Source organism: Lissotriton helveticus, chromosome 8 (genome assembly GCF_964261635.1).
Source record: "Lissotriton helveticus chromosome 8, aLisHel1.1, whole genome shotgun sequence".
In the NCBI taxonomy this organism is placed as follows: Eukaryota; Metazoa; Chordata; class Amphibia; order Caudata; family Salamandridae; genus Lissotriton; species Lissotriton helveticus.
The window spans coordinates 728,501,072-728,645,250 of NC_136069.1; positions in this window are offsets into that span (position 1 = coordinate 728,501,072).

Below are 144,179 nucleotides of genomic sequence, written 5' to 3' on the forward strand. Positions count from 1 at the left end.
CATTGAGAAAGGACAAAGACGTAAGTCAATAAAAAAGATGGGCGTGGAAGTGGGCAGAGCTTCCACTCCATACTACATGCCTCGCAAAGTGAGCAGCACATGCTTTCTGCCGCTATAGGCTAAACCTAATAATGACAAAATAATGAAGCAACAGTATAACGCAAGCATTTGCAATGCAATCACTCTCGCCAGGGCTTTAAGTTGGATGAAAAAACTAGGAGGGTCTCATAAAGGGGCGTGGCCAATGTAATTAAGGGTGTGGCTTAAAACACGTAAGCTAAAAGTCTGTGTTTAGCATAGTGGGCCACCCGACTTGTATTTTGCTGTTTCTGTCATTGCCGCCAAATATGATACAAGTAACATCATACCTACAAGAAGTCAGGACTATTAGCTTTGTCAATGGTTGTTAGTTGCATAAGATAAATAAGCAGCAACTATGGCTTGTATATAATATTGAAAAAGCTTCCACTTAAAGCCCTGGTGACACCACGACAATGTTGCTTCTCCTGAGTTTCAAAAGGAGAGGGGAAATCCAGAGAGAAAATGAGTCTCTTTAAAGGATTTCCCTTCCTTTACAACGCTCACCTGGCATGACGTCATGCCGTAACTTTTCTACTAGTGAGCAGTGAGAGTATGCACACATCATTGTGCCTGCTGTCACTGCAGTCCGCTAAAAACGGACAGCCTGTGCCAGGGCACAAGAACGAGCCCATAGAGACCCATTTTGAGGCCTCCTTTAAAAAACTGCTGGTGCTCAGCACCGGTGATACCCGGGCTACTTAAATCTCTGGATCTCGCCTTTTGGACCTTATATGTATTTATCTATGCAGCACATTAGCCTGGGTGCTGAAACATCTATTGTTCTTCAACTTGGAGGGAAAGTAAGCACCAAACTGTTTGACACGCCAGGTGTGGGAACATATGGAGAGAAATATTGCCTTTCAGCAGAAAATGGTATAGTCCAAAGCATTGTTTTTAATATAAAATCAGGCTCTTCGGTGGTCATATCACTGAAAATTCATGATTTGAAAAAATTATTATTGTCTACGTGTGCTCATGTAAGACAATTTCTATGGACTGGAATTTGGAGAATGCTAAATCCGGTATTTTACTGACCTCTGCTGGTCGGTTTTTATCAAGACAGTTAAATAGAGGCAGTTGAACAGAAACAAAAGTACCTAAGCGAAGAAGACAAGTTCTAGGGCTGATCTCCAGAGCACACAAAGTGCATGTAAGTATATAATAAGTAAACTAAACTAAAGTATATACAAGAGGTCTCAAATACATGACCTAAAAAGGACGAAAGAAGACGCCCAGCAGAGGAGACTGCAGAACCCTGGGAGGGCTGATTGCCTTCAACAAAGACCAGATCTCCTGTGAACAGCAGCTCTGTTCAAAATAAAACTCCCAACAGCGAGTGGCCTGGTAAGGTGAAATCGGACCACAAACGAAACCCCTGCATCCATCCACCCGAGCCCTGGATAAGAGAACACGAGGTGTTCCTACGTCCCAGAGCCTCCAACTTACCTGTCGAACTGTTGGTTCCTCCCGGAAGTATTCCTGGACCGAGCTTGCAGCTGTAAACCAAAATCGAAAGACCCCATTTAAAACAACATGGAACCCAACGCCAAAACAGCACCCTGCACTCAGCCGCCCCTGCGCCTCTGCGGTTGCTCTTTGTATGCTAAACGGGATCCCTCTTTGCCCTGAGCCTAACACCAGGAGCTTTGCTCCCACAACCCAGTGGCCTGCTCGTAAGCAGCCACCAACCGGTGGCCCTCTATCCCCCATTGGATAACATTGGACGTCAGCACTCTGCACCCGGCCGCCCTTGTGCCGCTGAGGGTGTAACAAGAATGCATTCTTTACCCTTGGGGAACCCTTGTTCTAACCCCAGAAGCTCAACCCCAAAGACCGATTACTTACCTGGTTACTGTTAACTTAATTTCTCTCTTTAGGAAGCAATTGACAGTTTTTCTCTGAAAAATGTTTTAAGTGTGGAGTTGATATGTATGGAAACCTGAAAACAAGCATTTACAATGCAACGGTTTCGCCTTTGCAAAAGTTAGAGCTATTGGCATTGTAAATGACCATTTTTTTATTTATGTGTTGATTTTGAAATCAGATAAATAAATGGCATTCTCGTTTACAATGCCAATAGCTTAATCTCTCGCAAATGTGAGACCTATTGAATTTGCACATACAGCCACACACACACGCACGGATTTGGTGGATGTGGTGGTGGTGGATGATGTGGTGGTGAGGGATTTGGTGGTGGATTTGGTGGTGGATGTGGTGTTGGATGTGGTGGTGGTGGATTTGGTGGTGGTGGAAGTGGTGGGTGTGGATGTAGTTGTGGTGTATGTGGCTGTGGATGTGGCGGTGTATGTGGTGGTGGTGGATGTGGTGATGGTGTATGTGGTGGTGGTGTATGTGGTGGTGGTGTTGGTGGTGGATGTAGTGGAGGTGGTGGATTTGGTGGTGGATGTGGTGGTGGATGTGGTGGTGGTAGATGTCGATGTGATGGTGGTGGATGTGGTGGATGTGGTGGTGGTGGATGTAGTAGTGGTGGTGGATGTGGTGGTGGTGGATGTGGTGGATGTGGATATGGTGGATGTGGTGGATGTGACGGTATATGTGGTGGTGGTGGATGTGGTGGTGGTGGATGTGGTGGAGGTGGTGGAGGTGGTGGATGTGGTTGTGGATGTGGTGGTGGATGTGGTGGTGGATGTGGTGGTGGTGGATGTGGTGGGTGGGGTGGTGGTGGATGTGGTGGGGTAACCGGGACGCGGTCCGTCCCCAGGGGAGGCCTGGGAGCCTGGGGCAGGCCGATTCAGACTGCGGAATCCAAGGTTCTTCAAAACACATTTCTAACCGCAGTTAAGACCCGTTCCATTTCATTCCCCAGTGAGGATAATGACACACCGAAGTCGAACATCTAACCATGGGAGTGGGAGTTAGCCGCTCTACCCCTAGGCCAACGAAACTCCTTATGTTTTCACCCGACTTTCACCCTGCTGCAAACATTACACTTTCCCTGTCGGGGATCGCCCCTGCAACGCATGCTTAGTGCCATTCACGCTGGCCCGACGACCGCCACGAGATACCCCTGCTGTGCTGGACCGATGCCGAAGGGGCGGGCTGACCACGTGGGCCCGGTGACCGAACGGATATGCTTGCTTAGCTGATGACCCCCTGACGGGGTCCAAAGCAGGGGGCCAGGCAGTGTCAAAATGGCCCCCGAGGCCCGCAGCCAGATGCGGCGCCTCCGGGCAGAGAAGCCAAAAGGGCGAGGGCAGTGGACTACACTGGCAACCGGCTGGCTATTCAGCGTGCGTGCATGCCAGCGGGCGAGCCTACGTCCACCCCCATTGGCCCCCGCAATAATTGAACATTTTCCCGATTAAGCTCTTCAACCAGTGCCGAGCATCGCCGCTCCATACCTGGTGGCTACGCCCTAGGCAAGGTTGATCTCCCCTGCGCCCGGAGGTGTGAAAGCCGCTAGCGGCTGCTGCCCCTGGACCCATCCCCCCTCTAGTGCCCCCCCAACTCTAACACCATGATAATAACATAATAACATGTGGCGCCCAGGGGCCATGCATTGCTCGCTGTGGTGGGGGGGGTGTCGGGCGAGAGCGGAGCTATGCACAGCATGCCCCTAACAACGGCGTCTGCCATGCCGTATCTGTCCCATTAGCCAGGGAAAGCAACCACGGCATAACATGCACCATCTGTTCTTCAGCATGCTGCCCGCAAACCGGTCAGGCCGGGCCCGACCCCCAACCTCGCGCTATTGCTGCATCTTGGGGGAGGGGAGTTGCTTTGCTGAGGGGGTTGAAGAGCCTCGGCGACCTGCTCGCGTCCCCTATGAGGGCGGCAGGTAATAATTCATGCCGTCTATGCTCGGGCCGCACGGGCAAGCCTCCCCTCAACCGTGGACAAAACCACCTAAAGCAACAACCACCCGTTATGTAACGCCTGGTGGGGGAGCGACATACCATCTCTGTGCTCTTCGGTGCACAGCCCCCACATGGGACTAAAGCTCTCTTTCTCTGCACAACACGTGCACCAAATCTCCACCGCAGGAAATGGGGCTTGACACAACGACCCCGAACATGAGTTGATGCCTACACACAGCTACTCGACACAACAAAACAGTGCGAGTAGCCCAGCGGACACAGGCCTAAACCGCAGGGATTCCACACGACCCATGCCCGGCCACCTTCCCCGCCCAGCCTTCTGTACTCGGGATCCGTCGCGACACAAGACAACCCGTACGGTTAATCACTACACCCCACCATACCCCCTTCCGCCCCGCGGCCCGTTTCGTACCTCCCAGGCGGGTAGCCAGAGGGGCCGGGGAGGGGGCAAGGGGTGTTGGGAGCTCTCACGCCGGAGTTAGGACTAATTGCTTTCTCCGGGATCAACCCGCTCCAGACCAAAGACGGTTCTGCTCTCACGCGCCTGTGTATATGACCAAAGCAGCGAGGCTACAGTCACAACCTCTGAGACAGAGGACGCAAGGAGAGGAGGTGAGGGCCGGCCCCTCGCCGTGTACATCCGGCCAAGCCATTGGGGTACAAATCAGGGACTTCAAACGCCCGCCACCGTGATCATGCCCACATTCAGGGCCACCCTTGCCCCCCGCCCCAGGCCTGCTAATTACATCGCACCCATGCGGCCCTTGTGCCTGCATGGGTGCCAGGGTGCCCTGTGTGCGAGAGACAGGCATGCCCTAGATTTCCGAGGTGTGGGAGGTGGGTGGTGCTGGCGGGCCTGGGACTCCTGGGCTGATTCAACGCATTCTCTTATAACCCGCTGATGCTGCCTACACCCTGAATGAATAACGGAACCTGAGGACATCGTAACATGCTACAGTCCCCTAACATCAAAATTACCTACATCGTAGCAGGATATGAGCAGAGGATCCTATAGATCAAACCCCTAGATCTACCCCGGCGCCCCAAATCGGAAGGAGCGAGACATTCCTGGGGGAGCTCCTCAATTCCCCACCACCCCTAGGCATCACAAGTCCAGTCTTGGCTGGGAAGCGCCTACTTGAAGAGAGGGGGGCAGCCCACTCCCTCACTTTCAGCTGCCTGAGGCATGTGCATCTCAGCGCTACGAAAGACGGTGGAAGACGAATGCCAGTGATCCCGACCATGGCAATGCCGCACACCCAGTCACAGAGACCCATACGAGCCCCGGGCGGGCTGTAACCAGGTGTGGCGACTCACCACGCAATCAAACCGTGCTGGTTCCCTCAGTGGATGCAGCGCTTGCCCTGACCACCCTTACTTGAATGGGGAAGCATGCCGTAGGACAGTCCGCTCGCGTCTTGGCGCTAAAGGCATAATAAGGTTAATACCAAACTCGGTTGTTTTACTCCATTACGACCTCTCGCTGCACTATCGGCCACATGAGAGCCGTCTGTAAGGGGGGTGGGATGCGCCTGTTACGCTCTGGCCCCCGGTCCTGAAACCCCACGGCCCAAGAACAGGAGCCCTAAAACAAGGGGAGAGATGAAGCCAAAACGGGAAGCGCGGGACCGTAATTGTCCCTCTTACCGAGGCTCTGCATGTACTGATCAAACTGTAAGCCCCGTCCTTTTCGGATTGAGGGGCGTGTTTTTCTTTCTCCCCTCTTCTCCATTGGCTGGAGGAGAGGAGAGAAAGAAACGAAAAAAACACGCCCCCTCAATCCGAAAAGGACAGGGCTTACAGCAAAAAGAGAACCTCACAGAGACCTCTTCTCCAATGGCTGGCCGCCGTTTAGGAGGCCAGAAAATGGAGAAGAATGGCAGGTTTTACCCTCGCTACTCTTAGACATTAAGTCTTGCTGGCGAGACTGCGCATGCGCACAGCCTACGCCAATCCCGACCTAAATAACAATTGTGGAAAACAGATTTGACCTACCTTTTCTCTAGGAAATGTCCCAGTGTGATATCTAGGCATATCACACTGAGCAGAAAAAGTACTCTAAAAAGTAACTAAAAAGTAATCTGTACAGTAATTTCAATACCTTGTCTTACTTGTATTTCAAACAGCTGCATTTGCACTTGCATTCTCTTGTAAACACTGCATAATATATTGCAAAGCATGTATTTCACTTACCTGTGTCAAGCTTGGCTTGGTTCAAGAAATAAAATACCTTGATAATATTTTTAGACAAACAAAATTGGTCTGAGTTCAGTCTTTGAGTGTGTGACATCATTTGCTCATTGAGTGTGTAAAACAAATGCTTAACACTACCCTCTGATAAAGCCTTACTGCTCGCCCACCCTACTACAAATAGAGATTAAGGTGCTATCTACTTTTACCCCTGCCTATCTTTGGTGTTCCACTGGACTTTGTGCACACTACACTTAATTTTGTTATAGCATATACAGAGCCAGCTTCCTACAGGTACTTTCTGCAGAATAGAGAGTATGAGAATGAGAATGTACGATTTGAGCACCCAGACCAGACCCTCACACTTTGAGGCCCTAAATCTTTGGGAGCAGGTTGCCTACGAAAAGAAAAGGAAGAAGCTTGCATCCAAGGTCCTCAAAAAGGCTTATTAGTGGATAAGCATGCAAGATGATGAGAGGCAGAAGAGAACGGAGGGAGGAAGTGATTGAAACAATAGGAGCGTACTCACTGATATAAAGCGATGACTCTGAGAAGAAAAACATTTTTGAAAAAAGAAGCGGAAGGATAAGGCAGAACCAGAGAGTGAAGAGGAAGACTCCTTCATAGACAAACTCCTTAGAATATGACCACCCCTGTATAAGGCAACACCAGCACAAGTCACTACATATCAGGCAGTTACTGAGAATGGAGCGACCAGCGCGAGCCTTCCAGAAGCTAGTTCATCCCTAAATTACACTGAGATTGCGACTTAACCCCGTGTTCAGACCTCAACACTTGTTTTTTTTGTAAACAGATTTTATTGAAGCTTTTGTCAACTGTACAGCAGACTACTTTTTGAGGCAACGTCGCTTCATAGGCCTTTTCATAAATCAGACATCTTTACTTTTCATCACATATTATAATATAGACAACTGCCATAATCCCAATTCCCCCGCACTCCCTACTACATAAGTCGGTTCCATTTTAATAGAGATATGTAATGAGGGTAAGCATACTACTGGTCGCCTAGTCTGATGCGAACCGCGTATCGCACACAGTTGGAGAGAGATGCACATACAATGTGGGTCATCATGAATATAGCGATAAGCAAGACTCTCCAGACAGAGGGGGAGTTGGTGTTGGTGAGCCCTTCAGGATGGGTTCTTGTGTATCTCGGCCTGTGTCTCTCAATAACTCCATTAGTATCTCCGAAACCCTCTCTATTTCAATGGAGCGATTGTTTCTCATGGCCTCCCTAAGTAACCGCCCCATTTTTCTAGTTCCTTTCACCACACGGCTAATCTGGGCCCTCCCAGGGCTTTCCAATTTCTCATAATTTCTCCTTTTGCTAAAATGAAAACAAATCTTGTAATCTGCTTGTTACCTTCGCCTTGGTGGTGTGGGGGAAACAGTTTACTTTGCAGTGGCCCATTGTGCAAGGTACCGACCTGGAAATTGTATTCGCTACTACTGCTGTGAGGTCTTCCCAATAAGATATCAATGTTCGGCATTCTCAGATCATGTGTTTGAACGCCACTCCCATTGTTCCGCATGTCAGGCAGGCCACCTCCAATGTGTGGAAACATTTGTTGATATGGCCTTGTAACATGTATTGTCTGTGTAGGGAAATGTTGCTAATGAATTTAAATCGTGCATTTCTGGAGACATTTGGTACTCTTGCTAAAATATTACCCCAAACTGTTTCTGTAATGGTGATCCCCAGGTCCTCTTCCGGGTGAGACTTCAAAGTCTTCAGTTGCTGTAGGTTATACACCTCTATCGCTCTATATAGGCAAGTGATCGTCTTCATAGTGCCCACCAACCTTACCATGTAATGGCAGTGTTTGGTGGTAGGGTTCAGACATTGCTGTTACCAATGAACGCAAATCACACCTGTCTGAAAGAGACTATTAGTTATAGATTCCTTGCCTTAGAATTACCCCCAAAAAGCAAACACCAGGAGATGATGGACAGAGCGCTGAAACTTTTGAGACACTCACCCCCAGTCACAGATCTGGGTTGAATCCATCATCATTCTTTAGCTCACTTTGCCACCCCAGTTCAGACATAGCTATATGCAAATCAGTCTTGACCCTTTGCCTCATGGCAACAGTCCAGCCTGAACTGCCAAGCCATGTCTTCCTTGGACCGGAAACAAGCATCCTGGGACCAGTTTCTGGGTAACACCCGTCACCAGCCAAGCTAGCTTGAATCCAGTGGCAAAGTGAGGAAGGGACCATGTCTGGGCATACGTCAACCTGGGTCCGGAGATCTTTTTTCTTAGCAGTAACTCTGTGCTTCTGTAGGTGGCATTGGTCAAATCCGCGTCTGTAGAAGGCGTTGTGGTCACCGGGATGACGTCGCGGTTTCTACTTAGATGCCGCCCCTCCGCACTGACGTCAGTTCTTTCTTTTTCCGTGCCAACCAGTCCAGATCCTGCGAGAGCTTGCCCACTTCACTTAGTTGCTTTTTGACTAACTATTTTCAACTTTTTGTTGACGTCTTTTAAATCTTCGACTTCTAGTGCATAATGGATGTCCAGCCATCGGCCCGGTTTCAAGCCCTGTGTGACTCCTGTCACAAGTTGATGCTGGGCCCTGAAGCAGAAGCCGGTGCTGGAGCAGTCCCGAAAGTTTTTGGAGGCCCAGCAGTCTACTCCGCTCCGCTCGAGGCCCCAGTCAAGGGGAAGGTTGTGGGGCAGGCCGCGGAGCCATCACCGTTCGTTATCGAAGTCTTCACAACCTTGGGTAAGTAAAAGCATCGACGATCTTTGCCTTCTCCCCGTCCATTGGCCGACGTGACACGGGACCTGGAGAGTCATCCCTCTCTGACTCCTGCCTCGGAGCCTGTTGGGACGCCTGCAAGATTTCCTCTCTTTCCCTGTTGCATCCCCTGCCCAGCTTTGTAAATTTTACAAAACGTTGCACAGCATCTTAGGTCAGCCCGACACCGCATGCAGGCACAGCTTTGGGCACTACGGACTCGGTTGGGTGCCCTGAGCCTATGATGCCAGTGGATCTCGCCCGGCTCCTCAGGGCCCCAAGGATTCAGGCCTGGTTCCGGATTGGTGCTGGTCAACCTCATGGTACCTACCCCGGTACCTATCCCGGCGCCAATTTCAGTGGCGACACCCCGGCACCGGTTTTGTCCCAAACTGGCTTTGACTCAAGCTTCACCTCCTACGGGGATACGGTGCTGCTGGCGCTGGAGGGTACTTTTGTACCACTGTTCATCCCTGGCGTTCCCTACCGCCCTGTTTGGTAGCCATAGGAGGGTGAGGAGGACTGGGAGGGGTCTTTGACCCTCTAGCAGACCTACTTGAGGAGCTGGACTGGAGAGAGGAGGTAGGTGATGCCAGTGATCTGGATACCTCCTCAGACCTTGGTATGCTTTCTCCCCCGACTGTGGCTGTGGAGTAGAGAGCCTCCTACGCTGTTGTGTTGCGTAGGGTGGCTCAGTCCCTGGGCCTCGAGCTTCCTATGGTGGCTGTCAGGACTAACCTCATGACTGAGGTGCTTCAGCCAGCAGCATCCTCTTTGGAGCCCCTGCTGCCTTTTAATGAGGCCCTCACTGATGTCCTTCGGCGTACTTGGTCCAAGCCCAACACAGGGGCTCCTGTGGACAGGATGATTTCCCAACTCCACCGCCTGGCCTGGGTGAACACTTTTCCTCGTTCAACACCCTACCCCTGAGAGCTTTCTGGTCCTAGGCTCGTCCTCAAGAGGCGCAATCCAAGGTACTGGACCATCTTGGGAAGAAGTTGTTTCTTCCGCCAGCGGTCAGATCAGGTGGTGGCAGTTCCTGATTCCCGCTGGGGGTACTGTGACAGCGTGGGGCATTATTATTTTCTGTCTTTACGATATTTTATGCACTGTTGGAATTCCACTGACTGCTCCTGCATGACTACTATTCAGGCACCGATTTCTTTTAAATAATTGTGATTTGCACTTTATGAAGCTCCGTTTTTAAAATACAATTTGCCATCTTATTTCTTACCTCTCTTATGTGGTCTCCCCGGCCCCGGTCCACCGCCGCTGTTTGTGCCGATTGTGTGGAGGGCGGGTGCCATCTTTGGTGTGTCCCGAAACGCGGTTGGACCGAAGATAGAGGTCCAGCTGGTCGTGGGAGCGCGCCATAAAGCGGCAGACTGTTCAGGGCTCACTGCGGTCAGATCAGGTGGTGGCAGTTCCTGATTCCCGCTGGGGGTACTGTGACAGCGTGGGGCATTATTATTTTCTGTCTTTACGGTATTTTATGCACTGTTGGAATTCCGCTGAATGCTCCTGCATGACTACTATGCAGGCGCCAATTTCTTTTAAATAATTGCGATTTGCACTTCATGAAGCTCCGTTTTTAAAATACAATTTGCCATCCTATTTCTTACCTCTCTTCTGTGGTCTCCCCTGCCCCGGTCCTCCGCGGCTGTTTGTGCCGATTGTGTGGAGGGTGGGGCGCCATCTTTGGTGTGTCCCGAAGCGCGGTTGGACCGAAGTTAGCGGTCCAGCTGGTCGTGGGAGCACCCCATAAAACGCACATGTGTCCTTATGCGCGCAGCGGACGCGCGCAGCGGACGCGCGCAGCGGACGCGCGAAGCTGGCGCGCCGATGGTGCGCCGAAGACGCGCCAAAGGTAAGCCTGTCTGCGCCTGTCCGCGCCCCGGAAGCGCACCGCGCCAGAAATACTGGCCGCATTACCAGCAGGGATGGGACAGATAGAAAATCTTTTAACCGGGAGACACTTATAAGGCTTGACACAACTCCATGTAATAATGGTAGGCATTGGGAGGTACTACATAGTATGTCGAGGACCTGTCCTTCCTGTCACTTTCGCTTTCAGACCATGAAGCCCGCTCTCCCTTCTCACACAGCACTAAAGACTAATATTCGGGCGGCTCTTATCAATGCACGGTCTTTGGCTAAGCATTCCTCGGACGTGCATGAGTTGATCATAGATGAACAACTAGATCTCCTGTTTATCACGGAGACATGGCTGAACGATTCCTGCTCTCCAGTGGTTGAATTAGCTATTCCACGGGGTTACAAAATAGCCAGAGATCGCAAGTCAGGCAGAAGGGGAGGTGTCGCTGTGGTTTTTAGGGATATATGGTCCCTTTCCAAGGAGCTCTCCGGGGAGCTTGTGGACGGCGAAGCTCTGGAGTTCTCGCTGACCATGTCCCCCACTGCATGCTGAGCGACATCTTGGTTTACCGGGCCTATTGGGCACCTTCCTCAAATCTCTTGTTGATGTTATTGCCTCGCAGGCGCTTCGTTTCTCCAAGTTTCTGTTGTTAGGTGACTTCAATATTCATTTGGAAAATCTGGAAGCTCCAGGTACGAGAGACTTGTTGGACATATGTAATCTCACCCACCTGACCCAGTGGGTCAGTGGCGCTACACACAAATGTGGTCATTTGATCGACATAGTCTGTTCCAACTTTGATCTCTCCGGTTCGGATCCCTGGCCTATCACATGGTCGGACCATTTTTTGATCAGGTTCTCATGGGACATTGGCAATCCTCTTCCACCTTCCGGCCCGGCAATGGGACATCCCCCAAGGAAGATTAATATTCCGGCTTTGTCTAAAGCTCTGCCATCAGCCCCCCCGGGAGAAGCCCTCGATCTCGATGGAGCCGTGGAGAGGTTCTCAGCCTGGATCAGCAGGGGGGTTAACTCTTTGCCTAAGCCCTCCTCGAGATGCCAACAACTTGGCTCTCCCTCTAAACCTTAGTTTACGGACTCCCTAAAAGCACTGAAGCTGGGATGTAAAAAACTTGAGAGATGTTGGCGACGCGAGTACTGCCCTCACGCCAAGGCGGCGCTTCGCGCCGCCCAAAGGGATTACTACGCAGCCATTAAAGAAGTTAAAGGCAACTTCTTTGCAGAAAGAATCTCCAAAGCTAATAACAACAGCAAAGAAATATTCTCCATCGTCCGTAGCTTTCGGTCACCTGCTGCAGAACAAATCACCCTCCCCATCTACTCTCAATGGTGCGAAGATCTATCCACTTTCTTCATTGCTAAGATCCAAAGGATCCAAGATAGTCTAGGGACCACCCCCCATGATCAGTGTTCTCTACTTTTGCCCCCTCTCCCGAGCACTATTACACCCAGCCAGCTCTTTTCGCACTTTAAGCCGGCGGAGGGGAGGGACGTTTTAGCCATCCTGAAAACTTTGAAATCAGGCTCCCCTGCGGACCCTTGTCCGGCGAGAGTTCTAAGAGGGGTAGACGAGATAGTTTTTCTTGATGTAGCAGCACTTGTTAATGGTTCACTTCAATCAGGCATAGTCCCCCTGCAATGAAAGCACGCCAAACTCCTCCCTCTCCTCAAGAAGCCTTCTGCTGATTCCTCTATCCTTTCTAACTATCGCCCCATTTCCCTTTTACCGGCCTTGGCTAAGGTGGGCAAAAAGGTGGCCTTTAGGCAACTGGAGGGATTCCTGGAATCTTCCGGTGCTCTCCACCCGGCCCAATCTGGGTTTAGGACATCTTTCAGCACAGAGACAGTGCTGGTGGAGATTACGGAGGCAATTAGGGAGTGCCTGGACGCGGGCGGCAGGGTGGCTCTGATCTTATTGGACCTCTCTGCTGCCTTCGACACGGTACCCCATCACCAGCTTCTCTCCCGTCTGTCTGCCATCGGCATCACGGGCGTGGCCTGGGACTGGGTCAAATTCTTCTTGGATAACCGCACCCAACAGGTGTGGATGCCGCCTTTTTCATCACCTATCAGCAAACTGTCCACGGGGGTCCCTTAGGGGTCCACGCTGAGCCCTCTACTTTTCAATATTTACCTGACACCCCTGATTTATTTGGCAGAGGAGATGGGTGCCAAAATAAAGGCTTACGCCGATGACACTCAGCTCCTTTTCACTTGGAAGGGCTCTGATCTCCAAACTGACACTGCCCATCAGTGCCTGTCTTCAGTATTTTCTTGGCTGGCGCAGGCCAGCCTTAAGTGCAATGAAGAAAAGTCTGAGGTGCTCCTCTATGGCCAGTTTCCCCCACCTCTAGAAAATCTCTCTGGCTGCCTGATTATCCGTGCCCTAAGGCGAATGGTGGCGCTGCCGAGAACCTAGGAATATGGTTCGGGGAGGACTTGGGCTTCCATGAGCAGATCAAAAGTCTCTCAGGGGTTTGCTTTGGCTTGCTCAAAGCCTTGAGGAGGTTTTTTCCTCTGCTCCCCCGCACTGCCAGGGAGACGGTCGCTCGGGCGCTCATTCTATCGGACCTCGACTATGCTAACGCCCTCTACATTGGCACCCCTGGGTATCTCCTAGGAAAACTGCAGGTTATTCAAAATGCAGTTGCCAGGCTCCTGTTTAATATCCCGAGGAGAATAAGCGTATGTCAGCAGCTAAGCGATTTGTATTGGCTTTCCGTCGCCCGCCGAGTTCGCTTCAAAGTTTTGACCATGACTCATAAGGCACTTCAAGGCCCTGGCCCTGCCTACATTAGTTCGCGGTTCGCTTTTTATCTACCCAGTCGACCTCTTCACTCCGCCCTCCAACATCTGCCGGTGGTCCCTAGGTTCTGTCGGTCACGGATTGGGGGGCAGTCCTTTGTGGTAAAATCAACCACACTGTGGAACGCTCTGCCAGCTGACCTCCGGCATACCAAGGAGCTTCCTATTTTTAAAAAACTTCTTAAAACTTTCCTGTTCAAATAGCTAATCTAGTTCTTTTGCTCACCTCTGTCACTGTTCTCCTACGCGCCAGGACACTCTTGAGTATCAGTGCACGGTATAAATCTCTTTATGACATAACATATAACATAACAGCTTAGAACTGCGGTCGGTGAACACTGCACGTCTTTTGAGCCGCTACACACAAACGGTGTGGGATACAGTTTTGCAAGTACTACTGGCTGGATACCGCCAACTCACTAGGTAGAAAGGTTTTTCACGTCGGTAGCCCTGAGGCCCTACGCCTGGCTGAGAATGTCTGGCTTCTCTGGGATGTCTAATCTGGTCTTTTGGACATGGCCTTTGATGGCCGTTGCTCGAGCGTTTCAAGGACTCTAGGGCTACGGTCAGATCCTTGAGCCTCGCAGCATCGTCTCACCTCATGCAGTGCGTCTTTTGGCCCTTTTGTGGCTACGGAAGGGGTACCCCACCACGTTCCATCCAGAGCCACAGTGCCATGGACGCTACCCAGCCTATGTGTGGCCCGGGACTACGTGGGACCCAGTGTCTGGGGGCCAGCGGGTGGGCCATTTAACCAATGCCCTTTTGCAGCAGCCTTCAAACCTTCCTAGTCCGACCTTTCAGGGCCACCAGTTGCCAGTGGGTGGCATGATCCACCATCAACTCCCCTACTGGTACAACATCACGTCGGACAGGTGGGTTTTGCAGATAGCCGAAGGGGCTAGTCCCTCCCCTTTGAGACTCCTCCTCCCTCCATGCCACCAACACTCCATCGCATGTCGGAGGATCATTTGGCCCTTCTCCGCCAGGAAGTTGTGGCTGTTTTGGCCAAGTGAGCTATCGAACAGGTCTCTGTGCCAGAAGTAGGTCGTGGTTGCTCCCACTACTTCCTAGTACCCAAGAAGGACAAAGGACTGCATCCTATCTTAGACCTCAGGGACATCATCCGCTTCCTCCGGAAGGAGAAGTTCAAAATGTTAACCTTTGCTCAGGTCTTGTCTACTTTCGACCCTGGAGACTGGATGGTAGCATTAGACTAGCAAGACGCTCATTTTCACATCCCTGTCTTATCTGCCCATTGGCGTTACCTACGGTTCATGGTAGGCCACGAGCATTTTCAGTTTACTGTGCTCCCCTTTGGCTTTACCAGCACCCCTCGGTGTTTACATAAGTGATGGCGGTAGTGGCAGCTCATCTGCGTAGATCAGGGTTTCCAGTCTTCCCTGTCTCGACAACTGGCTGTTGATGGTGGGCTCGCCCCAGGTTGTCGACTCCCACCTCCAGACTACGACGGACTTCCTGGACTCGCTGGGGTTCACTATCAACTTGCCGAAGTCGCACCTGAATTCCCTCTCAGAAGCTCCTTTTCATCAGAGCAGTTCTGGATACAGCACAGTTTCGGGCTTATCCTCCCGAGCAGCGAGTCCGGAATATTCGGGCTATGATACTGATGTTTCAGCCTCTATCCTGAATTTCGGTGAGAATGATCCTGAGGCTGCTGGGCCTCATGTCGACTCCCACCTCCAGACTACGACGGACTTCCTTGACTCGCTGGGGTTTACTATCAACTTGCCGAAGTCGCACCTGATTCCCTCTCAGAAGCTCCTTTTCATCAGAGCAGTTCTGGATACAGCACAGTTTCGGGCTTATCCTCCCGAGCAGCGAGTCCAGGATATTCGGGCTATGATACTGATGTTTCAGCCTCTATCCTGGATTTCGGTGAGAATGATCCTGAGGCTGCTGGGCCTCATGGTCTCCTGCATCCTTTTGGAAGATCATGCCAGATGGCATATGCGGGCTCTGCAGTGGGAGCTGAAGTTCCAGTGGGTGCAGCATCAGTGGAATCTTTCGATGTCATCTACATCTCAGATGGGACTGCAAGTCAGTTGCAGTGGTGGCTCACGAACCAGGATTGGCTCAACGGCAGATCCCTCTCCTTTCCCCAACCAGAATTCACAGTAGTGATTGATGCATCACTCCTGGGATGTGGCAGCCACATGGGAGAGGCGGAGATCAGAGGCCGCTGGTCTCCGGTGGAGTCCAGAGTCCACAGCAACCTTTTGAAGCTCCCCGACAATTCATCTTGCAGTGAAAGCATTCCTTCCTTCTGTGAAAGGAAGAGTAGTGCAGGTGTTCACGGACAACACCACTTCCTTGTGGCCACTGAAACAAACAAGGCGCAGTGCGGTCGTGGACCCTATGTCAAGAGGCTCTTCACCTTTGGACATGGCTAGAACATCAGGGCATGAAATTGGTGGTTCAACACCTGGCAGGTTCCCTGAATGCCAGGGAGGACAAACTCAGCCGCCGTTGCATCATGGATCACGAATGGCTCCTTCACTCTGAGGTGGTGCAAGCACTCTTTCGGCTGTGGGGAGAGCTTTGGGTAGATCTATTCACTTCTGAAGAGAACACGCAGTGTCAGCAGTTCTGCGAGTTAGAGTTTCCAAGGCAGCACTCGCTCAGCGACGCTTTTCGTCATGAGTGGAATAGCAGCCTCCTGTATGCCTTTCCGCCTATACCACTTCTGCCCAGAATGCTAAAGAAGATCAAGTGCGACTGGGCCCTTCATTCTTGTGGCTCCGGACTGGGTACGAAGATTCTGGTACCCCGAGCTCTTGAGCATGGCCATCGATCCTCCGATCAGACTGCCTCTTCCGGGGGGATCATCTGTTGCAGCAGCAGCAGGGGACGGTCCTCCTCCCTAACCTGTCCAGCCTCTACCTCCTTAAGTGGAGATTGGGCGGCGACAGCTGACCGCTTTCGACCTACCTCCTGAAGTCTTCAATGTCATCTAGGAAGCCAGGTGTCCCTCCATTAAAACAGTATACGCCTGTAGATGGAACTAATTTGTGGCATGGTGCACAGCAAAGGCTGTTGATCCCCTTTCTGCCCCTCTTTCATTTTTTCTTTGGCCCAGCAGGGCTCTGCTCTGGGCACTCCTAAAGGCTACCTTTTGGCATTTTTGGATTTTCTTTGCCTTCCTGATCAGCCTTCTCTTTTCAAGTCCCCTATTGTTAACAGATTTCTGAAAGGCATTACTCATCTCTTTCCTCCCTCTCCTATCGTAATGCCCCAGTGGGACTTGAATCTCTTCCTTACTTATCTTATATGTGCTCCCTTTGAGGCACTACATAATTGTCCTCTTCATCTCCTTACTTCAAAGACTGCTTTCTTGCTTGCCATCACCTCTGCTCGCAGGGTGAGTGAGCTTTAAGCTTTATGTTCAAAACCACCCTTTCTTGCTGTCCATCCGGACAAAGTGGTTCTTTGCACTAGGCCCCCTTTTCTGCCCAAAGTGATGACCTCTTTCCACATGGGTCAGACCATCACATGACCACCTTCTTCCCGCCTCCGCACCCTTCCAAAAAGGAGGAGAGACTCCACCATCTGGACCCAAAACTTGTGCTGTATTGCTGTATTTCCACCTTGGCCGCACTAAAGACTTCTGCGAGGCAGCCACAGGGGCATCCCTGCACACATTTACTAAGCACTACTGCCTGGACAGCCAAGTTCGGAGAGACAGCTTTTTCAGCATTTCTGTTCTCCAGCTCTTCCTTTTTTATTTTTTTAAATTAAATAAATATCTGGTGCATACAAAAGTTAGATAGTTAAACAATATTACATTTAAGCATCCCTGTGTTTAAAATACAGTACATTTGAAGAGAAATAGCAATAAATTCATCAGAAACACAATAATACACAGCAATATACAGAGAATTACATTATCCAAGGCTGAATAAAAGCCATTAAAAGGAATTTATACTCTAGCTTCCCTCCAATTTTTGAGGGGGGCCAGATGTTCTGCCCTAGCTCCCTTTGGGAAAATGAAGCTGCTTCCATATTATGAATCCCCAACAATCTTGACAACCACATCTGAAATGAGGGAGTTGTGGAGTCTTTCCAGCCCGCAGCCAGCATTATTTTTAAAACAACCACACAGATAAATACAAAGGCTTACTCCTCCTTTTTCAATCTCAAGTTAGAATCAGTGCCCAAAATCATTGAAACCGGGGATAGGGTGATTTTAACCCCTAGCAGCCCCTCCCTGATTTTTTCTATCTCTATGCCTATCTTCCTAAGTGTACTACATTGAAAAAACATATGTACCAAGTTTGCCGGCCCCTGGGAACATCTTGGACACTTATCATCATCTTTTTTCCCCCACTCAAAGAGCTTGGGTGGAGTATAATATAGATTATATAATGTCTTGTAATGTTGAGCCCTGAGGTTGAATAGATTGCCTGCCATCAATAATGTTCTATCAAGACCGATATCTCGGTCACCTATTTTCAGGGCCCAGGAGGCCTCCACCTTATCCATATCATCCCGTAACATAGGGATCAGGCCTCCGTAAATCATACCAATCTTAGTCCCCCTGCCAAAATATACTCTAGAATATTGATTTTACCTCCTGGGGTGATCTGTGCCTGATACTTACTAGGGTTTGGGAAATTTGTAAATACTTAAACCTTTGATTCGATGCTATTCAAAATTTCCGCTGTCATCTGCAAAACTCATCGGGGCGGTTCCTTCCCAGAGATTCCCAATACTCCTAATCCCTTGGACCTCCCAGAATGTCCAGGATCTATCACTACTCACACGAGGAAAAAGATTTGATTTCCAGAGAGGTGTGTAATAGTTATACTTAGGAATTCCTAACGTTTTCTGGATCACCTTCCACACCCTCCAAACGCTATCCAGTACCTTGTATCTTTTTTATTATAATATTGTCAATCTGTTTTACTCAGTAGGAGCCCCAATGCTTCCTTTCCTAGCAATAGTTCAAAGATAGATGGGGGGTAGATATTCCCAAGTGCACTATTTGCCATATCTGTGGCAGTATCCAGAAGTATTGCCATCTGACTAAAAAGAAAAGCCACCAAATAAAACCAAATATACGGGACCCCTAGTCCTCCTCTTTCTTGCTGTAAAGACAAGTATTTAAGAGATCTTCTTTTTTTCCCATACTTCCAGATACATTTTATAAAAACTGATTCAATAGATTTTACCATGCTTTCCCCACCATAAGCGGGATCGGACAAAAGAGATATAGGGGCATCCCTGCACACATTTACTAAGCACTACTGCCTGGACAGCCAAGTCCGGAGAGACAGCTTTTTCAGCCGTTCTGTTCTCCAGCTCTTTCTGGTGTGAACTTAGTTCGCAGACCCACCTCCGGAGTTATTATTGCTAGGGTATCTATTCTAAGGTAAGGAATCTAAAATTAATAGTCTCTTTGAGATGAGCAAGTTACTTTACCTCTGGTAACGATGTATCTCTAAGAAAAATACATTAGTTGTAGATTCATCAACGTCCCACCCATCCTTCCCGTTCTGTGAACTGACTTCTAGGGATAGGGACTCCCTTACAGGGCCCTAGGTTTGTGCGCAAGTGGTCAGGGTCTTGCATGGCTCTGCGCTTCTGGTGTGGAATGTCATGTCAGAACTAACATCAGCATGCAGTGATGGCATCTAAGTAAACAACGCAATGTGATCCCGGCAACCACGATGCCGAAGACGGATGCTAAGATAGAATTTCTCTGGATCCAGTCTGACGTCTGGGGTAATTCTAAGGTAAGGAATCTATAACTAATAAATGTCTCTTACAAACACATCGCTACCGAAAATACGATGAATAAATAATTGTGATATCAGCTTTTTGGTGGGTGACATTTTTACATTTGGAGCTATTGCCCTTTCATATTGTTTGTAGTGGGGCCTTTCGTTCTTGTTTCTCATTGTATTATTCCGTGGATTGGAATTGCCCCCAGAACCAGTGTTCTCAGGGTCCCTATTGCGTTTTATTCTGAGTTAGGCAAAGGGCAATCAAATAAGCCCCCAACCCTCAAGTCAGGGTCTCACTGGAGGCCAAACATGGAGGGCACAGGATAGGCGTCAGGCTCGCTGTCCGACTGCAAAGCCGGTCTCCCGGAGCCCACTTAGTTCAAACAATTGCAACCCCATAGTGTGGTGGCCACCACCAGGTTGGTCACCCCAAGGCCTGGACTGATTAACCCCAAAGGATCCAACCCTGCCTCACTGGCCACTGAACGTCGAAGACTGGAGGGCAGATGGATGGGGTTGGCCTCGCTGGCCGAATGCACAGCTGGTCGTCTCAGCTCCGTCTGTGTTTGGTGCAGATTCACTCCAGTCTTCACACTCAGCTCGATGGACATCAGGGCCTCCGATGAGGGCCGACGTCTTTCTCTCCGATACCCACGCTAGCGGGGACTCCCCGAGGAAGGAACCTGCGGAATGGAGCACCTCCACTCGAGGGGCAGTGGGACCATTCCTCTTTCCCCTCCGGGGGATTCCACAGTTCAACTCAGGCAGCACAGGTGGGGCTTTTTCACCTCTCCTCACCCGATTAGTCACGGGGAGGAAGCCTGCAAGATGGCCGCCCAATGATGGCGTCGCCGGCCTCAGATGACAGAGGCCCCTCCAGGTAACAGTCCAATCGCTTGAGGACACATCCCCGCTGATGCTACCACACAGATTGGGTCCCAAAGAGATCCGAGAAGGTGAGGCCCGTCCGGAACCCACCACCAGTCTAGCGATGTGCTTAGCTCCAGCCGGGTCTGGCAATCAAGCCCTCCCAAGTGGGAGCGTCGGAGGCCCATCCATGCCCTTGGAATTCAGGCAGCACTCCCCGGTCACCAATAATCATTGGCCAAGGCCCCCACAATACGGTCCCAGGTCCCCACCGGTCTGGAGGCTTCTATGAGCCCCGGGCCCAAGATCGTGGGCGAAGCAGCTCTCCCCGGTTGCCCACTATGTATCAGTCCCCAGCTCGGGCCTGGAAGACAAAGCGGGATGCAGATATGGGGTAGATAGGTTGGTGGAATTTAAGAAGGGGCCCATTTGTGCCCCAAGGCCCCGCTGCTGCTAGTTTCTTTAGGTCGGCCGCTGGAGGAGGGAGACACTACAAGGTGCGTCCTATTCCGTCGGAGTCTTGGCCACGCCCCACTTGTTTCTAAATATTTTGAGTTTGATGAAATCATGAAAGACAATGTAGGGATAGACTTCTTAGGGCATAACAATGAGAGCAAATTTCTTTAAATGAGCAAGGAAGCTACCAGGGTAGTACACGAAGCATATGCAAAAATAGAAAGCGTCAGATTAATACGGATTTTTCTAACACGGAGTAGGTAGTTGAGAAAGAAGGTCAGGATGTTGGTGAAACAAGGAGTTAAAGCTGTTAAAGTTGAAGGGATTAAAGATGCATGTGAGAGAATTGATTGAGAATATTAGGCATGTAGCAAGCTGGAAAATGCTTTGGAATTGAGGTAGAAGAAAGAAGTGGTACATGCCATGAATTTCCGAACTGGAGGATGTCGTCTGACCACATGACTCTCTACAAACAACTAATGGCCGAATATGATTTGCAAAAATCAAAATTTTTCTTTTATCTACAACTTCGACATGCACTAGACAATTACTAGCTGCCAGCCAGGGCGCTTCCGTAGTATAGCCCCCTAGAGCCAGGCTTACAATTGTGGCTATAGAGGGGAAATGCATCTCTGGTTTATATAGGTCTGTGGTGTACAATGTCCCTAAGCTGCTGATCCGATTAAGAGAGTCTTTCATTACGAAATCTACCTAATTTCTTATTTCTGTTTTTGGTACTCTCTTTAGTATTTCACTCTCATTTATCATTCTATTGGCCTGGCAGTTATGTCAATGAAGAGTTTAGAGCTATTGATGTCCTAAAAACTTAGTGGCATATTATCAAGGTGAAGTATCGCTGCTTTTTCGGCGAATTGTGCCGAGAAGCGGCGATACTTCTAGCGCCCTATCAACAAGGGCATGCTAACGCCTGCCTCAATCCTCATACCGCCCCACTTTGCATGTCAGCGATAAACATCGCTAATGACATGCAAAGTGGGTGTTCCCACGTCCAACTACATGTAAAATGTAGTTGGAGGTGGGTACGCATTATTTTCAAGGCGGCCCGTGACAGGCGTTGGGAGACAAAAACCTGCGATAAACTCGTTCATCGCTGGTCTCCCAACGCCTGCTATTTTTGGATCTTAGCCATACTTTGCATGGGGGGGTGGATTGCTATGCTGAATCTACCCCCCATATTCACAAGGTGAACATTAGCGTGTGAAAACATCGCTTGTTTTCACGCCCTAATGTTCACTATCACCGTCTATCGCCGGTTTGGACATCGCCTGTTAGCTGAGCATTGATAACACGCCGCTAACTGGCCGATGCAAATCGGCGATAGACGGCGATAGGATATTGAGCGATAAATGTATTTATAGCAATTCTTAGATAATATGCCCCTTAGCCCTTAGCTTTACAACGTGTGTTAATCATTGGAAACACAGTATGGACAGAGATGAGGATTTTTTCAGTGATTATCTAGGCTCTCTAGCTACGTTGTGTTTACATGTCAAGTCAGGGTAGAAAGTCTTCAGTACTAAAGTGCTAACAGAGCTAAAAGTACTGAGATAAGGTGTGAATGAGGAGGAACATATCAAAGACTCTGATGTTTGCCTATTGATTCTTGATATGTCTTTGCTACTGATGATGAAGGACACAAAATGAAGGGGAAAAATTAGACATTAATATCAAGTTACTTTATCATTGCAATGCTCTGCCAATAAGTCCAGGCTTTAATCTAATCTAGCCATATGTATGGAAATAAATGAGCCTTTTAAAATATAAAATGAGGAATTCCTTACCTGTCATGTCACAATGATGTAACAGTGAAGAAATATTATAATGACGTAGGTTGAGGCCTGACAAAATCTTTAAACCAGAAACAAATTCTGTAGCATGTAACAACTTTGACAAAGATGGCGGCAAAGTCTTGACTACAGCTGCCAATGTTGACACACCAGCGCCTTAGCAACCTTGAAGATTCTTTGATGTCACAAAGCCACCTCACTCTGGTAAGAACCAATGATGTCACAATCTGAGAGAGAGATGGTAGCAAGGCAACACTGTTCTATTCAGGAAGCTAAGATGTTGCTGGTCTGCAGTGGCACAAAAAGCAGCACTTCCCACCAGCAGCCATTGGAGGAAAGCTAAGTTATGTGAACATGTGAGGTGCTAATGAATTTAGCATAAGGGTGTGAAACACAGAGGAGGCAAATGTGCCGTAGAACATTTTAATATATTAGAATGTTTCTACCTTCCATAAAGCATAATTTTGTCTTTGGATTGATATCCCAGAAAGTACAAAAAGAATCCCTTTGAAAATAATATATAAGAATAAATATGCCTTTGTCTATTCCATGCCCCAGAATGGACAGACAGAGAGACGTTTTTCTGTGAATTAATACACCAGACAGATTTGGTTTGTCAGGGGCATTTACTGCATTTATGTAATATTCTTTTAGTGGGAGCATGGATGGTGAGTTCCTTGTTAGGTTTCCAGTTGCTACTGGATAAGAATACAGCTGATGGAACAGGGTAAGGAAGCGAGTGTTCTATGTTGATCCACAATAGGCATCATTCACCACCATTCCATCTCTACCGTGACAGGGATATTTCTTTTAGTGGCAGGCTAAATACCCAGCTTTTAGGGGAGTTTTAAAGCAGGACCATCTAGGCATTTTCATGAAGTTAACTAAAAATTAACTTTTCTGTCTGTCACAATAGGTTGCTCGGACTTCATGAAAGTTGCACAGCTAAGGATAAAGTAAACTGAAGAATATTTATTATGATCTAAGATCCCTTTTTCACTACAAACTTTTTGAACATATGTTTTCTGTAAAGAGTGTTGGGGCTCCAGAAAGGTCTGTGCTTCCCACTGAGCGGTACTGTGCAAAGCTGGATTTCTGTTGCAGTAACGCCCCCACTTGTTGCCAGAACTATGGATGCACTTTGACTTGATGAGGCCTGGGTCCCTGCCAATCAGGTTCCCAGGGCCTGTGTTCTTTCTTCAAAACTGTACCAAACCCAATTGGCACCCTGGCCACAGGTCAGCTCCTGGTAAATGGTACCCCAAGTACCCAGGGCAATGTGACCAGGGAAGGTCTCTAAGGGCTGCACCACGTATTGTGCCACCCTTAGCGACCCTTTACCTTTACACTCACACACTGCCTTTGCAGGCTGCGTGTTTTGGTGCAGAACAAAGTGAAGAGTTGGCGTGGCACACATACCTGTGCGCCATGCCTACAACCCAATGCCTTGGCATAGATCATCTACCACTCTAGCTGGGTGCACTATACCGGTGGTGAGGGTACAGGTGCATGAGCCTTGTATCCCTACAGTGTCTAACTCCTTTCTTAGACATTATAAGTACAGTGCTCCCATTAAGAGTATATGGTACTGGGAGGTTGTCATTACAACCTCCACAGCACCGTAATGGCTACAATGAAAACCGAGAAGTTTGGTACAAAACTCCTCAGGACATTAAACCCACACTGATGTCAGTGTAGAATTCAAAGAAAAATGTACTCAGAGGGCATGTTAAAGATGCCCCCTGAAAAACGACCAGCCTCTGGTGGGTTTTCTGACTGGTACACTCCAGCATGCCACCACAAGACACGTTTGTGGACCCGTGGGGTGGGAGTCTTTGCTCCTCGAGCCCAGAAACAAAGCCTTTCCTGGGTGCAGGTGTTCACACCTCCCCCAGTCCAGGAAGAGCCATCTGTGGCAGGGGAGATTCAAATGCCTTGCAGCCTTTGTAATGCTACCCCCAGCATCTCCTGCTATCAGGAGCAAGCCCCCTTCCTCTCTACCCTCCTTTTCAGCGGGAAGACAGGAGGTAAAAATAAGCCAGCCCAGAAGGTGTGCCCACCTCTGCCAAACCCACCCCTCAGGTGGGGGAGGCGAGGTGAAGTCCACTCTTAAGTGCCCACCATCTTGCAGATGGCGGCACTCCCCAATCAGGATTAGGGATTGTGGTCACTCCCCCTTGTGGGGTAGGCACACCAAAGGTGTACCCACCCTAAGGTCAGTAGTCCAATAGCTACTGACCCCGGGACCCCTAAAACGCCCCTAAATACAGTATTTAGGGGGAAGCCCTGAACCAAGAAGGCAGATTCCCGCAACCTAAGAAGAACAAGCATTTGCAATGCAATAGGACTCGCATTTACCCAAGACCTATTGCATTGCAAACTGGAGTGGGGGGGGCAGGGGGCGGGAAGGCACGGCCAGCTGGAGTGCGGGCGGGGGGCAGGAGAGCGAGAAGGAATGGACTGCAGCAGAGGGGGAGAGCATGGAAAGAAAATAGTGCTCACAATCTAAATAACACATACCATTTAACACACAAACTAAAGGGACTCGTAGCCATGGAGGATATAAATGAGGAAATGGCTGTCATGAGGAGGGACTAACAGCCTATAAACCAATGGGAAGGCAGGATTTAGAAAGGACAAAGACACAAGCCAATGAAAAAGATGGGCGTGGAAGTGGGCAGAGCTTCCACTCCATACTCCATGCCTCGCAAAGCGAGCAGCACATGCATTCTGCCGCTATAGGCTCGACCTAAAAATTACAAAATAATGAAGCAACAGTGTAACACAAGCATTTGCAAAGCAATGGGTCTCGCCAGGGCTTTAAGTTGGATGAAAAAACTAGGAGGGTCTCATAAAGGGCGTGGCCAATGTCATTAAGGGTGTGGCTTAAAACACTTAAGCTAAAGGTCTGTGTTTAGCATAGTGGGTTGCCCGACTTGTATTTTGCTGTTTCTGTCATTGCCGCCAGATATGATACAAGTAACATCATATGTACAAGAAGTCAGGACTATTGGCTTTGTCAATGGTTGTTAGTTGCATAAGATAAATTAGCAGCAACTATGGCTTGTATATAATATTGAAAAAGCTTCCACTTAAACCTCTGGTTACACCAAGACAATGTTGCTGCTCCTAAGTTTTAAAAGGAGAAGGGAAATCCAGAGAGAAAACTACTCTCTTGAAAGGATTTCCCTTCCTCTACAACGCTCACCTGGCATGACGTCATGCCGTACCTTTTTCACTAGTGAGCAGTGTGAGCATGCACACATCATTGTGTCTGCTGTCACTGCAGTCCTCAAAAAAATGGACATCCTGTGCCAGGGCACAAAAATGAGCCCGATAGAGACCCATTTCGAGGCCCCCTTTAAAAAACTGCTGGTGCTCAGCACCGGTGATACCCGGCCCACTTAAATCTCTGGGTCTCGCCTTTGGGACCTTATATGTATTTAGCTATGCAGCACATTAGCCTGGGTGCTGAAACATCTTTTGTTCTTCAACATGGAGGGAAAGTAAGCACCAAACTATTTGACACGCCAGGTATTGGAACATATGGAGATAAATATTGCCTTTCAGCGGAAAATGGTATAGTCCAAAGCATTGTTTTTAATATAAAATCAGGGCCTTCGGTGGTCATATCACTGAAAATTCAAGACTTGAAAAAAATATTATTGTCTACGTGTGCTCATGTCAGAAATTTCTATGAAATGGAATTTAGAGAATGCTAAATCTGGTTTTTACTTGCCTCTGCTGGTCGTTTTTATCAAGACAGTTAAATAGAGGCAGTTGAACAGAAATAAAAGTCTCTAAGCGTAAGCAGACAAGTTCTAGGGCTGATCTCCAGAGCGCACAAAGCGCATGTAAGTATATAATAACTATATACTAAAGTATATACAAGAGTTCTCAAATGCGTGACCTAAAAAGGACGAAAGAAGATGCCCAGCAGAGAAGAGTGCAGAACCCTGGGAGGGCTGACTGCCTTCAACAAAGACCAGATCTCCTGTGAACAGCAGCTCTGTTCAAAAGAAAACTCCCAACACAGAGTCTGAGCCTGCTGAAGACAAAAAAACGCAACGCCTGGAACCACCACTGCATCCGTCGCCTACTGCCCAAGTTCGATTGGCCCACCGGTCTCAGCGAGGTCCACCAGCGCTCCAGAGATCACATCCACAGTATGTTGACCCCTCTAGGACTACCTGACTTCCCCTGCAGCCTCTGCACGGAGACCCCCCAACAGCAAGTGGCCTGGTAAGGTGAAATCCAACAACAAAAGGCACCCCTGCATCCAGCCACCCTGAGCCCTGGATAAGAGAACCCGAGGTGCACCTACGTCCCCGAGCCCTCCAACTTACCTGTCGAGCTGTTGGTTCCTCCCGGAAGTCTTCCTGGACCGAGCCTGCAGCTGTAAACCAAAATAGAAAGTCCCCATTGAAAACAACAGGGAACCCCAAGCCAAAACAGCACCCTGCACTCAGCCACCACTGCACCTCTGCGGGTGCACTTTGTATGCTAAACCAGATCCCCCTTTGCCCTGAGCCTAACACCAGGAGCTTTGCTCCCACAACCCAGTGGCCTGTTCGTAAGCACCCACCAACCGGAGGCCCACTATCCCCTGTTGGAGAACATTGGGCGTCATCACTCTGCACCCGGCCGCCCTTGTGCCGCTGAGGGTGTTACAAGAATGCATTCTTGACCCTGGGGGAACCCTTGTTCTAACCCCAGAAGCTCAACCCCAAAGACCGATTACTTACCTGGTTACTGTTAACTTAATTTCTCTCCTTTTGAAGCAATTGACTGTTTTTCTCTGAAAAATGTTTTAAGCGTGGAGTTGATTTGTATGGAAACCTGAAAATAACAATTGTGGAAACAGATTTTATTTACCTTTTCTCTAGGAAATGTCCCAGTGTGAGATCTAGGCATATCACACTGAGCAGAAAAAGTAATCTAAAAAGTAACTAAAAAGTAATCTGTACAGTAATTTCAATACCTTGTCTTACATGTATTTCAAACAACTGCATTTGGACTTGCATTCACTTGTAAACACTGCATAATATATTGCAAAGCATTTATTTCACTTACCTGTGTCAGGCTTGGCACGGTTCTAGAAATAAAATACCTTGATAATATTTTTATACAAACAAAATTGGTCTGAGTTCAGTCTTTGAGTGTGTGACATCATTTGCTCATTGAGTGTGTACAACAAATGCTTAAAACTACCCTCTGATAAAGCCTTACTGCTCGCCCACCCTACCACAAATAGAGATTAAGGTGCTATCTACTTTTACCTCTGCCTACCTTTGGGGTTCCACTGGACTTTGTGCAAACTACACTTCATTTTGGTATAGTATATACAGAGCCAGCTTCCTACAGGTACTTTCTGTAGAATAGAGAGTATGAGAATGAGAATGTACGATTTGAGCCCCAAGACCAGACCCTCACACTTTGAGGCCCTAAATCTTTGGGAGCAGGTTGTCCACGAAAAGAAAAGGAAGAAGCTTGCATCCAAGGTCCTCAAAAAGGCCAACGCGAGCCCTCCAGAAGCTAGTTCACCCCTAAGTTACACTGAGACTGCTACTTAACCCCGTGTTCAGACCTCAAGACTTGTTTTTTTTGTAAACATATTTTATTGAAGCTTTTGTCAACTATACAGCAGACTACTTTTTGAGGCAACGTCGCCTTATAGGCCTTTTTCATAAGTCAGACATCTTTACATTTCATCACGTATTATAATATAGACAACTGCCATAATCCCAATTCTCCCACACTCCCTACTACATAAGTCGGTTCCATTTTACAAGAGATATGTAATGAGGGTAAGCATACTACTGGTCATCTAGTCTGATGCGAACTGCGAATTGCACACAGTTGGAGAGAGATGCACATACACTGTGGGTCATCATGAATATAGCGATAAGCAAGACTCTCCAGACAGAGGGGGAGTTGGTGTTGGTGAGCCCTCCGGGATGGGGTCTCGTGTATCTCGGTCTGGGTCTCTCAATAACACCATTAGTATCTCCGAAGCCCTCTCTATTTCAATGGAGCGATTGCTCCTCATGGCCTCCCTAAGTAACCACCCCAGTTTTCTAGCTCCTTTCGCCGCCCTGCTATTCTGGGCCCTCCCAGGGCTTTCCAACTTCTCATAATCTCTCGTTTTGCTAGGATGAAAACAAGTCTTGGAATTTGCCTGGTACCTTCGCCTTGGTGGTGTGGGGGAAACAGTTTACTATGCAGTGGCCCATTGTGCAGGGAACCTCCCTGGAAATTGTATTCGCTACTACTGCTGTGAGGTCTTCCCAATAAGATACCAATGTAGGGCATTCTCAGATCATGTGTTTGAATTCCACTCCCACTGTTCCGCATGTCAGGCAGGCCACCTCCAATGTGTGGAAATATTTGTTGATATGGCCTTGTGACGTATTGTCTGTGTAGAGAAATGTTGCTAATCAATTTAAATCCGTCATTTCTGGTAACTTTTGGTACTCATGCTAAAATATTACCCCAAAATGTTTCTGTAATGGGGATCCCCAGGTCCTCCTCCCAGTGAGACTTCAAAGACTTCAGTTTCTGTAGTGTAAACTACTCTATTGCTCTATATAGGCAAGAGACTGTCTTTATAGTGCCCACCAACCTTACCATGTAATAGCAGTGTTTGGTGGTAGGGTTCAGACATGGCTGTTACCAATGCACGCAAATCACACCTGTCTGAAAGAGACTATTAGTTATAGATTCCTTGCCTTACAATTACCCCCAAAAAGTAAACACAAGAAGATGATGGACGGAGCGCTGAATCTTTTCAGACACTCAACCCAAGTCACAGATCTGGGTTGAATCCATCATCATTCTTTAGCTCACTTTGCCACCCCAGTTCAGACAAAGCTAGATGCAAATCAGTCTTGACCCCGTGCCTCATGGGAACAGTCCAGCCTGAACTGTCAGGCCATGTCTTCCCTGGACCAGAAACAAGCATCCTGGGACCGGTTTCTGGGTGACACCCGTCATCAGCCAAGCTAGCTTGAATCCAGTGACAAAGTGAGGAAGGGACCCATGTCTGGGCATACATCAGACTGGATCTGGAGATCTTTTTTCTTAGCAGTACCTCTGTGCTTCTGTAGGTGGCATTGGTCAAATCCTCATCAGTCGGCGACGTTGTGGTCACCGGGATGACGTCGCGGTTTCTACTTAGATGCCGCCCCTGCGCACTGACGTCAGTTCTTTCTTTTTCCGTGCCAGCCAGATCCTGAGAGAACTTGCCCCTTAGTTGCTTTTTGACTAACTTTTTCTGGTGCATAAGGGAAGTCCAGCCATCGGCCCGGTTTCAAGTCCTGTGTGACTCCTGTCACGAGTAGATGTCGGTCACCGATCCACACCTTAGGTGCCGTTGGTGCCTGGAGCACAACAGCGACCCAAATTTGTGCTCCGACTGCCGGGCCCTGAAGCAGAAGTCGCTGCGGGAGCAGTCCCAAAAGCTTTTGGAGGTCCGGCAGTCTGCTCCGTGCCGCTCGAGGCCCCAGTCAAGGGGAAGGTTGCGGGACCGGCCGCTGAGCCATCACCGCTCGTTATCGAAGTCTTCACAACCTTGGGTAAGCAAAAGCATAGATGATTTTTGCCTTCTACCCGTCCATCGGCCGACGCGACACTGGACCCGGAGAGTCATCACTCTCTGACTCCTTCCTCGGAGCGTGTTGGGACGGCTGCAAGATTCCCTCCCTTTCCCGTAGCATGCCCTGCCCAGCTTTGTCAATTTTACGAAACGGTGCACAGCATCTTAGGTCAGCCCGACACTGCATGCAGGCACAGCTTTGGGCCCTACGGACTCGGTTGGGTGCCCTGAGCCTTCGATGCCAGTGGCTCTCGCCCGGCTCCGCAGGGCCCCAAGGATTAAGGGCTGGTTCCAGATTGGTGCAGGTCCACCTCATGGTACCTACCCTGGCGCCAATTTCAGTGGAGACGCCCCGACGACGGTTTTGTCCCAAACCGGCGTTGACTCAAGCTTCACCTCCTACGGGGATACGGTGCTGCTGGCGCCGGAGGGTACTTTTGTACCACTGTTCATCCCTGGTGTTCCCTACCACCCTGACTGGCAGCCATAGGAGGGTGAGGAGGACTGGGAGGGGTCTTTGACCCTCTAGCAGACCAACTTGAGGAGCTGGACTGGAGAGAGGAGTTGGGTGATGCCAGTGATCTGGATACCTCCCCAGACCTTGGTATGCTTTCTCCCTCGACTGTGGCTATGGAGTAGAGAGCCTCCTACGCTGTTGTGTTGCGTAGGGTGGCTAATTACCTGGGCCTCGAGCTTCCTACGGTGGCTATCAGGACTAACTTCATGACTGAGGTGCTTCAGCTAGCAGCAGCCTCTTCGGAGCCCCTGCTGCCTTTTAATGAGGCCCTCACTGATGTCCTTCGGGGCACTTGGTCCAAGCCCAACAGAGGGGCACCTGTGGACAGGATGATTGCCCAACTGCACCGCCTGACCCGGGTGAACCCTTTTCCTCTCTCAACACCCTACCCCTGAGAGCTTGGTGGTCCTAGGCTCGTCCTCAAGAGGTGCATTCCCCTCTGCTCCACCAGATAGAGAATCCAAGGTGCTGGACCATCTTGGGAAGAAGATGTTTCTTCCGCCAGCTTAGAACTGCGGTTGGTGAACACTGCATGTCTTTTGAGCCGCTACAAACAAACTGTGTGGGATAGAGTTGTGCAAATACTGCCGCAGTGCCCGGAGGAGTCCTGGGCTGTGCTCCCCCACTCTGGTGCTGAGGGTAGAGGCGCAGCAAAGTTTACCGTCCAGTGTGGGGTGGATACCGCCAACTCACTAGGTAGAAAGGTTTTCCACGTCCGTAGCCCCGAGGCCCTATGCCTGGCTGAGAATGTCTGGCTTCTCTGGGGATGTCTAATCTAGTCTTTTGGACATGTCCTTTGATGGCCGTCGCTCGAGCGTATCAAGCACTCTAGGGCTCCGGTCAGATCTTTGGGCCTCGCAGCGTCTTCTCACCTCATGCAGTGCGTCTTTTGGCCCTTTTGTGTGTACAGAAGGGGTACCCCACCACGTTCTACCCAAAGCCACAGTGCAGTGGAAGCTACCCAGCCTATGTGTGGCCCGGTACAACGTGGTTCCCAGTGTCGAAGGTCTGGGGGCCAGGGGGTGGGCCATTTAACCAATACCCTTTTGCAGGAGCCTTCAAACCTTCCTAGTCCGACCTTTCAGGGCCGCCAGTTGCCAGTGGGTGGCATGATCCGCCATCAACTCCCCCACTGGCACTACATCACGTTGGACGTGTGGGTTTTGCAGATAGTCCGAAGGAGCTACTCCCTCCCCTTTGAGAATCCTCCTCCCTCCATGCCACCAACACTCCATCGTATGTCGGAGGATCATTTGGCCCTTCTCCGCCATGAAGTTGCGGCTGTCTTGGCCAAGGGAGCTATCGAACAGGTCCCTGTGCCAGAAGTAGGTCGTGGTTGCTCCCACTACTTCCTGGTACCCAAGAAGGACAAGGGCCTGCATATTATCTTAGACCTCAGGGACGTCATCCGCTTCCTCCAGAAGGAGAAGTTCAAAATGTTAACCTTTGCTCAGGTCTTGTCTGCTCTCGACCCTGGAGACTGGATGGTAGCATTGGACTTGCAAGATGCTTATTTTCACATCCCTGTTTTGTCTGCCCACTGGCGTTACCTACGGTTCATGGTAGGCCACGAGCAATTTCAGTTTACTTTGCTCCCCTTTCGCCTTACCAGTGCCCCTCGGTGTTTACAGAAGTGAGGGTGGTGGTTGCAGCTCATCTGCGTAGATCAGGTGTTCCAGTCTTCCCTGTCTTGACGACTGGCTGTTGATGGTGGGCTCGCCCCAAGCTGTCGTCTCCCACCTCCTGACTACGCCGGACTTCCTGGACTCACTAGGGTTCACTATCAACTTGCCGAAGTCTCCCCTGATTCCCTCTCAGAAGCTCCTTTTCATCGGAGCAGTTCTGGATACAGCGCAGTTTCGGGCTTATCCTCCCGAGCAGCGAGTCCCGGATATTCGTGCTATGATACTGATGTTTAAGCCTCTATCCTGGATTTCGGTTAGAATGATCCTAAGGTTGCTGAGCCTCATGGACTCCTGCATCCTTCTGGAAGATCATGCCAGATGGCATATGCGGGCTCAGCAGTGGGACCTCAAGTTCCAGTGGGTGCAGCATCAGGGGAATCTTTCCGATGTCATACAGATCTCTGATGGGACTGCAAGTCAGTTGCAGTGGTGGCTCATGAACCAGGATTGGCTCAACGGCAGATCCCTCTCCCTTCCCCAACCAGAATCCACAGTAATGACGGATGCATCACTCCTGGGATGGGGCGGCCACATGGGAGAGGCGGAGAACAGAGGCCGCTGGTCTCAGGTGGAGTCCGGAGTCCACAACAACCTTTTGAAGCTCCGGACGATTCATCTTGCAGTGAAAGCATTCCTTCCTTCTGTCAGTAGTGCATGTGTTCATGGACCACACCACTTCCTTGTGGCCACTGCAACAAACAAGGCACGGTATGGCTGGAACATCAGGGCATGTCTTAGGTGGTACAACACCTGGCAGGTTCCCTGAATACCAGGGCGGACAAACTCAGCCGCCGGTGCATCATGGATCACAAATCGCTCCTTCGGAGGTGGTGCAAGCTCTCTTTTGGCGGTGGGGAGAGCCTTGGGTAGATCTATTCACTGCTGAAGAGAATACGCAGTGTCAGCAGTTCTGTGCGTTAGAGTTTCCAAGGCAGCACTCGCTCAGCGACGTTTTTCGTCATGAGTGGAATTGCGGCCTCCTGTACGCCTTTCCGCCTATACCACTTCTGCCCAGAGTGCTGAAGAAGATCAAGTGCGACCGGGCCCATCATTCTTGTGGCTCCGGACTGGGTACGAAGAGTCTGGTACCCCAAGCTCTTGAGCATGGCCTTCGATCCTCCGATCAGACTTACTCTTCAGGAGGATCTTCTGTCGCAGCAGCAGGGGACAGTCCTCCACCCTAACCTGTCCAGCCTCTACCTCCTTGAGTGGAGATTGGGCGGCGACAGCTGACAGCTTTCGACCTTCCTCGTGAAGTCTGTAATGTCATCTTGGCAGCCAGGTATCCCTCCACTAAAACGGTATACGACTGTAGATGGAATTAATTTGTTGCATGGTGCACAGCAAAGGCTGTGGATCCCCTTTCTGCCCCTCTTTCATTCTTTCTTTGGTCCAGCAGGGCTCTGCTCTGGGCACTCCTAAAGGCTATCTTTTGGCCTTTTCGGCTTTTCTTCGCCTTCCTGATCAGCCTTCTATTTTCAAGTCCCCTATTGTTAACAGATTTCTGAAAGGCATTACTCATCTCTTTCCTCCTTCTCCTTTCGTAATGCCCCAGTGGCACTTGAATCTTGTCCTTACTCATCTTATGGGTGCTCCCTTTGAAGCATTTTTATAATTGTCCTATTCGTCTCCTTACTTTAAAGACTGCTTTTTTGCTTGCTTTATGTTCCAAACCACCCTTTCTTGCTGTCCATCCGGACAAAGTGGTTCTTTGCACTAGGCCCTCTTTTCTGCCCAAAGTGGTAACCTCTTTCCACATAGGTCAGACCATCACATGACCACCTTCTTCCCACCTCCGCACCCTTCCAAAAAGGAGGAGAGACTCCACCATCTGGACCCAATACGTGTGCTGTATTGCTGTATTTCCACCTTGACCTCACTAAAGACTTCTGGGTGGACGAACAACTTTTTGTGGGTTATGTGGGTGCCAAGAAAGGTTGGGCAGTGCATAACGTACCATCTCTCTATGCATTCAGATATATTATTCTTTGGCTAAAAAGGAACCTCCCGTAGGCCTCGCGGCCACTCTACCAGGGCGACGGCAGCGACTACTGCTTTGGGACATGGAGTTCCGCTGGTTGACATCTGCCAGGCAACCACAGGGGCATCCCTGCACACATTTACTAAGCACTACTGCCTGGACAGCCAAGTCCGGAGAGACAGCTTTTTCAGCCATTCTGTTCTCCAGCTCTTCCTGGTGTGAACTTAGCTCGCAAACCTCTTCTGGGGTTGTTATTGCTGGGGTATCTATTCTAAGGTAAGAAATCTATAACTAATAGTCTCTTTCAGATGAGCAAGTTACTTACCTTCGGTAACGATGTATCTCTAAGACAAATACAATAGTTGTAGATTCCTTACTGTCCTACCCACCCTTCCCTTTCTGCAAACTGACTTCTAGGGATAGGGACTCCCTTACAGGGCCCTAGGTTTGTGCGCAAGTGGTCAGGGTCTTGCATGGCTTTGCGCTTCTGGTGTCGAAAGTCACGGGATCCAGGGGCAAGCACTCAACATTCTGAAGGCCTTCCTGAAAGACCGGGTACAAGTGGTGGCTATGGGTGACTTCGAATCAAGACCTTTCGAACTCCCCGGGGGGGGTCCCTCAGGGATCCTCCCTTAGCCCCACTTTATTTAACATCTACGTATCCTCTCTTGCCCCGGTGATCCGATCCTTTGGGTTCGAGTTAACATCTTACGCAGACGACACCAAGATTGTGGTCTCGGTGCTTCCGGGGAAAGAGCTGGGGGTGGCAGCCAGGTTTCAGGACTGCATGTCAGCAGTCAGTTCCTGGATGGCAAAAAGCTGTTTAAAACTAAATTCCTCCAAGACCGAGGTGCTTATCTTTGGGTCAAACACAAACTTTTGGAGCTCCAAGTGGTGGCCTACAGATATGGTTTCTCCGCCATTTCCGGCTCCACAGGTAAAGAATCTGGGAGTCATTATAGACAACCAACTCTTCTTCAAACCCCAAGTCAAGGCGTTGACTTCCTCCATACATTGGATTTTGAAAACTATTAGGAAGGTTCTCCCCTTCTTACCGGAGGGAAGCAGAAAGACGGTGGTGACGGCACTCGTTCTTTCGCGCCTCGACTATTGTAACAGACTTTTTCTCGAGGCCCAACAGGGGTTGTTGAACAAACTTCAGATCCTACAAAACGCGGCAGCCCACCTTATTGGGGGCTTGCCCAAGTTTTCATCAGTTACTAAGGAACTGGAGAAGTTGCATTGGCTCCCGATGCGGAAGAGGATTTTGTTTAAAGCCCTCTGCATTGTCTTCAAGGCACTGCATGGTCTCGGCCCGGTGTTTCTTCATGATCATTTCCAATGGTACAGACCAGGGAGACAACTGAGGTCTGCCATTATGGGACTGATTAAAACAGATCGAATCAGGAAGGCACGCTGGGGGGGGCAGGAGCTTTGTTAGGGGAGCAGCAAAGGCATGGAACTCCCTCCCCCTGACCCTCAAACTAAACACCAATCTATAAGCATTCAGAAAAAACCTGAAAACATGGCTCTTTACCCTCTAGCCCGGGAGTCTAAATCTTAGGGAGTTACCACTTCAGCGCCAGGACACCGGTTGGTATTAGCGCACTTTATAAGTGTTATAAATAAATAAATAAATAATGTCAGAACTTACATCAGCATGCAGTGGTGACATCTAAGTAGACAATGCAATGTGATACCGGTGACCACGATGCCGACGACGGATGCAGAGTCAACCGACGCCACCAACTGACACGCATGGGTACTGCTAAGATAGAATTTCTCTGGATCCAGTCTGACGTCTGGGGTAATTCTAAGGTAAGGAATGTATAACTAATAAATGTCTCTTACAAACACATCGCTTCTGAAAATACGATGAATAAATAATTGTGATATCAGCTTTTTGGTGGGTGAAATTTTTACATTCAGAGCTATTGCCCTTTCATATTTTTTGTAGTGGGACTTTCGTTCTTGTGTCTCGTATTATTCCCTGGATTGGAATTGCCCCCAGAACCAGTGTTCTCAGGGTCCCTCTTGCGTTTTTTTCTGAGTTAGGCAAAGGGCAATCAAATAAGCCCCCAACCCTCAAGTCAGGGTCTCACCGAAGGCCAAAGAAAAACCAAAGGTGGTGATGGACGCAGCGTTGACAATACAAACACTCACCCCCAGTCAACTGATCTGGGTTTAATCCATCACCGTTCTTTAGCTCACTCCGCCACCCCAGTTCAGACATGGCCATATGCAAATCAGCCTGACCCTGTGCCTCATGGGAACAGTCCAGCCCGAACTGCCAAGCCATGTCTTCCCTGGACCGGAATCAAGCTTCCCAGGACCGGTTTCTGGCATTACAGCCGTCTTCAGCCGGGCTTGCTTGACTCCAGTGGCAAAGTGAACAAGGGACTCACGTCTGAGCATACCCTGCCAACTTAGGGCGAACAAAGAAAAACCAAAGGTGGTGATGGACGCAGCGTTGACAATACAAACACTCACCCCCAGTCAACTGATCTGGGTTTAATCCATCACCGTTCTTTAGCTCACTCCGCCACCCCAGTTCAGACATGGCCATATGCAAATCAGCCTGACCCTGTGCCTCATGGGAACAGTCCAGCCCGAACTGCCAAGCCATGTCTTCCCTGGACCGGAATCAAGCTTCCCAGGACCGGTTTCTGGCATTACAGCCGTCTTCAGCCGGGCTTGCTTGACTCCAGTGGCAAAGTGAACAAGGGACTCACGTCTGAGCATACCCTGCCAACTTAGGGCGAACAAAGAAAAACCAAAGGTGGTGATGGACGCAGCGTTGACAATACAAACACTCACCCCCAGTCAACTGATCTGGGTTTAATCCATCACCGTTCTTTAGCTCACTCCGCCGCACCAGTTCAGACATGGCCATATGCAAATCAGCCTGACCCTGTGCCTCATGGGAACAGTCCAGCCTGAACTGCCAAGCCATGTCTTCCCTGGACCGGAATCAAGCTTCCCAGGACCGGTTTCTGGCATTACAGCCGTCTTCAGCCGGGCTTGCTTGACTCCAGTGGCAAAGTGAACAAGGGACTCACGTCTGAGCATACCCTGCCAACTTAGGGCGAACAAAGAAAAACCAAAGGTGGTGATGGACGCAGCGTTGACAATACAAACACTCACCCCCAGTCAACTGATCTGGGTTTAATCCATCACCGTTCTTTAGCTCACTCCGCCACCCCAGTTCAGACATGGCCATATGCAAATCAGCCTGACCCTGTGCCTCATGGGAACAGTCCAGCCCGAACTGCCAAGCCATGTCTTCCCTGGACCGGAATCAAGCTTCCCAGGACCGGTTTCTGGCAATACAGCCGTCTTCAGCCAGGCTTGCTTGACTCCAGTGGCAAAGTGAACAAGGGACTCACGTCTGAGCATACCCTGCCAACTTAGGGCGAACAAAGAAAAACCAAAGGCCAAACATGGAGGGCACAGGATAGGGGTCAGGCTCGCTGTCCGACTGCAAAGCCGGTCTCCCGGACCCCCCCTTAGTTCAAACAATTGCAACCCCATAGCGTGGTGGCCCAACCAGGTCGGTCACCCAAAGGCCTGGACAGGTTAACGGCAAAGGATCCAGCCCGCCTCACTGGCTACTGAACGTTGAAGACTGGAGGGCAGATGGATGGGGTTGGGCTATCTGGCCGAATGCACAGCTGGTCGCCTCAGCCCCGTCTGTGCGTGGCGCAGATCCACTCCAGTCTCCACACACAGCTCGATGGATATCAGGGCCTCTGATGAGGGCCGGCGTCTTTCTTTCCGATACCCATGCTGGCGGGGACTCTCCGAGCCAGGAACCTGCGGAATGGAGCACCTCCACTCGGAGGGCAGCGCGATCACTCCTCGTTCCCCGCCGGGGAATGCCACAGTTCAACTCAGGCAGCACAGGTGGGGCATTTTTGCCTCTCCTCACCAGGATAGTCACTGGGAGGAAGCCTACAAGATGATGGCATCGCCGGCCTCAGATGACAGAGGCCCCTCCAGGTAACAGTCCAATCGCTTGAGGACACATCCCCGCTGATGCCACCACACAGATTGGGTCCCAAAGAGATCTGAGAAGGTGGGACCCGTCGGGCGCACAGCAGGCAAGGCCTGTCCGGACCCCGCCACCAGTCCAGCGATCTGCTCAGCTCCAGCCGGGTCTGGCAATCAAGCCCCCCTAAGTGGGGGCGTCGGAAGCCCGTCCATGCACTTGGAATTCAGGCACCACTCCCCGGTCACCAATAATTGTTGGCCAGGGCCCCACATTGGGGTCCCAAGTCCCCACCGGTCTGGACTCTTCCACAAGCCCCGGACCAAAGATGTCTCCGTGGTTGCCCACTATGTATCAGGCCCCAGCTCGGGCCTGGAAGACAAAGTGGTTTGTAGATACCGGGTAGATGGTTTGGTGGAGTTTAGGAAGGGGCCCGTTCGTGCTCCCAAGGCCCCCCGCTGCTGCTAGTTCCTTTAGGTCGGCCGCTGGAGGAAGGAGACACTGCAAGGTGTGTCCTACTCCATCGGAGGCTTGGCCACGCCCCACTTGTTTCTAAATTTTTTGAGTTTGAGGAAATCATGAAAGACAATTTAGGGATGGACTTCTTACGGCATAACAATGAGAGCAAATTGCTTTACATGAGCAAGGGAGCTGCCAGGGTACACGAAGCCTATGCAAAAATAGAAGGTGTCAGATTAATGCGGATTTGTTCTAACACAGAGTAGGTAGTTGAGAAAGAATGTCAGGATGTTGGTGGGGACAAGGAGTTAAAGCTGTTAAAGTTGAAGGGATTAAAGATGTATGTGAGAGAATTGATTGAGAATATTAGGCATGTAGCGAGCTGGGAAATGTTTTGGATTTGAGGTAGAAGGAAGAAGTGGTACATGCCATGAATTTCTGAACTGTAGACGGTCTGACCACATGACCCTCTACGAACAACTAATGGCCGAATATGATTTGCAAAAATCACAATTTTTCTTTTATCTACAACTTTGACATGCACTAGACAATTACTAGCTGGCAGCCAGGGCACTTCCGTAGTGTAGCCCCCTAGGGCCAGGCTTACAATTGTGATGTAGAGGGGAAATGCATCTCTGGTTTATATAGGTCTGTGGTGTACAATGTCCCTAAGCCGCTGATCAGATTAAGTGAGTCTTTCATTATGAAATCTTCCTAATTTCTTATTTCTGTCTTGGGTAATCTCTTTAGTATTTCACTCTCATTTCTCATTCTATTGGCCTGGCAGTTATGTCAATGAAGAGTTTAGAGCTATTGATGTCCTAAAAACATAGCCCTTAGCTTTACAACGTATGTTAATCATTGGAAACACAGTATGGACAGAGATGAGGATTTTTATGTGATTATGTAGGCTTCCTAGCTACGTTGTGTTTACAAGTCACGTCAAGGTAGAAAGTCTTCAGTACTAAAGTGGTAACAGAAATAAAAGTACTGAGATAAGGTGTGAATGGGAAGGAACATATCAAAGACTCTGATGTTTGGCTATTGATCCATGATATGTCTTCAATTCTGATGATGAAGGACACGAAGGGGCAAAATGAGACATTAACATCAAGTTACTTTATCACATCATATGTATGGGAATAAATGAGCCATTTAAAATATAAAATTAGGAATTCCTTACCTGTCATGTCACAAAGATGTAACAGTGAAGAACTATTATAATGATGTAGGTTGAGGCCTGACAAAATCTCTAAACCAGAAACAAATTCTGTAGCATGTAACAACTTTGACAAAGATGGCAGCAAAGTCTTGACTACAGCTTCCAATGTTGACACACCGGCGCCTTAGCGACCGTGAAGATTCTTTGATGTCACAAAGCCAGCTCACTCTGGTAAGAACCAATGATGTCACAGTCTGAAGATGGATGGTAGCAAGGCAACACTGTTCTATTCAGGAAGCTAAGATGTTGCTGGTCTGCAGTGGCACAAAAAGCAGCACTTCCCACCATCAGCCATTCGTGGAATGATAAATTATGTGAACATGTGAGGTGCTAAAGGATTTAGCATAAGGGTGTGAAACACAGAGGAGGCAAATGTGCCTTAGAACATTTTAATATATTATAATTTTTCTTTCTTCCATACAGCATACTTTTGTCTTTGGATTGGTATCCCAGAAAGTACAAAAATAATCCCTTTGAAAATAATATATAATAATAAAGATGCCTTTGTCTATTCCACGCCCCAGAATGGATAGAGAGCCGTTTTTCTGTGAATTAATACACCAGACAGATTTGGTTTGTCAGGGGAATTTACTGCATGTAAGTAATATTCTTTTAGTGGGAGCATGGATGGTCTGTTCCTTGTTAGGTTTCCAGTTGCTAGTGGATAAGAATACAGCTGATGGAACAGGGTAAGGAAGCGAGTGCTCTTTGTTGAACCACAATAGGCATCATTCACCACCATTCCATCTCTACCGTGACAGGGATATTTCTTTTAGTGGCAGGCTAAACACCCAGCTTTAAGGGGAGTATTAAAGCAGGGCCATCTAGGCATTTTCATGAAGTTAACCGAAACTAAATTTTCTGTCTGTCACAATATGTTGCTTGGACTTCATGAAAGTTGCACAGCTAAGAAAAAAGTTAACTGAAGGATATTCATAATGATCTATGATCCCTTTTTCACTATGAAGTTTTTTAACATATGTTTTCTGGAAAGAGTGTTGGGGCTCCAGAAAGATCTGTGCTTCCCGCTGAGCAGTACTGTGAGAAGCTGGATTTCTGTTGCAGTAACGCCCCCACTTGTTGCCAGAACTACTGATGCACTTTGACTTGATGTGCCCCGGGTCTCTGCCAATCAGGTTCCCAGGGCCTGTGTTCTTTCTACAAAACTGTACCAAACCCAATTGGCACCCTGGCCACAGGTCAGCCCCTGGTAAATGGTACCCCAAGTACCGAGGGCAATGTGACCAGGGAAGGTCTCTAAGTGCTGCACCACGTATTGTGCCACCCTTAGAGGCCCTTTACCTTTACACTCACACACTGCCTTTGCAGGCTGTGTGTTTTGGTGCAGAACAAAGTGAAGAGTCAACATGGCACACATCCATGTGTGCCATGCCTACAACCCACTGCCTTGGCATAGATCATCACATAACATAACAGGTGTATTTGTAAAGCACACGATTACCCAAAGGTGTCCTGGGGCTGAATAACAGATGTTAATTGTTACCCACCTCAATGGTACTCATTTTATCGACCTCAAATGGATGAAAGGCTGATTGGACCCGCCGGAATTTTAACCTGTGACCATGAGGTCGAACACAGGCCCCTGCAGTGGCTGCTTGAGTCCACTGAGCCACCAGACTAGTCCACTGAACCACCACTCTAGCTGGGTGCACTATACCAGTGGTGAGGGTACAGGTGCATGAGCCCTGTATCCCTACAGTGTCTAAGTCCTTTCTTAGACATTGTAAGTACAGTGCTGCCATTAAGAGTATATGGTACTGGGAGGTTGTCATTACAACCTCCACAGCACCGTAATGGCTACAATGAAAACCAATAAGTTTGGTATAAAACTCCTCAGGACATTAAACCCACACTGATGTCAGTGTGTAATTCAAAGAAAAATGCACTCAGAGGGCATGTTAAAGATGCCCCCTGAAAATAGACCAGCCTCTTGTGGGTTTCCTAACTGGTACACTCCAGCCTGCCACCACGAGACACATTCGTGGACCCGTGGGGTGGGAGCCTTTGCTCCCCGAGTCCAGAAACAAAGATTTTCTTGGGTGCAGGTGTTCACACCTCCCCCAGTCCAGGAAGAGCTATCTGTGGCAGTGGAGCTTCAAAGGACTTGCAGCCTTTGTAATGTGACCCCCAGCCTCTCCTGCTATCAGGAGCAGGCCCCCTTCCTGTATCCCCTCCTTTTCGGCGGGAAGACAGGAGGGAAAAATTAGCCAGCCCAGGACGTGTGCTCACCTCTGCCAACCCCACCCCTCAGGTGGGGGAGGCAAGGTGAAGTCCACTGTTAAGTGCCCACCATCTTGCAGATGGCAGGCACTCCCCAATCAGGATTAGGGATTGTGGTCACTCCCCCATGTGGGGTAGGCACATCAAGGGTGTACCCACCCTAAGGTCAGTAGCCATTGAGGTCAGTAGCCCAATGGCTACTGACCCCGAGACCCCTAAAAGCCCCTAAATACAGTATTTAGGGGGCAGCCCTGAACCAAGAAGGCAGATTCCCGCAACCTAAGAAGAACAAGCATTTGCAATGCAATAGGACTCGCATTTACCCGAGACCTATTGCATTGCAAACTGGAGTGGGTGGGAGGAGGGGGGGCGGGAAGGTACGGCCAGCGGGAGTGCGGGCGGAGGGCAGGTGAGCGAAAAGGCATGGACTGCAGTAGGAGGGGAGAGCATGGAAAGAAAATAGTGCTCACAATCTTAATAACACATACCATTTAACACACAAAGTAGAGGGACCAGTAGCCATGGAAGGATATAAATGAGGACATGGCCGTCATGAGGAGGGACTAACAACCTGTAAACCTATCGGAAGGCAGCATTTAGAAAGGACAAAGACACAAGCCAATAAAAAAGATGGATTTCCCTTCCTTTACAACGCTCACCTGGCATGACGTAATGCTGTAACTTTTCCACTAGTGAGCAGTGTGAGTATGCACACATCATTGTGCCTGCTGTCACTGAAGTCCGGAAAAAAACGGACAGCCTGTGCCAGGGCACAAAAACAAGCCCGTTAGAGGCCCATTTCGAGGCCCCCTTTTAAAAACTGCTGGTGCTCGGCACCGTTGATACCCGGCCAACTTAAATCTCTGGGTCTCGCCTTTGGGACCTTATATGTATTTAGCTATGCAGCACATTAGCCTGGGTGCTGAAACATCTATTGTTCTTCAACATGGAGGGAAAGTAAGCACCAAACTGTTTGACACGCCAGGTATGGGAACATATGGAGAGAAATATTGCCTTTCAGCGGAAAATGGTATAGTCCAAACATTGTTTTTAATATAAAATCAGGGCCTTCGGTGGTCATATCACTGAAAAGTCAAGAATTGAAAAAAATATTATTCTCTACATGTGCCCATGTAAGACAATTTCTATGGACTGGAATTTGGAGATTGCTAAATCTGGTATTTTACTGACCTGTGCTTGGTCGGTTTTTATCAAGACAGTTAAATAGAGGTAGTTGAACAGAAATAAAAGTCCCTAAGCGGAAGCAGAAAAGTTCTAGGGCTGATCTCCAGAGCTCACAAAGTACATGTAAGTATATAATAAGTATATACTAAAGTATATACAAGAGGTCTCAAATGCGTGACCTAAAAAGGACGAAAGAAGACGCCCAGCAGAGGAGACTGCAGAACCCTGGGAGGACTGACTGCTTTCAACAAAGACCAGATCTCCTGTGAACAGCAGCTCTGTTCAAAAGAAAACTCCAAGACAGAGGCTGAGCTTGGAAACCCCACTGCATCCATCGCTTACTGCTCAAGTTCGAATGGCCCACCGGTCCCAGCGACGTCCCCCAGCACTCCGGAGCCCACGTCCACAGTGAGTTGACCCCTCTAGGACTCCCCGACTTCCCCTGCAGCCTGTGCACGGAGATCCCCCCCAACAGCGAGTGGCCTGATAAGATGAAATCCAACAACAAAATGTACCCCTGCATCCAGCCACCCTGAGCCCTAAATAAGAGAACTCGAGGTGCACCTACGTCCCCGAGCCCTCCAACTTACCTGTTGAGCTGTTGGTTCCTCCCGGAAGTCTTCCTGGACCGAGCCTGCAGCTGTAAACCAAAACCGAAAGTCCCCATTGAAAACAACAGGGAACCCAACGCCAAAGCAGCACCCTGCACTCAGCCGCCCCTGCGCCTCTGCGGTTGCTCATTGTATGCTAAACGGGATCCCTCCTTGCCCTGAGCCTAACACCAGGAGCTTTGCTCCCACAACCCAGTGGCCTGCTTGTAAGCAGCCACCAACCGGTGGCCCTCTATCCCCCATTGGATAACATTGGACGTCAGCACTCTGCACCCGGCCGCCCTTGTGCCGCTGAGGGTGTAACAAGAATGCATTCTTTACCCTGGGGGAACCCTTGTTCTAACCCCAGAAGCTCAACCCCAAAGGCCGATTACTTACCTGGTTACCGTTAACTTAATTTCTCTCTTTAGGAAGCAATTGACAGTTTTTCTCTGAAAAATGTTTTAAGTGTGGAGTTGATATGTATGGAAAACTGAAAACAAGCATTTACAATGCAACAGTCTCGCCTTTGCAAAAGTTAGAGCTATTGGCATTGTAAATGACCATTTTTTTATTTATGTGTTGATTTTGAAATCAGATAAATAAATGGCATTCTCGTTTACAATGCCAATAGCTTACTCTCTCGCTAATAAGAGACCTATTGAATTTGCACATACAGCCACACACACACGCACGGATTTGGTGGATGTGGTGGTGGTGGATGATGTGGTGGTGAGGGATTTGGTGGTGGATTTGGTGGTGGATGTGGTGTTGGATGTGGTGGTGGTGGATGTGGTGGTGGTGGAAGTGGTGGATGTGGATGTAGTAGTGGTGTATGTGGCTGTGGATGTGGCGGTGTATGTGGTGGTGGTGGATGTGGTGATGGTGTATGTGGTGGTGGTGTATGTGGTGGTGGTGTTGGTGGATGTGGTGGTGGTGGAGGTGGTGGATGTAGTGGAGGTGGTGGATTTGGTGGTGGATGTGGTGGTGGATGTGGTGGTGGTAGGTGTCGATGTGATGGTGGTGGATGTGGTGGATGTGGTGGTGGTGGATGTAGTAGTGGTGGTGGATGTGGTGGTGGTGGATGTGGTGGTGGTGGATGTGGTGGATGTGGTGGTGGTGGATGTAGTAGTGGTGGTGGATGTGGTGGTGGTGGATGTGGTGGTGGTGGATGTGGTGGTGGTGGATGCGGTGGATGTGGATATGGTGGATGTGGTGGATGTGACGGTATATGTGGTGGTGGTGGATGTGGTGGTGGTGGATGTGGTGGAGGTGGTGGAGGTGGTGGATGTGGTTGTGGATATGGTGGTGGATGTGGTGGTGGATGTGATGGTGTATGTGGTGGTGGTGGATGTGGTGGTGGATGTGGTGGATGGGGTGGTGGTGGATGTGGTGGTGGTGGATGTGGTGGGGTAACCTGGACGCGGTCCGTCCCCAGGGGTGGCCTGGGAGCCTGGGCAGGCCGATTCAGACTGCGGAATCCAAGGTTCTTCAAAACACATTTATAACCGCAGGTAAGACCCGTTCCATTTCATTCCCCAGTGAGGATAATGACACACCGAAGTCGAACATCTAACCATGGGAGTGGGAGTTAGCCGCTCTACCCCTAGGCCAACGAAACTCCTTATGTTTTCACCCGACTCTCGCCCTGCTGCAAACATTACACTTTCCCTGTCGAGGATGGGCCCTGCAACGCATGCTTAGTGCCATTCACGCTGGCCCGACGACCGCCACGAGATACCCCTGCTGTGCTGGACCGATGCCGAAGGGGCGGGCTGACCACGTGGGCCCGGGGGACCGAACAGATATGCTTGCTTAGCTGATGACCCCCTGACGGGGTCCGAAGCAGGGGGCCAGGCAGTGTCAAAATGGCCTCCGAGGCCCGCGGCCAGATGCGGCGCCTCCGGGCAGAGAAGCCAAAAGGGCGAGGGCAGTGGACTGCACTGGCAACCGGCTGGCTATTCAGCGTGCGTGCATGCCAGCGGGCGAGCCTACGTCCACCCCCATTGGCCCCCGCAATAATTGCTCTAATAAAAGAGAGAGGGACCCCGCAACCAAAGGGATGGGGTACCAAAATGACTATTAGGTCAAGCAGAAAATCCCTTTGGGACAACTTTTGTAATGACAAAACATTCAACAAGTAATGAAAACACAAAACATTAACATGAAGCTATACTTATGAGGCAAGACAAAAACGAAATCTTGTTGAATATTGTGTCATTACAAAAGTTGTCCCAAAGGGATTTTCTCCCCGCAATAATTGAACATTTTCCCGATTAAGCTCTTCAACCAGTGCCGAGCATCGCCGCCCCATACCTGGTGGCTACGCCCTGGGCAAGGTTGATCTCCCCTGCGCCCGGAGGTGTGAAAGCCGCTAGCGGCTGCTGCCCCTGGACCCATCCCCCCTCTAGCGCCCCCCCAACTCTAACACCATGATAATAACATAATAACATGTGGCGCCCAGGGGCCATGCATTGCTCGCTGTGGTGGGGGGGGTGTCGGGCGAGAGCGGAGCTATGCACAGCATGCCCCTAACAACGGCGTCTGCCATGCCGTATCTGTCCCATTAGCCAGGGAAAGCAACCACGGCATAACATGCACCATCTGTTCTTCAGCATGCTGCCCGCAAACCGGTCAGGCCGGGCCCGACCTCCAACCTCGCGCTATTGCTGCATCTTGGGGGAGGGGAGTTGCTTTGCTGAGGGGGATGAAGAGCCCCGGTGACCTGCTCGCGTCCCCTATGAGGGCGGCGGGTAATAATTCATGCCATCTATGCTCGGGCCGCCCGGGCAAGCCTCCCCTCGACGGTGGACAAAACCACGTAAAGCGACAATAACCCGTGATGTAACGCCTGGTGGGGGAGCGACATACCATCTCTGTGCTCTTCGGTGCACAGCCCCCACATGGGACTAAAGCTCCCTTTCTCTGCACAACACGTGCACCAAATCTCCACCGCAGGAAATGGGGCTTGACACCACGACCCCGAACATGAGTTGATGCCTACACACAGCTACTCGACACAACAAAGCAGTGCGAGTAGCCCAGCGGACACAGGCCTAAACCGCAGGGATTCCACACGACCCATGCCCGGCCACCTTCCCCGCCCAGCCTTCTGTACCCGGGATCCGTCGCGACACAAGACAACCCGTACGGTTAATCACTTCACCCCACCATACCCCCTTCCGCCCCGCGGCCCGTTTCGTACCTCCCAGGCGGGTAGCCAGAGGGGCCGGGGAGGGGGCAAGGGGTGTTGGGAGCTCACACGCCGGAGCTAGGACTAATTGCTTTCTCTGGGATCAACCCGCTCCAGACCAAAGACGGTTCTGCTCTCACGCGCCTGTGTATATGACCAAAGCAGCAAGGCTACAGTCACAACCTCTGAGACAGGGGACGCAAGGAGAGGAGGTGAGGGCTGGCCCCTCGCCGTGTACATCCGGCCAAGCCATTGGGGTACAAATCAGGGACTGCAAACGCCCGCCACCGTGATCATGCCCACATTCAGGGCCACCCTTGCTCCCCCGCCCCAGGCCTGCTAATTACATCGCACCCATGCGGCCCTTGTACCTGCATGGGTGCCAGGGTGCCCTGTGTGTGAGAGACAGGCATGCCCTAGATTTCCGAGGTGTGGGAGGTGTATGGTGCTGGCGGGCCTGGGACTCCTGGGCTGATTCAACGCATTCTCTTATAACCCGCTGATGCTGCCTACACCCTGAATGAATAACGGAACCTGAGGACATCGTAACATGCTACAGTCCCCTAACATCAAAATTACCTACATCGTAGCAGGACATGAGCAGAGGATCCTATAGATCAAACCCCTAGATCTACCCCGGCACCCCAAAGCGGAAGGAGCGAGACATTCCTGGGGGAGCTCCTCAATTCCCCACCACCCCTAGGCATCACAAGTCCAGTCTTGGCTGGGAAGCGCCTACTTGAAGAGAGGGGGGCAGCCCGCTCCCTCACTTTCAGCTGCCTGAGGCATGTGCATCTCAGCGCTACGAAAGACGGTGGAAGACGAATGCCAGTGATCTCGACCATGGCAATGCCGCGCACCCAGTCACAGAGACCCATACGAGCCCCGGGCTGGCTGTAACCAGGTATGGCGACTCACCACGCAATCAAACCATGCTGGTTCCCTCAGTGGATGCAGGGCTTGCCCCGACCACCCTTACTTGAATGGGGAAGCATGCCGCAGGACAGTCCGCTTGCGTCTTGGCGCTAAAGGCATAATAAGGTTAATACCAAACTCGGTTGTTTTACTCCATTACGACCTCTCGCTGCACTATCGGCCACATGAGAGCCGGCTGTAAGGGGGGGGGGATGCGCCTGTTGCGCTCTGGCCCCCGGTCCTAAAACCCCACGGCCCAAGAACAGGAGCCCTGAAACAAGGGGGGAGATGAAGCCAAAACGGGAAGCGCGGGACGGTAATTGTCCCTCTTACCGAGGCTCTGCATGTACTGATCAAACTGTAAGCCCCGTCCTTTTCGGATTGAGGGGCGTGTTTTTCTTTCTCCCCTCTTCTCCATTGGCTGGAGGAGAGGAGAGAAAGAAACGAAAAAAACACGCTTCTCAATCTGAAAAGGACAGGGCTTACAGCAAAAAGAGAACGTCACAGAGACCTCTTCTCCAATGGCTGGCCGCCGTTTAGGAGGCCAGCCAATGGAGAAGAATGGCAGGGTTTACCCTCGCTACTCTTAGACATTAAGTCTTGCTGGCGAGACTGCGCATGCGCACACCCTACGCCAATCCCGACCTAAATAACAATTGTGAAAAACAGATTTTACCTACCTTTTCTCTAGGAAATGTCCCAGTGTGATATCTCGGCTTATCACACTGAGTAGAAAAAGTAATCTAAAAAGTAACTAAAAAGTAACTAAAAAGTAATCTGTACAGTAATTTCAATACCTTGTCTTACTTGTATTTCAAACAGCTGCATTTGTACTTGCATTCTCTTGTAAACACTGCATAATATATTGCAAAGCATGTATTTCACTTACCTGTGTCAAGCTTGGCTTGGTTCAAGAAATAAAATACCTTGATAATATTTTTATACAAACAAAATTGGTCTGAGTTCAGTCTTTGAGTGTGTGACATCATTTGCTCATTGAGTGTGTACAACAAATGCTTAACACTACCCTCTGATAAAGCCTTACTGCTCGCCCACCCTACTACAAATAGAGATTAAGGTGCTATCTACTTTTACCCCTGCCTATCTTTGGTGTTCCACTGGACTTTGTGCACACTACACTTAATTTTGGTATAGCATATACAGAGCCAGCTTCCTACAGGTACTTTCTGCAGAATAGAGAGTATGAGAATGAGAATGTACGATTTGAGCCCCCAGACCAGACCCTCACACTTTGAGGCCCTAAATCTTTGGGAGCAGGTTGCCTATGAAAAGAAAAGGAAGAAGCTTGCATCCAAGGTCCTCAAAAAGGCTTATTAGTGGATAAGCATGCAAGATGATGAGAGGCAGAAGAGAACGGAGGGAGGAAGTGTTTGAAACAATAGGAGCGTACTCACTGATATAAAGCGATGACTCTGAGAAGAAAAACATTTTTTGAAAAAAGAAACGGAAGGATAAGGCAGAACCAGAGAGTGAAGAGGAAGACTCCTTCATAGACAAACTCCTTAGAATATGACCACCCCTGGATAAGGCAACACCAGCACAAGGCACTACATATCAGGCAGTTACTGAGAATGGAGCGACCAGCGCGAGCCTTCCAGAAGCTAGTTCATCCCTAAGTTACACTGAGATTGCTACTTAACCCCGTGTTCAGACCTCAACACTTGTTTTTTTTTTAAACAGATTTTATTGAAGCTTTTGTCAACTGTACAGCAGACTACTTTTTGAGGCAACGTCGCTTCATAGGCCTTTTCATAAGTCAGACATCTTTACTTTTCATCACATATTATAATATAGACAACTGCCATAATCCCAATTCCCCCGCACTCCCTACTACATAAGTCGGTTTCATTTTAATAGAGATATGTAATGAGGGTAAGCATACTACTAGTCGCCTAGTCTGATGCGAACCGCGTATCGCACACAGTTGGAGAGAGATGCACATACAATGTGGGTCATCATGAATATAGTGATAAGCAAGACTCTCCAGACAGAGGGGGAGTTGGTGTTGGTGAGCCCTTCAGGATGGGTTCTTGTGTATCTCGGTCTGTGTCTCTCAATAACTCCATTAGTATCTCCGAAACCCTCTCTATTTCAATGGAGCGATTGTTTCTCATGGCCTCCCTAAGTAACCGCCCCATTTTTCTAGCTCCTTTCGCCACCCGGCTAATCTGGACCCTCCCAGGGCTTTCCAATTTCTCATAATTTCTCGTTTTGCTAAAATGAAAACAAATCTTGTAATCTGCTTGTTACCTTCGCCTCGGTGGTGTGGGGGAAACAGTTTACTTTGCAGTGGCCCATTGTGCAAGGGACCGACCTGGAAATTGTATTCGCTACTACTGCTGTGAGGTCTTCCCAATAAGATACCAATGTTCGGCATTCTCAGATCATGTGTTTGAACGCCACTCCCATTGTTCCGCATGTCAGGCAGGCCACCTCCAATGTGTGGAAACATTTGTTGATATGGCCTGGTAACATGTATTGTCTGTGTAGGGAAATGTTGCTAATGAATTTAAATCGTGCATTTCTGGAGACATTTGGTACTCTTGCTAAAATATTACCCCAAACTGTTTCTGTAATGGGGATCCCCAGGTCCTCTTCCGAGTGAGACTTCAAAGTCTTCAGTTGCTGTAGGTTATACGCCTCTATCGCTCTATATAGGCAAGTGATTGTCTTTATAGTGACCACCAACCTTACCATGTAATGGCAGTGTTTGGTGGTAGGGTTCAGACATTGCTGTTACCAATGCACGCAAATCACACCTGTCTGAAAGAGACTATTAGTTATAGATTCCTTGCCTTAGAATTACCCCCAAAAAGCAAACACCAGGAGATGATGGACAGAGCGCTGAAACTTTTGAGACACTCACCCCCAGTCACAGATCTGGGTTGAATCCATCATCATTCTTTAGCTCACTTTGCCACCCCAGTTCAGACATAGCTATTTGCAAATCAGTCTTGGCCCTTTGCCTCATGGGAACAGTCCAGCCTGAACTGCCAAGCCATGTCTTCCTTGGACCTGAAACAAGCATCCTGGGACCAGTTTCTGGGTAACACCCGTCACCAGCCAAGCTAGCTTGAATCCAGTGGCAAAGTGAGGAAGGGACCATGTCTGGGCATACGTCAACCTGGGTCCGGAGATCTTTTTTTTTTTCTTAGCAGTACCTCTGTGCTTCTGTAGGTGGCATTGGTCAAATCCGCGTCTGTAGACGGCGTTGTGGTCACCGGGATGACGTCGCGGTTTCTACTTAGATGCCGCCCCTGCGCACTGACATCAGTTCTTTCTTTTTCCGTGCCAACCAGTCCAGATCCTTCGAGAGCTTGCCCACTTAGTTGCTTTTTGACTAACTATTTTCAACTTTTTGTTGACGTCTTTTGAGTCTTCGACTCCTAGTGCATAATGGATGTCCAGCCATCGGCCCGGTTTCAAGCCCTGTGTGACTCCTGTCACAAGTTGATGCTGGGCCCTGAAGCAGAAGTCGGTGCTGGAGCAGTCCCGAATGTTTTTGGAGGCCCAGCAGTCTACTCCGCTCCGCTCGAGGCCCCAGTCAAGGGGAAGGTTGTGGGGCCGGCCGCTGAGCCATCACCGTTCGTTATCGAAGTCTTCACAACCTTGGGTAAGTAAAAGCATCGACGATCTTTGCCTTCTCCCCGTCCATCGGCCGACGTGACACGGGACCTGGAGAGTCATCCCTCTCTGACTCCTGCCTCGGAGCCTGTTGGGACGGCTGCAAGATTCCCTCTCTTTCCCTGTTGCATCCCCTGCCCAGCTTTGTCAATTTTAAAAAACGTTGCACAGCATCTTAGGTCAGCCCGACACCGCATGCAGGCACAGCTTTGGGCACTACAGACTCGGTTGGGTGCCCTGAGCCTTCGATGCCAGTGGCTCTCGCCCGGCTCCACAGGGCCCCAAGGATTCAGGCCTGGTTCCGGATTGGTGCTGGTCAACCTCATGGTACCTACCCCGGCGCCAATTTCAGTGGCGACACCCCGACACCGGTTTTGTCCCAAACCGGCTTTGACTCAAGCTTCACCTCCTACGGGGATACGGTGCTGCTGGCGCTGGAGGGTACTTTTGTACCACTGTTCATCCCTGGCGTTCCCTACCGCCCTGTTTGGTAGCCATAGGAGGGTGAGGAGGACTGGGAGGGGTCTTTGACCCTCTAGCAGACCTACGTGAGGAGCTGGACTGGAGAGAGGAGTTGAGTGATGCCAGTGATCTGGATACCTCCTCAGACCTTGGTATGCTTTCTCCCCCGACTGTGGCTGTGGAGTAGAGAGCCTCCTACGCTGTTGTGTTGCGTAGGGTGGCTCAGTCCCTGGGCCTCGAGCTTCCCATGGTGGCTGTCAGGACTAACCTCATGACTGAGGTGCTTCAGCCAGCAGCATCCTCTTTGGAGCCCCTGCTGCCTTTTAATGAGGCCCTCACTGATGTCCTTTGGCGTACTTGGTCCAAGCCCAACACAGGGGCTCCTGTGGACAGGATGATTTCCCAACTCCACCGCCTGGCCTGGGTGAACACTTTTCCTCTTTCAACACCCTACCCCTGAGAGCTTTCTGGTCCTAGGCTCGTCCTCAAGAGGCGCGCTCCCTACTGCTCCACCAGATAGGGAATCCAAGGTGCTGGACCATCTTGGAAAGAAGTTGTTTCTTCCGCCAGCGGTCAGATCAGGTGGTGGCAGTTCCTGATTCCCGCTGGGGGTACTGTGACAGCGTGGGGCATTATTATTTTCTGTCTTTACGATATTTTATGCACTGTTGGAATTCCGCTGACTGCTCCTGCATGACTACTATGCAGGCACCGATTTCTTTTAAATAATTGTGATTTGCACTTTATGAAGCTCCGTTTTTAAAATACAATTTGCCATCTTATTACTTACCTCTCTTCTGTGGTCTCCCCGGCCCCGGTTCACCGCGGCTGTTTGTGCCGATTGTGTGGAGGGCGGGCGCCATCTTTGGTGTGTCCCGAAATGCGGTTGGACCGAAGTTAGAGGTCCAGCTGGTCGTGGGAGCGCGCCATAAAGCGGCAGACTGTTCAGGGCTCACTGCGGTCAGATCAGGTGGTGGCAGTTCCTGATTCCCGCTGGGGGTACTGTGACAGCGTGGGGCATTATTATTTTCTGTCTTTACGATATTTTATGCACTGTTGGAATTCCGCTGACTGCTCCTGCATGACTACTATTCAGGTGCCGATTTCTTTTAAATAATTGCGATTTGCACTTCATGAAGCTCCGTTTTTAAAATACAATTTGCCATCTTATTTCTTACCTCTCTTCTGTGGTCTCCCCTGCCCCGGTCCTCCGCGGCTGTTTGTGCCGATTGTGTGGAGGGTGGGGCGCCATCTTTGGTGTGTCCCGAAGCGCGGTTGGACCGAAGTTAGTGGTCCAGCTGGTCGTGGGAGCACCCCATAAAACGCACATGTGCCCTCATGCGCGCAGCGGACGCGCGCAGTGTACGCGCGAAGCTGGCGCGCCGATGGTGCGCCGAAGACGCGCCAAAGGTAAGCCCGTCTGCGCCTGTCCGCGCCCCGGAAGCGCACCGCGCCAGAAATACTGGCCGCATTACCAGCAGGGATGGGACAGATAGAAAATCTTTTAACCGGGAGACACTTATAAGGCTTGACACAACTCCATGTAATAATGGTAGGCATTGGGAGGTACTACATAGTATGTCGAGGACCTGTCCCTCCTGTCACTTTCTCTTTCAGACCATGAAGCCCGCTCTCCCTTCTCACACAGCACTAAAGACTAATATTCGGGCGGCTCTTATCAATGCACGGTCTTTGGCTAAGCATTCCTCGGACGTGCATGAGTTGATCATAGATGAACAACTAGATCTCCTGTTTATCACGGAGACATGGCTGAATGATTCCTGCTCTCCAGTGGTTGAATTAGCTATTCCACGGGGTTACAAAATAGCCAGAGATCGCAAGTCAGGCAGAAGGGGAGGTGTCGCTGTGGTTTTTAGGGATATATTGTCCCTTTCCAAGGAGCTCTCCGGGGAGCTTGTGGACAGCGAAGCTCTGGAGTTCTCGCTGACCATGTCCCCCACTTCACGCTGAGCGGCATCTTGGTTTACCGGGCCTACTGGGCACCTTCCTAAAATCTCTTGTTGATGTTATTGCCTCGCGGGCGCTTCGTTTCTCCAAGTTTCTGTTGTTAGGTGACTTCAATATTCATTTGGAAAATCTGGAAGCTCCAGGTACGAGAGACCTGTTGTACATATGTAATCTCACCCACCTGACCCAGTGGGTCAGTGGCGCTACACACAAATGTGGTCATTTGATCGACATAGTCTGTTCCAACTTTGATCTCTCCGGTTCGGATCCCTGGCCTATCACATGGTCGGACCATTTTTTGATCAGGTTCTCATGGGACATTGGCAATCCTCTTCCACCCTCCTGCCCGGCAATGGGACATCCCCCAATGAAGATTAATATTCCGGCTTTGTCTAAAGCTCTGTCATCAGCCCCCCCGGGAGAAGCCCTCAATCTCGATGGAGCCGTGGAGAGGTTCTCAGCCTGGATCAGCCAGGGGGTCAACTCTTTGCCTAAGCCCTCCTCGAGATGCCAACAACGTGGCTCTCCCTCTAAACCTTAGTTTACGGACTCTCTAAAAGCACTGAAGCTGGGATGTAAAAAACTTGAGAGATGTTGGCGACGAGAGTACTACCCTCACGCCAAGGCGGCGCTTCGCGCCGCCCAAAGGGATTACTACGCAGCCATTAAAGAAGCTAAAGGCAACTTCTTTGCAGAAAGAATCTCCAAAGCTAATAACAACAGCAAAGAAATTTTCTCCATCGTCCGTAGCTTTCGGTCACCTGCTGCAGAACAAATCACCCTCCCCATCTCCTCTCAATGGTGCGAAGATCTATCCACTTTCTTCATTGCTAAGGTCCAAAGGATCCAAGATAGTCTAGGGACCACCCCCCATGATCAGTGTTCTCTACTTTTGCCCCCTCTCCCGAGCACTATTACACCCAGCCAGCTCTTTTCGCACTTTAAGCCGGCGGAGGGGAGGGACGTTTTAGCCATCCTGAAATCTTTGAAATCAGGCTCCCCTGCGGACCCTTGTCCGGCGAGAGTTCTAGGCGGGGTAGACGAGATAGTTTTTCTTGATGTAGCAGCACTTGTTAATGGTTCACCTCAATCAGGCATAGTCCCCCTGCAATGAAAGCACGCCAAACTCCTCCCTCTCCTCAAGAAGCCTTCTGCTGATTCCTCTATCCTTTCTAACTATCGCCCCATTTCCCTTTTACCGGCCTTGGCTAAGGTGTGCAAAAAGGTGGCCTTTAGGCAACTGGAGGGATTCGTGGAATCTTCCGGTGCTCTCCACCCGGCCCAATCTGGGTTTAGGACATCTTTCAGCACCGAGACAGTGCTGGTGGAGATTACAGAGGCAATTAGGGAGTGCCTGGACGCGGGCGGCAGGGTGGCTCTGATCTTATTGGACCTCTTTGCTGCCTTCGACACGGTATCCCATCACCAGCTTCTCTCCCGTCTGTCTGCCATCGGCATCACGGGCGTGGCCTGGGACTGTGTCAAATCCTTCTTGGATAACCGCACCCAACAGGTGTGGATGCCGCCTTTTTCATCACCTATCAGCAAACTGTCCACGGGGGTCCCTTAGGGGTCCACGCTGAGCCCTCTACTTTTCAATATTTACCTGACACCCCTGATTTCTTTGGCAGAGGAGATGGGTGCCAAAATAATGGCTTACGCCGATGACACTCAGCTCCTTTTCACTTGAAGGGCTCTGATCTCCAAACTGACACTGCCCATCAGTGCCTGTCTTCAGTATTTTCTTGGCTGGCGCAGGCCAGCCTTAAGTGCAATGAAGAAAAGTCTGAGGTGCTCCTCTATGGCCAGTTTCAACCCACTTTTAGAAAATCTCTCTGGCCGCCTGATTATCCGTGCCCTAAGGCGAATGGTGGCGCTGCCGAGAACCTAGGAATATGGGGCCCGATTCACAGAATGAACTTAAGACAAAATCCTAAACTTACAACAATTTGGTATTCACAGAATGCACTTACTACAATTTGGTATTCACAGAATGCACTTACTACTTTCGGGATTCACAGAATAAACTGACTACTTTCGGGATTCACAGAATAAACTTACTACTTTCGGTATTCACAGATTTGATTTAAGACTACTAACTTTACGTCCGCCGCCGGGGAGTAATTTACGGCCCGTAATCGTAATTTACGCCACCGTGCCGTATTACGATTGCGGGGCGTATTTTACGATTACGGGCCGTAATTTACGATTTTGGGCCGTTGGGCATGTTAGCCAAGGGGAAACACCTGGCCAAAGTCCACCCATCCCCCAACATGGATCAGCTGACACACAGCAGCCAATCCCTGGCCTGCTGCATGTATGAAAGCAGAGCAGACACAAACAATCCCTTTTCAGGATGTCACTGAACGTGTTTGTAGCACTACCCCTTGCCATGCGGCAAAACTACTTGCGGAGGAGGAGAAGAGCAGAGAGGATCTACAGGCAGAGGGTCAACATATTTGGAATGTCTAGCCAGGATGTAAGGGCCAGGTACCGTTTCCCACCTGAAGTCATCTTGGAAATGATATGTGATTGGGAGCAGGAACTTGACTCTGTGACCTGCTGCTCACATGCAATACCAGCATACCTCAAGATCCTTTCTGCCCTCCACTTCTTTGCTACTGGGTCCTGCCAAAGGGTCACCAGTGACCATTGTGGGCATTTCCCAGGCGAGCCAGTCGCGGTGCCTGCATCAGGTACTGAGATGCAACACTGATAGAGCCCCAACTACATCAAAATGCCATATACTTTGGCCATGAGACAAAGGGCAGCAAGAGATTTTTATCTCCTTGCACTATTCCCACGTGTGCTGGGTGCAATTGATTGCACCCATGTGGCCCTTCAGCCACCCCGCCACATTGCACACATCTTCTGCAACAGACACAGATGGTATTCCATCAATGTTCAAGCAGTCTGTGATGCCAGTGGAAGGTTCATCAATGTGCATGCAGTGTTCCCAGGCAGTACACATGACAGCTTCATATTCCGCATGTCACCTCTTGCTCGGCGTATGGCTGCTGGAGAATTTGCTAACATGTGGCTACTGGGTAAGTACCAAGCAATGAAAATGAGTGATATGCGTCATTGAAATGTCTGAATGCCCCCCAATAGTACTGATTGTACAATAAGATACATGGCCCAACAGACACTGCATGTATGAACGTATAGATCATGTCCTGTGAAAGTCAGAGTGAAATGTTAACAACTGACCTTTATTCCCTCCTCAGGCGACGCTGGGTATGCACTCTCTCCACATCTCCTCACCCCTTACAGGCGTGCTAACACTGTACCTCAGCGTAGGTACAATAGGGCACACATACGTACTCGAGCCATCATCGAGCGCACTTTTGGACTGTTGAAGTCGCGATTCCGATGTCTCGACCGTACAGGGGGTGTGCTTCTGTACTCCCCAGTAGTCGTGTGCAAGATCATACTAGCCTGTTGTGTTTTGCACAACATTGCTCTAATGCATGGCTTACACATGCCTCTCGAACCTCGACTAGCTCTGAATGTGGGAGACCGGGCTATTGCACATGACGGACGTCAGGGCATGCAAGTCCGTGATCAGCTTGTTGCCACGTATTTTGCATGAGCAACCTGTAGTGTCACGGCCAACATGTGGTTTGCTGTCTGTTGTCAAAGATGAAATGTGGACAGACACAACAGTGTCCATAAATGCCACCCTGAGACGACTTTGCAAACCACACTAACTGCATGCAAATCACAGCTGCTGACAGAAGTCAAAAGGTGGATTGTGCCTCAGGTCATGTGCCCATGTCAGCATGCAGCGTAGTGGACAGCCCTAAAACAAACTATTCACGCTTATGGCAAACAATACATGACCTGACAGACATACCTGGACCTCAAAAGGATGGGTCACCAATTCACAAAAGGTTTCATACTCAGGCCTATGCCCACTACAGATTTGACTCCCCCACAAACGATGGGCACAGAATGTGAGTGATGATGTCATGGGAGATTCATGCACCATGGGTCAGATTCACAATAACAGTTGCATCACTGCCTATCAGCAGGGATGCCCCAGTAATTGTGCCTCACAGCAGACATCCCTTGCGCCATAATGGATGTGCCGCATTTACAAAGCTGTGCGCTGTGGGCCAAGTATAGACAGAAGCGTGAAGCATATGCTGTCATAAAGGTGAAGCACCACTGGAGTTGGGTGGCAAGCGCAATGCAGCTCCAGCAAGGCAAGCGGCGAGCCGATGCCTAACATGCAGCATCAATTCTTAGGCCTCCTACAAGCAGGCGCAGGGTTGTGACGCAGCATGGCCATGAAAATGACTGAGTGTAAATGTGTAAATTTCACCCTGCCACTGTTCGGAGGTGTTTGTGTGCTGGAAGGCCCCCCCTGAGCAGGAATGCACAACTGCAGTCCAGGGCCTTACAATATGACACATTTCACAGATGCGTCATGTTGAAGATACCCCACAGCATGGAGGTGGCGTAGCGCTGTTGCGCCACCAAAGTTACGCTACTGTGGCGCAATTGGTGCACACAGGGCTCGTATAGCTGCCCCCATATGTATCTGACATATCCACACCAATGTTACATAACACATCATTCAACTCTGATACTGAGTACTCAATATGAACTACATGTCCCATAATGCAAAGTATGAGATTAGGAAAGTGGGATGGATGTTCTCAGCCCCCTACCCCCGTCACTGCATAAATGACTTGAAATGACCTGTTCCCCCTTTTCATACATATTCATTAAACACACCTGCATTGTCATTTCACTTTCCCCTACATCTGATCAACAGGATGGCAGTGGATTTGTTTTCTGAATATGGATGGTCCAGGATGAATACAAAATGGCTGCAATATACTTCCTGTGATGTATTTCCTGTCTCCCACTACCTGTATAACATTTCCTGTATGATATAATGTGTTCCGGGTCATTTTCGTAATTTACGGCACAAAATCGTAGTTTCCGGCGCCGCATCGTAATGCGCGTGCGCGTAAACTACGACCCGGAACCGGAAACTACGATTTCGGGCCATAAATTACGAAAATAAACTAGAACACATAATTTCATACAGGCAAGGCAATACATGAAGTGGGAGACAGGAAATACATCACAGGAAGTAGTTGGCAGCCATTTTGTGGTCATTCTGAGTCATCCTCTATCACTGATCAGATCCTCAGGCATCCTGCTGCTGTCATCTGACCTAATTCCCTATAATGGCTGAGGAATATGAGGAGAGAGCCCCCCCTTTCACAGACAGGGAATTGGACATCTTGGTGGAGGGGGTGCTGGAGAAATTCCCTCAGCTATATGGGGACCCTGAGCACCAGCTGAGCACTGCAGCTCGGGGCAGGCTATGGGCCAACATCGCCGAGCGCTGCAGTGCAGTGGGAGTGGCCAGGAGGAGGCCTAGGGCGTGCCGCAAGCGCTGGGAGGACCTGAAGCGGTGGGCCCGTACCAAGGCTACCGAGCTGGCTGGCCTGTCCTCCCAGCACCACGTACATCGTCCTCGCCTGTCACCACTGTACAGGAGGGTCCTGCGAGCAGCTTGGCCGACCCTCCATGCTCAGCTGGAGGAGCACGAGCAGCATGGACCTAGTAAGTGCATCATATGCAATATGAGTCTGGGAGTATGATGTGAGTGAAACAGTGCTGTACCATTGTGTATTCCATGCCTCCATTAGCCAATTGCATGTCCAAGCAGCAGGCACCAGGTTTCAAGAGGCACACTGTGGCATATGTACTATACAGGCCAGGGTGCATTTTGGGAGTTGTAGTTTTCTCATGACAACTGGGTAAATGAGCCACACTCATGCATCCATATTGAATTCTGCTCTGCCAGCACCACTACAATTGAACCAAGTCAATCATAACAGATGTGTGCATTGGATGAGCGATGGTACAGAGACTGTCCAGTCTGCACATGGCAGGCCATAGGGAATTGGATGTTGTGATTAGCATTGCACCTGTAGCGTTGTGTTCCAATTGAGACAGATCATCATGTGCTTTGGAGTCATGACAGATTTTGAGATCCTTGCATCACTCACAAGTTTACATAGTTTGGCAAGGTGTGTCCACTGACAGACGTCTCACCCTCAGTGGCCTGTATGACTTTCACATGTACAGGTAGCTGTCACAACCGCCCACCACTGTTCAGCGGTGTACTGCACTACATTGTAAGTCAAGTAAGGCACTATGTGGCACTGGATTGTCCGAAGATGTGTGGGGACATCAAACGGCCAGACACACAATGTAGCTAGAGGAGTACTCCAGACCCCACGTGGATGTGTGACCCACATTTGTCTTGTCCCATACAATGCTAAAAAAAAGATGACACTTGTCCAGACGTTAAATAGCTGCTAATCCATATCAATGGCCAATATCTATTATATCTGGACTCTTCATGTTCTCCTCTGGTGGACTTATAGTTGAACTGGCACATGCAGCAATGACACGACACACAGATCACAACAATGCCGAGGTTGAGGTTTGGATAATGCACTTGCGCAAGCCACAATAATACACATGAGATATCCATGTAAGACTCAATTCAGTATATGACAGTGTGCATACATGTAATGTAAGTGCATGGACAGAATGGAGGTTGGGAGCACACTGCCTCACAGTCCCAGCACGGTTTGTCCCTTTGCATCCTGGTAAATGCAGTACACAGTTCAAACTTACTTAGGAATAATCTGGAGCCATACACCATTTTTGCAGCTGACTTTGCTGTATATCTCTAGACACGTGTTCCTGGAATGAGCGCTTCATCAGTAGAGAGCTGCAGTTTCAGAGAGCAAAGTAAATCATCTGGGTTTGCTGTGTGCCTGTGAGTGTTACTGTGATCTGAGAGGAACTTGGCAGCATTCCCTGCAAACACAGATGATTCAGGAGTAAGTTAGTACTGTAAACAGCATTTACCCGGATGCAAAGGGGCAAACTGTGCTGGGACTGTGAGGCAGTGTGCTCCCAACCACCATTGAGTCCATAAGGACTGATGGGCAGATCAACAAGGCACCTGCGCCTCTGTGCACCGCCATAGGGTCACTTTAGTGACGCAGCGGCGGAGCACACAAAGCGCCATGCTGCAGGATTATTACAACGTGACGCATACGGTGCAGGATCGCATCCTAAAAGTGGCTGATTGAAACTACAAGATTTCACTCAGTTACTATTATGGCCAAGCAGATTGAAATCTACGCACCCGCTTGAAGCAGGTGTAAGGATTGCCGCAGCATGTCAGCACTCCAGCAAAGCCCGGCTATTCCACCGGGGATGCATCACACATCTGCCACCCAAGCGCTACGCCGTGCCGCTTTGTACATGCGGGCCATCGGGGGTGACGCACGGGTGGGCTGATGCGTAGCAACTCATCAGACACACCTCTGCTGATTAGCGAGATGTGCCAGTAGTTGTAAATCGGCCCCTGATAACTATACAGTGTGATCAGAGGCAAACAAATTCGGACCTAGGCTATTCAATGTATGTGTAGCGTCATGCATGGAACAACCACCACATCAGGATTTTGCTTACACTTCTGCAGGCATGGCTGGTGAGACAGGAGATCCGCAGGAACAAGTCCGGAGAAAGAGACCATCAGTTCGGCGGCGGCTAAACCCTCTTTCCACCAGCGATGAAGGAGAGGAGGAGGAAGAGGAGGAGGAGGAGCGGCCCTCAAAATCTGCAGGCCAGGGGGTTGCACCCACCCGGGATGAAGAAGAACATGACACTGGTACTATGTCCCGGGTGGAGGCTGTAGACATTGAAGGGGGGGGTGAAGAACCGGACACCTCCGACCATGATGTGGGGGATGGCCACTCAGCCACACATACCTCACCAGTGGGTCAAGAAGAGGTGTCCCCGGGGCAGGCTAATGTTCAACCTGCGCCTGCCATCAGCCCCTCCCTACCTCTAGCGTCCCCCATGCCATCGGGGGCTCCAGCTCAATCCCCTGATACCTGTCCCCCTCCTCATAGCCGCCAAGCCGCTCCGGACCTGAGGCACCACAGCCCTTCTGTGTCCCCCCCCCGTGCCGGTGCTGTTCCTCCCGTGGCTGTGCCAGGGGACTTGAGTTGGATGGTCGAGGGTGAATCGGACATGTCCGCTCGCATCTTGCTACAGGTGTGTCTGGAGATACGCTCGATGCAAGCGCACATAGTCCGATCATTGGACAACCTCACCACCCAAGTCCAGTCCCTGAACACAGCCATTATGTCTTTCATCTCCCAAGTGCCTTCCCATACCACCGTCAATGTGTCCCCCTGTCCGTTGCCCCACACTGTTTCCCCCCATACTCCTCGTTTGTCACGTTCCCGTGTGGTGCCTGGTCCTGCATCAGCCAGCCGTGTGGATGTGTCCGACCCAGAGGATCTAGACATTGTGGTCCTGGAGGATGACCAGAAAGACACTTGACTGTTGGACGGAGACATTGTTTCGGACGGACATTTATTTTTCCCCTTGTGAATAGACTGGTTCCCATGACGCTACCTGACGTATTATATTTGTTTTGCCCCACCCAAATCCAAGTTCCATTCTCCTTCTGCATTAAGATCATCATTTGTTTTCCTTTCTCCCTTCCAAACGGACTGTTTGTGTTCCTACATAAATAACTTGCAGAATTAGACTTTGTCTGACTAGTTTGACTTCATTTTGAATGTCTATCCCCAAATATAGACACATATTTAGTAAGTCACATTCTATGCACATGACAACGTGTTGCTATGATGTGTTACACTTGTACCTGTCACACACACACACACATGCCTACATTGTCAGAAGGGACATGGTACACAACAGGATATTACTTTGGTAGATATTTATTGTAAAAATACTCCTAAGGAGCCCAAAACAAATTGGCCATGTCAATGGCGGTCATGTTTGCGTTTCCGCAATAGTGGGGGGAGGAACGCGGTGAGGGGTGAGGTTGAGGTTGTCGCCTTCGTGTCTGTGGGTGTTGTCCAGGCTGATCAAGAGGTGCAGGTGCCAATGGTGTCTGCACATTAGGTGTCTGTGGCTGGAAAAGGGCTGGTTGTTCAGGTGGTTGAAGTGACTGTGCAGAGGTTGGTGGTGTTTGGGCAGGTAGTGGGGGTGGTGGGAGTGACTGTGAAGAGGTTTGTGGTGTTTGGGCAGGTAGTGGGGGTGGTGGGAGTGACTGTGCAGAGGTTTGTGGTGTTTTGGCAGGTAGTAGGGGTGTTGGGAGTGACTGTGCAGGGGTTGGTGGTGTGTGGGCAGGTAGTGGGGGTGGTGGGAGTGACTGTGCAGAGGTTTGTGGTGTTTTGGCAGGTAGTGGGGGTGTTGGGAGTGACTGTGCAGGGTGCGGGTGTGTTTGGGTACCTTGGCTGCGGTGCTGTGCAGTTGGTGTTACAGGTGTGGGGATGTGCTGTCCTACAGGCCGACATGATTGTTCCCCTCCCTGCGTTGGCCGTGAAGGTAGACTTTGGATCACTCTCACCATGCCCTCCATCATCTTCATGGCCAAGGCATGGTGTCTTGCACTGTCTTCCCTTTGGATGGATATCTGGTCTCTCATATTTCTTGAGCTTTCCTGCCAAGTGCTATCCATCCTATCCAAAGCTTGGGTCATCCTGTCCACCACCTGAGGGAATTGGGCCATGTCCTGCAGGGACCCAGAAATGTCGGACAGGGTAGCCCCTATGGCCCGAATGTCCTGCCTCACATCTGCCTGCTGTCGAAAGAAGCCCTGCTCCCACTGGCCACCATCGCCACGTGCAGACCCCCTCTGCTGGTGTCTGCCAGGAATGATATGAGCAGGTCCAACAACAGGGGGGGGGGGGCAGGTAGAAGTCTGTGGGCAGGAGTAGTGTGCCCAGGGGATACCAGGTCCACAACAGGGCTGGTACTTCCCACAGTTGTTGGAGAGAATGGCTGGGATAAACTGCGTAGGGAAGAGTGGGTAGGGGAACCACCATGTCGGTCACGGACGTGAGGGCTGTGAGTGAGTGATATCTGTGAGTGGATGTGTGGGAGCCGTGGATGGTTTGATGTATGTCGTGTTGTTGATGGTTTGAGAGGAGGCAGACGGGCGTGGCTTGTCAGAGGATGTGAGTCCAGGACATCAGTATTGTCATCCCCGGAGTCAATAGAAATGTACTCATCATCCTCTAAGTCTACGTCCTCTTGATCTTGGTCATCCTCCTCTTGGGCATCAGTTGCAGCCGACATTGCTGCCTGGAGGATAAGAGGATTCTCCCCTCGGATTGCCCGTCGGCCACCACTGGTTGTCGGGCTGTCTGCCTCTCCCTCAGCATCACCTGAAACACAGAGGTTGCAACTGTATTAGTGATTGACCAGGTATTACATGTGCAGCAACACCAGGGTTGTATTTACTGCACTTTGCCTCAGCAGATGAGGATCATGTGATCATGTTAGGGTACCACCACAAATGGCCGCTCACACCATAGCACTGAGGTGTTACACGGAGATCTACATGATACTAGCAAACTCACCAGCTCCAGCCCCAACTCTCTGTCCCTTTGCGTTCCCTCCTGGTGTATCCTGCTGCACCTGTCTCATCATAGTTGTAGTAGAAATGCCTGTAGAGGGTAGAAACAACATTCTCAACGAACTGCCTCAAAAAATGACAGACCTGCATATGTGTCACTCCTGGTCTGTATTTCACTTTGTAATCAACAACTGTTGATCCCATGTAGAAGGGGATCTCGATCTCTGTAATGGCTTTGAAATCTAAGCTGTTGACACTCCTCATGCCTGATTTACCTGAGGGACAGGTGCGCGACGGTTTCACAGCTGCAGCCAGGATGTCATGCAACCCCCGGGATGGTGTCCGTTGCAGTCGTCTCATCCTGTCAGCACCTGTGATGAGAAATACAAGTCCATATTTTAGTACAACAGATTGTGGCTATGAGATCAAATTAAATTCTCATTATCCATTTGTGGATAATCAAGGACGATGTGCAGCATGTGTAGCTCATTGACTTAACATGTGGGCACCCGCTCACAAGCAGCATTTGCTAGCTTACAGCCATGCAGCACTGACATCAATAGGATGACACACCAACTGACGAACTTGTATGAGAAGGTTACTGATTTCACCCTTACCATTGTGACAGACTTTTTCCATGGGTGTAATGGTGTCTGTTGACAAGTCATAAAGGAGTTCATGTGTGAGATTTGCAGTTGTCAGGGGCCTGATGTTGCCCATTTGTGCTTCCCTACCCATGAGGTCACACAGCTCATTTTTGAATGAGCAAACACAGATTACTAATGTCCATCCTTTGAGTGTTCTCTGTTCCCATGCTCCATTTCCAACATCATGGTACTACTTACATGACAACAGATGGTGTCTTGTGCAGCAGACATCCAAACCTCATATTTCATACACCCACCTATACATTTGAATATGGTAGAAGGGAGGCAAGCAGAAGACAACATTTGGTTTAGATCACACATTGCAGATGAGGTGAGTAGGTTTGAATCTTCCCACCTGCAGAGGATTATCCTGTTGCCCCCCTTCAGCCCAATCATTTAGCAGGTGTAACTGCATGAGGATTCACCTTAGCAGCCCCTACACCCATCTCACAGGTACACAACTGGCACCAGTGTGTGCCTCAGCCATACCAATTTCATGTTGATTTGACCATATTAATTTTGCTAGGGATTTAGCATATCATTGAATAGCAAGCCTGTTGTGTTGTGGACGTTTCTTATGACACATTGTGCTATTGTATGTCCATTGTGCACACACTTGGCATACATTTTGTGTCAGCATCTCATTTGCCACCAGGGTCTGATTGGCCATGTGTTCAAATGCCCTATGTGAGCATATTGTGATGCAGGATAACAAAGTTGTACAACACATACGGTGGAGGTGAAAGGCACAATTGATAAGCATTCAGCAAGCATGACTTACCGTGGCCCTGCACCGGAGCTGTAGGTGGTCCCTGGACAGATGTCAAGTCCAACCTAGTAGCAGAAGTCAGTGGGCGTCTGGGGTTCTGGGAGGACAACATTGTACCTACAATGATAAGTTTGTTTAGCAACTTTACATTCCTGCTGCCACATGTGATGCATTCAATTTCTGGCACAGGACGGGCACAAGCAGTCATGTTCACCACCGTTGCAGAAGTTTGTCATACATTATGTAATGCGTGATCACACATATAACTTAGATTGGGCCCACTACCTTGATGCTACCTATGTCACAATGACATGCCTACGAATCAATAGGTAAAGTCCACTATCGTGTTTTGTTGATGTCCGGAAATTATCCATCCAATGTACGCAGTACATGATCAGCTGTGTGGACTGTGCTGAATGAAGTATGTATGACAGATTAGAAGTTGGACTGTGTATGCATTGTCAATACTACAGAGACTGGTATCTCACTGTTTGGTCTTCATTTCCGTATCAGTGCAAATGCTATTTCTTGATAAGGTCTACATACACTATTACGATATGGTGTGTACACCCTTTTGACTTGTGGTGGCCCTCGATTACAGGATTGCTTTCCCCGTTCTGGGTTTGTTGGTGTAATACATGTTGGGTACCACATTTACAAAGGTATGATGAGCCTAGACATTTTATGATTTGTCTTTCGCTGTTCACAAATGTCATATGTTAAAGGTAAATGTCCATTGACAACTCCAATTGTAATGCAGCAAATGTAGCATAAATGGTTGACTCACATAGCTGGGCACTATTTGTCCCTCTGTCGTCTTCTGACGATATATGCATTTTGACCATCTCCTGTCCACTTTGACTTACCAGTTTGTGTGGTTGACATGCCTTCCTCGGTACGTTGCCCATTCCTCCTATGCGATGCGGTGACCTCTGCTACTGCAGTTGTCTGTGATCTGGCTGGATGTGTCAATGGGTGAGAAGAGAGAAAAGTTGACAGATGGGAAATGTGCTTGTGTAAAGTTTCGGGGATTAGCCCATATCTTCTGTGTGATAACAGTACTGTGCGGAACTGCCACAGACGGGGCAGGTAGGAGCAGTGGTGTGTTGGGGATGTAATGGCGTGGCAGAGTGGAAATTGGACTACAGGATATGTGTTGGACATATTTACATCAGTGGATACTCTCACCATCTGCTTTGTGATTTAGGCTGGCACAGGGTGAATTACTTTTTGGATATTTTGTGGCAGGTTTACGACCCCCTAGAAAAATGATGTACACTGTTGTTGCATCACTTCTGTGACACGACAGTGGTTTACAACAGAAAACACATTTAGGATTATTTGCAACGTGACGCTACTAGGGTGAATCGTCATGTTGAGGCCCTGCGCAACGTCAGCTTGGAGGTAGGCAGGGTGTACACTCCTTTGGGATATGCCGCGTCCAAGTGAGTCAGTGTAATCTACGTGATTTCACAGTATCACTTATCAGAGGCCGCTGCGACGCAACCTTACGCCTGCTTGAAGCAGACGTAAGGAGTGGCACAGCACGTTAGGTATGGGCAGTGCATGGACATTGTTGGAGTTGCAACACAACTTCAGCAAAGCCCCCCTAGACACCATCAGATTCAACACACATCTCTTTATCCCTGCACCACAGTGCACCACCATATGTACATGACACATCCGTGTTTGCGCAAGGCTTGAATTGCATGTCACATTGGTACTGGCGCTTCCCTGCTAATGTTTGTCTTTAGCTAATTTATTTATTTAACGTAATTTTAAATTTCCATTTGTCATTGCACATTTTCAGTCAATATGTACAGTTATAGAATTAGCTGGGTTGTGTATGTATGGCATCAGTACTGTGCACATGTTTTTAATAGGGTGGTGGGTATTAGCCTTTTCTGATACAAAGTTTTCTGGGACTTGTGGTGCTACGTAGTGGGTGACACATGAGTCTCTGACTAACCATATATATTTATGCATTTTGGACAATTACCATGATCACTATGACAGTGTAATACAGACAATCTCTTCATGCACTTTTGCTTTTCATTCCACTTACCTGGTACCACGTGGCGGACGTCACTAACAGGCAGCCCATGGACCAAGTGGGGGTGTATAGTGGTTAGAATATCCTCCTCCAGTGGGGTGAGCTGGATGCGGGGTCCAGGGCATGCAGCAGGGAGGACTCTCCTCAGTTCTATCCTGGAGTACTTTTCCTTTACTCTCTGCTTTTCGTCCTGACACTTTTTTTTGATGTCTTGTACAGTTCGCCTCTCCACCCCCAGGGCTGAGACAGCAGTGGCTATCTGCTGCCATAGTTGTTGCTTCTGTGCACCACTGGTGCAATATGGTGGTAGACCATATAGGCGCTTGTGGTGCCTTACTATGTATTCCACGAGCATGGTGGTCTCCTCAGCTGTGAAATTTCTTTTCCTGCGCATCTCCATGGTCTCTGGCACTGGAAGCTTTGTCGTAAGTATCTCTGTGGCCAAACCTGTTCCTTCACTGTGTGCTGCTTTTATGTGTGTTGTGGTACTGGTCAATTAGGGTTAATTGCCTTTAGCTGGAGTGTGGTGGGGGATGGTAGGCAGTGGCAGCATACACCATGGCAAAATGGAGCTGTTGGCTGGGATTGGCTGCTGTGTGTCAGCTAATCCATGTTGGGGGAATGGGTGGACCTTGGCCAGGTGTTTCCCCTTGGCTAACATGCCCAACGGCCCAAAATCGTAAAATACGCCCCGTAATCGTAAAATACGCCCCGTAATCGTAATTTACGCCCCGGAATCGTAATATACGCCCCCTAGTCGTAATTTACGCAACGGTGGCGTAAATTACGATTACGGGCCGTAAATTACTCCCCGGCGGCGGACGTAAAGTTAGTAGTCTTAAATCAAATCTGTGAATACCGAAAGTAGTAAGTTTATTCTGTGAATCCCGAAAGTAGTACGTTTATTCTGTGAATCCCGAAAGTAGTAAGTGCATTCTGTGAATACCAAATTGTAGTAAGTGCATTCTGTGAATACCAAATTGTAGTAAGTTTAGGATTTTGTCTTTAGTTCATTCTGTGAATCGGGCCCATGGTTCGGGGAAGACTTGGGCTTCCATGAGCAGATCAAAAGTCTCTCAGGGGTTTGCTTTGACTTGCTCAAAGCCTTGAGGAGGTTTTTTCCTCTGCTCCCCCGCACTGCCAGGGAGACGGTCGCTCGGGCGCTCATTCTATCGCACCTCGACTATGCTAACGCCCTCTACATTGGCACCCCGGGGTATCTCCTAGGAAAACTGCAGGTTATTCAAAATGCAGTTGCCAGGCTCCTGTTTAATATCCCGAGGAGAATAAGCGTACGTCAGCAGCTAAGCGATTTGCATTGTCTTTCCGTCGCCCAGCGAGTTCGCTTCAAAGTTTTGACCATGACTCATAAGGCACTTCAAGGCCCTGGCCCTGCCTACATTAGTTCGCGGTTCGCTTTTTATCTACCCAGGCGACCTCTTCGCTCCGCCCTCCAACATCGGCTGGTGGTCCCTAGGTTCTGCAGCTCACGGATTGGGGGGCAGTCCTTTGTGGTAAAAGCAACCACACTGTGGAACGCTCTGCCAGCTGACCTCCGGCATACCAAGGAGCTTCCTATTTTTAAAAAACTTCTTAAAACTTTCCTGTTCAAATAGCTAATCTAGTTCTTTTGCTCACCTCTGTCACTGTTCTCCTACGCGCCAGGACACTCTTGAGTATCAGTGCACGGTATAAATCTCTTTATGACATAACATATAACATAACAGCTTAGAACTGCGGTCGGTGAACACTGCACGTCTTTTGAGCCGCTACACACAAACGGTGTGGGATACAGTTGTGCAAGTACTACTGGCTGGATACCGCCAACTCACTAGGTAGAAAGGTTTTTCACGTCGGTAGCCCTGAGGCCCTACGCCTGGCTGAGAATGTCTGGCTTCTTTGGGATGTCTAATCTGGTCTTTTTGACATGGCCTTTGATGGCCGTTGCTCGAGCGTTTCAAGGACTCTAGGGCTACGGTCAGATCCTTGAGCCTCGCAGCATCTTCTCACCTCATGCAGTGCGTCTTTTGGCCCTTTTGTGGCTACGGAAGGGGTACCCCACCACGTTCCACCCAGAGCCACAGTGCCATGGACGCTACCCAGCCTATGTGTAGCCCGGGACTACGTGGGACCCAGTGTCTGGGGGCCAGCGGGTGGGCCATTTAACCAATGCCCTTTTGCAGCAGCCTTCAAACCTTCCTAGTCCGACCTTTCAGGGCCACCAGTTGCCAGTGGGTGGCATGATCCACCATCAACTCCCCTACTGGCACAACATCACGTCGGACAGGTGGGTTTTGCAGATAGCCGAAGGGGCTAGTCCCTCCCCTTTGAGACTCCTCCTCCCTCCATGCCACCAACACTCCATCGCATGTCGGAGGATCATTTGGCCCTTCTCCGCCAGGAAGTTGTGGCTGTCTTGGCCAAGTGAGCTATCGAACAGGTCTCTGTGCCAGAAGTAGGTCGTGGTTGCTCCCACTACTTCCTAGTACCCAAGAAGGACAAAGGACTGCATCCTATCTTAGACCTCAGGGACATCATCTGCTTCCTCCGGAAGGAGAAGTTCAAAATGTTAACCTTTGCTCAGGTCTTGTCTACTTTCGACCCTGGAGACTGGATGGTAGCATTAGACTTGCAAGACGCTCATTTTCACATCCCTGTCTTATCTGCCCATTGGCGTTACCTACGGTTCATGGTAGGCCACGAGCATTTTCAGTTTACTGTGCTCCCCTTTGGCTTTACCAGCACCCCTCGGTGTTTACATAAGTGATGGCGGTAGTGGCAGCTCATCTGCGTAGATCAGGGTTTCCAGTCTTCCCTGTCTCGACAACTGGCTGTTGATGGTGGGCTCGCCCCAGGTTGTCGACTCCCACCTCCAGACTACGACGGACTTCCTAGACTCGCTGGGGTTCACTATCAACTTGCCGAAGTCGCACCTGATTCCCTCTCAGAAGCTCCTTTTCATCAGAGCAGTTCTGGATACAGCACAGTTTTGGGCTTATCCTCCCGAGCAGCGAGTCCGGAATATTCGGGCTATGATACTGATGTTTCAGCCTCTATCCTGAATTTCGGTGAGAATGATCCTGAGGCTGCTGGGCCTCATGTCGACTCCCACCTCCAGACTACGACGGACTTCCTTGACTCGCTGGGGTTCACTATCAACTTGCCGAGGTCGCACCTGATTCCCTCTCAGAAGCTCCTTTTCATCAGAGCAGTTCTGGATACAGCACAGTTTCGGGCTTATCCTCCCGAGGAGCGAGTCCAGGATATTCGGGCTATAATACTGATGTTTCAGCCTCTATCCTGGATTTCGGTGAGAACTATCCTGAGGCTGCTGGGCCTTATGGTCTCCTGCATCCTTTTGGAAGATCATGCCAGATGGCATATGCGGGCTCTGCAGTGGGACCTGAAGTTCCAGTGGGTGCAGCATCAGTGGAATCTTTCGATGTCATCTACATCTCAGATGGGACTGCGAGTCAGTTGCAGTGGTGGCTCACGAACCAGGATTGGCTCAACGGCAGATCCCTCTCCCTTCCCCAACCAGAATTCACAGTAGTGATTGATGCATCACTCCTGGGATGTGGCAGCCACATGGGAGAGGCGGAGATCAGAGGCCGCTGGTCTCCGGTGGAGTCCAGAGTCCACAGCAACCTTTTGAAGCTCCCCGACGATTCATCTTGCAGTGAAAGCATTCCTTCCTTCTGTCAAAGGAAGAGTAGTGCAGGTGTTCACGGACAACACCACTTCCTTGTGGCCACTGCAACAAACAAGGCGCAGTGCGGTCGTGGACCCTATGTCAAGAGGCTCTTCACCTTTGGACATGGCTAGAACATCAGGGCATGAAATTGGTGGTTCAACACCTGGCAGGTTCCCTGAATGCCAGGGAGGACGAACTCAGCCACTGTTGCATCATGGATCACGAATGGCTCCTTCACTCTGAGGTGGTGCAAGCACTCTTTCGGCAGTGGGGAGAGCTTTGGGTAGATCTATTCACTTCTGAAGAGAACACGCAGTGTCAGCAGTTCTGCGAGTTAGAGTTTCCAAGGCAGCACTCGCTCAGCGACGCTTTTCGTCATGAGTGGAATAGCGGCCTCCTGTATGGCTTTCCGCCTATACCACTTCTGCCCAGAATGCTGAAGAAGATCAAGTGTGACTGGGCCCTTCATTCTTGTGGCTCCGGACTGGGTACGAAGATTCTGGTACCCCGAGCTCTTGAGCATGGCCATCGATCCTCCGATCAGACTGCCTCTTCAGGGGGGATCATCTGTCGCAGCAGCAGCAGGGGACGGTCCTCCTCCCTAACCTGTCCAGCCTCTACCTCCTTGAGTGGAGATTGGGCGGCGACAGCTGACAGCTTTCGACCTACCTCCTGAAGTCTGTAATGTCATCTAGGAAGCCAGGTGTCCCTCCATTAAAACAGTATACGCCTGTAGATGGAACTAATTTGTGGCATGGTGCACAGCAAAGGCTGTTGATCCCCTTTCTGCCCCTCTTTCATTATTTCTTTGGCCCAGCAGGGCTCTGCTCTGGGCACTCCTAATTTCTACCTTTTGGCATTTTTGGATTTTCTTTGCCTTCCTGATCAGCCTTCTCTTTTCAAGTCCCCTATTGTTAACAGATTTCTGAAAGGCATTACTCATCTCTTTCCTCCCTCTCCTATCGTAATGCCCCAGTGGGACTTGAATCTCTTCCTTACTTATCTTATATGTGCTCCCTTTGAGGCACTACATAATTGTCCTCTTCGTCTCCTTACTTCAAAGACTGCTTTCTTGCTTGCCATCACCTCTGCTCGCAGGGTGAGTGAGCTTTAAGCTTTATGCTCCAAACCACCCTTGCTTGCTGTCCATCCGGACAAAGTGGTTCTTTGCACTAGGCCCTCTTTTCTGCCCAAAGTGGTGATCTCTTTCCACATGGGTCAGACCATCACATGACCACCTTCTTCCCGCCTCCGCACCCTTCCAAAAAGGAGGAGAGACTCCACCATCTGGACCCAAAACGTGTGCTGTATTGCTGTATTTCCACCTCGGCCGCACTAAAGACTTCTGCGAGGCAGCCACAGGGGCATCCCTGCACACATTTACTAAGCACTACTGCCTGGACAGCCAAGTCGGGAGAGACAGCTTTTTCAGCATTTCTGTTCTCCAGCTCTTCCCTTTTTTTTTTTATTAAATAAATATCTGGTGCATACAAAAGTTAGATAGTTAAACAATATTACATCTAAGCATCCCTGTCTTTAAAATACAGTACATTTGAAGAGAAATAGCAATAAATTCATCAGAAACACAATAATACACAGCAATATACAGAGAATTACATTATCCAAGGCTGAATAAAAGCTATTAAAAGGAATTTATACTCTAGCTTCCCTCCAATTTTTGAGGGGGGCCAGATGTTCTGCCCTACCTCCCTTTGGGAAAATGAAGCTGCTTCCATATTATGAATCCCCAACAATCTTGACAACCACATCTGAAATGAGGGAGTTGTTGAGTCTTTCCAGCCCGCAGCCAGCATTATTTTTAAAACAACCACACAGATAAATACAAAGGCTTACTCCTCCTTTTTCAATCTCAAGTTAGAATCAGTGCCCAAAATCATTGAAACCGGGGATAGGGTGATTTTAACCCCTAGCAGTCCCTCCCTGAATTTTTCTATCTCTATGCCTATCTTCCTAAGTGTACTACATTGAAAAAACATATGTACCAAGTTTGCCGGCCCCTGGGAACATCTTGGACACTTATCATCATCTTTTTTCCCCCACTCAAAGAGCTTGGGTGGAGTATAATATAGATTATATAATGTCTTGTAATGTTGAGCCCTGAGGTTAGAGGAACGAAATAGATTGCCTGCCATCAATAATGTTCTATCAAGACTGATATCAGGGTCACCTAGTTTCAGGGCCCAGGAGGCCTCCACCTTATCCATATCATCCCGTAACATAGGGATCAGGCCTCCGTAAATCATACCAATCTTAGTACCCCCTGCCAAAATATACTCTAGAATATTGATTTTACCTCCTGGGGTGATCTGTGCCTGATGAAAGTAACAAGGACCCCCTGGGTAGTATATAGACTCCTAGGGCAGGGTAACAACTAGTGTGAGGAAAATCCCAGGACGTCTAATGTACACTGTAAACAATCGGGATGGATCAACAATCAAGCAGGAAAAATCAAACATGTAAATCTATCTATATAAAATATATATCTTTAATAAATTTTGATTTAAAAACAACAACATATAGTGTATGACAACAAGGTCAGCCCATATGTTTGGAGTAGAAAATAATTCAAATGCAAACAGTTCAATTAATCAAAACAACATAAAATTACAAGAACAATATATAAAATTCATATATGAAAAAGCATGTAATACATCAAATATTAAAAAGGAGAACATAAGAACTCGACGCGCGTTTCGGCAGCGAACCGCCTTCTTCAGGAGACAAAAGATCAATCCTGAAAATACATATATGAAAGAAAAAATATCTATTAAAATATATTCCATATGGCGATATATCTACACAGTGCATTTCCTATAATCATATCTAAACATGGCATTTCCTACTATCATATCTAAACATGACATTGCCTACTATCCTATTGGCCATCCTTCTCGATTTGTCTACGCAGTGGCAATGATTCATAAAGATATCTCTGTCGATTGTATAGTACCTGACTGACTATAGTAATTCCTAGGTTGATCTATCAGTATTGGTTTCAACCTTTATCATAAAACACATACAGCTGATAGCCTATTATTGTAAAGTACTGCTATACAATGGTTGGATTTCAAATGTTATATTGTATCTTCAACGTCCCATTGATAGGGATTGCGAATATGCAGTGGGTCGAACCATCTTTTCTTATTATGTACAGATTACTGACATAGAAACATGTTGTAGTACATAGAGGGTTACTTACAAACATTGGATGCTCTATCCATACAGTAACAGTGATGGGAGGTGGTGACCCCTATAGTTTCAATTACTTTCCGGAAGAAAAAATGTTCTAATGGCAAGAGAAATAAACAAAATATAGATTATTACAGAAACTGAAAAAAGATTCTTCAGAATGTACCTGAATGGGTCAAGGTAACTGCACAAGACATGTGGATAATTCTATACTATAAATTATCAGTTTAAACCTCAGTCTACATGGCGTTACATTAGTTGGACGAGTATTTAAGGTGCATAAGATATTTACAATCTTACCTTAGGTGATTAAAAAGCGAAAGGACAGCAGGGAGGTGCTGTTCCAGTTCGCGTATTTAATAAGTCTGATTTCCGGATATAAGGTTAATTACCAGTATCTGTAACAAGTGACATGATTGGAGATCAATAACGGTGTCATATTGGTCCATGATCAAGCTAAACTAATAACAACTATAGGTATCCAAGGTTCTTACCTCAAATTTAGAAATACTACGAGGGCAGCAGGATGGTGCTGTTCCAACGCTCGTTGTATATATATCTCTGACCTCCACATAGAAAATGGGACAGCCGTTACTATGAGAAGGAGTAACGGTCGGGGGTCAGTCGCCTTAATTTATTAAATTCGAGTGCACTTAACGATGGCATATTGATCCATAATCATGCTAAACTGATAACGACTATAGATGTCCAAAGTTCTTACCTCAAATTTAAAAATACTGTGTGGGCAGCAGGGTGGTGCTGTTCCAACGCTCGTTGTACATATATCTCTGACCTCCACATAGAAAATGGAAAAGCCGTTTCTATGAAAAGGAGTAGCGGTCGGGTGTCAGTCTCGTTTATTTATTAGATTCGAGTGCACATATTCAATCTGGGGTGATAATAGTTGCGAGTGTCTAAAGTTCTTACCTTAAATTAAAAACCAATACGCGGGCAGCAGCGTAGTGCTGTTCGAACGTTCGTGTTATATAGAAATTCCGACCTCCACGTAAAATAAGAATCAGCCGTCTCTAAAGGAAGGAATAACGGTGGAAGATCAATAACGTTAGCTAGTTAATCTGTACTCAAACTGAGTTACAGAGATAGTGAGAAGCACCCTATTCGCCGGAGTTTCTTACCTTAAAGAAGTAGACGACAGGCGGACAGCAGGATGGTGCTGCTCCGACGCTCGTGTGTTGGGAACCACGTCTCCACGAAAAAAACCCGATAGCTGCCGGATGGTAGAAGGTCCCATTTAAACCAAGATTATGGCGCGAAAATGCGAGTGCGATCGTTAACATTCATAGATATTAACGAAGGACTACTTTAGAAGTTCGTTATACATATCCCTATCCAAAATGGCGCCCGAACCTTCTCGGGTTCGTCTGGTATTTCTAGATAGTCTGTTCTTTATTTCACGGTAATAACGTGTCTAATGTATCTAGTAATAAATCGATGAAGGGATTAATATTAATCCCGAAGTTTTAAAACACTATGGAATATTCATAGAGACATTCTTTGTATCTTTTCAATTCGTCCATCTTTAAGAAAGCTAACGGAGAATCGGAGATATTAAATAGGAGGCATAATAAGATACATGTATATCTCCTAACCCGACATAATGACGAGGAATTTGTTAATTCAGGATTGTTTAAGTAGAGTATTGTTATGTACTCGTTTAGGAATTGAAGGGGAATGTCTTCCAATATAAGGATGATATATAGAGAATGTTAAACTAAATCTTATATATTTTCATTTGTGTTTTAAGGTTACCAATCCCCAGAGTATACACCGATCGCAAAAAATTATCGCACATAATAAATATGTACAAGAATTACAAGTATCCACGAAATCAAATACCGATAGCGATATAGATTTCCCGGAAGAATGTAGTTATAACGTGTTTACTTAATAGCAGTTCTAAACACATCATATTAATGATAGAGATTCTTGGAGTGACTAAAAATAGATTACTAACAGGAACTAAAGGATGGCATTTTCCCAGGGAATCTCGGCATTAAGGCCCTTTTTAAACGTTCCCAGGGAGAAAATCCAGAACACCTCTCTTTTCTTTCTCACTAGATCTCCACCTTTGTTGTTTGGGAGTCTAATTTTCTCCAAAATGCGCCATTTAAACTCATCTGGAGCATGGTGGTTTTCTTTGAAATGCTTTACCAAGGGAGGGATTCACTTCGTGAATTTCTTGAGTGGATTAATTTGACAGATGTGAATCTTAAGTTTACTGCCCAACACAGTGACACACAGGTCGAATTTTTGGATGTTATTATTAAGAATCAAAACAACAAACTTATCGTTGATTTGTTTATAAAATCGACAGCGAGAAACACCTTATTACATTACAAAAGTTTTCACCCGCGATGCCAAAAAGAGAGTATCCCCTTCTCTCAATTTCTCCGAGTTAGGAGGAATTGCTCCAACCTATCGGATTTTGACATTCAAGCACAAAAAATGAGACAGAAATTTCTCAATAGGGGATATCCTCATAGATTAATACGAGACTCGTATAAACGTGCGAGATACTATGACCGTGACCACCTACTAAGCAATAAGACTCCTACAACCAATGACCAATTGGTATGTATTACTAAGCATTCCACTCTTGATAAAACAGTCAGACACATTGTCAATTCCAATTGGCATATCCTCAACTCCAATCCCACCAGTACCAAACTAGAGAAGCCTATTTTTGCGCATAAGAGAAACAAAAACCTGAAGGATCTCATAGTACATTCTCGTTTTATAGGTATGAATACGCAGTCAGAATTCCTACAGAGATCAATCAGTAATAATTTCCCAGTTAAAGGTACTGTCAAATGCTCATCCTGTAAATCCTGCAGTAACATCATTGAAGGTGAGTTTTTTGAACATAATGGGTGTCGGACTTCTGCTCAAGACATGTGGAATTGTAGGACTATGAATTGTATATATTTCATCTTGTGCCCATGCCAACTTGGCTATGTGGGCGAAACCTCAAGATCGGTCCAAACCAGGCTTACTGAACACAGGTCTGCTATCCGCACAAATAAACAGCTAGCTCCCTTGGTAAAGCATTTCAAAGAAAACCACCATGCTCCAGATGAGTTTAAATGGCGCATTTTGGAGAAAATTAGACTCCCAAACAACAAAGGTGGAGATCTAGTGAGAAAGAAAAGAGAGGTGTTCTGGATTTTCTCCCTGGGAACGTTTAAAAAGGGCCTTAATGCCGAGATTCCCTGGGAAAATGCCATCCTTTAGTTCCTGTTAGTAATCTATTTTTAGTCACTCCAAGAATCTCTATCATTAATATGATGTGTTTAGAACTGCTATTAAGTAAACACGTTATAACTACATTCTTCCGGGAAATCTATATCGCTATCGGTATTTGATTTCGTGGATACTTGTAATTCTTGTACATATTTATTATGTGCGATAATTTTTTGCGATCGGTGTATACTCTGGGGATTGGTAACCTTAAAACACAAATGAAAATATATAAGATTTAGTTTAACATTCTCTATATATCATCCTTATATTGGAAGACATTCCCCTTCAATTCCTAAACGAGTACATAACAATACTCTACTTAAACAATCCTGAATTAACAAATTCCTCGTCATTATGTCGGGTTAGGAGATATACATGTATCTTATTATGCCTCCTATTTAATATCTCCGATTCTCCGTTAGCTTTCTTAAAGATGGACGAATTGAAAAGATACAAAGAATGTCTCTATGAATATTCCATAGTGTTTTAAAACTTCGGGATTAATATTAATCCCTTCATCGATTTATTACTAGATACATTAGACACGTTATTACCGTGAAATAAAGAACAGACTATCTAGAAATACCAGACGAACCCGAGAAGGTTCGGGCGCCATTTTGGATAGGGATATGTATAACGAACTTCTAAAGTAGTCCTTCGTTAATATCTATGAATGTTAACGATCGCACTCGCATTTTCGCGCCATAATCTTGGTTTAAATGGGACCTTCTACCATCCGGCAGCTATCGGGTTTTTTTCGTGGAGACGTGGTTCCCAACACACGAGCGTCGGAGCAGCACCATCCTGCTGTCCGCCTGTCGTCTACTTCTTTAAGGTAAGAAACTCCGGCGAATAGGGTGCTTCTCACTATCTCTGTAACTCAGTTTGAGTACAGATTAACTAGCTAACGTTATTGATCTTCCACCGTTATTCCTTCCTTTAGAGACGGCTGATTCTTATTTTACGTGGAGGTCGGAATTTCTATATAACACGAACGTTCGAACAGCACTACGCTGCTGCCCGCGTATTGGTTTTTAATTTAAGGTAAGAACTTTAGACACTCGCAACTATTATCACCCCAGATTGAATATGTGCACTCGAATCTAATAAATAAACGAGACTGACACCCGACCGCTACTCCTTTTCATAGAAACGGCTTTTCCATTTTCTATGTGGAGGTCAGAGATATATGTACAACGAGCGTTGGAACAGCACCACCCTGCTGCCCACACAGTATTTTTAAATTTGAGGTAAGAACTTTGGACATCTATAGTCGTTATCAGTTTAGCATGATTATGGATCAATATGCCATCGTTAAGTGCACTCGAATTTAATAAATTAAGGCGACTGACCCCCGACCGTTACTCCTTCTCATAGTAACGGCTGTCCCATTTTCTATGTGGAGGTCAGAGATATATATACAACGAGCGTTGGAACAGCACCATCCTGCTGCCCTCGTAGTATTTCTAAATTTGAGGTAAGAACCTTGGATACCTATAGTTGTTATTAGTTTAGCTTGATCATGGACCAATATGACACCGTTATTGATCTCCAATCATGTCACTTGTTACAGATACTGGTAATTAACCTTATATCCGGAAATCAGACTTATTAAATACGCGAACTGGAACAGCACCTCCCTGCTGTCCTTTCGCTTTTTAATCACCTAAGGTAAGATTGTAAATATCTTATGCACCTTAAATACTCGTCCAACTAATGTAACGCCATGTAGACTGAGGTTTAAACTGATAATTTATAGTATAGAATTATCCACATGTCTTGTGCAGTTACCTTGACCCATTCAGGTACATTCTGAAGAATCTTTTTTCAGTTTCTGTAATAATCTATATTTTGTTTATTTCTCTTGCCATTAGAACATTTTTTCTTCCGGAAAGTAATTGAAACTATAGGGGTCACCACCTCCCATCACTGTTACTGTATGGATAGAGCATCCAATGTTTGTAAGTAACCCTCTATGTACTACAACATGTTTCTATGTCAGTAATCTGTACATAATAAGAAAAGATGGTTCGACCCACTGCATATTCGCAATCCCTATCAATGGGACGTTGAAGATACAATATAACATTTGAAATCCAACCATTGTATAGCAGTACTTTACAATAATAGGCTATCAGCTGTATGTGTTTTATGATAAAGGTTGAAACCAATACTGATAGATCAACCTAGGAATTACTATAGTCAGTCAGGTACTATACAATCGACAGAGATATCTTTATGAATCATTGCCACTGCGTAGACAAATCGAGAAGGATGGCCAATAGGATAGTAGGCAATGTCATGTTTAGATATGATAGTAGGAAATGCCATGTTTAGATATGATTATAGGAAATGCACTGTGTAGATATATCGCCATATGGAATATATTTTAATAGATATTTTTTCTTTCATATATGTATTTTCAGGATTGATCTTTTGTCTCCTGAAGAAGGCGGTTCGCTGCCGAAACGCGCGTCGAGTTCTTATGTTCTCCTTTTTAATATTTGATGTATTACATGCTTTTTCATATATGAATTTTATATATTGTTCTTGTAATTTTATGTTGTTTTGATTAATTGAACTGTTTGCATTTGAATTATTTTCTACTCCAAACATATGGGCTGACCTTGTTGTCATACACTATATGTTGTTGTTTTTAAATCAAAATTTATTAAAGATATATATTTTATATAGATAGATTTACATGTTTGATTTTTCCTGCTTGATTGTTGATCCATCCCGATTGTTTACAGTGTACATTAGACGTCCTGGGATTTTCCTCACACTAGTGATCTGTGCCTGATACTTACTAGGGTTTGGGAAATTTGTAAATACTTAAACCTTTGATTCAATGCTATTCCAAATTTCCGCTGTACATCTGCAAAACTCATCGGGGCGGTTCCTTCCCAGAGATTCCCGATACTCCTAATCCCTTGGACCTCCCAGAATGTCCAGGATCTATCACTACTCACACGAGGAAAAAGATTTGATTTCCAGAGAGGTGTGTAATAGTTATACTTAGGAATTCCTAACGTTTTCTGGATCACCTTCCACACCCTCCAAACGCTATCCAGTACCTTGTATCTTTTTTATTATAATATTGTCAATCTGTTTTACTCAGCAGGAGCCCCAATGCTTCCTTTCCTAGCAATAGTTCAAAGATAGATGGGGGGGTAGATATTCCCAAGAGCACTATTTGCCATATCTGTGGCAGTATCCAGAAGTATTGCCATCTGACTAAAAAGAAAAGCCACCAAATAAAACCAAATATACGGGACCCCTAGTCCTCCTCTTTCTTGCGGTAAAGACAAGTATTTAAGAGATCTTCTTTTTTTCCCATACTTCCAGATACATTTTATAAAAACTGATTCAATAGATTTTACCATGCTTTCCCCCACCATAAGCGGGATCGGACAAAAGAGATATAGGGGCATCCCTGCACACATTTACTAAGCACTACTGCCTGGACAGCCAAGTCCGGAGAGACAGCTTTTTCAGCCGTTCTGTTCTCCAGCTCTTCCTGGTGTGAACTTAGTTCGCAGACCCACCTCCGGAGTTATTATTGCTGGGGTATCTATTCTAAGGTAAGGAATCTAAAATTAATAGTCTCTTTGAGATGAGCAAGTTACTTTACCTTCGGTAACGATGTATCTCTAAGAAAAATACATTAGTTGTAGATTCATCAACGTCCTACCCATCCTTCCCGTTCTGTGAACTGACTTCTAGGGATAGGGACTCCCTTACAGGGCCCTAGGTTTGTGCGCAAGTGGTCAGGGTCTTGCATGGCTCTGCGCTTCTGGTGTGGAATGTCATGTCAGAACTAACATCAGCATGCAGTGATGGCATCTAAGTAAACAACGCAATGTGATCCTGGAAACCACGATGCCGACGACGGATGCAGAGTCAACCGACGCCACCAACTGACGCACATGGGGAATGCTAAGATAGAATTTCTCTGGATCCAGTCTGACGTCTGGGGTAATTCTAAGGTAAGGAATCTATAACTAATAAATGTCTCTTACAAACACATCGCTACCGAAAGTACGATAAATAAATAATTGTGATATCAGCTTTTTGGTGGGTGACATTTTTACATTTGGAGCTATTGCCCTTTCATATTGTTTGTAGTGGGGCCTTTCGTTCTTGTTTCTCATTATATTATTCCCTGGATTGGAATTGCCCCCAGAACCAGTGTTCTCAGGGTCCCTATTGCGTTTTTTTCTGAGTTAGACAAAGGGCAATCAAATAAGCCCCCAACCCTCAAGTCAGGGTCTCACTGGAGGCCAAACATGGAGGGCACAGGATAGGCGTCAGGCTCGCTGTCCGACTGCAAAGCCGGTCTCCCGGAGCCCACTTAGTTCAAACAATTGCATCCCCATAGTGTGGTGGCCACCACCAGGTTGGTCACCCCAAGGCCTGGACTGATTAACGGCAAAGGATCCAGCCCTGCCTCACTGGCCACTGAACGTCGAAGACTGGAGGGCAGATGGATGGGGTTGGCCTCACTGGCCGAATGCACAGCTGGTCGCCTCAGCTCCGTCTGTGTTTGGTGCGGATTCACTCCAGTCTTCACACTCAGCTCGATGGACATCAGGGCCTCCGATGAGGGCCAACGTCTTTCTCGCCGATACCCACGCTAGCGGGGACTCCCCGAGGAAGGAACCTGCGGAATTGAGCACCTTCACTGGAGGGGCATCGGGACTATTCCTCTTTCCCCGCCGGGGGATTCCACAGTTCAACTCAGGCAGCACAGGTGGGGCTTTTTCACCTCTCCTCACCCGGTTAGTCACGGGGAGGAAGCCTGCAAGATGGCCGCCCAATGATGGCGTCGCCGGCCTCAGATGACAGAGGCCCCTCCAGGTAACAGTCCAATCGCTTGAGGACACATCCCCGCTGATGCTACCACACAGATTGGGTCCCAAAGAGATCCGAGAAGGTGAGGCCCGTCCGGAACCCGCCACCAGTCTAGCGATGTGCTTAGCTCCAGCCGGGTCTGGCAATCAAGCCCCCCCAAGTGGGAGCGTCGGAGGCCCGTCCATGCCCTTGGAATTCAGGCAGCACTCCCCGGTCACCAATAATCATTGGCCAAGGCCCCCACAATGCGGTCCCAGGTTCCCACCGGTCTGGAGGCTTCTATGAGCCCCGGGCCCAAGATCGTGGGCGAAGCAGCTCTCCCCGGTTGCCCACTATGTATCAGTCCCCAGCTCGGGCCTGGAAGACAAAGCGGGATGCAGATACGGGGTAGATAGGTTGGTGGAATTTAAGAAGGGGCCCATTTGTGCCCCCATGGCCCCGCTGCTGCTAGTTTCTTTAGGTCGGCCGCTGGAGGAGGGAGACACTACAAGGTGCGTCCTATTCCGTCGGAGTCTTGGCCACGCCCCACTTGTTTCTAAATATTTTGAGTTTGATGAAATCATGAAAGGCAATGTAGGGATAGACTTCTTAGGGCATAACAATGAGAGCAAATTGCTTTAAATGAGCAAGGAAGCTACCAGGGTAGTACACAAAGCATATGCAAAAATAGAAAGCGTCAGATTAATACGGATTTTTCTAACACGGAGTAGGTAGTTGAGAAAGAAGGTCAGGATGTTGGTGAAACAAGGAGTTAACGCTGTTAAAGTTGAAGGGATTAAAGATGCATGTGAGAGAATTGATTGAGAATACTAGGCATGTAGCAAGCTGGAAAATGCTTTGGAATTGAGGTAGAAGAAAGAAGTGGTACATGCCATGAATTTCCGAACTGGAGGATATCGTCTGACCACATGACTCTCTACAAACAACTAATGGCCGAATATGATTTGCAAAAATCTAAACTTTTCTTTTATCTACAACTTCGACATGCACTAGACAATTACTAGCTGCCAGCCAGGGCGCTTCCGTAGTATAGCCCCCTAGAGCCAGGCTTACAATTGTGGCTATAGAGGGGAAATGCATCTCTGGTTTATATAGGTCTGTGGTGTACAATGTCCCTAAGCTGCTGATCCGATTAAGAGAGTCTTTCATTACGAAATCTTCCTAATTTCTTATTTCTGTTTTTGGTACTCTCTTTAGTATTTCACTCTCATTTATCATTCTATTGGCCTGGCAGTTATGTCAATGAAGAGTTTAGAGCTATTGATGTCCTAAAAACTTAGTGGCATATTATCAAGGTGAAGTATCGCTGCTTTTTCGGCGAATTGTGCAGAGAAAGCGGCGATACTTCTAGCGCCCTATCAACAAGGGCATGCTAACGCCTGCCTCAATCCTCATACCGCCCCACTTTGCATGTCAGCGATAAACATCGCTAATGACATGCAAAGTGGGTGTTCCCACGTCCAACTACATGTAAAATGTAGTTGGATGTGGGTACGCATTATTTTCAAGGCGGCCCGTGACAGGCGTTGGGAGACAAAAACCTGTGATAAACTCGTTCATCGCTGGTCTCCCAACGCCTGCTATTTTTGGATCTTAGCCATACTTTGCATGGGGGGGTGGATTGCTATGCTGAATCTACCCCCCATATTCACAAGGTGAACATTAGCGCGTGAAAACATCGCTTGTTTTCACGCCCTAATGTTCACTATCACCGTCTATCGCCGGTTTGGACATCGCCTGTTAGCTGAGCATTGATAACACGCCCCTAACAGGCCGATGCAAATCGGCGATAGACGGCGATAGGATATTGAGCGATAAACGTATTCATAGCAATTCTTAGATAATATGCCCCTTAGCCCTTAGCTTTACAACGTGTGTTAATCATTGGAAACACAGTATGGACAGAGATGAGGATTTTTTCAGTGATTATCTAGGCTCTCTAGTTACGTTGTGTTTACATGTCAAGTCAGGGTAGAAAGTCTTCAGTACTAAAGTGCTAACAGAGCTAAAAGTACTGAGATAAGGTGTGAATGAGGAGGAACATATCAAAGACTCTGATGTTTGGCTATTGATTCTTGATATGTCTTTGCTACTGATGATGAAGGACACAAAATGAAGGTGAAAAATTAAACATTAATATCAAGTTACTTTATCATTGCAATGCTCTGCCAACAAGTCCAGACTTTAATCTAATCTAGCCATATGTATGGAAATAAATGAGTCGTTTAAAATATAAAATGAGGAATTCCTTACCTGTCATGTCACAATGATGTAACAGTGAAGAAATATTATAATGACGTAGGTTGAGGCCTGACAAAATCTTTAAACCAGAAACAAATTCTGTAGCATGTAACAACTTTGACAAAGATGGCGGCAAAGTCTTGACTACAGCTGCCAGTGTTGACACACCAGCGCCTTAGCAACCCTGAAGATTCTTTGATGTCACAAAGCCACCTCACTCTGGTAAGAACCAATGATGTCACAATCTGAGAGAGAGATGGTAGCAAGGCAACACTGTTCTATTCAGGAAGCTAAGATGTTGCTGGTCTGCAGTGGCACAAAAAACAGCACTTCCCACCAGCAGCCATTGGAGGAAAGCTAAGTTATGTGAACATGTGAGGTGCTAATGAATGTAGCATAAGGGTGTGAAACACAGAGGAGGCAAATGTGCCGTAGAACATTTTAATATATTAGAATGTTTCTTCCTTCCATAAAGCATAATTTTGTCTTTGGATTGATATCCCAGAAAGTACAAAAATAATCCCTTTGAAAATAATATATAAGAATAAAGATGCCTTTGTCTATTCCATGCCCCAGAATGGACAGAGAGACGTTTTTCTGTGAATTAATACACCAGACAGATTTGGTTTGTCAGGGGCATTTACTGCATTTATGTAATATTCTTTTAGTGGGAGCATGGATGGAGAGTTCCTTGTTAGGTTTCCAGTTGCTAGTGGATAAGAATACAGCTGATAGAACAGGGTAAGGAAGCGAGTGTTCTATGTTGATCCACAATAGGCATCATTCACCACCATTCCATCTCTACCGTGACAGGGATATTTCTTTTAGTGGCAGGCTAAATACCCAGCTTTTAGGGGAGTTTTAAAGCAGGACCATCTAGGCATTTTCATGAAGTTAACTAAAAATTAACTTTTCTGTCTGTCACAATAGGTTGCTCGGACTTCATGAAAGTTGCACAGCTAAGGATAAAGTTAACTGAAGAATATTTATTATGATCTAAGATCCCTTTTTCACTACGAACTTTTTGAACATATGTTTTCTGTAAAGAGTGTTGGGGCTCCAGAAAGGTCTGTGCTTCCCACTGAGCGGTACTGTGCAAAGCTGGATTTCTGTTGCAGTAACGCCCCCACTTGTTGCCAGCACTATGGATGCACTTTAACTTGATGTGCCCTGGGTCCCTGCCAATCAGGTTCCCAGGGCCTGTGTTCTTTCTCCAAAACTGTACCAAACCCAATTGTCACCCTGGCCACAGGTCAGCTCCTGGTAAATGGTACCCCAAGTACCCAGGGCAATGTGACCAGGTAAGGACTCTAAGGGCTGCACCACGTATTGTGCCACCCTTAGCGGCCCTTTACCTTTACACTCACACACTGCCTTTGCAGGCTGCGTGTTTTGGTGCAGAACAAAGTGAAGAGTTGGCGTGGCACACATACTTGTGCGCCATGCCTACAACCCAATGCCTTGGCATAGATCATCTACCACTCTAGCTGGGTGCACTATTCCGGTGGTGAGGGTACAGGTGCATGAGCCTTGTATCCCTACAGTGTCTAAGTCCTTACTTAGACATTGTAAGTACAGTGCTGCCATTAAGAGTATATGGTACTGGGAGGTTGTCATTACAACCTCCACAGCACCGTAATGGCTACAATGAAAACCGAGAAGTTTGGTACAAAACTCCTCAGGACATTAAACCCACACTGATGTCAGTGTAGAATTCAAAGAAAAATGTACTCAGAGGGCATGTTAAAGATGCCCCCTGAAAAACGACCAGCCTCTGGTGGGTTTTCTGACTGGTACACTCCAGCCTGCCACCACAAGACACGTTTGTGGACCCGTGGGGTGGGAGTCTTCCCTCCTCGAGCCCAGAAACAAAGCCTTTCCTGGGTGCAGGTGTTCACACCTCCCCCAGGTCAGGAAGAGCCATCTGTGGCAGGGGAGATTCAAATGCCTTGCAGCCTTTGTAATGCGAACCCCAGCCTCTCCTGCTATCAGGAGCAAGCCCCCTTCCTCTCTACCCTCCTTTTCAGCGGGAAGACAGGAGGTAAAAATTAGCCAGCCCAGAAGGTGTGCCCACCTCTGCCAAACCCACCCCTCAGGTGGGGGAGGCGAGGTGAAGTCCACTCTTAAGTGCTCACCATCTTGCAGATGGCGGCACTCCCCAATCAGGATTAGGGAATGTGGTCACTCCCCTAAGTGGGGTAGGCACACCAAAGGTGTACCCACCCTAAGGTCAGTAGCCCAATAGCTACTGACCCCGAGACCCCTAAAATGCCCCTAAATACAGTATTTAGGGGGGAGCCCTGAACCAAGAAGGCAGATTCCTGCAACCTAAGAAGAACAAGCATTTGCAATGCAATAGGACTTGCATTTACCCAAGACCTATTGCATTGCAAACTGGAGTGAGGGGGAGGCAAGGGGCGGGAAGGCACGGCCAGCTGGAGTGCGGGCGGGGGGCAGGAGAGCGAGAAGGAATGGACTGCAGTAGAGGGGGAGAGCATGGAAAGAAAATAGTGCTCACAATCTAAATAACACATACCATTTAACACACAAACTAAAGGGACTAGTAGCCATGGAGGATATAAATGAGGACATGGCCGTCATGAGGAGGGACTAACAGCCTATAAACCAATGGGAAGGCAGGATTTAGAAAGGACATAGACACAAGCCAATGAAAAAGATGGGCATGGAAGTGGGCAGAGCTTCCACTCCATACTCCATGCCTCGCAAAGCGAGCAGTACATGCATTCTGCCGCTATAGGCTCGACCTAAAAATTACAAAATAATGAAGCAACAGTATAACACACTCATTTGCAAATCAATAGGTCTCGCCAGGCCTTTAGATGGATGAAAAAACTAGGAGGGTCTCATAAAGGGCGTCGCCAATGTCATTAAGGATGTGGCTTAAAACACTTAACCTAAAAGTCTGTGTTTAGCATAGTGGGTTGCCCGACTTGTATTTTGCTGTTTCTGTCATTGCCGCCAGATATGATACAAGTAACATCATACGTACAAGAAGTCAGGACTATTGGCTTTGTCAATGGTTGTTAGTTGCATAAGATAAATTAGCAGCAACTACGGCTTGTATATAATAATGAAAAAGCTTCCACTTAAACCTCTGGTTACACCAAGACAATGTTGCTGCTCCTAAGTTTCAAAAGGAGAAGGGAAATCCAGAGAGAAAATGACTCTCTTGAAACGATTTCCCTTCCTCTACAACGCTCACCTGGCATGACGTCATGCCGTACCTTTTCCACTAGTGAGCAATGTGAGCATGCACACATCATTGTGTCTGCTGTCACTGCAGTCCTCAAAAAAACGGACATCCTGTGCCAGGGCACAAAAATGAGCCCGATAGAGACCCATTTCGAGGCCCCCTTTAAAAAACTGCTGGTGCTCAGCACCGGTGATACCCGGCCCACTTAAATCTCTGGGTCTCGCCTTTGGGACCTTATATGTATTTAGCTATGCAGCACATTAGCCTGGGTGCTGAAACATCTTTTGTTCTTCAACATGGAGGGAAAGTAAGCACCAAACTATTTGACACGCCAGGTGTTGGAACATATGGAGATAAATATTGCCTTTCAGCGGAAAATGGTATAGTCCAAAGCATTGTTTTTAATATAAAATCAGGGCCTTCGTTGGTCATATCACTGAAAATTCAAGATTTGAAAAAAATATTATTGTTTACGTGTGCTCGTGTCAGACAATTTCTATGAAATGGAATTTAAAAAATGCTAAATCTGTTTTTTACTTGCCTCTGCTGGTCGTTTTTATCAAGACAGTTAAATAGAGGCAGTTGAACAGAAATAAAAGTCCCTAAGCGTAAGCGGACAAGTTCTAGGGCTGATCTCCAGAGCGCACAAACCGCATGTCAGTATATAATAACTATATACTAAAGTATATACAAGAGTTCTCAAATGCGTGACCTAAAAAGGACGAAAGAAGATGCCCAGCAGAGAAGACTGCAGAACCCTGGGAGGGCTGACTGCCTTCAACAAAGACCAGATCTCCTGTGAACAGCAGCTCTGTTCAAAAGAAAACTCCCAACACAGAGTCCGAGCCTGCTGAAGACAAAGAAACGCAACGCCTGGTACCACCACTGCATCCGTCGCCTACTGTCCAAGTTGGATTGGCCCACCGGTCTCAGCGAGGTCCACCAGCGCTCCAGAGATCACGTCCACAGTATGTTGACCCCTCTAGGACTACCTGACTTCCCCTGCAGCCTCTGCACGGAGACCCCCCAACAGCAAGTGGCCTGGTAAGGTGAAATCCAACAACAAAAGGCATCCCTGCATCCAGCCACCCTGAGCCCTGGATAAGAGAGCCCGAGGTGCACCTACGTCCCCGAGCCCTCCAACTTACCTGTCGAGCTGTTGGTTCCTCCCGGAAGTCTTCCTGGACCGAGCCTGCAGCTGTAAACCAAAATAGAAAGTCCCCATTGAAAACAACAGGAAACCCCAAGCCAAAACAGCACCCTGCACTCAGCCGCCACTGCACCTCTGCGGGTGCACTTTGTATGCTAAACCAGATCCCCCTTTGCCCTGAGCCTAACACCAGGAGCTTTGCTCCCACAACCCAGTGGCCTGCTCGTAAGCACCCACCAACCGGAGGCCCACTATCACCTGTTGGATAACATTGGGCGTCATCACTCTGCACCCGGCCGCCCTTGTGCCGCTGAGGGTGTTACAAGAATGGATTCTTGACCCTGGGGGAACCCTTGTTCTAACCCCAGAAGCTCAACCCCAAAGACTGATTACTTACCTGGTTACTGTTAACTTAATTTCTCTCCTTTTGAAGCAATTGACTGTTTTTCTCTGAAAAATGTTTTAAGCGCGGAGTTGATTTATATGGAAACTTGAAAAATAACAATTGTGGAAACAGATTTTATTTACCTTTTCTCTAGGAAATGTCCCAGTGTGATATCTAGGCATATCACACTGAGCAGAAAACGTAATCTAAAAAGTAACTAAAAAGTAATCTGTACAGTAATTTCAATACCTTGCCTTACATGTATTTCAAACAACTGCATTTGGACTTGCATTCACTTGTAAACACTGCATAATATATTGAAAAGCATGTATTTCACTTACCTGTGTCAGGCTTGGCACGGTTCTAGAAATAAAATACCTTGATAATATTTTTATACAAACAAAATTGGTCTGAGTTCAGTCTTTGAGTGTGTGACATCATTTGCTCATTGAGTGTGTACAACAAATGCTTAAAACTACCCTCTGATAAAGCCTTACTGCTCACCCACCCTATCACAAATAAAGATTAAGGTGCTATCTACTTTTACCTCTGCCTACCTTTGGGGTTCCACTGGACTTTGTGCACACTACACTTCATTTTGGTATAGTATATACAGAGCCAGCTTCCTACAGGTACTTTCTGTAGAATAGAGAGTATGAGAATGAGAATGTACGATTTGAGCCCCAAGACCAGACCCTCACACTTTGAGGCCCTAAATCTTTGGGAGCAGGTTGTCTACGAAAAGAAAAGGAAGAAGCTTGCATCCAAGGTCCTCAAAAAGGCCAACACGAGCCCTCCAGAAGCTAGTTCACCCCTAAGTTACACTGAGACTGCTACTTAACCCCGTGTTCAGACCTTAAGACTTGTTTTTTTTGTAAACATATTTTATTGAAGCTTTTGTCAACTATACAGCAGACTACTTTTTGAGGCAACGTCGCCTCATAGGCCTTTTCATAAGTCAGACATCTTTACATTTCATCACATATTATAATATAGACAACTGCCATAATCCCAATTCTCCCACACTCCCTACTACATAAGTCGGTTCCATTTTACAAGAGATATGTAATGAGGGTAAGCATACTACTGGTCGCCTAGTCTGATGCGAACTGCGAATTGCACACAGTTGGAGAGAGATGCACATACACTGTGGGTCATCATGAATATAGCGATAAGGAAGACTCTCCAGACAGAGGGGGAGTTGGTGTTGGTGAGCCCTCCGGGATGGGGTCTCGTGTATCTCGGTCTGGGTCTCTCAATAACTCCATTAGTATCTCCGAAGCCCTCTCTATTTCAATGGAGCGATTGCTCCTCATGGCCTCCCTAAGTAACCACCCCATTTTTCTAGCTCCTTTCGCCACCCTGCTATTCTGGGCCCTCCCAGGGCTTTCCAACTTCTCATAATCTCTCGTTTTGCTAGGATGAAAACAAGTCTTGGAATTTGCCTGTTACCTTCGCCTTGGTGGTGTGGGGGAAACAGTTTACTATGCAGTGGCCCATTGTGCAGGGGACCTCCCTGGAAATTGTATTCGCTACTACTGCTGTGAGGTCTGCCCAATAAGATACCAATGTAGGGCATTCTCAGATCATGTGTTTGAATTCCACTCCCACTGTTCCGCATGTCAGGCAGGCCACCTCCAATGTGTGGAAATATTTGTTGATATGGCCTTGTAACGTATTGTCTGTGTAGAGAAATGTTGCTAATCAATTTAAATCCGTCATTTCTGGAAACTTTTGGTACTCATGCTAAAATATTACCCCAAAATGTTTCTGTAATGGGGATCCCCAGGTCCTCCTCCCAGTAAGACTTCAAAGACTTCAGTTTCTGTAGTGTAAACTACTCTATTGCTCTATATAGGCAAGAGACTGTCTTTATAGTGCCCACCAACCTTACCATGTAATAGCAGTGTTTGGTGGTAGGGTTCAGACATTGCTGTTACCAATGCACGCAAATCACACCTGTCTGAAAGAGACTATTAGTTATAGATTCCTTGCCTTAGAATTACCCCCAAAAAGTAAACACAAGAAGCTGATGGACGGAGCGCTGAAACATTTCAGACACTCAACCCCAGTCACAGATCTGGGTTGAATCCATCATCATTCTTTAGCTCACTTTGCCACCCCAGTTCAGACAATTCTAGATGCAAATCAGTCTTGACCCCGTGCCTCATGGGAACCGTCCAGCCTGAACTGTCAGGCCATGTCTTCCCTGGATCAGAAACAAGCATCCTGGGACCGGTTTCTGGGTGACACCCGTCATCAGCCAAGCTAGCTTGAATCCAGTGACAAAGTGAGGAAGGGACCCATGTCTGGGCATACATCAGACTGGATCTGGAGATCTTTTTTCTTAGCAGTACCTCTGTGTTTCTGAAGGTGGCATTTGTCAAATCCTCATCAGTCGGCGACGTTGTGGTCACCGGGATGACGTCGCGGTTTCTACTTAGATGCCGCCCCTGCGCACTGACGTCAGTTCTTTCTTTTTCCGTGCCAGCCAGATCCTGAGAGAACTTGCCCCTTAGTTGCTTTTTGACTAACTTTTTCTGGTGCATAAGGGAAGTCCAGCCATCGGCCCGGTTTCAAGTCCTGTATGACTCCTGTCACAAGTAGATGTCGGTCACCGATCCACACCTTAGGTGCCGTTGGTGCCTGGAGCATGACAGCGACCCAAATTCGTGCTCCGACTGCCGTGCCCTGAAGCAGAAGTCGCTGCGGGAGCTGTCCCGAAAGCTTTTGGAGGTCCGGCAGTCTGCTCCGCGCCGCTCGAGGCCCCAGTAGAGGGGAAGGTTGCGGGACCGGCCGCTGAGCCATCACCGCTCGTTATCGAAGTCTTCACAACCTTGGGTAAGCAAAAGCATCAATGATTTTTGCCTTCTACCCGTCCATCGGCCGACGCGACACTGGACTCGGAGAGTCATCACTCTCTGACTCCTTCCTCGGAGCGTGTTGGGACGGCTGCAAGATTCCCTCCCTTTCCCGTAGCATGCCCTGCCCAGCTTTGTCAACTTTACGAAACGGTGTAAAGCATCTTAGGTCAGCCCGACACTGCATGCAGGCACAGCTTTGGTCCCTACGGACTCGGTTGGGTGCCCTGAGCCTTCGATGCCAGTGGCTCTTGCCCGGCTCCGCAGGGCCCCAAGGATTAAGGGCTGGTTCCAGATTGGTGCTGGTCCACCTCATGGTACCTACCCTGGCGCCAATTTCAGTGGAGACGCCCAGACGACGGTTTTGTCCCAAACCGGCGTTGACTCAAGCTTCACCTCCTACGGGGATACGGTGCTGCTAGCGCCGGAGGGTACTTTTGTACCACTGTTCATCCCTGGTGTTCCCTACCACCCTGACTGGTAGCCATAGGAGGGTGAGGAGGACTGGGAGGGGTCTTTGACCCTCTAGCAGACCAACTTGAGGAGCTGGACTGGAGAGAGGAGTTGGGTGATGCCAGTGATCTGGATACCTCCCCAGACCTTGGTATGCTTTCTCCCTCGACTGTGGCTATGGAGTAGAGAGCCTCCTACGCTGTTGTGTTGCGTAGGGTGGCTAATTCCCTGGGCCTCGAGCTTCCTACGGTGGCTATCAGGACTAACTTCATGACTGAGGTGCTTCAGCTAGCAGCAGCCTCTTCGGAGCCCCTGCTGCCTTTTAATGAGGCCCTCACTGATGTCCTTCGGGGCACTTGGTCCAAGCCCAACAGAGGGGCACCTGTGGACAGGATGATTGCCCAACTCCACCGCCTGACCCGGGTGAACCCTTTTCCTCTCTCAACACCCTACCCCTGAGAGCTTGGTGGTCCTAGGCTCGTCCTCAAGAGGTGCATTCCCCTCTGCTCCACCAGATAGAGAATCCAAGGTGCTGGACCATCTTGGGAAGAAGATGTTTCTTCCGCCAGCTTAGAACTGCGGTTGGTGAACACTGCATGTCTTTTGAGCCGCTACAAACAAACTGTGTGGGATAGAGTTGTGCAAGTACTGCCGCAGTGCCCGGAGGAGTCCTGGGCTGTGCTCCCCCACTCTGGTGCTGAGGGTAGAGGCGCAGCAAAGTTTACCGTCCAGTGTGGGCTGGATACCACCAACTCACTAGGTAGAAAGGTTTTCCACGTCCGTAGCCCTGAGGCCGTATGCCTGGCTGAGAATGTCTGGCTTCTCTGGGGATGTCTAATCTAGTCTTTTGGACATGTCCTTTGATGCCTGTCGCTCGAGCGTATCAAGCACTCTAGGGCTCCGGTCAGATCTTTGGGCCTCGCAGCGTCTTCTCACCTCATGCAGTGCGTCTTTTGGCCCTTTTGTGTGTACAGAAGGGGTACCCCACCACGTTCGACCCAAAGCCACAGTGCAGTGGAAGCTACCCAGCCTATGTGTGGCCCGGTACGACGTAGTTCCCAGTGTCGAAGGTCTGGGGGCCAGGGGGTGGGCCATTTAACCAATGCCCTTTTGCAGCAGCCTTCAAACCTTCCTAGTCCGACCTTTCAGGGCCACCAGTTGCCAGTGGGTGGCATGATCCGCCATCAACTCCCCCACTGGCACTACATCACGTTGGACGTGTGGGTTTTGCAGATAGTCCGAAGGAGCTACTCCCTCCCCTTTGAGAATCCTCCTCCCTCCATGCCACCAACACTCCATCGCATGTCGGAGGATCATTTGGCCCTTCTCCGCCAGGAAGTTGCGGCTGTCTTGGCCAAGGGAGCTATCGAACAGGTCCCTGTGCCAGAAGTAGGTCGTGGTTGCTCCCACTACTTCCTGGTACCCAAGAAGGACAAGGGCCTGCATATTATCTTAGACCTCAGGGACGTCATCCGCTTCCTCCAGAAGGAGAAGTTCAAAATGTTAACCTTTACTCAGGTCTTGTCTGCTCTCGACCCTGGAGACTGGATGGTAGCATTGGACTTGCAAGATGCTTATTTTCACATCCCTGTTTTGTCTGCCCACTGGCGTTACCTACGGTTCACGGTAGGCCACGAGCAATTTCAGTTTACTTTGCTCCCCTTTGGCCTTACCGGTGCCCCTCGGTGTTTACAGAAGTGAGGGCGGTGGTTGCAGCTCATCTGTGTAGATCAGGTGTTCCAGTCTTCCCTGTCTTGACGACTGGCTGTTGATGGTGGGCTCGCCCCAAGCTGTCGTCTCCCACCTCCAGACTACGCCGGACTTCCTGGACTCGCTGGGGTTCACTATCAACTTGCCGAAGTCGCACCTGATTCCCTCTCAGAAGCTCCTTTTCATCGGAGCAGTTCTGGATACAGCGCAGTTTCGGGCTTATCCTCCCGAGCAGCGAGTCCCGGATATTCGTGCTATGATTCTGATGTTTAAGCCTCTATCCTGGATTTCGGTGAGAATGATCCTAAGGTTGCTTAGCCTCATGGTCTCCTGCATCCTTCTGGAAGATCATGCCAGATGGCATATGCGGGCTCAGCAGTGGGACCTGAAGTTCCAGTGGGTGCAGCATCAGGGGAATCTTTCCGATGTCATCCAGATCTCTGATGGGACTGCAAGTCAGTTGCAGTGGTGGCTCACGAACCAGGATTGGCTCAACGGCAGATCCCTCTCCCTTCTCCAACCTGAATCCACAGTAATGACGGATGCATCACTACTGGGATGGGGCGGCCACATGGGAGAGGCTGAGATCAGAGGCCGCTGATCTCTGGTGGAGTCCGGAGTCCACAACAACCTTTTGAAGCTCCGGACGATTCATCTTGCAGTGAAAGCATTCCTTCCTTCTGTCAGTAGTGCATGTGTTCACGGACCACACCACTTCCTTGTGGCCACTGCAACAAACAAGGCACGGTATGGCTGGAACATCAGGGCATGTCTTAGGTGGTACAACACCTGGCAGGTTCCCTGAATACCAGGGCGGACAAACTCAGCCGCCGGTGCATCATGGATCACAAATCGCTCCTTCGGAGGTGGTGCAAGCTCTCTTTCGGCGGTGGGGAGAGCCTTGGGTAGATCTATTCACCACTGAAGAGAATACGCAGTGTCAGCAGTTCTGTGCATTAGAGTTTCCAAGGCAGCACTCGCTCAGCGACGCTTTTCGTCATGAGTGGAATTGCGGCCTCCTGTACGCCTTTCCGCCTATACCACTTCTGCCCAGAGTGCTGAAGAAGATCAAGTGCGACCGGGCACATCATTCTTGTGGCTCCGGACTGGGTATGAAGAGTCTGGTACCCCAAGCTCTTGAGCATGGCCTTCGATCCTCCGATCAGACTTCCTCTTCAGGAGGATCTTCTGTCGCAGCAGCAGGGGACAGTCCTCCACCCTAACCTGTCCAGCCTCTACCTCCTTGAGTGGAGATTGGGCGGCGACAGCTGACAGCTTTTGACCTTCCTCCTGAAGTCTGTAATGTCATCTTGGCAGCCAGGTATCCCTCCACTAAAACGGTATACGACTGTAGATGGAATTAATTTGTTGCATGGTGCACAGCAAAGGCTGTGGATCCCCTTTCTGCCCCTCTTTCATTCTTTCTTTGGTCCAGCAGGGCTCTGCTCTGGGCACTCCTAAAGACTATCTTTTGGCCTTTTCGGCTTTTCTTCGCCTTCCTGATCAGCCTTCTATTTTCAAGTCCCCTATTTTTAACAGATTTCTGAAAGGCATTACTCATCTCTTTCCTCCTTCTCCTTTCGTAATGCCCCAGTGGCACTTGAATCTTGTCCTTGCTCATCTTGTGGGTGCTCCCTTTGAAGCATTTCATAATTGTCCTATTCGTCTCCTTACTTTAAAGACTGCTTTTTTGCTTGCTTTATGTTCCAAACCACCCTTTCTTGCTGTCCATCTGGACAAAGTGGTTCTTTGCACTAGGCCCTCTTTTCTGCCCAAAGTGGTAACCTCTTTCCACATAGGTCAGACCATCACATGACCACCTTCTTCCCACCTCCGCACCCTTCCAAAAAGGAGGAGAGACTCCACCATCTGGACCCAAAACGTGTGCTGTATTGCTGTATTTCCACCTTGACCACACTAAAGACTTCTGGGTGGACGATCAACTTTTTGTGGGTTATGTGGGTGCCAAGAAAGGTTGGGCAGTGCATAACGTACCATCTCTCTATGCATTCAGATATATTATTCTTTGGCTAAAAAGGAACCTCCCGTAGGCCTCGCGGCCACTCTACCAGGGCGACGGCAGCGACTACTGCTTTGGGACATGGAGTTCCGCTGGTTGACATCTGCCAGGCAACCACAGGGGCATCCCTGCACACATTTACTAAGCACTACTGCCTGGACAGCCAAGTCCGGAGAGACAGCTTTTTCAGCCATTCTGTTCTCCAGCTCTTCCTGGTGTGAACTTAGCTCGCAAACCTCTTCTGGGGTTGTTATTGCTGGGGTATCTATTCTAAGGTAAGAAATCTATAACTAATAGTCTCTTTCAGATGAGCAAGTTACTTACCTTTGGTAACGATGTATCTCTAAGACAAATACAATAGTTGTAGATTCCTTACCGTCCTACCCACCCTTCCCTTTCTGCAAACTGACTTCTAGGGATAGGGACTCCCTTACAGGGCCCTAGGTTTGTGCGCAAGTGGTCAGGGTCTTGCATGGCTTTGCGCTTCTGGTGTCGAAAGTCACGGGATCCAGGGGCAAGCACTCAACATTCTGAAGGCCTTCCTGAAAGACCGGGTACAAGTGGTGGCTATGGGTGACTTCGAATGAAGACCTTTCGAACTCCCCGGGGGGGAGGTCCCTCAGGGATCCTCCCTTAGCCCCACTTTATTTAACATCTGCGTATCCTCTCTTGCCCCGGTGATCCGATCCTTTGGGTTCGAGTTAACATCTTACACAGACGACACCAAGATTGTGGTCTCGGTGCTTCCGGGGAAAGAGCTGGGGGTGGCAGCCAGGTTTCAGGACTGCATGTCGGCAGTCAGTTCCTGGATGGCAAAAAGCTGTTTAAAACTAAATTCCTCCAAGACTGAGGTGCTTATCTTTGGGTCAAACACAAACCTTTGGAGCTCCAAATGGTGGCCTACAGATATGGGATCTCGGCCATCTCCGGCTCCACAGGTAAAGAATCTGGGAGTCATTATAGACAACCAACTCTCCTTCAAACCCCAAGTCAAGGCGTTGACTTCCTCCATACATTGGATTTTGAAAACTATTAGGAAGGTTCTCCCCTTCTTACCGGAGGGAAGCAGAAAGACGGTGGTGACGGCACTCGTTCTTTCGTGCCTCGACTATTGTAACAGACTTTTTCTCGAGGCCCAACAGGGGTTGTTGAACAAACTTCAGATCCTACAAAACGCGGCAGCCCGCCTTATTGGGGGCTTGCCCAAGTTTTCATCAGTTACTAAGGAACTGGAGAAGTTGCATTGGCTCCCGATGCGGAAGAGGATTTTGTGTAAAGCCCTCTGCATTGTCTTCAAGGCACTGCATGGTCTCGGCCCGGTGTTTCTTCAGGATCATTTCCAATGGTACAGACCAGGGAGACAACTGAGGTCTGCCAGTATGGGACTGATTAAAACAGATCGGATCAGGAAGGCACGCTGGGGGGGCAGGAGCTTTGTTAGGGGAGCAGCAAAGGCATGGAACTCCCTCCCCCTGACCCTCAAACTAAACACCAATCTATTAGCATTCAGAAAAAACCTGAAAACATGGCTCTTTACCCTCTAGTCCGGGAGTCTAAATCTTAGGGAGTTACCACTTCAGCGCCAGGACACCGGTTGGTATTAGCGCACTTTATAAGTGTTATAAATAAATAAATAAATAAATAAATAATGTCAGAACTTACATCAGCATGCAGTGGTGACATCTAAGTAAACAATGCAATGTGATACCGGTGACCACGATGCCGACGACGGATGCAGAGTCAACCGACGCCACCAACTGACGCGCATGGGTACTGCTAAGATAGAATTTCTCTGGATCCAGTCTGACGTCTGGGGTAATTCTAAGGTAAGGAATCTATAACTAATAAATGTCTCTTACAAACACATCGCTACTGAAAATACGATGAATAAATAATTGTGATATCAGCTTTTTGGTGGGTGACATTTTTACATTCAGAGCTATTGCCCTTTCATATTTTTTGTAGTGGGACTTTCGTTCTTGTGTCTCGTATTATTCCCTGGATTGGAATTGCCCCCAGAACCAGTGTTCTCAGGGTCCCTCTTGCGTTTTTTTCTGAGTTAGGCAAAGAGCAATCAAATAAGCCCCCAACCCTCAAGTCAGGGTCTCACCGGAGGCCAAACATGGAGGGCACAGGATAGGGGTCAGGCTCGCTGTCCGACTGCAAAGCCGGTTTCCCGGACCCCCCCTTAGTTCAAACAATTGCAACCCCATAGCGTGGTGGCCCAACCAGGTCGGTCACCCAAAGGCCTGGACAGGTTAACGGCAAAGGATCCAGCCCGCCTCACTGGCTACTGAACGTTGAAGACTGGAGGGCAGATGGATGGGGTTGGGCTATCTGGCCGAATGCACAGCTGGTCGCCTCAGCTCCGTCTGTGCGTGGCGCAGATCCACTCCAGTCTCCACACACAGCTCGATGGATATCAGGGCCTCTGATGAGGGCCGGCGTCTTTCTTTCCGATACCCATGCTGGCGGGGACTCCCCGAGCCAGGAACCTGCGGAATGGAGCACCTCCACTCGGAGGGCAGCGGGATCACTCCTCGTTCCCCGCCGGGGAATGCCACAGTTCAACTCAGGCAGCACAGGTGGGGCATTTTTGCCTCTCCTCACCAGGATAGTCACTGGGAGGAAGCCTACAAGATGATGGCGTCGCCGGCCTCAGATGACAGAGGCCCCTCCAGGTAACAGTCCAATCGCTTGAGGACACATCCCCGCTGATGCCACCACACAGATTGGGTCCCAAAGAGATATGAGAAGGTGGGACCCGTCGGGCGCACAGCAGGCAAGGCCTGTCCGGACCCCGCCACCAGTCCAGCGATCTGCTCAGCTCCAGCCGGGTCTGGCAATCAAGCCCCCCTAAGTGGGGGCGTCGGAAGCCCGTCCATGCACTTGGAATTCAGGCACCACTCCCCGGTCACCAATAATTGTTGGCCAGGGCCCCCACATTGGGGTCCCAAGTCCCCACCGGTCTGGACTCTTCCACAAGCCCCGGACCAAAGATATCTCCGTGGTTGCCCACTATGTATCAGGCCCCAGCTGGGCCTGGAAGACAAAGTGGTTTGTAGATACCGGGTAGATGGTTTTGTGGAGTTTAGGAAGGGGCCCGTTCGTGCTCCCAAGGCCCCCCGCTGCTGCTAGTTCCTTTAGGTCGGCCGCTGGAGGAAGGAGACACTGCAAGGTGCGTCCTACTCCATCGGAGCCTTGGCCACACCCCACTTGTTTCTAAATTTTTTGAGTTTGAGGAAATCATGAAAGACAATTTAGGGATGAACTTCTTAGGGCATAACAATGAGAGCAAATTGCTTTACATGAGCAAGGGAGCTGCCAGGGTACACGAAGCCTATGCAAAAATAGAAGGTGTCAGATTAATGCGGATTTGTTCTAACACAGAGTAGGTAGTTGAGAAAGAATGTCAGGATGTTGGTGGGGACAAGGAGTTAAAGCTGTTAAAGTTGAAGGGATTAAAGATGTATGCGAGAGAATTGATTGAGAATATTAGGCATGTAGCGAGCTGGGAAATGATTTGGATTTGAGGTAGAAGGAAGAAGTGGTACATGCCATGAATTTCTGAACTGTAGACTGTCTGACCACATGACCCTCTACGAACAACTAATGGCCGAATATGATTTGCAAAAATCACAATTTTTCTTTTATCTACAACTTTGACATGCACTAGACAATTACTAGCTGCCAGCCAGGGCACTTCCGTAGTGTAGCCCCCTAGGGCCAGGCTTACAATTGTGATGTAGAGGGGAAATGCATCTCTGGTTTATATAGGTCTGTGGTGTACAATGTCCCTAAGCCGCTGATCAGATTAAGTGAGTCTTTCATTATGAAATCTTCCTAATTTCTTATTTCTGTCTTGGGTACTCTCTTTAGTATTTCACTCTCATTTGTCATTCTATTGGCCTGGCAGTTATGTCAATGAAGAGTTTAGAGCTATTGATGTCCTAAAAACATAGCCCTTAGCTTTACAACGTATGTTAATCATTGGAAACACAGTATGGACAGAGATGAGGATTTTTATGTGATTATCTAGGCTTCCTAGCTACGTTGTGTTTACAAGTCACGTCAAGGTAGAAAGTCTTCAGTACTAAAGTGGTAACAGAAATAAAAGTACTGAGATAAGGTGTGAATGGGAAGGAACATATCAAAGACTCTGATGTTTGGCTATTGATCCTTGATATGTCTTCGATTCTGATGATGAAGGACACGAAGGGGCAAAATGAGACATTAACATCAAGTTACTTTATCACATCATATGTATGGGAATAAATGAGCCATTTAAAATATAAAATGAGGAATTCCTTACCTGTCAGGTCACAAAGATGTAACAGTGAAGAACTATTATAATGATGTAGGTTGAGGCCTGACAAAATCTCTAAACCAGAAACAAATTCTGTAGCATGTAACAACTTTGACAAAGATGGCAGCAAAGTCTTGACTACAGCTGCCAATGTTGACACACCAGCGCCTTAGCGACCATGAAGATTCTTTGATTTCACAAGGCCAGCTCACTCTGGTAAGAACCAATGATGTCACAGTCTGAAAATGGATGGTAGCAAGGCAACACTGTTCTATTCAGGAAGCTAAGATGTTGCTGGTCTGCAGTGGCACAAAAAGCAGCACTTCCCACCATCAGCCATTCGTGGAATGATAAATTATGTGAACATGTGAGGTGCTAAAGGATTTAGCATAAGGGTGTGAAACACAGAGGAGGCAAATGTGCAGTAGAACATTTTAATATATTAGAATATTTCTTTCTTCCATACAGCATACTTTTGTCTTTGGATTGGTATCCTAGAAAGTACCAAAATAATCCCTTTGAAAATAATATATAATAAAGATGCCTTTGTCTATTCCACGCCCCAGAATGGATAGAGAGCCGTTTTTCTGTGAATTAATACACCAGACAGATTTGGTTTGTCAGGGGAATTTACTGCATTTATGTAATATTCTTTTAGTGGGAGCTTGGATGGTCTGTTCCTTGTTAGGTTTCCAGTTGCTAGTGGATAAGAATACAGCTGATGGAACAGGGTAAGGAAGCGAGTACTCTTTGTTGAAGCACAATAGGCATCATTCACCACCATTCCATCTCTACCGTGACAGGGATATTTCTTTTAGTGGCAGGCTAAACACCCAGCTTTAAGGGGAGTATTAAATCAGGGCCATCTAGGCATTTTCATGAAGTTAACCGAAACTAAATGTTCTGTCTGTCACAATATGTTGCTTGGACTTCATGAAAGTTGCACAGCTAAGAAAAAAGTTAACTGAAGGATATTCATAATGATCTATGATCCCTTTTTCACTATGAAGTGTTTTAACATATTTTTTCTGGAAAGAATGTTGGGGCTCCAGAAAGATCTGTGCTTCCCGCTGAGCAGTACTGTGAGAAGCTGGATTTATGTTGCAGTAACGCCCCCACTTGTTGCCAGAGCTACTGATGCACTTTGACTTGATGTGCCCCGGGTCCCTGCCAATCAGGTTCCCAGGGCCTGTGTTCTTTCTACAAAACTGTACCAAACCCAATTGGCACCCTGGCCACAGGTCAGCCCCTGGTAAATGGTACCCCAAGTACCGAGGGCAATGTGACCAGGGAATGTCTCTAAGGGCTGCACCACGTATTGTGCCACCCTTAGAGGCCCTTTACCTTTACACTCACACACTACCTTTGCAGGCTGTGTGTTTTGGTGCAGAATAAAGTGAAGAGTCAACATGGCACACATCCATGTGTGCCATGCCTACAACCCACTGCCTTGGCATAGATCATCACATAACATAACGGGTGTATTTGTAAAGCACACGATTACCCAAAGGTGTCCTGGGGCTGAATAACAGATGTTTATTGTTACCCAACTCAATGGTACTCATTTTATCGACCTCAAATGGATGAAAGGCTGATTGGACCCGCCGGGATTTTAACCTGTGACCATGAGGTCGAACACAGGCCCCTGCAGTGGCTGCTTGAGTCCACTGAGCCACCAGACTAGTCCACTGAGCCACCACTCTAGCTGGGTGCACTATACCAGTGGTGAGGGTATAGGTGCATGAGCCCTGTATCCCTACAGTGTCTAAGTCCTTTCTTAGACATTGTAAGTACAGTGCTGCCATTAAGAGTATATGGTACTGGGAGGTTGTCATTACAACCTCCACACCACCGTAATGGCTACAATGAAAACCAATATGTTTGGTATAAAACTCCTCAGGACATTAAACCCACACTGATGTCAGTGTGGAATTCAAAGAAAAATGCACTCAGAGGGCATGTTAAAGATGCCCTCTGAAAATAGACCAGCCTCTGGTGGGTTTCCTGACTGGTACACTCCAGCCTGCCACCACAAGACACGTTCGTGGACCCGTGGGGTGGGAGCCTTTGCTCCCCGAGTCCAGAAACAAAGATTTTCTTGGGTGCAGGTGTTCACACCTCCCCCAGTCCAGGAAGAGCCATCTGTGGCAGGGGAGCTTCAAAGGACTTGCAGCCTTTGTAATGCGACCCCCAGCCTCTCCTGCTATCAGGAGCAGGCCCCCTTCCTGTCTCCCCTCCTTTTCGGCGGGAAGACATGAGGGAAAAATTAGCCAGCCCAGGACGTGTGCTCACCTCTGCCAACCCCACCCCTCAGGTGGGGGAGCCGAGGTGAAGTCCACTGTTAAGTGCAAGATGGCAGGCACTCCCCAATCAGGATTAGGGATTGTGGTCACTCCCCCATGTGGGGTAGCCACATCAAAGGTGTACCCACCCTAAGGTCAGTAGCCCAATGGCTACTGACCCCGAGACCCCTAAAAGCCCCTAAATACAGTATTTAGGGGGCAGCCCTGAACCAAGAAGGCAGATTCCCGCAACCTAAGAAGAACAAGCATTTGCAGTGCAATAGGACTCGCATTTACCCGAGACCTATTGCATTGCAAACTGGAGTGGGTGGGAGGAGGGGGGCGGGAAGGCACGGCCAGCGAAAGTGCGGGCGGAGGGCAGGTGAGCGAAAAGGAATGGACTGCAGTAGGAGGGGAGAGCATGGAAAGAAAATAGTGCTCACAATCTTAATAACACATACCATTTAACACACAAAGTAGAGGGACCAGTAGCCATGGAAGTATATAAATGAGGACATGGCCGTCATGAGGAGGGACTAACAACCTGTAAACCTATCAGAAGCAGCATTTAGAAAGGACAAAGACACAAGCCAATAAAAAAGATTGATTTCCCTTCCTTTACAACGCTCACCTGGCATGACGTAATGCTGTAACTTTTCCACTAGTGAGCAGTGTGAGTATGCACACATCATTGTGCCTGCTGTCACTGAAGTCCGGAAAAAAACGGACAGCCTGTGCCAGGGCACAAAAACGAGCCCGTTAGAGGCCCATTTCGAGGCCCCCTTTAAAAAACTGCTGGTGCTCAGCACCGGTGATACCCGGCCAACCTAAATCTCTGGGTCTCGCCTTTGGGACCTTATATGTATTTAGCTATGCAGCACATTAGCCTGGGTGCTGAAACATCTATTGTTCTTCAACATGGAGGGAAAGTAAGCACCAAACTGTTTGACACGCCAGGTATGGGAACATGTGGAGAGAAATATTGCCTTTCAGCGGAAAATGGTATAGTCCAAACATTGTTTTTAATATAAAATCAGGGCCTTCGGTGGTCATATCACTGAAAAGTCAAGAATTGAAAAAAATATTATTCTCTACGTGTCCTCATGTAAGACAATTTCTATGGACTGGAATTTGGAGATTGCTAAATCTGGTATTTTACTGACCTGTGCTTGGTCGGTTTTTATCAAGACAGTTAAATAGAGGTAGTTGAACAGAAATAAAAGTCCCTAAGCGGAAGCAGAAAAGTTCTAGGGCTGATCTCCAGAGCTCACAAAGTACATGTAAGTATATAATAAGTATATACTAAAGTATATACAAGAGGTCTCAAATGCGTGACCTGAAAAGGACGAAAGAAGACGCCCAGCAGAGGAGACTGCAGAACCCTGGGAGGACTGACTGCCTTCAACAAAGACCAGATCTCCTGTGAACAGCAGCTCTGTTCAAAAGAAAACTCCCAAGACAGAGTCTGAGCTTGGAAACACCACTGCATCCATCGCTTACTGCTCAAGTTCGAATGGCCCACCGGTCCCAGTGACGTCCCCCAGCACTCCGGAGCCCACGTCCACAGTGAGTTGACCCCTCTAGGACTCCCCGACTTCCCCTGCAGCCTGTGCACGGAGATCCCCCCCAACAGCGAGTGGCCTGGTAAGGTGAAATCCAACAACAAAATGTACCCCTGCATCCAGCCACCCTGAGCCCTAAATAAGAGAACTCGAGGTGCACCTACGTCCCCGAGCCCTCCAACTTACCTGTCGAGCTGTTGGTTGCTCCCGGAAGTCTTCCTGGACCGAGCCTGCAGCTGTAAACCAAAACCGAAAGTCCCCATTGAAAACAACAGGGAACGCCAAAGCAGCACCCTGCACCCAGCTGCCCCTGCGCCTCTGTGAGTGCACTTTGTATGCTAAAACTGATCCCCCTTTGCCCTGAGCCTGACACTTGGAGCTTTGCTCCCACAACCCAGTGGCCTGCTCGTAAGCAGCCACCAACCGGAGGCCCTCTATCCCCCTTTGGATAATATTGGGCATTAGCACTCTGCACCCGGCCGCCCTTTTGCCGCTGAGGGTGTAACAAGAATGCATTCTTGACCCTGGGGAAACCTTGTTCTAACCCCAGAAGCTCAACCGCAAATACCAATTAATTACCTGGTTACCGTTAACTTCATTTCTCTCCATAGGAAGCAATTGACTGTTTTTCTCTGAAAAATGTTTTAAGTGTGGAGTTAATTTTTAATGGAAACCTGAAAATAACAATTGTGGAAAACAGATTTTACTTACCTTTTCTCTAGGAAATGTCCCAGTGTGATATCTAGGCATATCACACTGAGCAGAAAAAGTAATCTAAAAAGTAACTGAAAAGTAATCTGTACAGTAATTTCAATACCTGGTCCTACCTGTATTTCAAAAAACTTCATTTGGACTTGCATTCACTTGTAAACACTGCATAATATATAGCAAAGCCTTTATTTCAGAGGAGAGAAAGAAACGAAAAAAACACGCCCCTCAATCCGAAAAGGACAGGGCTTACAGCAAAAAGAGAACGTCACAGAGACCTCTTCTCCAATGGCAGGCCGCTGTTTAGGAGGCCAGCCAATGGAGAAGAATGGCGGGGTTTACCCTCGCTACTCTTAGACATTAAGTCTCGCTGGCATTTGGACTTGCATTCACTTGTAAACACTGCATAATATATTGCAAAGCATGTATTTCACTTACCTGTATCAGGCTTGGCTTGGTCCTAGAAATAAAATACCTTGATAATATTTTTATACAAGCAAAATTGGTCTGAGTTCAGTCTTTGAGTGTGTGACATCATTTGCTCATTGAGTGTGCACAACAAATGCTTAACACTACCCTCTGATAAAGCCTTACTGCTCGCCCACCCTACTACAAATAGAGATTAAGGTGCTATCTACTTTTACCTCTGCCTACCTTTAGGGTTCCACTGGACTTTGTGCACACTACACTTCATTTTGGTATAGTATATACAGAGCCAGCTTCCTACAGGTACTTTCTGCAGAATAGAGGTTATGAGAATGAGAATGTACGATTTGAGCCCCCAAACCAGACCCTCACACTTTGAGGCCCTAAACCTTTGGGAGCAGGTTGCCTACAGAAAGAAAAGGAAGACGCTTGCATCCAAGGTCCTCAAAAAGGCTTATTAGTGGATAAGCATGCAAGAGGATGAGAGGCATAAGAGGAGGGAGGAAGTGATTGAAACAGTAGGAGTTTACTCACGGATGTAAAGCGATGACTCTGAGAAGAAAAACATTTTTGAAAAAAAAAACTGAAGGATAAGGCAGAACCAGAGAGTGAAGAGGAAGACCACTTCATAGACAAACTCCTTAGAATATGCCCACCCCTGTATAAGCCAGCACCAGCATAAGGCACTACAGATCAGGCAGTTATTGAGAATGGAGCGGCCAGCGCGAGCCCTCCAGAAGCTAGTTCACCACGAAGTTACACTGAGACTGCTACATAACCCGCCTTGTCAACTATACAGCAGACTACATTTTGAGGTAACGTCGCCTCATAGGCCTTTTCATAAGTCAGACATCTTTACATTTCATCACATGTTATAATTTAGACAGCTGCCATAATCCCAATTCTCCCACACTCCCTACTACATAAATCGATTCCATTTTACAAGAGATATGTAATGAGGGTCAGCATACTACTGGTCGCCTAGTCTGATGCGAACTGTGAATCGCACACAGTTGGAGAGTGATGCACATACAATGTGGGTCATCATGAATATAGCGATAAGCAAGACTCTCCAGACAGAGGGGGAGTTGGTGTTGGTAAGCCCTCCGGGATGGGTTCTTGTGTATCTCGGTCTGGGTCCCTCAATAACTCCATTAGTATCTCCGAAGCCCTCTCTATTTCAATGGAGCGATTGCTCCTCATGGCCTCCCTAAGTAATCGCCCCATTTTTCTAACTCCTTTCGCCACCCTGCTATTCTGGGCCCTCCCAGGGCTTTCCAATTTCTCATAATCTCTCGTTTTGCTAGGATGAAAACAAGTCTTGGAATCTCCTTGTTACCTTCACCTTGGTGGTGTGGGGGAAACAGTTTGCTATGCAGTGGCCCATTGTGCAAGGGCCAGAAGTGCTCGGCCAGCTCCCGAGGCAGCACAGAAGAGTGCTAGATGCGCGGGGAGCCAGCAGGGGCAGCCAGGGGTGGGCACCCTGGCCTGCCCTCCAACCCTGGTGACACGCGAGGGTCCAGGGTGGGACCGGGACCCTCAGAACAACAAAGTCGGGGCCCGGGTGGGACCGGGCCCCCCAAAAACGGGCAGAGCGGCTGGGGGTAGCTAAGTAACAAGCCGGATGGACGTGGCTCGTCTCGGCTCCCGGTCTGTGCTGCTCTCCTGAGCCTCCAGCTGCGGCCGACCCGAGTTTCGACTGCCGTGAAACACACCATCGGCGGGCTGAACATGCGGGGCACAAACTGGGCGTTTTTCAGAGGCTGCTGAAGTGTCCCTGCGATCGGGAGAGTTTAGGACGGACCTCGGCGCTTGCCAAGATGGCGCCCACCACCCCATGAGTGGCGAGGATCCTCGGTTGCCTGTGAGGAGATCGGGGAGCCTAGGGAATGCCTCGTCGCTTCCAGTGAAGCCAAGTCTACGCACACCGAGCAGCGACACCCGCAGCAGCAACCACTACGAGGCCAGGAAGGCGCAGCCTCGGACGGGATCGGCGATCGCGGCTGCTGCCATGAGAACCTTGTGGCTGGTGCTGAGGCACATCTGGTGCTGAGGAGCGTGGGGCTCGCCCCTAGGTCACGCCAGAGCTGGATGTTAACACCGCCTGAGGCCCACCTTCTGCTACTTGCACTACCAGCCGTCTCGCTCTCAGCACAGGGATGCCAAATAACCTTGAGGCGATATGAGGACACTTCATCTTACAGCCACTCCGCTGCTGTTGCCTTTCCGTATTGCCAGGTACAGGGGTGCAGTTTCGGGGAGAATCTCGACACTTCAGCGTGACGCCCCCGGGGATTTTCATTGCTGTCTTAACCTGGATGTGCACGCCTTCCTGGACTAAGTCTCTGGCACCCACGCGTACTTCCACAGACATTTGGCGTGGAGCCTGAGGGGCACTGCTGCCCTTGTGACCCAGAGACTGCGCCTTTGAGTATCCTCGGCAACTCGCTGCCCAGTGGCCCCTGAGCACTTGCCCATCTTACTGACTCGTCTTGGTTTCGGTGGTCCCCCAATCCCTTTCCCTCCTTGCTCCTGTGGCTGCCCCCCTCTTCTCTGCTCCTTTATTCATGGACTTCTTTACTTTTTTTCTTTTATCCTCGCTGCCATTTTGCTGCTGCTCTCGGCCGCTTCTTTCTCCTGACCCTGGCCCACCATCTTGTCCGTTCCCTCTGCCTTTACCCTTCTCCCTCGTTTCCCCTTTGAAAATGCTCATATTTTTCTGATTTGCCTTTTTTCCATACCCCAGTATCCCTCCCACCCTCCCTACTCCCACCCAATTCTACTATTTGATATATATATGTACATAGAGATAACTCTAATCACTAGTGTATGCTGTAGACCTTTGTACTCTCTACCATTCCTATGTGACGCTTAGAATTTATCCATTTGTATCGCTTCCTTGAGTGACTCTCTTCCTTGTGTGACTTTACAACTTGTACATTTGCAATTTTTTCTGCTTGTATCTTTTATGTAACGCACGTAATCCATATGTATTGAAACTGGTTCTAATATAACGCGCTCTGACACCTTCGGGTAAAGTTGCGCTAGATAAAATAGCATTAAATAAAATAAAATAAAGGGACCGACCTGGAAATTGTATTCACTGCTACTGCTGTGAGGTCTTCCAAATAAGATACCAATGTTGGGCATTCTCAGATCATGTGTTTGAACACCACTCCCACTGTTCTGCATGTCAGGCAGGCCACCTCCAATGTGTGGAAATATTTGTTGATATGGCCTTGTAACATGTATTGTCTGTGTAGGGAAATGTTGCTAATCAATTTAAATCGTGCATTTCTGGAGACTTTTGGTACTCTTGCTAAAATATTACCCCAAACTGTTTCTTTAATGGGGATCCCCAGGTCCTCCTCCCAGTGAGGCGTCAAAGTCTTCAGTGGCTGTAGTGTATACTCCTGTTTCGCTCTATATAGGCAAGAGACTGTCTTATAGTGCCTACCAACCTTACCATGTAATGGCAGTGTTTGGTGGTAGGGTTCAGACATTGCTGTTACCAATGCACGCAAATCTCACCTGTCTGAAAGAGACTGTTAGTTATAGATTCCTTGCCTTAGAATTACTCCCAAAAAGCAAACACAAAGAAATGATGGATGGAGCGCTGAAACTTTTCAGACGCTCACCCCCAGTCATAGATCTGGGTTGAATCCATCATCATTCTTTAGCTCACTTTGTCACCCCAGTTCAGACATAGCTATATGCAAATCAGTCTTGACCCTGTGCCTCATGGGAACAGTCCAGCCTGAACTGCCAAGTCATGTCTTCCCTGGACCGGAAACAAGCATCCTGGGACCGGTTTCTGGGTAACACCCATCATCAGCCAAGCTATAGCTTGAATCCAGTGGCAAAGGGAAGAAGGGACCCATGTCTGGGCATACGTCAGACTGGATCCGGAGACCTTTCTTCTTAGCAGTACCTCTGTGCTACTGTAGGTGGCATGGTCAAATCCACGTCAGTCGGCGGCGGCGTGGTCACCGGGATGATGTCCCAGTTTCTACTTAAATGTCGCCCCTGCTCACTGACGTCAGTTCTTTCTTTTTCCGTGCCAGCCAGTCCAGATCCTGAGAGAGATTGCCCCTTAGTTGCTTTTTGACTGACTTTTTCTGACTTTTTGCCGATGTCTTTTGAGTCTTCGACTCCTGGTGCATAAGGGATGTCCAGCCATCGGCCCGGTTTCAAGCCCTGTGTGACTCCTGTCACAAGTTGATGTCGGTCACTGATCCACACCTCGGGTGCCTGGAGCACGACAGCGACCCAAATTTGTGCTCCGACTGCCGGGTCCTGAAGCAGAAGTTGTTGCGGGAGCATTCCTGAAAGCTTTTGGAGGCCCGGCAGTCTGTTCCATGCCGCTGGAGGCCCCAGTCAAGGGGAAGGTTGTGGGACTGGCTGTTGAGCCATCACCGCTCGTTATTGAAGTCTTCACAACCTTGGGTAAGTAAAAGCATTGATGATCTTTGCCTTCTCCCCATCCATCGGCTGACGCGACACGGGACCCATAGAGTCGTCACTCTCTGACTCCTTCCTCGGAGCCTGTTGTGACGGCTGCAAGATTCCCTCCCTTTCCCCGTAGCATCCCCTGCCCAGCTTTGTCAATTTTACGAAACGCTGCACAGCATCTCAGGTCAGCCCGACACCGCATGCAGGCACAGCTTTTGGCCCTACGGACTCGGTTGGGTGCCCTGAGCCTTCGATGCCAGTGGCTCTCGACCGGCTCCACAGGGCTCCAAGGATTCAGGCCTGGTTCCAGATTGGTGCTGGTCAACCTCATGGTACCTACCCCGGTGCCAATTTCAGTGGCGACTCCCCAACGCCGGTTTTGTCCCAAACCGGCGTTGACTCAAGCTTCACCTCCTACGGGGACACGGTGCTGCTGGCGCCGGAGGGTACTTTTGTACCATTGTTACTCCCTGGCGTTCCCTACCACGCTGACTGGCAGCGATAGGAGGGTGAGGAGGACTGGGAGGGGTCTTTGAGCCTCTAGCAGACCAACTTGAGGAGCTGGACTGGAGAGAGGAGTTGGGTGATGCCAGTGATCTGGATACCTCCCCAGACCTTGATATGCTTTCTCCCCCGACTCTGGCTATGGAGTAGAGAGCCTCCTACGCTGTTGTGCTGCGTAGGGTGGCTCAGTGCCTGGGCCTCGAGCTTCCTACGGTAGCTGCCAGGACTAACCTTATGACTGAGGTGCTTCTGCCAGCAGCAGCCTCTTCGGAGCCCCTGCTGCCTTTTAATGAGGCCCTCACTGATATCCTTCGGGGCACTTGCTCCAAGCCCAACACAGGGGCTTCTGTGGACAGGATGATTGCCCAACTCCTCCGCCTGGCCCGGGCAAACCCTTTTCCTCTCTCAACACCCTACCCCTGAGAGCTTGGTGGTCCTAGGCTCGTCCTCAAGAGGCGCATTCCCTACTGCTCCACCAGATAGGGAATCCAAGGTGCTGGACCATCTTTGGAAGAAGTTGTTTCTGCCCCAAGGCGGATAGTGGCGCTGCCAAGAACCTAGGAATATGGTTCGGGGAATACTTGGGCTTCCATGAGCAGATCAAAAGACTCTCAGGAGTTTGCTTTGGCTTGCTCAAAGCCTTGAGGAGGTTTTTTCCTCTGCTCCCCCGCACTGCCAGGGAGACGGTCGCTCGGGCCCTCATTCTATCGTGCCTCGACTATGCTAAGGCCCCCTACATTGGCACCCCGGGGTATCTCCTAGGAAAACTGCAGGTTATTCAAAACGCAGTTGCCACGCTCCTGTTTAATATCCTGAGGAGAATGAGCGTACGTCAGCAGCTAAGCGATTTGCATTGGTTTCCCGTCGCCCAGCGAGTTCGCTTCAAAGTTTTGACCATGACTCATAAGGCACTTCACGGCCCTGGTCCGGCCTACATTAGTTCGTGGTTCCTTTTCTATCTACCCAGGCGACCTCTTCGCTCCGCCCTCCATTGTTGGCTGGTGGTCCCTAGGTTACGCCACTCGCGGATTGGGGGGGTAGTCCTATGTGGTAGAAAGCAACCACACTGTGGAAAGCTATGCCAGCTGACCTCTGGCATACCAAGGAGCTTCCTATTTTTAAAAAACTTCTTAAAACTTTCCTGTTCAAACAGCTGATCTAGTTCTTTTGCTCACCTCTGTCACTGTTCTCCTACGCGCCAGGACACTCTTGAGTATCAGTGCGCGGTATAAATCTCTTTATAACACAACATATAACATAAGAGCTTAGAACTGCGGTCGGTGAACACTGCATGTCTTTTGAGCCGCTACACACAAACGGTGTGGGATGCAGTTGTGCAAGGACTCTAGGGCTATGGTCAGATCCTTGGGCCTCGCAGCATCTCACCTCATGCAGTGCGTCTTTTGGCCCTTTTGTGGCTACGAAGGGGTACCCCACCACGTTCCACCCAGACCCACAGTGCCGTGGAAGCTACCCAGCCTGTAAGGTTGCTGGGCCTCATGGTCTCCTGCATCCTTCTGGAAGATCATGCCAGATGGCATATGCGGGCTCTGCAGTGGGACCTGACGTTTCGGTGGGTGCAGCATCAGGGGAATCTTTCCGATGTCATCCAGATCTCGGATGGGACTGCAAGTCAGTTGCAGTGGTGGCTCACGAACCAGGATTGGCTCAACGGCAGATCCCTCGCCCTTCCCCAACCAGAATTCACAGTAGTGATGGATGCATCACTTCTGGGATGGGGCGGCCACATGTGAGAGGCGGAGATCAGAGACCGCTGGTTTCCGGTGGAGTCCGGGGTCCACAACAATCTTTTGAAGCTCCGAACGATTCATCTTGCAGTGAAAGCATTCCTTCCTTCTGTCAAAGGAAGAGTAGTTCAGGTGTTCACGGACAACACCACTTCCTTGTGGCCACTGCAACAAACAAGGCGCAGTGCGGTCGTGGACCCTATGTCAAGAGGCTCTTCACCTTTGGACATGGCTGGAACATCAGGGCATGACCTTGGCGGTTCAACACCTGGCAGGTTTCCTGAATGCCAGGGTGGATGAACTCAGCCGAAGGTGCATCATGGATCATGAATGGCTCCTTCACTTGGAGGTGGTGCAAGCTCTCTTTCAGCGGTGGGGAGAGCCTTGGGTAGATCTATTCACCACTGAAGAGAACACACAGTGTCAGCAGTTCTGCACGTTAGAGTTTCCAAGGCAGCTCTCGCTCAGCGAAGCTTTTCGTCATGAGTGGAATTGCGGCCTCCTGTTCGCCTTTTTGCCTATACCACTTCTGCTCAGAGTGCTGATGAAGAGTCTGGTACCCCAAACTCTTGAGCATGGCCATCGATCCTCCGATCAGACTTCCTCTTCAGGAGGATCTTCTGTCACAGCAGCAGGGGACAGTCCTCCACCCTAACCTGTCCAGCCTCTACCTCCTTGAGTGGAGATTGGGCGGCGACAGCTGACAGCTTTCGACCTTCCTCCTGAAATCTGTAATGTCATCTTGGCAGCCAGGTAGGTGTCCCTCCGCTAAAACGGTATACGCCTGTAGATGAAACTAATTTGTGGCATGGTGCACAGCAAAGGCTCTGGATCCCCTTTCTGCCCCTCTTTCATTCTTTCTTTGGTCCAGCAGGGCTCTGCTCTGGGCACTCCTAAAGGCTATCTTTTAGCCTTTTCGTCTTTTCTTCGCCTTCCCGATCAGCCTTCTCTTTTCAAGTCCCCTATTGTTAACAGATTTCTGAAAGGCTTTACTCATCTCTTTCCTCCTTCTCCTTTCGTAATGCCCCAGTGGGACTTGAATCTTGTCCTTACTTATCTTATGTGTGCTCCTTTTGAGGCACTACATAATTGTCCTCTTTGTCTCCTTACTTTAAAGACTGCTTTCTTGCTTGCCATCACCTCTGCTCCCAGGGTGAGTGAGATTTAAGCTTTATGTTCCAAACCACCCTTTCTTGCTGTCCATCTGGACAAAGTGGTTCTTTGCACTAGGCCCTCTTTTCTGCCCAAAGTGGTAACCTCTTTCCACATAGGTCAGACCATCACATGACCACCTTCTTCCCGCCTCTGCACCCTTCCAAAAAGGAAGAGAGACTCCACCATCTGGACCCAAAACGTGTGCTGCATTGCTGTATTTCCACCTTGACCGCACTAAAGACTTCTGGGTGGACGATCAACTCTTTGTGGGTTATGTGGGCGCCAAGAAAGGTTGGGCAGTGCACAAATGTACCATCTCTCTATGGGGCGCCTTATGAATTATTATTCTTTGGCTAAAAAGGAACCTCCCGTAGGCCTTGCGCCCACTCTACTGGGGCGACGGCAGCGACTACTTCTTTTGGGACATGGAGTGCCGCTGGTTGACATCTGCCAGCCATTCTGTTCTCCAGCTCTTCCTGGTGTGAACTTAGTTTGCAGACCCACCTCCGGGGTTGTTATTGCTGGGGGATCTATTGTATGGTAAGGAATTTATAACTAATAGTCTCTTTCAGATGAGCAAGCTACTTACCTTAGGAAACGATGTATCTCTTAAGAAAAATACATTAGTTGTAGATTCCTTCCCGTTCTGCGAACGGACTTCTAGGGATAGGGACTCCCTTACAGGGCCCTAGGTTTGTGCGCAAGTGGTCAGGGTCTTGGATGGCTCTGCGCTTCTGGTGTTGAAAGTCATGTCAGAACTGACATCAGCATGCAGTGGTGGCATCTAAGTAGACAACGCAATGTGAAACCGGCGACCACGATGCCGACGATGGATGCAGAGTCAGCCGACGCCACCAACTGACGCGCATGGGTACTGCTAAGATAACATTTCTCTGGATCCAGTCTGACGTCTGGGGTAATTCTAAGGTAAGGAATCTATAACTAATAAATGTCTCTTACAAACACATCGCTACCAAAAATATGATGAATAAATAATTGTGATATCAGCTTTTTGGTGGGTGACATTTTTACATTTGGAGCTATTGCCCTTTCATATTGTTTGTTGTTGGGCCTTTCGTTCTTGTTTCTCATTGTATTATTCCCTGGATTGGAATTGCCCTCCGAACCAGTGTTCTCAGGGTCCCTCTTGCATTTTTTTCTGAGTTAGGCAAAGGACAATCAAATAATTCCCCAACCCTCAAGTCAGGGTCTCACCAGAGGCCAAACATGGAGGGCGCAGGATAGGGGTCAGGCTTGCTGTCTGACTGCAAAGCTGGTCTCCCAGAGCCCCCTTAGTTCAAACAATTGCAACCCTATAGCGTGGTGGCCCCCACCAGGTCGTTCACCCCAAGGCCTGGACAGATTAATGGCAAAGGATCGAGCCCCGTTTCACTGGCCACTGAGCTTCGAAGACTGGAGGGCAGATGGATGGGGTTGGGCTCGCTGGGCGAATGCCCAGCTGGTCGTCTCAGCTCCGTCTGTGTGTGACGCAGATTCACTCTAGTCTCCACACTCAGCTCGATGGACATCAGGGCCTCAGATGAGGGCTGGCGTCTTTCTCTCCGATACCCACGCTGGCGGGAACTCCCCAAGACAGGAACCTGCGGAATGGGGCACCTCCACTCGGGGGCAGCGGGATCACTCCTCTTTCCCCGCCGGGGGATCCCACAGTTCAACTCACGCAGCACAGGTGGGGCGTTTTCGCCTCTCCTCACCCGGTTAGTCACGGGGAGGAAGCCTGCAAGATGGCCGCACGATGATGGCGTCGCTGGCCTCAGATGACAGAGGCCCCTCCAGGTAACAGTCCAATCGCTTGAGGACACATCGCCGCTGATGCCACCACACAGATTGGGTCCCAAAGAGATCCGAGAAGGTGGGACCCGCCGGGCGCCCAGCAGGCGAGGCCCGTCCGGACCCCACCACGTCCAGCGATCTGCTCAGCTCCAGCCGGGTTTGGCAATCAAGCCCCCCCAAGTGGGGGCGTCGGAGGCCCGTCCATGCCCTTGGAATTTAGGCACCACTCCCCGGTCACCAATAATCATTGGCCAGGGCCCCCTCAATAGGGTCCCAGGTCCCCACCGGTCTGGACTCTTCCACGAGCCCCGGGCCCAAGATGGTGGGTGAAGCCGCTCTCCCCGGTTGCCCACTATGTATCAGCCCCCAGCTTGGGCCTGGAAGACAAAGCGGGTTGCAGATACGGGGTAGATGGGTTGGTGGAGTTTAGGAAGGGGTCAGTTCGTGCCCCCAAGGCCCCGCTGCTGCAAGTTTCTTTAGGTCGACCTCTGGAGGAGGGAGACACTGCAAGGTGCGTCCTACTCAATTGGAGTCTTGGCCACGCCCCACTTGTTTCAAAAATTTTTGAGTTTGAGGAAATCATGAAAGACAATGTAGGGATGGACTTCTTAGGGCATAACAATGAGAGCAAATTGCTTTACATGAGCAAGGAAGCTGCCAGGGTAGTACATGAAGCATATGCAAAAATAGAAAGTGTCAGATTAATGCAGATTTGTTCCAACACAGAGTAGGTAGTGGAGAAAGAATGTCAGGATGTTGGTGGGGACAAGGAGTTAAAGCTTTTAAAGTTGAAGGGATTAAAGATGCATGTGAGAGAATTGATTGAGAATATTAGGCATGTAGCAAGCTGGAAAATGTTTTGGAATTGAGGTAGAAGAAAGAAGTGGTACATGCCATGAATTTCCGAACTGGAGGATGTCTGACCACATGACTCTCTACGAACAACTAATGGCTGAATATGATTTGCAAAAATCTAAATTGTTCTTTTATCTACAACTTCGACATGCACTAGACAATTACTAGCTGCCAGCCAGGGCGCTTCCGTAGTATAGCCCCCTAGAGCCAGGCTTACAATTTTGGCCATAAAGGGGAAATGCATCTCTGGTTTATATAGGTCTTTGGTGTACAATGTCCCTAAGCCACTGATCAGATTAAGAGAGTCTTTCAATACGAAATCTTCCTAATTTCTTATTTCTGTATTTGGTACTCTCTTTAGTATTTCACTCTCATTTCTCATTCTATTGGCCTGGCAGTTATGTCAATGAAGAGTTTAGAGCTATTGATGTCCTAAAAACGTAACCCTTAGCTTTACAAGGCCATATCATACGCATGGGAATAAATGAGCAATTTAAAATATAAAATGAGGAATTCCTTACCTGTCATGTCACAAGGATGAAACAGTGAAGAAATATTATAATGACTTAGGTTGACGCCTGACAAAATATCTAAATCAGAAACAAATTCTGTAGCGTGTAAAAACTTTGACAAAGATGGCGGAAAAGTCTTGACTACAGCTGCCAATGTTGACACACCAGCGCCTTAGCGACCCTGAGAATTCTTGGATGTCACAAAGCCATCTCACTCTCGTAAGAACCAATGATATCACAATCTGAGAGAAAGATGGTAGCAAGGCACACCTGTTCTATTCAGGAAGCTAAGATGTTGCTGGTCTGCAGTGGCCAAAAAGCAGCACTTCCCACCATCAGACACTCGAAGAAAGCTAAATTATGTGAATATTTGAGGTGCCAAAGGATTTAGCATAAGGATGTGAAACACAGAGGAGGCAAATGTGCAGTAGAACATTTTAATATATTAGAATGTTTATTTCTTCCATACTTATTTACAACAAGGGGTGGTGAGGGACAGAGTCTCTGAATTAAGCAGAATGCTCTCACCCCAGTGTAAGAATTGGCTTTTGTAGTCTGGTCTGCCCTGTTCCCATGATGCACTGGGCCAGGGACAGACTAATTTGCATACAGCCAGGTTCTGAAACTGGGATGGTGCAATGAGCTAAAAAACGGTGTTGGATCTAGCCCTGATCTCTTGACTGGGTGAGAGTACTCTGCTTATTTCAGAGACTCTGTCCATCACCACCCCTTGTTGTAAATTATTTCTTCCATACGGCATAATTTTGTCTTTGGATTGGTATCCTAGAAAGTACAAAAAGAATCCATTTGATAATAATAAATAAGAATAAAGATGCCTTTGTCTATTCCATGCCCCAGAATGGACAGAGAGCAGTTTTTCTGTGAATTAATACACCACACGGATTTGGTTTGTCAGGGACGTGTACTGCATTTCTGTAATATTTGGTTAGTTGGAGCATGGATGATGAGTTCCTTGTTAGGTTTCCAGTTGCTAGTGGATACGAATAAAGCTGATGGAACAAGGTAAGGAAACAAGTGCTCTATGTTGATCCACAACAGGCATCATTCACCACCATTCCATTTCTACCCTGACAGGGATATTTCTTTTAGCTGCAGGCTAAACACCCAGCTTTTAGGGGAGTTTTAAAGCAGGACCAAATAGGCATTTTCATGAAGTTAACCGAAATTAACTTTTCTGTCTGTCACAATAGGTTGCTTGGACTTCATGAAAGTTGCACAGCTAAGAAAAAAGTTAACTGAAGAATATTTATAATGATCTAAGATCCCTTTTTCACTATGAAGTTTTTGAAGGTATGTTTTCTGGAAAGAGTATTGGGGATCCAGAAAGGTCTGTGCTTCCCACTGAGCGGTACTGTGAGAAGCTGGATTTCTGTTGCAGTAACACCCCCACTTGTTGCCAGAACTACTGATGGACTTTGACTTGATGTGCCCTGGGTCCCTCCCATTCAGGTTCCCAGGGTCTGTGTTCTTTCTCCAAAACTGTACCAAACCCAATTGGCACCCTGGCCACAGGTCAGCCCCTGGCAAATGGTACCCCAAGTACCCAGGACAATGTGACCAGGGAAGGTCTCTAAGGGCTGCACCACGTATTGTGCCACCCTTAGAGGCCCTTTACCTTTACACTAACACACTGCCTTTGCAGGCTGCGTGTTTTGGTGCAGAACAAAGTGAAGAGTCGACATGGCACACATCCCTGTGAACAAAATACACAATTGATAAAGGGTCCAAGGTGAAATTCCATTATAGACCAAGTAGTATTTTGTCCCCCATCCACAATATGCCAAAACTAAATGAATACTACTGGTCTGTTTACAAAGTAATATACAGCAAAAAACAGAGTCTGTGGCAGGTAGAATTGTGCTAAGTTGGAAAGGAATCCCATCAGCCCACCAGATGGCAGAACTTCATCATCTTGGATTTGTAAGACTGGTATATGATAGGCAACTCACCTTATACAATCATGAGCTGTCCTAACACACAACCACCAGTGATGGATCAAGCCATGAATGTAAGCTCTGTGGTGCTGAAAAACAAAAACTAATTTTGCAGTGATATTAAATGTGAGAAAAAATCATATGTGCAGATTAAAATTGACTACTATGAAAACAAAGGTAAATTTCTTAGACAAATAACTATCGTCAGATGACTAAAGTCCTCTTTAGTCATCTGACGATAGTTATTTTGACAAACTATCCACACTCTGTTTTTAGTTTTGACACTATGATAAGCCTCTAATAAATTTACCTTTGTTATCGTAGTAGTCAATTTTAATCAGCTCATATGATTTTTTCACACATTTAATATCACTGCAAAATTAGTTTTTCAGCACCACGAGCTTACATTCATGGCTTGATCCATCACTGGTGGTTGTGTGTTAGGACAGCTCATGATTGTATAAGGTGAGTTGCCTATCATATACCAGTCTTACAAATCCCAGATGATAAAGTTCTGCCATCTGGTGGGCTGATGGTATTCCTTTCCAACTTAGCACAGTTTTAGCTGCCACAGACTCTGTTTTTTGCCGTATATTACTTTGTCAACAGACCAGTAGTATTCATTTAGTTTTGGCACACATCCCTGTGTGCCATGCCTACAACCCACTGCCTTGGCATTGCTCATCCACCACTCTAGCTGAGTGCACTATACCAGTGGTGAGGGTACAGGTGCATGAGCCCTGTATCCCTACAGTGTCTAAGTTCTTTCTTAGACATTGTAAGTACAGTGCTGCCATTAAGAGTATATGGTACTGGGAGGGTGTCATTACTACCTCCACAGCACTGTAATGGCTACAATGAAAACCGAGAAGTTTGGTATAAAACTCCGCAGGACATTAAACCCACACTGATGTCAGTGTGGAATTCAAAGAAAAATGCACTCAGAGGGCATGTTAAAGATGCCCCCTGAAAAACGACCAGCCTCTGGTGTGTTTCCTGACTGGTACACTCCAGCCTGCCACCACAAAACACGTTTGTGGACCCGTGGGATGGGAGCCTTTGTTCCCGGAGCCCAGAAACAAATCCTTTTCTGGGTGCAGGTGTTCCCACCTCCCCCAGTCCAGGAAGAGCCATCTGTGACAGGGGAGCTTCAAAGGCCTTGCAGCCTTTGTAATTTGACCCCCAGCCTCTCCTGCTTTCAGGAGCAGGCCTCATTCCTGTCTCCCCTCCTTTTCAGTGGGAAGACAGGAGGGAAAATTTAGCCAGCCCAGAAGGTGTGCCCACCTCTGCCAACCCCACCCCTCAGGTGGGGGAGGTGAGGTGAAGTCCACTCTTAAGTGCCCACCAACTTGCAGATGGCAGGCACTCCCCAATCAGGATTAGGGATTGTGGTCACTCCCCCATGTGGGGTAGGCACACCAAGGGTGTACCCACCCTAAGGTCAGTAGCCCAATGGCTACTGACCCCGAGACCCCTAAAACTCACCTAAATACAGTATTTAGAGGGCAGCCCTGAACCAAGAAGGCAGATTCCCGCAACCTAAGAAGAGCAAGATTTGCAATGCAATAGGACTCGCATTTACCCGAGACCTATTGCATTGCAAACTGGAGTGGTGGGGAGGCAGGGGGGCGGGAAAGCACTGCCAGCGGGAGTGCGGGAGGGGTGGCAGGAGAGCGAGAAGGAATGGACTGCAGTACGGGGGAGAGCATGGAAAGAAAATAGTACTTACAATCTAAATAACACATACCATTTAACACACGAAGTTAAGGGACCAGTAACCATGGAAGGATATAAATGAGGACATGGCCATAATGAGGATGGACTAACAGCCTATAAACCAATCGGAAGGCAGCATTTAGAAAGGACAAAGACACAAGCCAATGAAAAATATGGGCGTGGAAGTTGGCAGAGCTTCCACTCCATACTCCATGCCTCGCAAAGCGAGCAGCACATGCTTTCTGCCGCTATAGACTCGACCTAAAAATGAAAAAATAATGAAGCAACAGTATAACACAAGCATTTGCAATGCAATCAGTCTCGCCAGGGCTTTAAGTTGGATAAAAACATCTAGGAGGGTCTCATAAAGGGGCGTGGCCAATGTAATTAAGGGTGTGGCTTAAAACACGTACGCTAATAGTCTGTGTTTAGCATAGTGGGCCGCCGGACTTGTATTTTGCTGTTTCTGTCATTGCTGCCAGATATGATACAAGTAACATCATACGTACAAGAAGTCAGGACTATTGGCTTAGTCAATGGTTGTTAGTTGCATAAGATAAATAAGCAGCAACTATGGCTTGTATATAATATTGAAAAAGCTTCCACTAAAAGCCCTGGTGACACCACAACAATGTTTCTGCGTCTGAGTTTCAAAAGGAGAGGGGACATCCAGAGAGAAAATAACTCTCTTTAAAGGATTCCCCTTCCTCTACAACACTCACCTGGCATGACGTCATGACGTAACTTTTCCATTAGTGAGCAGTGTGAGTATGCACACATCATTGTGCCTGCTGTCACTGCAGTCTACAAAAATACAGACAGCCTGTGCCAGGGCACAAAAATTAACCCGATAGAGACCCATTTCGAGGCCCCCTTTAAAAAACTGCTGGTGCTCAGCACCGGTGATACCCGGCCCACTTAAATCTCTGGGTCTCGTCTTTGGGACCTTATATGTATTTAGCTATGCAGCACATTAGCCTTGGTGCTGAAACATCTATTGTTCTTCAACATGGTGGGAAAGTAAGCACCAAACTGTTTGACACTCCAGGTATGGGAAAATATGGAGAGAAATATTGCCTTTCAGCGGAGAACGGTATAGTCCAAAGCATTGTTTTTAATATAAAATCAGGGCCTTCTGTGTTTATATCACTGAAAAGTCAACGTGTGCTCGTGTAAGACAATTTCTATGGACTGGAATTTAGAGAATGCTAAATCTGGTATTTTATTGACCTCTGCTGGTCGATTTTTATCAAGACAGTTAAATAGAGGTAGTTGAACAGAAATAAAAGTCCCTAAGCGAAAGCCGACAAGTTCTAGGGCTGATCTCCAGAGCCCTCAAAGTACATGTAGGTATATACTAAAGTATATACATGAGGTCTCAAATGCGTGACTTAAAAAGGACAAAAGAAGACGCCCAGCAGAGGAGACTGCAGAACCCTGGGAGGATTGACTGCCTTCAACAAAGACCAGATCTCATGTGAACAACAGGTCTGTTCAAAAGAAAACTCCCAAGACAGAGTCTGAGCCTGCTGAAGACAAAGAAACGCAATGCCTGGAACCACCACTGCATTCGTCGCTTACTGCTCAAGTTCGAATGGCCCACCAGTCCCAGCGATGTCCCCCAGCACTCCGGAGCCCACGTCCACAGTGAGTTGACCCCTCTAGGACTCCCCGACTTCCCCTGCAGCCTCTGCACGGAGATCCCCCCAACAGCGAGTGGCCTGGTAAGGTGAAATCCAACAGCAAAAGGCACCCCTGCATCCAGCCACCCTGAGCCCTAAATAAGAGAACTCGAGGTGCACCTACGTCCCCGAGCCCTCCAACTTACTGTCGAGCTGTTGGTTCCTCCCGGAAGTCTTCCTGGACCGAGCCTGCAGCTGTAAACCAAAACCGAAAGTCCCCATTGAAAACAACAGGGAACCCAACGCCAAAACAGCCCCCTTCTTCCAGCTGCGCCTGCGCCTCTGTGGGTGCACTTTGTATGCTAAACCGGATCCCCCTTTGCACTGAGCCTAACACCAGGAGCTTCGCTGCCACAACCCAGTGGCCTGCTTGTAAGCAGCCACCAACCAGAGGCCCTCTATCCCCCGTTGGATAACATTGGGCGTTAGCACTCTGAACCCGGCCGCCCTTGTGCCGCTGAGGGTTTAACAAGAATGCATTCTTGACCCTGGGGGAACCCTTGTTCTAACCCCAGAAGCTCAACCCCAAAGACCAATTACTTACCTGGTTACGGTTAACTTCATTTCTCTCCATAGGGAGCAATTGACTGTTTTACTCTGAAAATTGTTTTAAGTGTGGAGTAGATTTGTATGGAAACCTGAAAAATAACAATTGTGGAAAACAGAATTTACTTACCTTTTCTCTAGGAAATGTCCCAGTGTGATATTTAGGCATATATCACACTGAGCAGAAAAAGTAATCTAAAAAGTAACTAAAAAGTAATCTGTTTCAGTAATTTCAATACCTTGTCTTACCTGTATTTCAAGCAACTGCATTTGAACTTGCATTCACTTGTAAACACTGCATAATATGTTGCAAAGCATTTATTTCACTTACCTGTGTCAAGCTTGGCTTGGTTCTAGAAATAAAATACCTTGATAATATTTTTATACAAACAAAATTGGTCTGAGTTCAGTCTTTGAGTGTGGGACATCATTTTCTCATTGAGTGTGTACAACAAATGGTTAACACTACACTCTGATAAAGCCTTACTGTTCGCCCACCCTACTACAAATAGAGATTAAGGTGCTATCTACTTTTACCTCTGCCTACCTTTGGGATTCCACTGGACTTTGTGCACACTACACTTCATTTTGGTATAGTATATACAGAGCCAGCTTCCTACAGGTACTTTCTGCAGAATAGCGAATATGAAAATGAGATTGTACGATTTAAGCCCCCAGACCAGACCCTCACACTTTGAGGCCCTAAATCTTTGGGGGCAGGTTGCCTACGAAAAGAAAAGGAAGAAGCTTGCATCCAAGGTCCTCAAAAAGGCTTAGTAGTGGGGGGGCGTGGCTAGCGGTCGAGTGCGATGGCCGCAGCCTGAGTGAGCTCCGACCGACCCGTGGCTAAAAATACAGACACAGCCTGCAGATTCGGGCAAATTTGAGCAGGGGCGACACGATCGGAAGCCTGAAACCCTTTGAAAGGCTCCGGTAGGATATTTGCGGGGCCGTGACCCTTGAGACACGACTGGCGAGTGATTGGGAGGCCTGGAAACTGCACTCTGCAAAATGGCGCCGCCGGCGTGAGCACCGAGCTGGGGTGCGCCAGACTCTACGGGGGACCCCTCGTATCCTTCAGCTGTTGACTTTGGCAGGCCTGGCTCCTCGGACGGGGGAACGAGACGCCGGGGGACGACGGAGACAGCCCTTTCTTGAAATCCTGGGCTCCGTGAGGTGTGGTCTAGTCGGCCCGGGAAGCGGCCCAAATTGAGGCCTCGGCTTCGGGGCCTAGCGCTGATCGACGCCGGGGGGAGTGCGTGGCCGGACTGGTGTGGGCCCTCCCTCCTTCCCCCCTCTCTGATTGAAGAACCCTTGGGCGCAGGGGTGCTCCTGCGGGAAGCTACGGATACCGGCTCCCCCTGCGAGACTCCTCTCCGGCCCTGTGAAGTCTGGAGGTGCAGGCTGGGGCGCGGTGCTACCTGAGGCCCCAGCTTTGGGGCCTGGTGGAGCTCGGAGATCGATATTGCAGAGCATAGAGTGGAGAGGCGCATGGTCACGGACAGTTCTACAGCGGAGGTCACTTTGGTGTCCGTTTGAGGCCGACATCGCTGCGGGGGCCCCCCCGCGTCTTCCGCGGGGCTTTGGAAGATTTGCTGCTCCCATGAAACGATGCCAGGGTGCTTTCATTTGGCACAACTGAAATTGCCTCACTGGGCACGAGACCTGGAGCTGGGTGGGCCTTTGTAACCGTCTACGAAGACCGGGACTAAGCTCTTGGGCCTGCGGGCCACGACACAGCATTCAGGGGGCGGTTGGTGTCTCTGCTCCCCCTCTGCAATAAACCCCTTTTTTTTTTTTTAGGGGGGCACATTGGGCCCCTCTTTCCTTGGTGACTTTTCCTGGGGGCATGTTGGTCGGAGGGCTTCGACAGGCACTGGTGGCTTAAACTGTGATGCCCGTGTGCGGGGATACTGGTGTCCACTGCCGCATGCTCTTGGCGTGTCCCCTGCGATCGATTGCGGCTGGGGAGTGCGACCTGGATTTGAGGTGCTGCCTACTGCACGTCCACTACGTCACTGGGCTACTAAGGGTAGCAGTCTGCCTTCCTGCGAGCTTTTTGGAGCTGGTGGAGATCGCGGAGAGGCTGAGACTGCTGGCGTTGTGCGTCCCCAGGCTTGCTCCTTATGCCAACGAAGGAAATGGCGACGGGGGGCAGAGGCTCTAGGAGTAACCCTCAGGCACAGTTGTCCAAGTTTGCCAGGACCAAGGGAGCGGACAAGGGTGACTCGCCGAGAGCAGACAAGGGGGGAGCGTGAGCATCGCCTACCCCGACCAAGGAACCAACACTTCACGACGTCCGGGCGGCCATAGGGGGTATGCGTACATCCCTGGACTCTGTCACAACTGAAGTCTCCCTGCTCCGGGCAGGTTCCAAACAAACGAATGAAAAAGTGAAGGAACTCAAGGTGGTGACGGCGGCACTACAGGAGGACACCTCTGAGTTGCAGCGTCAAGTGTTAGACCTGGAAAAGAAACAGACTCGCAAGGCGCAGCAACTGGACGACTATGAAGGGAGGGCCCACCGGAACAATATTCAAATCCTCGGGGTTCCGGAAAAAACAGAGGGGCCTACTGCGGACCTTTTTGTAGAGGAGTTGATTGTGAAACATCTGAAGCCTAAGGCGCTCTCCGTTTATTTTTCCATTGAGAGCGCTCACAGAGTGCCAGGCGGGCGACCCAAGCCTGGGGCCCCGCCGAGACCCTTGATTGCAAGAGTTTTTAATTTTAGAGACAGAGATAATATTTTACAGGCCTCGATGGCTGGTCCGCCGCTGAAGATAGACAACTACGAGGTCTCCTTTTTTCCTGATTTCACGGCGTGGGTCCAAGCACAGAGACTCAGCTTCCAGGCGGTTAAGCAGGAACTCCGCAGCAGGGAAATCAAGTATGCCATGCTTTTCCCGCTCAAATTGAGAGTGGAATGGGACGGTAAACCGTGGTTCTTTGACTCTCTGGATGCAACTTGGGAATGGCTGGAGGGATGGACAAAGGTCGGCGACGCGAGAGGAACCCGCCGCAAGAGGGCGAAGCGACAGGAAGGTGGAGAGTCTGCTGCTCCAGTGACGGAGGCTGGGATGGAGGCCAGTGGACTAGACGAGCAGGAATGAGCGGCATCCTTGTCCGCCTGATGGACTGCCCCTGATGACATTTACAAGTAACGGGTGGGGGGATGTGCTGTGAGAGGGGGGGTTAACTTGGCGGGAGGGGGTACCTTGAGGAGCGCTCAAGTTCGATGTTCCGATTGTGTAACAGGCCTACTTTGCGTTTTTTCATAGACATGTTATGATATTGTTCTAAAGGTTGTGTCTTTAAATGATAAGCAACGTTCTTTTATAATCAAAGTCCTAGCCATGGGTTGGGGGGACCGCTTCACCTCTGCGTGTTTAACATGGTTTGGGGTACTACAGGCACTCTGCCTTGTTGGGGGGTGGGCAGTTCGAGGTCCACTGGCAGGGGAGCAGGGAGGGGGGTGGAAGGGATTTGGAGGGGGGATGTCGGGCAGATTGAAGGTACTGATTGCAGTGACAATGTACGACTTGCATTTTCAATGGCAGAAGAGGGGGGGTTGTTGTGTTTTGTTTTTTCTTTTGGTTTTAGGCTACATCTTATAGTTTTCTATGCTAAGGTGCGTGGTACAGTGATGGTACTTCAAGGCGATTTTGATTGTGATGGCAGATGAGGAATTGGGTGACACGAAGATAGATATTGGCGCCCTGGTTATGACCCCGGTGCCCCCATGCCCTTGCTTACTTGGAACGTGCACGGGCTGGGGGACAAAATTAAGCGAGGATTAGTATTGCAGTATGTTCGCCGTGCTGCCCCGGCACTTGTATTGCTCCAGGAGACGCACTTGGTGGGGTCGACCTGTAAGGCCCTAGACCGTTGGGGGTACACGATGGTGGTACATTCTGAATTTTCCACTGGCTCCAGTGGGGTGGGCATATTGGTGCGCAAACGCTTTCCTTTGATTGTACAACAGGTATGGAGGGATACGCAGGGACGATTTGCAGCTATCTCCTGTCTGTGGGATGGGAGGAAGTTCAATATGGTGACAGTGTACATTCCACCGGCCCTTCATGCTGTTGCATTCCCCGCCCTTAGTGCTTTTTTGTTGACACTGCCGGAAGGTGAACTCATTTCAATGCGGTTGTAGACGATGGGCTGGACCGCCATCCCTGCAGACAGCCGGGGTCGGGTAGGTCGCGACTGACTGGTTTCACAGAAGCCCTTGGCCTCACGGATGGGTGGAGGTTTAAACATCCTAGGGAACGCCGATACACCTTCTATTCAGGGGTACACAATAGTCTCTCACGCATGGACTATTTCATCCTATCCGCTGATAGTCTGCCCCATTTAACGGAGGCAGTGATAGGACCAAGAGGTATTTCCGATCACTCACCGGTCTCCCTGACGTATTTCTCCTATCTCAAAGCTCGGAGACGTACTTTTCCGATCTCCACTGGTTATTTACAGATCCCCCAAATCAGAAAAGAGTTGGTCACGGTCACAAAATATTACTTCCAAGAAAATACGGACTCGGTCCACTCGCCCGGGGTCCTCTGGGAGGCGTATAAAACGGTGCTACGGGGCCAAGCGATAGCTTCTATAATGGGTCACAAGCGAGCTATGCACGCTGACCTCCAGGGGATCAAGGGTGACTTTTCAGTGCTACAGTCCCGACATGAGGAAGATCCTACTGAGGAGGTTACGCAACAGTTACGCCTCAAACAGGCTGAATACACTGAATATCAGCGGACCCAGGGTTGACAGCGGCTCATGCGGTCGCAACATACTGTCTATGAAGTTGGGGATAAGGCCGGGGACCTTCTAGCCTGGCTGGAAAGAAAGGAACGGGCCCAGAGGACGATAGCACAACTCTGCACCCCAAGCGGCGATGTAGTCACCGCTTCTGCGTACATCTTAGATACCTTAGCCGACTATTATGAGACAGTCTATACCCCCACCGCCCACTTGTCAACAGACGAGGCGCAGACTTATATCCAAGATATAAGAATGCCTTCACTATCAGACACTGAAGTCTCACTCTTGGACTCTGACTTTACGAAGGATGAGGTCCTGATTGCAATACATTCCTTGCAATCGGGTAAGGCCCTGGGACGGAACGGAATCCCTATAGAGCTCTACAAGCGCATCTCCGACCTCGCGGCTCCGCCTCTTTTGAAGATGTTTGTAGATAGCTTGAATAAGGGGGAATTGCAGCGGGATCAGCGGACAGCCACGATAATTGCTATACCAAAACCAGGCAAGCCTCCGGACGAGTGCATGTTCCCTCGCCCGATTTCATGCGCAAGCGAAAATATTGGCAAAAATGATAGCTAGTCGTCTGAGCCCGCACTTGGAGACACTCATCCACCCGGACCAATCCAGGTGTATGCCAAACAGAAATACTGCACTAAATTTGAGACGAGTCCATGCGGTGATGGCACAGATAACCAGTCTGTCTGAGCAGGTGGTGATTCTTTCGTTGGACGCCCGAATGGCTTTCGACACAGTCGAATGGTCGTATCTTTTCGCAGTTCTTCGACATATGGGCTTCGTTCCCAAGTTTTGTGCTTGGGTGAAGTTACTGTATACGAAGCCTCTTGCACATGTGGTGGCTAACAGCCATATTTCCAGAGACATTCAGCTTGGTCGTGGCACGCATCAGGGATGCCCTTTGTCGCCTCTGCTCTTCGCTCTAATGCTGGAACCCCTGGCGACATGGATAAGGTGGGACCCCATGATTAAAGGACTTAGCTGGACAGAGAAGTGGGAAGAACGCATATCTCTATATGCTGATGATATTCTTCTCTATTCGACCTTGCCCAGGCGGGTAATTATAGTACTCCTTAACATCTGTGAAATTTTTGGCAGGGCTTCAGGATACACTATCAACTGGTCCAAATCGGTTTTGTTTGTTCTTAAGGGACCCCCACCACTACTTCCGGCTGATTGTCCCTTGGTGATCACTGATGGGCCCTTTAAATATTTGGGGGTTTGGGTGACACCTAGCCAGGAGGCCTTTTTTCAACATAATTTGACACCCCCGCTTGACCGGTTCCGTACAGATGTGAAGCATTGGCACACCCTACCTCTGACCCTTTTGGGGAAAGCGGCGTTATTCAAAATTATGACTTTACCGCGATTATTATATATCCTTGAGAACACTCCGTATCTTGTGCCTTTGAAATACTTTACGTCTATAAATGCACTGGTCTCAGGTCTCCTCTGGGGGGATAAACCTGCACGCATTTCCATGCAGAAGTTAGTTAGGGGCTGCTATGATGGAGGTGTAGCCCTTTCGGATATTCAACTGTATTATTGGGCGGCCCAGTTAAAGATTATAAATCACTGGCTCCATGCCATGTGAGAGCAGCGCGAGTAAAGGCGCTGGGTGGTGTGGCTGAGAAACGTGCTTTAATTTTTAAAACTGTATTGGTGCTTTTAGCGCTGCTGTAGCGTGTTACAACTTTTAACCGACTGCTGCTGGGAGTTAGATTATTATTCTCGGGGGATGCAGACATTGTTGGGTTGATTTTAACTTACCCCTTGCTGTGTCCCGGTCCGTCCCCGTTCCGCCACGGCTTTTGTGTGCCGATTGAGCGGAGGGACGCGACTCCTCCCCCAGCCAGCATTCAGACACATAAGGCACACCTGCTCCTGCCGCGCTTGGTGAGAGCAGCGCGAGTAAAGGCGCTGGGTGGTGTGGCTGAGAAACGTGCTTTAATTTTTAAAACTGTATTGGTGCTTTTAGCGCTGCTGTAGCGTGTTACAACTTTTAACCGACTGCTGCTGGGAGTCAGATTATTATTCTCGGGGGATGCAGACATTGTTGGGCTGATTTTAACTTACCCCTTGCTGTGTCCCGGTCCGTCCCCGTTCCGCCACGGCTTTTGTGTGCCGATTGAGCGGAGGGACGCGACTCCTCCCCCAGCCAGCATCACTTCCGGGCCAAACCACTACTAGAGGTAATGTGCATTCGGCCGCGCAGCGGACGAGCGCAGCGGGCGCGACGATGGCGCGCCGAAGTCGCGCCTAAGTCCAGCCCGTCTGCGCCCGTCCGCGGCCGACCGCGGCCTAGGGCGATAACCCCTGGCCCAAAGATCTACTGGACTAAAGAACAACTCCTTGGCTTCCGCCCCCGCACTGCCTTCATATGTATGCACGGTATGCTGAGCAGCGATAGGGTATGCCCTCACTGTGGTTTTCGTATGACTACTTTGCCGCAGGATACTACGGAGCAGGTGTTGTCCTGTGGCCTTCTAAACGTCAGGTCCTTATGCAAACATAGGCTTGATGTGTTCGAGCTGATCACGGATAAAAAATTCGACCTACTGTTTCTTACTGAAACGTGGTTGGACCAGTTCTCTGACGCAGACATTATCGAGGCCACACCGGAGAATTACTCCTGGGTCAGGCAGGATAGGCCAGAGGGGGTGGGAGGGGGGATTGCGATCATTTTTAGGAACACTCTGGGCTGCCGCTTAGAGCGCACGCCGATCGCGGAGAGTGAGGCGGGCCTCTTCTCGATTAAAATCAATGGGGGCACGACGATCAATGGCTGCTTGGTTTATCGGCCGCCAGGAGCCTGCACTAAGTTTAGGGAGAGCTTGTTAGAAAGCCTCATGGAGGCGACCTTGCGTAGGGACAAGTTCCTCCTATTAGGAGACCTTAATCTGCATCTTAACCGTCCAGAGGACACAGGAGTCATGGACTTTTGTCGGGACATGCTGGCTCTTCAGCTTGACTTGAAGCTAGTGGCCCCCACGCATCGACAGGGACACCTTCTGGATCCGGTCTATGCTAATTGGGGAGGTGTGGAGGTGTCAGGTGTTGAGCCCATTCCCTGGACCGACCACTTTCTGGTGGCATTCTCCATACAGGGCATAAAAAACAATAAAGCCAGTCAGGTACCCCCCAACTACCTTAGGAGGAAGTGGGCTAAATTCTCGGTGGAGGAGTTTAATCAAGCCTTAACCAGGGATGGTCAGCCTGGAGGCGAGGACATAGAAACAGCGGTCTCCAACATGAATCAGCGCATCACGGAAGCGCTTGATCAGATAGCCCCACTTTGCCGTACAACCACATGTGCGCGGAAAGATCGCTCAGCTCCATGGTTTAGTGTTGAGCTGAGATCAACAAAGGCGGATTGTAGGCGGGCAGAAAAAGTGTGGAGAGGGTCCTATGACTACAAGGCCAGGGATTTGTTTTTGGAAAAAAGGCGCCTTCACCATAGACTGATAAAAAAGTCTAAGGCAGCCTATTATGCTGGGCAAATTCAGGGGGCGAAAAACTCCGCTAAGGAACTCTTCGGCATCTATAAATCCTTGACTTCGGTAAATGCACCTATAGAGCCGGAGAGCTGCTCTACGGAGTCATGTGATCGGATTGCCGAATATTTTTCCGCTAAAGTAGAGAAGATCTACTCAACCTTCCCTATCCGGTCGACAGAGTCTAACCTGGAGGTTGCAATGGGGGATACAGAGACGGCAGGGCATATTACACACTTCTGCTCCCCTCCTCGTGAGGAATTAATAGCGGTGTGCCGCTCTGTTACATCAGGGTCCCCGTGGGATCCGGTGTCGCCAAAACGCTTGGCAGACAGCCTGGAAGTCTTGGAACCTTACATAAGGCACATCCTCGACGTTTCTTTCAGATCGGGAAAGCTGCCGGAGGGGTGGAAACAGGCGGTGGTGCTCCCGCTCCGGAAGAAACCCCACTTAGGCTTCGAGGTATTAGAAAATCTGAGGCCCATCTCCCTCCTGCCTTTTCTGTCAAAAGTGACGGAAAAGGTGGTCAATACCCAAATTATGAAGCACGTGGAAGAAAGGGGACTGCTCCATGCGACGCAGTTTGGCTTTAGGCCACGACATTCAACCGAGTCCGCCCTTCTCATGGCTACGGAACATCTGAGAGAGGGCGTGGATGCAGGCCAAACTATGGCTTTGATCCTGCTGGACCTCAGCGCGGCGTTCGACACTGTAGCACATAACATCTTGCTACAGTGTCTGACCAGAGGTGGCATCTCTGGCACCGCGCTGAGATGGATCCAAGACTTTCTCCATGGGAGAAGTTTCCGAGTCAGGCAGGGAGACTGCTATTCAAAGGGGGTGCCTCTGGGCCAAGGCGTGCCGCAGGGCTCGTCTCTGAGCCCAACCCTCTTTAATATGTATGTCGCGCCTGTTGCCTCGATTGTGGAGAGCCATGGCCTCCAACTGGTCTCGTACGCCGACGACACGCAGCTGGTGATCTCCCTATCGCATGCGCCCTGTCTTGCTGCCGATGGCTTCCGTTCGTGCATGAAAGATCTAGCCGAATGGATGGCCATCAATTGTTTGAAGCTGAATGGCAGCAAGACAGAGGTGCTGGTGGTGGGGAGAGCCCAATCTGCCTGGTCGTCGGCGTGGTGGCCTTCCTGCCTTGGACCTACCCCAACCCCCTGCCAAGAGGCACGCAATCTGGGGGTGTGGTTTGACACGGGTCTCACTTTTGGCCCCCAGATTAATCGGGTGGTGGGAGTCTGCTTCGGGATTCTGAAGAAGCTGAAAAAAGTCCTGGACTTACTCCCGATTGAAGCCCGTCAAACCCTGGTCCATGCCCTGGTGACAGCTAGGTCGGATTACGGGAACCTGCTGTACCTGGGCGCTCCAGAAAAAAGCATGGCTCGTCTGCAAGTGCTGCAGAATGCGGCAGCGCGTCTGATTCTCAGACTGCCTAAAAGGGCGCATTCTAAGGCGGCCCTTCAGCAGCTACACTGGCTCCCTGTGAGGAGAAGAGTGGAGTACAAAGCCCTCTGCACATGTCACCGTATCCTGAATGGTAGGGCACCCGACCCTCTGACAAAATTGATCGAAGTGTACAGACCAACACGTACGCTTAGATCCACAGGGGGCGGCCTACTGAAGATTCCAAGAATTAAGAAGGCCCGCATGGGAGGCAGGTCTTTCAGATGCCTAGCGGCTACTAACTGGAATAAACTGCCAGCGGACCTGCGCCTGGAACCAGAGGAGGCCAGCTTCCGAGCGAAATTAAAAACATTTCTCTACACTAGTTAACGGCCCGCGCAGATTTTGTGCCCCTGCTTTTTGCCGCTCCCACTGTTAGCGCGTGGACACGCCGGTGTGCGTAATCGCTGCGCTCTACAAATATCCCAATAATAATAATAATAATAATAATGCTCCTCAGACTGAACCGGCGTATAAAGCGGATAGGTACGATCTAGGTGGCGGTGGGGTACTGGCAACGCTCTACGATATTAAAAGTGCGGCGGCCTTGTTGGGCCCTACGACCCATACGGTAAGGTTGTGGTACTTGGCCTCGGCTCGCCTTAAATGAAAAGGTAAGATCACGCAGATTACGCCACTTTGGTCCTCGCGTCGACTCGGCCAGCTCTGCAAAAGTAAGGGATTTGAGGCCTGGGACTTGATTTGTATTTCAACGGTTGGGGACCTTTGGCGGCGGGGCGCAGTCCTCACGTTTGACCAATTAGTGGACGAATATGATTTGGCACCTACAGAGCACTTCCGGTATTTACAGGATAGCCATGCCCTCCGGTCGGTGATTCCCGCTGGTGATGAGCTGTCTGAATCCACTCCGCTGGAAGACAGACTGCTTACGGAGCATATGCCCAAAAAGGCAACCTCGTTGGTTTATCGTAAGCTTGTCAATAATTTGCTCGACCCCACTCTGAAGTTGAAGGCAGCCTGGATGGTGGAGATAGGGGATATGGATGAGTCTGACTGGCAGACCGCGCTTTCCTCTCCTCGGGAGGTTGCTGTGCCATCTAGGCTCAGATTGGTGCAGCTGAAAATGTTACACCGAGTATATTATACTAGGGTCACTCTTCACAAGATAGGGAGAATTACACATCAGTATTGCTTGCGGGGGTGCGGGGAGGGGGGAACTTTCTTTCATACCATTTGGGACTGCCCGTTGATTGCTAGTTTCTGGGCCAAGGTTATGCGGACCATCTCTCAAGTAGCAAGGGTCTCACTGGTTCCAGAGCCGCGCTGTTGCCTGCTGAACATTTGGGAGCCTAACGATCTGAGTCACCCCATGCAAGATTGGGCCACGCTAGGTATTATGTATGCTAAACAAAACGTAGCCAAAGCTTGGGGGTCCCCTTTGGTACCGGTGCTTAGGGACTGGTGTGCTGATCTGGATTTTGCGATGGTAGGAGAAAGAGCGGTGTATCTGAATCGAAAATGCCCACGGAAGTGGGCCAAGATTTGGGGGTCGTGGAATGAGTATAGAGGGTTCATCTGTGACCCACCGCAGTGAGATAGTGATACTGACTCCGACTAGAGGGGGAGGGTGATGAGGGGTTTCGGGAAAGGAGTGGAGGGGCTGCTATGATGCCACAGCTGTATTATATTCTTTGCAATGTGTCACTATACTTGATTTCACTCGTCTTTGATTAGTCCTTACGACTGTATGCCTTGATTGTCTTTCTCAAATGCCATTGTTTATTCTTCATGTCAATAAAATGTTTTTTTTTAAAAAAGGCTTATTAGTGGATAAGCATGCAAGATGATGAGAGGCAGAAGAGGAGGGAGGAAGTGATTGAAACAAAAGGAGCTTACTCACTGATATAAGGCGATGACTCTGAGAAGAAAAACATTTTTGAAAAAAGAAACTGAAGGATAAGGCAGAACCAGAGAGTGAAGAGGAAGACCCCTTCATAGACAAACTCCTTAGAATATGACCACCCCTGTATAAGGCAACACCGGTACAAGGCACTACAGATCAGGCAGTTACTGGGAATGGAGCGGCCAGCGCAAGCCCTCCAGAAGCTAGTTCACCCCTAAGTTACACTGAGACTGCTACTCAACCCCGTGTTCAGACCTCAACACTTGTTTTTTTTTGTAAACAGATTTTATTGAAGCTTTTGTCAACTACAGCAGACTACTTTTTGAGGCAACGTCGCCTCATAGGCCTTCTCATAAGTCAGACATCTTTACATTTCATCACGTTATAATATAGACAACCGCCATAATCCCAATTCTCCCACACTCCCTACTACATAAGTCGATTCCATTTTACAAGGAATCTGTAATGAGGGTAAGCATACTACTGGTCGACTAGTCTGATGCGAACTGTGAATCGCACACAGTTGGAGAGTGATGCACATACAATGTGGGTAATCATGAATATAGCGATAAGCAAGACTCTCCAGACAGAGGGGGAGTTGGTGTTGGTGAGCCTTCCGGGATGGGGTCTCGTGTATCTCGGTCTGGGTGTCTCAACAACTCCATTAGTATCTCCGAAGCCCTCTCTATTTCAATGGATCAATTGCTCCTCATGGCCTCCCTAAGTAATCGCCCCATTTTTCTAGCTCCTTTCACCACCCTGCTATTCTGGGTCCTCCCAGGGCTTTCCAGTTTCTCATAATCTCTCGTTTTGCTAGGATGAAAACAAGTCTTGGAATCTGCTTGTTACCTTCGCCTTGGTGGTGTGGGGGAAACAGTTTACTATGCAGAGGCCCAATGTGCAAGGGACCGACCTGGAAATTGTATTCGCTACTGCTGCTGTGAGGTCTTCCCAATAAGATACCAATGTTGGGCATTCTCAGATCATGTGTTTGAACACCACTCTCACTGTTCTGCATGTCAGGCAGGCCACCTCCAATGTGTGGAAATATTTGTTGATATGGCCTTGTAACATGTATTGTCTGTGTAGGGAAATGTTGCTAATCAATTTAAATCGGGCATTTCTCAAGACTTTTGGTACTCTTGCTAAAATATTACCCCAAACTGTTGCTTTAATGGGGATCCCCAGGTCCTCCTCCCAGTGAAACTTCAAAGTCTTCAGTGGCTATAGTGTATACTCCTGTATCGCTCTATATAGGCAAGAGACTGTCTTTATAGTGCCCACCAACCTTACCATGTAATGGCAGTGTTTGGTGGTAGGGTTCAGACATTGCTGTTACCAATGCACGCAAATCACACCTGTCTGAAAGAGACTATTAGTTATAGATTCCTTGCCTTAGAATTACAAAAAAAAGCAAACACAAGGAAATGATGGAAGAAGCGCTGAAACTTTTGAGACACTCACCACCAGTCACAGATCTGGGTTGAATCCATCATCATTCTTTAGGTCACTTTGCCACCCCAGTTCAGATATAGCTATCTGCAAAACAATCTTGACCCTGCGCCTCATGGGAACAGTCCAGCCTGAACTGCCAAGTCATGTCTTCCCTGGACCGGAAACAAGCATCCGGGGACCGGTTTCTGGTTAACACCCGTCATCAGCCAAGCTAGCTTGAATCCAGTGGCAAAGTGAGGAAGGGACCCATGTCTGGGCATGCGTCAGACTGGATCCGGAGATCTTTTTTCTTAGCAGTACCTCTGTGCTTCTGTAGATGGCATTGGTCAAATCCGCGTCTGTCGGCGGTGTTGTGGTCACCGGGACGAGGTCGCAGTTTCTATTTAGATGCCGCCCCTGCGCACTGTCGTCAGTTATTTCTTTTTCCGTGCTTGCCAGTCCAGAGAGAGCTTGCCCCTTAGTTGCTTTTTGACTAACTTTTTCCGACTTTTTGTCGACGTCTTTTGAGTCTTCGACTCCTGGTGCGTAAGGGATGTCCAGCCATCGGCCCGGTTTCAAGCCCTGTGTGACTCCTGTCACAAGTCGATGTCGGTCACCGATCCACACCTCGTGTGTCGTTGGTGCCTGGAGCACGACAGCGACCCAAAATCGTGCTCCGACTGCCCGGCCCTGAAGCAGAAGTCGCTGACAGAGCAGACCCGAAAGCTTTTGGAGGCCCGGCAGTCTGCTCCGCGCGGAAGGTACTTTTGTACCATTGTTCATCCCTGGCGTTCCCTACTGCCTTGACTGGAAGACATAGGCGGGTGAGGATGACTGGGAGGGGTCTTTGACCCTCTAGCAGACCAACTTCAGGAGCTGGACTGGAGAGAGGAGTTCGGTGATGCCAGTGATCTGGATACCTCCCCAGACCTTGGTATGCTTTATCCCCCAATTGTGGCTTTGGAGTAGAGAGCCTCCTATGCTGTTGTGTTGCGTAGCGTGGCTCAGTCCCTGGGCCTTCAGCTTCCTACGGTGGCTGTCAGGACTAACTTCATGACTGAGGTGCTTCAGCCAGCAGCAGCCTCTTCGGAGCCCCTGCTGCCTTTTAATGAGGCCTTCATTGATGTCCTTCGGGACACTTGGTCCAAGCCCAACACAGGGGCTCCTGTGGACAGGATGAATGCCCAATTCCACTGCCTGGCCCGGGCAAACCCTTTTCCTCTCCCAACACCCTACCCCTGAGAGCTTGGTGGTCCTAGGCTCGTCCTCAAGAGCGCATTCCCTACTGCTCCACCAGATAGGGAATCCAAGGTGCTGGACCCTCTTGGGAAGAAGAAGTTTCTTCCGCCAGCTTAGAACTGCGGTGGGTGGACACTGCATGTCTTTTGAGCCGCTACACACAAACGGTGTGGGATACAGTTGTGCAAGTGCTGCCGCAGTGCCCGGAGGAGGCCAGGGCTGTGCTCCCCCACGCTGTTGCTGAGGGTCGAGGCGCAGCAAAGTTTACCATCCGGTGTGGGCTGGATACCGCCAACTCACTAAGTAGAAAGGTTTTCCACGTTGGTAGCCCTGAGGCCCTACGCCTGGCTGAGAATGTCTGGCTTCTCTGGGGATGTCTAATCTAGTCTTTTGGACATGGCCTTTGATGGCCGTCGCTCGAGCGTTTCAAGTACTCTAGGGCTACGGTCAGATCCTGGGGTCTCGCAGCATCTTCTCACCTCATGCAGTGCGTCTTTTGGCCCTTTTGTGGCTGCGGAAGGGGTACCCCACCACGTTCCACCCAGAGCCACAGTGCAGTGGAAGCTACCCAGCCTATGTGTGGCCCGGGACGACATGGGAGCCAGTGTCGCAGGTTTGGGGACCAGCGGGTGGGCCATTTAACCAATGCCCCCTTTGAAGCAGTCTTCAAAACTTCCTAGTCCGACCTTTCAGGGCCACCAGTTGCCAGTGGGAGGCATGATCCGCCATCAACTCCCCCACTGGCACAACATCACGTTGGACAGGTGGGTTTTGCAGATAGGCCGAAGGGGCTATTCCCTCCCCTTTGAGACCCCTCCTCCCTCCATGCCACCAACACTCCATTGCATGTCGGAGGATCATTTGGCCCTTCTTCGCCAGAAAGTAGCGGCTGTCTTGGCCAAGGGAGCTATCAAACAGGTCCCTGTGCCAGAAGTAGGTTGTGGTAGCTCCCACTACTTCCTGGTACCCAAGAAGGACAAAGGCCTGCATCCTTTGATAGACCTCAGGGACGTCATCCGCTTCCTCCGGAAGGAGAAGTTCAAAATGTTAACCTTGGCTCAGGTCTTGTCTGCCCTCGACCCTGGAGATTGGATGGTAGCATTGGACTTGCAAGACGTTTATTTTCACATCCCTGTCTTGTCTGCCCACTGGTGTTACCTACGGTTCACGGTAGGCCACGAGCATTTTCAGTTTACTGTGCTCCCCTTTTGCCTTACCAGCCCCTCTCGGTGTTTACAGAAGTGATGGCGGTGGTTGCAGCTCATCTGCGTAGATCAGGGGTTCCAGTCTTCCCTGTCTCGACGACTGGATGTTGATGGTGGTCTTGCCCCAGGCTGTCGTCTCCCACCTCCAGACTACGACGGACTTCCTTGACTCACTGGGGTACACTATCAACTTGCCGAAGTTGCACCTGATTCCCTCTCAGAAGCTCCTTATCATCGGAGCAGTTCTGGATACAGGGCAGTTTCGGGCTTACCCTCCCGAGCAGCGAGTCCAGGATATTCGGGCTATGATACTGATGTATCAGCCTCTATCCTGGATTTCGGTGAGAATGATCCTAAGGTTGCTGGGCCTCATGGTCTCCTGCATCCTTCTGGAAGATCATGCCAGATGGCATATGCGGACTCTGCAGTGGGACCTGAAGTTCAAGTGGGTGCAGCATCAGGGGAGTCTTTCAGATGTCATCCAGATCTCGGATGGGACTGCAAGTCAGTTGCAGTGGTGGCTTACGAACCAGGATTGGCTCAACATCAGATCCCTCTCCCTTCCCCAACCAGAATTCACAGTAGTGACTAATGCATCACTCCTGGGATGGGGCGGCTACATGGGACAGGCGGAGATCAGAGGCCGCTGGCATCTGGTGGAGTCGGGGGTCCACAACAACCTTTTGAAGCTCCGGACAATTCGTCTTGCAGTGAAAGCATTGCAGGTGTTCACGGACAACACCACTTCCTTGTGGCCACTGCAACAAACAAGGCGCAGTGCGGTTGTGGACCCTATGTCAAGAGGCTCTTCACCTTTGGACATTGCTGGAACATCAGGGCATGACCTTGGCGGTTCAACACCTGGCAGGTTCCGCCAGGGCGGATGAACTCATCCGCTGGTGCATCATGGATCACGAATGGCTCCTTCACTCGGACGTGGTGCAAGCGCTCTTTCGGTGGTGTGGAGAGCCTTGGGTAGATCTATTCACCACCAAGAGAACACGCAGTGTCAGCAGTTCTGCGCGTTAGAGTTTCCAAGGCAGCACTTGCTCAGCAACGCTTTTCGTCATGAGTGGAATTGCGGCCTCCTGTCCGCCTTTCCGCCTTACCACTTCTGCCCAGAGTGCTGAAGAAGATCAAGTGCGACCGGGCCCGTCATTCTTGTGGCTCCGGACTGGGTATGAAGAGTCTGGTACCCCGAGCTCTTGAGCATGGCCATCGATCCTCCGATCAGACTGGCTCTTCAGAAGGATCTTCTGTCGCAGCAGCAGGGGACGGCCCTCCACCTTAACCTGTCCAGCCTCTACCTCCTTGAGTGGAGATTGGGCGGCGACAGCTGACAGGTTTCGACCTTCCTCCTGAAGTCTGTAATGTCATCTTGGCAGCCAGGTGTCCCTCCACTAAAACTGTATACGCCTGTAGATGGAACTAATTTGTGGCATGGTGCACAGCAAAGGCTGTGGATCCCCTTTCTGCCCCTCTTTCATTCTTTCTTTGGTCCAGCAGGGCTCTGCTCTGGGCACTCCTAAAGGCTATCTTTTGGCCTTTTTGGCTTTTCTTCGCCTTCCTGATCAGCCTTCTCTTTTCAAGTCCCCTATTGGTAACAGATTTCTGAAAGGCTTTACTCATCTCTTTCCTCCTTCTCCTTTCGTAATGCCCCAGTGGGACTTGAATCTTGTCCTTACTTATCTTATGTGTGCTCCTTTTGTGGCACTACATAATTGTCCTCTTTGTCTCCTTACTTTAATGACTGCTTTCTTGCTTGCCATCACCTCTGCTCGCAGGGTGAGTGAGCTTGAAGCTTTATGTTCCAAACCACCCTTTCTTGCTGTCCATCTGGACAAAGTGGTTCTTTGCACTAGGCCCTCTTTTCTGCCCAAAGTGGTAACCTCTTTCCACATAGGTCAGACCATCACATGACCCCCTTCTTCCCGCCTCCGCACCCTTCCAAAAAGGAGGAGAGACTCCACAATCTGGAACCAAAACGTGTGCTGTATTGCTGTATTCCACCTTGACCGCACTAAAGACTTCTGGGTGGACGATCAGCTCTTTGTGGGTTATGTGGACGCCAAGAAAGGTTGGGCAGTGCACAAATGTACCATCTCTCTATGGGGCGCCCCATGCATTCGGATATATTATTCTTTGGCTAAAAAGGAACCTCCAGTAGGCCTCGCGCCAACTCTACCAGGGCGACGGCAGCGACTATTGCTTTGGGACATGGAGTTCCGCTGGTTGACATCTGCCAGGCAGCCACAGGGGAATCCCTGCACACATTTACTAAGCACTACTGCCTGGACAGCCAAGTCCGGAGTGACAGCTTTTTCAGCCGTTCTGTACTCCAGCTCTTCCTGGTGTGAACTTAGTTCGCAGACCCACCTCCGGGGTTGTTATTGCTCGGGTATCTATTCTAAGGTGAGGAATTTATAACTAATAGTCTCTTTCAGATGAGCAAGTTACTTACCTTCGATAACGATGTATCTCTAAGAAAGAGATTAGTTGTAGATTCCTTACCGTCCCACCCATCCTTCCCGTTCTGTGAACTGACTTCTAGGGATAGGGACTCCCTTACAGGGCCCTAGGTTTGTGCGCAAGTGGTCAGGGTGTTGCATGGCTCTGCGCTTCTGGTGTGGAAAGTCATTTCAGAACTAACATGAGAATGCAGTGATGGCATCTAAGTAAACAGCGCAATGTGATCCCGGCGACCACGATGCCGACGACGGATGCAGAGTCAACCGACGCCACCAACTGACGTGTATGGGTACTGCTAAGATAGAATTTCTCTGGATCCTGTCTGACGTCTGGGGTAATTCTAAGGTAAGGAATCTATCACTAATAAATGCCTCTTACAAACATATCGCTACCGAAAATACGATGAATAAATAATTGTGATATCAGCTTTTTGGTGGGTTACATTTTTACATTTGGAGCTATTGCCCTTTCATATTGTTTGTAGTGGGGCCTTTCATTCTTGTTACTCATTGTATTATTCCCTGGATTGGAATTGCCCCCAGAACCAGTGTTCTCAGGGTCTCTCTTACATTTTTTGCTGAGTTACGCAAAGGGCAATCAAATAAGCCCACAACCCTCAAGTCAGGGTCTCATCGGAGGCCAAACATGGAGGGCACAGGATAGGGGTCAGGCTCGTTGTGCGACTACAAAGCCGGTCTCCCGGAGCCTCCTTAGTTCAAACAATTGCAACCTCATAGCCTCACTGAGCCTGCCTCGCCCCCCGCCGTATTTGCGTGCTCTGTTGATTTTATTGTGTCTCCTTTTTGTTTCCCTGCATACTGTTAATCTACTTTCTTGTTTCCCATTGCTGTAAGTGATTATCTGTTCAGTGCCTGTGCTGTCTCTCGGACCCCTGTGCCTGCCCACCCCACTCCCCGCTTCCCGCCGCCGAGCTAGAGGCCACGCCCCCTTTTCCTTCTGTGCCCTCCCCGCTCCCGCCTCCCAGCTGCTCCTCCCTCCCTCCCACTTGGCCATAAATGGCGACCGCGCGGCGCAGGTGAGTGTGACCTGTTCTCAGGACACCCTCGCGCCGCACGGCCATCAGCTGTTGCGTGTGCACTCACCCTGCTGCTGCCGCAGCCTCGCTGAGCCTGCCTCGCCCCCCGCCGTATTTGCGTGCTCTGTTGATTTTATTGTGTCTCCTTTTTGTTTCCCTGCATACTGTTAATCTACTTTTTTGTTTCCCATTGCTGTAAGTGATTATCTGTTCAGTGCCTGTGCTGTCTCTCGGACCCCTGTGCCAGCCCGCCCCGCACCACGCTTCCCGCCGCCGAGCTAGCGGCCACGCCCCCTTTTCCTTCTGTGCCCTCCCTGCTCCCGCCTCCCAGCTGCTCCTCCCTCCCTCCCACTTGGCCATAAATGGCGACCGCGCGGCGCAGGTGAGTGTGACCTGTTCTCAGGACACCCCCGCGCCGCACGGCCACCAGCTGTTGCGTGTGCACTCACCCCGCTGCTGCCCGCAGCCTCACTGAGCCTGCCTCACCCCCCGCCGTATTTGCGTGCTCTGTTGATTTTATTGTGTCTCCTTTTTGTTTCCCTGCATACTGTTAATCTACTTTTTTGTTTGTCCATTGCTGTAAGTGATTATCTGTTCAGTGCCTGTGCTGTCTCTCGGACCCCTGTGCCTGCCCGCCCCGCTCCCCGCTTCCCGCCACCGAGCTAGCGGCCACGCCCCCTTTTCCTTCTGTGCCCTCCCCGCTCCCGCCTCCCAGCTGCTCCTCCCTCCCTCCCACTTCGCCATAAATGGCGACCGCGCAGACGCGCAGCGGGCGCGCCGATTGTGCGCCGAAGGTGCGCCAAAGGTAAGCCCGTCTGCGCCCGTCCGCGCCTGGACCGCGCCCAGCGCCAGGACCCCTGGCCCCTACCGACGAAGCAAGACGACTCGACAGACCTACGACGCCGCCAGCCTCAACGCACTCAATGCCGGCCGGAACCCCGCCTGCTGCCGGGCCGCCCCGAAACTCTTCCACAGACCCTTGACCTGCACAACCTGCAAGTTCACCTGCTTCCGACCATGCACCGCGCCCGCCAAGCCAAACCCCAGCAGCGACCTCATGTGCATCCTGCTCAACACCCGCTCCGTACACAGACACGCCGTCGAACTCTGGAACCTGCTCGACACAACATCTCCAGACGTCGCCTTCCTCACTGAAACATGGATGAACGCCTCCTCAGCGCCTGACACCACCATCGCCATCCCGGATGGATACAAGATCATCAGGAAGGACCGCATCAACCATACCGGAGGAGGCATCGCCATCGTCCACAAGAACACCATCCGCATCATGACCGACGCCGACGACACCTTCACCGCCGCCTAACACCTCCACTTCCAGATTCACACCGACCCAAAGACGACCCTCAGAGGCACCCTCATCTACAGACCCCCAGGACCACGCACACAATTCAGCGAAGACATCACGGACTTCATCAGCCCACACGCCCTCCCCGCCGCTGACTACATCCTCCTAGGGGACCTCAACTTCCACCTGGAGAACAACAAGGACCGCAACACCGTCTCCCTGCTGGACAACCTCGCCAACCTCGGACTCAAGCAACTGGTCAACACCCCCACCCACTACGCCGGCCACACGCTTGACCCCATCTTCTCATCCAGCAAGCACATCACCTTCAGCCACTCCACCGGACTTCAATGGACCGACCACAGCTGCGTCCACTTCAGCTTCAGAAAAACCACTACCCAACACCACCCGCAACAAGTTCCTCACAGAAGCTGGAGCAAGATCACCACGACCAGCTCACCGCCTCCCTCAGCCAGAACCCACCCACCAGCACACCGGACCCCAACGAAGCAGCCCGCAACTTCACGCAGTGGCTGACCGCCTGCGCCTACAACCTCGCACCACTGAAGAACCCCCCCAGCAAACCCAGAAGCAAGAAGGCCCCCTGGTTCACTGACGAACTCAAG